Source organism: Serinus canaria, chromosome 20, assembly GCF_022539315.1.
Source record: "Serinus canaria isolate serCan28SL12 chromosome 20, serCan2020, whole genome shotgun sequence".
Lineage (NCBI taxonomy): Eukaryota > Metazoa > Chordata > Aves > Passeriformes > Fringillidae > Serinus > Serinus canaria.
In genome coordinates, this window is record NC_066333.1 from 1,242,851 (window position 1) to 1,381,377 (window position 138,527).

At 53.1% G+C, this 138,527-nt stretch overlaps 4 protein-coding genes and 1 long non-coding RNA gene across 7 annotated transcripts; 3 read left to right on the forward strand and 2 right to left on the reverse strand.

The window, feature by feature from the left end:
- The first annotated feature begins 6,664 nt into the window (after nt 1-6,664).
- On the forward strand, nt 6,665-28,710 carry L3MBTL1 (L3MBTL histone methyl-lysine binding protein 1). The gene is made up of 23 exons (XM_050982075.1): nt 6,665-6,844; nt 7,061-7,223; nt 9,712-9,935; nt 10,614-10,758; nt 10,896-11,025; nt 11,663-11,786; nt 12,389-12,485; nt 14,184-14,201; nt 14,521-14,612; nt 15,203-15,307; nt 16,058-16,193; nt 16,651-16,751; nt 17,764-17,915; nt 17,990-18,066; nt 18,414-18,499; nt 19,053-19,163; nt 19,405-19,519; nt 19,768-19,864; nt 20,778-20,975; nt 21,254-21,300; nt 22,001-22,158; nt 22,793-22,855; nt 23,755-28,710. Exons 2-23 carry the CDS (start codon nt 7,088-7,090, stop codon nt 23,887-23,889), a joined length of 2,547 nt encoding a protein of 848 aa, XP_050838032.1. The 5' UTR covers nt 6,665-6,844; nt 7,061-7,087; the 3' UTR covers nt 23,890-28,710.
- Nucleotides 28,711-28,855: 145 nt separating this feature from the next.
- LOC103823677 (T-cell-interacting, activating receptor on myeloid cells protein 1-like) lies at nt 28,856-31,693 on the reverse strand. Of its 2 annotated transcripts, XM_050982071.1 has the most exons (5): nt 30,776-31,689; nt 30,650-30,685; nt 30,187-30,456; nt 29,683-29,964; nt 28,856-29,050 (listed from the first exon to the last, which is right to left on the reverse strand). In XM_050982071.1, exons 1-5 carry the CDS (start codon nt 30,807-30,809, stop codon nt 28,872-28,874), a joined length of 801 nt encoding a protein of 266 aa, XP_050838028.1. In that variant the 5' UTR covers nt 30,810-31,689; the 3' UTR covers nt 28,856-28,871. The 2 variants fall into 2 exon arrangements, with proteins under 2 accessions (XP_050838028.1, XP_050838029.1); XM_050982072.1 differs by lacking the exon at nt 30,650-30,685 and having other exon boundaries at nt 30,776-31,693.
- Nucleotides 31,694-36,944: 5,251 nt separating this feature from the next.
- Nucleotides 36,945-52,728, forward strand: LOC103823678 (sacsin-like). Its single transcript, XM_050982052.1, has 7 exons — nt 36,945-37,051; nt 39,169-39,256; nt 39,401-39,503; nt 39,759-39,905; nt 40,266-41,598; nt 41,845-41,933; nt 42,428-52,728. Exons 1-7 carry the CDS (start codon nt 37,029-37,031, stop codon nt 52,495-52,497), a joined length of 11,853 nt encoding a protein of 3,950 aa, XP_050838009.1. The 5' UTR covers nt 36,945-37,028; the 3' UTR covers nt 52,498-52,728.
- A 7,657-nt stretch (nt 52,729-60,385) lies between these two features.
- LOC108963851 (trichohyalin-like) lies at nt 60,386-111,010 on the reverse strand. Of its 2 annotated transcripts, XM_050982054.1 has the most exons (19): nt 110,800-111,010; nt 106,476-106,666; nt 104,948-105,167; nt 104,206-104,486; nt 102,863-103,022; nt 102,041-102,284; nt 101,254-101,408; nt 99,974-100,309; nt 99,121-99,311; nt 97,596-97,815; nt 96,854-97,134; nt 95,456-95,615; nt 68,544-68,787; nt 67,757-67,911; nt 66,476-66,811; nt 65,623-65,813; nt 64,098-64,317; nt 63,356-63,636; nt 60,386-62,122 (listed from the first exon to the last, which is right to left on the reverse strand). In XM_050982054.1, exons 3-19 carry the CDS (start codon nt 105,101-105,103, stop codon nt 61,828-61,830), a joined length of 3,906 nt encoding a protein of 1,301 aa, XP_050838011.1. In that variant the 5' UTR covers nt 105,104-105,167; nt 106,476-106,666; nt 110,800-111,010; the 3' UTR covers nt 60,386-61,827. The 2 variants fall into 2 exon arrangements, with proteins under 2 accessions (XP_050838011.1, XP_050838010.1); XM_050982053.1 differs by lacking the exon at nt 106,476-106,666.
- Nucleotides 111,011-130,574: 19,564 nt separating this feature from the next.
- On the forward strand, nt 130,575-134,606 carry LOC115484519 (uncharacterized). Its single transcript, XR_003945186.2, has 2 exons — nt 130,575-130,756; nt 133,903-134,606. It is a non-coding gene; the product is annotated as an uncharacterized LOC115484519 (long non-coding RNA).
- The last annotated feature ends 3,921 nt before the right edge of the window (nt 134,607-138,527 follow it).

Here is a 138,527-nt window from a genome sequence, read left to right on the forward strand (position 1 = left end):
CCGGGGCTGCCCCGGAGGCGGCGGGGCCGGGCCGGCGGGAGCGGCTCGCTGGCTCTGGCCGGGCCGCCGCCGTCCGCAGGACACCGCCGCGCTGAGGGCCCGGGTCGGGCTCGCGTCCCGCCGCCGCTGCGAGGCGTGAGGCGCTGCCCAGCCCTGCCCAGCCCTGCCAGCCCTGCCCAGCCCTGCCCGCAGGGACCGCGCTGTCCCGGGAGAGCCTCGCCGGGCCGCGCCGGGCTGGGAACGCCTCGCACGGGGGACGCCTGGCCGCGCTTCTTCGGGTGTTTCTGAAGCAGCGGGTGAGCAGGTGCTGTCCCGGAGCCTGCAGTGACAGCACTGCAGCCCTGGACAGGGCCCTGCAGCGTGCTGGGCTTTGCTTCAGCCTAGCAGTGCACGAACAGCCCATAGGATGCTCCACATGGTCCAGGACAGGTCCTGGATTGATTTTACTAGTTTTTACCTGGATTTTTTCACTAGTTATAAAAGAAAATAAAACATTGGACAGTTAAGAATATTTTGAGGTCAGGTTTCCATCCTGTTTAGGTGTTTCCATCTGCTTGTAAGTGTGGAAAAATATGGAAGTGTGCTGGTGTGGGTGGTGAGCGGGGCTGGTGCTCTCAGGGGCAGTGGGAGGTGGGTGTGGCAGTGCCCGCTGTGCCCCTCAGAAGTGCCCAGGTTTCAGGCTGCCTGCTGGCCTTGGATGGTGTCACCTAGCCCCCTTTGGGATGGCACATGGGATCACTGGCAACTGCTCATCCTCCCCACCTGTGGGTCTGAGCAGATCCACAAGCCTGAAAGCTGGTCCTGGTGACAGTGAAACTCCTGGGGACAGCAGGTGACACCCAGCCCTAGTGTCTCTGCTTTGTTGTCTATCAGAACCTAAAGTTGAAGGCAGCTTGCTGCTTTATTGCCCTTCTCCCTCTGATCTCCATTTCCACAGAATCTATTTGCTCTTTTGAAATGTGTAACATGAACAGCCTCTTACTGCACAGAGAGACTTTTCATCTGGTTTTGAGATGTTGATAAATACCGTGGCCCACTCCAAACCTCATCATGCTGCTCAAGAACCCAGGAGCAGAACTTTGTGGCCCCTGGTTTGTTCCAGAGGAGGCATTTGCTCCTGGCTTTGGAGCACCAGTCAAGTTAGGAAGGGAAGAAGTGTGTGATTGTCTTTCTCCACTGGGCCACCTGCCTGTGCCAAGGGTGTTCCTGAGTGCTCCTGTGTGTATATCAAGCAAGTATTTTCTGCAGTGCCATTAGTCTCCTAAACACCTGCTCTGGGCAATGCCAGAAGTCAGGGAAAGATCCAAGGGAGCAGCTCTCAGCCCCGGAGGTCTCTGCAGTGCTCTGGTGTGCCACTTGCAGTTTTAGCATGATCCCAGTTGGTGGTCTTTCTTAAAGGCTCAATTTTGCCACTGGAGGTAATTAAAAATCCATATCTCAGCTGATGACAAGGATGGGGAAGTTTTCTGTTATGGCTGAGGAAATTCCTGAAAAAAGTTTTCAAAATCTCAGGCTGGGGGAGGCTGGAGGCACCTCTGGAGGTCACCTTGCCCAGCCCCTGCTCCATCAGAGCCACCCAGAGCCGGCTGCTGTGGTATTGTTCACAAGGGTCCCAGGATGAGGGAAGAGATGAGAAAGTTGACTCTATGTATCAGAAAGTTTGATTTATTATTTTATGATAGATAATATATTAAAACTATACTAAAAGAATAGAAGAAGGAATTTCATCAGAAGGCTAAACTAAGAATAGAAAAGGAATGAATAACAAAGGTTTGTCTCTGACCGAGACAGTCTGGACAGGTGAACTATGACTGGCCCTTAATTAGAAACAACCAGATGAGACCAATCACAGATTCCCCTTGTTGCATTCCACAGCAGCAGATAAGAATTGTTTACAATTTGTTCCTGAGGCCTCTCAGCTTCTCAGGAGGGAAAAATCCTAAGGGAAGGATTTTTCATAAAACATGTCTGTGACAGGCTGCCCAGGATGTGTCCAGGTGGCTTTTGAGTCTCTCCAGGGATGGAGACTCCCCCACCTCCCCAGGCACCTGCAGCAGTGCTCAGCCACCTTCCCAGTGCAGAAGTGTCTCCTGAGCTCAGAGGGCCCCTCCTGTATGTCACTCTGTGCCCGAGGCCCCTTGGAGTGTCCCTGGCCCTGTCCCCTCTGCAGCCCTTCCTCCAGGTTTTTATCCCCATGGATGAGATGCCCTGAGCCTGCTCTGCTCCAGGCTGGGCAGTCCCAGCTCTCTCAGCCTCTCCTCATGGCAGAGACGCTGCAGTCCCTCCATCACCTTCGTGGCCCTGTGCTGGACTCTGTCCAGTCTGTGCCTGTGTCCCGTACTGGGCAGCCCAGCTCTGGGCCCAGGACCCCAGGGCTGGCCTCACTGGTGTGGAGCAGAGGGAAAGGATCCCCTCCCTCGGCCAGCTGTGACACAGCTCCCAGTGCAGCCCAGGACGCTGTTCTGCATTGCTGCAGGAGCACATTGCTGGCCCGTGGGCATCCTGGGGTCCAGCACGACCTTTTCTCCCAGCTGTGCAGCCCCCAGCAGATATCAATGCAGGTTTTATGAATATTTAAGTGAATACCCATCAATATTGTTTGAATTAGAGTACTTCAAGCCAATTTTGTGATGAACAGAAGCACTTCTCTCGAGCAGATCATGCTTTATAAACACTGTCAGGGCTGTGCAGCCGCTCCTTGCTGGGAGCTGCTCTCTTCATGCTCCTCTGTGGCCTGTTGCATGCAGCATGTGCCTCCTCTTCCCAAGGAATGGATCACTCCCTGATTCTGCTGTGGTCTGGTGAGCGGGTGAGTGTGAGGCTGTGGCAGGGCTGGAGGCTCGTGACAGCCCTGGAGATGCTCTGCCAGGGTTGCTGCTCCGGAATGTGGCTGTGCCAACATGCAGCAACCCCTGCTGGATGAGCTAAACCTCTGTGAGCAGCAGGGCCAGTGATCCTGGTAGCCTTTAAGTGTGTGTTTTGTGACCTGTGTCCCTGGTCTGTGTGACTGTGTGCACAGGCAGGTGCCCCCAGCCCTCTCAGGGGCTCAGGGTGGTCAGACTCAGGTGCCCTGTGCTGATGCCCTTCCCTGCTGGGCCATGCAGGGAGCCCTTCTCTGTGCTGGTGATTTGTCTCCTGAACCTGAGGGTTTGTGTCTGACAGAGAGGAATCGTTCAGAGGCACTGATCCTGCTGTCAGAACTGGTTGGAATAGGCTGGGGTGGTCTGGCTGCAGACAGGCTCCATGTGCACAGAGCATGGGATTCCAGGAGGAAAGCAGGAGGGAGCAAAGCACTCCCATCTGGGAGTTTTGTCCTGAAAAATTCCACCCTCCAGCAGCACATTGTGGTGTTCTCTGGAGGGCTCATGTATCTGTGTGGGGGGGTTTCTTGGGGTGGCTCTCCTTCCTGGATTTTCCAGCCAGGGATCCTTGGCTGTCCCTCAGCAGAAGGCAGAAGTGAGGAGCGGATGTGAGGAGTCCTTGTGGCTTGGATGGGCAGCTGGCTGAGGAGTGGGGCTCACTTGCACCCTCTGTAAGATGTGGAGTTACACTCAATACCAGGAAAAATGGAGAGCTCAGGGCCTCACTGTTTGGGTCAAAACAGCTGCAGCTCCACTGTTGCTCTTTTAAAAGCTGGCCTTGTGGGGGGGGGGGGGTTGAAGGCTGCTATCAGCCTGATTCTGGTTTGTCTGGGTGGGCAGAGCTTTATCAGATGCCACTGGGACATGTGTAGGCCAAAAGATTTTTAAGAAAACAGCTAAAAAAAATAAACTCCTGGCCCTGCACAAACACCGCAGCAGTCCCACCCTGTGCCTGAGAGCTTTGTCCAAATGCTCCTGGAGCTCCCCTGGGGAGCCTGTTCAATGCCTGACCACCCTCTGGGGTTAAAAACTTTTCCTAACACCCAAGGAAAAGTGTGAGTTTGGTTTGCTATTTGTTGTGCTAATTTGCAGATTTGCATCCTAGTAGGCTGGATAAGGACCAGGCTGGGTAAAGCCCTGAGCAGCCTGGTGTGATCCCACCCTGCTGGGAGCAAAAGGTTGAATTACAGACCCTCGGGGTTCCTGAATTACCCTGGGGTGATCTGGGTCACTCCAGGGCTTGCAGGATGCCCCTGAAGGGATCTCTGGGGCAGTGGTACCTGCCTGAGCTCTGCCTCCAGCTGAGGCCACCAGAGTTGTCTGAGCTGTGGGCACCCCCTCTATGACCTCTTCTCTGCTCCCAGAAGGAGCAGGGTTATCAAAGTGCCTTCTCCTGCTGTGGCAGTGGTGCTGGGGCAGGTCATAGCTGTGGCTGAGCCCCTTTTCCTTGTGTAGCACTCCCGACCTGGGACATTTCACAGCAGGTTGTTTTTATTACAAAAATTAGTGAATTTACATTATATAATTAATATGTTAGTAGTAAGTGTTTGAAGGGGTTAATATTCTTAAACATTTATGTAATATTAACAGTAGTTACTAATTATTGGTATTACTTATAGAAAACAGAAACTACATAGGTTGTAAGTTGAACAATTTCTAAAACTTTGAGTCATTGGGGAATCAGCTGATGACTTTGAGATAGGATTTGATTGAAGTGTTTTAAATGTTTTGCTTTTAGAGATTTTTGGTAGTTGAATTATTACTAATACTTGTATCTTTATATGGTGGTTCCACTCGTTGGGAAACACTTTTTATAGAAAAAGATTTGTGTTTATGTTATATTTGGAATAGTACTGATTTGTATAGTGTCCTTCCAGGTGTTTTATACCAGGATTTAAAAAAACTGTGAGCTACAAACAACATCTCCAATCCTGATTCTCAGTCCTCCAGGTGGGGATGGAGCTCTGCAGCCCAGGTATTGTGCCATGCCCACATCTGTGGGGGTTACCCCAGGAATGCTCAGTTAAAAGTTTACCAGTGAGTGCTGTGGCTGATGGGAGCAGTGGTGGTAAATTGTTGTCTGACACCATGGAAGCCATGACAAGAGGTGGGAGAGCCCTGGGAGCTGCTGAGTTTCAGCTGTGGCAAGAGTGTGCTTACAAGTTCACACCAACAGTGTTCTTGCTGCTCATGTGTGGCCTTGGAACAGTTTTGGGCTTGGAATAGAATTTGTGCTCCATGTGTGCTCAAAGGGCAGGAATTGGGACAAGGAGTTAGGGAGAGGTTTCCGCCAGCAGCACAGAAGTTGCTCCAGCCAGGGGTGCTGGGGAAAGCACTCACACTGCTGCTGAGGGACAGGTGAGGGGAACAGGAGGCACAGTTTGTGGTAGAATGGTGGCATTGTTAAAGTTGTAGAGGACCTGTAAGATCACTGAGTCCCACAGCAGGGCAGGGCTGTGGGCTGGATGGGCTCCTCTGTGTCTTGGGGGGCTCCCAACCCTCTGAGCTGGGCTGCCCCAGTGCTGGGACGTGCCCTTGGCTGCAGTGAGGCCTTTCCCAGGAGGCTGCTGGAGGAGGCTTGTTTGGAGGTTAAGGTGTAAATCTCAGTTGTTTAGCTTTTCCAGTTTAAAGAGCAGCACCACAATCTGTAATCCAAATTCATTCTGTTCACCTGGAGCTCACAGTGTCCACAGCTTCAGCCTAGTCCTGTAAGGATTTGGAGAGTGAACCACAATCACAGAATATCTCAGGCTGGAAGGGACACCTAAGGATCGTCAAGTCCAACTCTCTGCTCATGGCACCCAAAATTAAACCCTAATGTTGACTACTGCTTCGCATTTCCTGTGCAAATATTTGCTTTTGTGTTCGCATCAGAGACTGTGAGAAACTCAGGTGGAGCATCATGAACCTGAGCATTGGATCTAGTTATTTCTCTTCCTTTCTAGGCATTTCCAGTCCCAAGTTCTGTTTGAATTTTTTAAAAAGGCAAAAGTTCCCACAAAATGAAGAATTGGCCTTGAAATATTTGACCCAATGAATCAAGGATTGACTGGATTTAACTGCCATAAAAAGCAGATAGATTCCTACTGGGTATTAGGAAGCACTGAAACAGGTTGGCTGCTAAATCCGTTTTGACTTTCACTTGGAGTCTGTTGTCCAGATTAGTTTTTCAGTTCCTTCAGCTGTTCTGACACTTAACAGTGCTTTTCTGCACCTGGAGAGCCTGAAAGGTCTGTGCTGTTTGCCAGCTGAGCACCAGGTGTTTCTGGTCACAAACCTGACAGAACCAGGGGAAGTAGATCCTCCCCTCAATGCGATCACACCACCCCACTCTGTGCTCTCTGATTGTAACACCTTTATCTGAATGTCTCAGGATTTAAAATTCCAGACTTTGTCCTTTGTAGCCCAATTCTTAGCTGACCCTGCTTCACTGAAATGAGTATTCTGTTTTCCACATGGATGTCTTTCCTTTCAAATTCAAATTGCATCAGGAGGGTCCAAGACGTGGCTATGGTCCTCTCTATAGCCCTGTCTCCATCCTGGCAGCAGGTGCTTTGGAGGGGGTGCTGCTAACACGTGCAGCCCCTGGGCTCATGGGTGGGGGCTGGTCACAGCCAGCGAGAGCCAGTGGTGCCCTCAAGGCCCTGACACTTTGCTTCCTCCTTGAGATTCATGGCTAGACAGGTTGAGCATCACCAGTCCTGTGAGAAACTGGGACAGGGCACAGGGACATCAAGTTCCCCCCAGTAACTCACACCCCTAGTAACTCCTGTCACTTGTGAAATTCTCTTGCAGCCAGTTAGAAGACCAAGGGTGACACTCGGACACTGAGAACGGGAAGGGGACCTGCAGGGAGCTCTGCCTGCTCCAGGGTGGGATTTGGCAGCCCTCAGTCACAGTCTGTTGGAGCATTGTGGGCCCCCGTGGGAGCCAGGAGCAGCTTGTGGTGGAACTGTGCTTGTGCCAGCTTATGGTGGTGCCAGGTGAGAAAAAACCCTCAGCATTTGCAGGCTTTGAGCTGGGACCTCACAACAGGGGCTTTCCTGGGGCACGCTGTGACCTTCATGGGGGTTCAGTGGACCTTTAATGCATCTTGCAGGGGTTTCTGCTGGGAGAGACCATCCTGTGCAGTCACTTTCTCGCTCCTTTGTTGTGTTTTTCCTGGTACCCAATTTGTTTTCTTCCCCGCTGCCCCACAGGGCCTCGCTGTGTGCCCAGGCCAGGTGATGGACAGCAGGGGGGAGATGGAGGTGGTGAGGAGCTCCAAGGGCAGTGCTGCTGGGGAGGTCAGTGTCCACGTGGTCACCACCGAGAGCACAGTGCAGAGCACCCACCTGCCCACCACAGCCTTCATCATACCAGGTATGTGAGCAGCCCCTCCAACTGCTGCCTCCCCAGCCTGGATAGGCCACATTCCTTCTGGAGCTGTGCTCTTCCCAAACCTTGGGAGGCAAAGCCAAGCTGCTGTTGCCATCTTGGATGTTCTTTGTGGCTATCCCACATCACTTGGACTGTTTGTGGTCAAACAAATCTTCCTGAGCTTTAAACTGAGGCCCTGATGGGAGGGGCCCTGAGCCAGGGCAGCACAGTGTACTGGTGCCTGCTCTGCAGGGCTGTGGGCTCCTGGGCTGCTGCATTAGCAGGGAATACCAGAATAGCTCAAGCTGGAGGGGATGCATAAGGATCACTGAGTCCAAAACCCTGCTCCTGGCAGGACCTCCTAAAATGAAACCATAGGGACTGAGTGCTGTCCACACACTCCCTGAACTTGGTGCTGTGACCACTTCCCTGGGAGCCTCTTTCAGGCACTGAGCAGCCTCTGGATGAGGAACCTTTTCGTAATGTCCCACCTGAACCTGCCCTGAGGCAGCTTTGTTCCATTTCCTCGGGTCCATTGCTGGTCCCAGAAGGGGGAGATCAGCACCTGCCCCCAGAGGAAGGTGCAGACAGCAATGGGGTCACCCCTCAGCTTCTCTCCTCTCAGCTGAACAGGCCAGGTGGCCTCAGCTGCTCCTCCCAAGTCCTGCCCTTGGACCTTTCACCATCCTAGTCCCCTCCTCCAGACACTCCTCCAGCCCTCAGCTGTCCTTTGTGTGCTGAGGGGCCCAAACTGTCCCCAAGACTGGAGGTGAGGCTGCCCCAGAGCAGAGCAGGACAGTCACCCTTCTGATGTCCCTTGGGGCAGGGCTGGCCCTTGGGGCTGCCAGGGCACTGCAGGCTCCTGTTCCACCTGCCCTCAGCCCAAAGCCCCTGAGCCCCTTTCCCACAGTGGCTCCCCAGTCTTGTTCCCTAAGGCATACAATTTTTCAGGATTATCCCATCCCAGGTAGAGAATCCAGGTCTTGCTCTGGTTTCATGCACATGATGATTGGATTGCCCAGCTGTTTGGTCTATCCAGATCTGTGTGTAAGGCCTCTCTATCCTCTAGGGTGTCCACAGCTCCTAATTTAGTGTCATTGATAAAATTACTTAATGGACATTCTGCATCTAGATTATTTATAAAAAATTTAGGAGCACTGGCCCTAAACCCTGGGGAACCCCACTGGTGATGGCCACCAGCCAGGTGTGCACCCATTTCCTGTAAGGCTTTGAGCCCAGCTGCAGGAGAGCCATCATCCAGTTGATCACCCAATGGACAGTGGACTGGATGAGCTCTGTACTGGACTCTTTGTCCAGAAGGCTACTGTGAGAGGCAACTTCAAGGCTTTGCTAAAATCCTAAAAACCACATCAATTGCCTTTGCTTGGTCAGCTTAGTGGTGTGACCTTTCCATAAAGGGAAATTCAGTTAGTTAACCAGGGCTTCCCCTTGTGAACCTGTGTTGGCTGTGACCAAGGACTGTGTTGTCTCTCCAGTGTTTTTCAGTAACTCCCAGAATAACCTTCTCCCTAATTTTACCAAGCAGTGTAGTGAGACTGACAGGCCTGTAATTATCAGGGCTGTGCTTCTTACCCTTCTTGAAAATGGGGACAATTTTGAATGCAGCTGACCAGTGTCTTTTAGGAGGTGTTTGAGCAAAGCATGGTTGTGTGTTAGGTGAGATCAGGGGTGTTCTCTAGGAGCAGATCTCCCAGTTTTTCCTGGTGCCTCGATGTCACCGACATAGTTTATGAAAAATCCTTTACTTAGGATTTTTCCTCTCCTGAGAACTGAGAGGCCTCGGAACAAACTGTAAACAATTCTTATCTGCTGCTGTGGAATGCAACGGGGAGAAATCTGTGATTGGCCCCGTCAGACTGTTTGCAATTAAGAGCCTATCACAATTCACCTGTTCGGCCCATCTCGGGCTGAGAAGACTTCAGTTTACACATTCTTTGCTATTCTTAGGATAGCCTTGGTAGTGAAATCTCTAGCTTTATTCTTTTAGTATAGTTTTTATATCTTATATATCATATAATAATAAATCAAGCCTTCTGATGCATGGAGTCAACTGTCTCGTCTCTTCCCTCATCCTGGGACCCCAGAAAACCAATGTAACACCTCAGTTCTTGCTGCAGAGAGGCCCTGGGTTGCACAGTGTGCTCCTTTGAAACTTAACTAAACGGGAAGTTGCAGTCCAGGAACAAACTCCTGTCACATCAGGGCACCCTAGGCACAGAAACAGTCTGAAATCAGGTTGAAGTAGAAACCCTTGAATGTGGATAGTGTTGGTGCCACCCCCATCATGAGCCATTACTGGCTGCAGATTTTTTTACCTTGCTCTGCTTCCTTTGTGCTTTGGCCCACAGCAGAGCCCTCACCTGGGACACCATGTCCTCTGGGATCCTGGGCTGCCTTTGAGCCTTGTTTGCATCAGTGAAGTGTTCTGTGTATGCCTCTGGTTGTTTGTCTCCTTTCTTCCCTTCTCAAGCAAACGCCACTGCCATCAACCTTCCCACGAGCACCTTAGAAATCCAGCGATTCCCCCGGGAGCCCCAGAAGAGCACAGGGGCTGAGAGGCCAGACAGGGGAGCAGGGAATGAGCCCATCACTGCTGCTGTCATTCCCCAGATCAGCGGGGTGCAGACCTGCAGCACAGTCCGTGTGCTGGAGTGGAAAGATGGGGTGGCAACTTTGCCTGGGAGTAACCTGCGGGTAAGTGTAGCCCTGGGCCACTGGGTTTGAGCCCTCTGCCTCTCCCCACGGCTGCTTGTGCTTGTAAATCCTTCAGCCTGTGCCAGGCAGGGAGCACCAGGATGTGCCCTGGTCCCCCTGCACTCCAGCTGGAGGATCCCTCAGCTGCTTCAGCTCTTCTCCTGCCCCATCCCTGTGGCCCTGCCATCCTGGGAGGATGCAGGGAGCTCACAGAGGTGCCTGGGGGACTGCAGCAGCTCTGCCCTGCACAAGGAGCACAGGGGTGCTACGTGCTGTGCAGGATATCTTCTCTTCCAAACTGTGCTGTGGAGTTGGCTCTGCCCCAGCTCCTGCCCTCACCCTGGGAGCAGCAGCCTTGTGCTTGTCTGGCTGTCGGTGCCTCGGGGGTACCGTCAGTACATGACAGCTTGCAGAAAATGCACCCATTTCTCAGCTGCTGCTCAGCCTCAGGACACCTCATCCTCCAGCCCCCAACCTGCCAGCTCCAGCTGAGTGCCCAGCATAGGCTGCAGGCAGGGTACTTTCACAGGGCCTGAGGTGCTGGCTCACCTCTGTGCTCAGAAGAGTTGTCCTCTTGTCAGACACACTGATGACCATCCCCATCCCTCCTTTTCAGAACAACCACCAGTGGCATGTCTGTCCAGCTGAACTCTTTCCTTGCTTTTTGTTCCTTGCCAGTTCCGGATAAATGAGTACGGCACGCTGAAGGTGGTGAGTGCTGATAAGCTGCCTCCTGTGGAAGCTGTGAAGGAGGGTCACACAGACAAAGATGGGGACTCTGAGGTGGCACCCCCCAGCAGAGACAATCCTACTGTGGCTCAGGGTAAGGGTGCTTTGGTGGCACTTGTGGGGTGGGTGCCAGCATCCAGCAGATGCTGCCGGGTGTCTCCGTGGGCGAGGCAAACGTCTGCTCTGTCTGCTGTCCCTGCGTGTGCCTCACTGCTGCTCCTGCTGTCGCAGACATGCTGGAGCAGCCCGCGGCAGAGGGGCTGTGCCACTGTGACACCTGCGGCCGCAGACACGTGTGGGACGGCGCCCGCGAGGGCAGGGGCTTCTGCAGCGAGCACTGCCACCAGCAGTTCAAAGAGAGGTAAAGGAAGGGGGCTCTGTGCCCTGTCCATCCCTCTGCCCTCCCTCCATGCCCTGCTCCACATGCTCCAGTGAGGGATGGGAGCACCTCTGGCAGATGCTGGGGGTCCCACGTGTTCTGCTTGTTCCTGGAGGCAGGCTGGGGAAGGAAAACTTCCCAAGGGAGCAGCAAAAGCTCGGGAGCCAGATTTTCTCCTGCCCAATGTGTGGCCTCATAAACACATATCTGCTGGAGCAGGAGGTTGCTGCAGTGGGGGCTTCCAGGCTGAGCAGCAGTGGAAGGCCACAGGTCACTGGGGCATTTCCAGCCCTGCTCCTGACCAGTGTGTGACTCTCAGGATTTGTTTTCCAGCATCTCTGGTGCAGCTTAGAGCCTGCTACTAAACTAGATCCCTTTTGATTCATCCCTGGGTTCAGGTTTCTAATGCCCAAGTGTGTGAGGGTGACTCTGGCCTGTCCCTGGCTCTGACTCTTGGCAACTTGTGTGCATACATCCCCCCACAGGAGGGAAGGGGGCATGTGTGAGTAAGAAATGGGGGGACAGTGATTGCCCAGCAGCCCCTCCCTTACTGACACCCCAGGCAGTGTCACTGTGCTGCACTGGCTGCAGTGCTTTGGCCCTCCCTCCCTCTGTGCAGGTCTGTCATTGTGGAAAACTCTGCCAGCAGCACCAATGTCACTGAAATCCTCAAGCCTGTGAAGAAACGAAAGAGGAAGGACTATCAGAGCCCCTCGGAGGAAGAATATGAATCCGAGCAAATGGTAGGACAAAGACAGGGAGGGGGTGGGTGCAGCCAGTGTCCAGAGGGCTGGAGGCCAGCCCTGTGAGCTCATATCTCATCGTGCTGCTCAGGGCTCTGTCAGCTGCAGGTCAAAAGGGAAACAGGTTGACCAAAATGCCAAAAAGACTTAAATGTGTGGAGATGAGGGCTCCAAGCACTGGGCTGGTTGTTTGGCATGTGGAGCACTGAGGCCTGGGCAGTGCCAGACTGTCCAGGCTGGGCTGTAGGTACTGACCACTCTCAACTGCTCTCTTGAGTCCCAGGCCACCAAAGTAAGGGTTGCAGTAGGAGAGTGTCTGTCTGTGTGCTGGGTGTCCTGGGGAAGGGAGAGACTTGGACAAGGTAAGGAAGCTCTGCTTGCCAGCCCTGACTGCAGCAGGTCCAGTCCAGGTGTGATTGCTGCCAGTCAGCACTGAAGTCCCTGCAAGCTCCCATCACCAGATTCTCTGGCAGTCCATCTCTGGGCCAGACATTGGTCACACTGTGGACCTTGTGGGGGTGCACTATGACCCTGGGCACCAGTGTGAGGATACAACACGGCCAAAAATCTCTGGGTTCTGTTCTGTCTGCTCTCATGTCTAGGAGGAAAAGCAGGAAGAGAGGAAAAGCTCAGTGGAAGACTCTGCCATGAGCAATCTGGAGGCTGAGGCGTGGAACGGGAGCCAGCACGGTACGGAGGGCGGGATGGCTGTGGGGTGAGCACTGCTGCTGGGGCTGGGGGGTCCCCTTGCAGGGCTGGACCCCTTTGGTGCTCCTGCAGGGTCAAACACCCACTGCAATGCTCTGGCACGTGGTTCTGAAGGCTTGTGAGCTCCTCTGCTTGCTTGATCCTGCTCTCTCTGTCTCTTTCCGTTTCTCTCCTTTCCTCTCTCTCTCCATGGGAAGGGGGCACCCCTACGGACACGGCACTGGCCCCTGCTGGACAGAGCTTCCTGTCCCTCCCCTCGGGAGCTCAGTTTGTTCCTGGCTCCTGGGCGCTGTGTTTGCTCCCAGGGACACTGTCCTGAGCACAAACAGGACTGCACCACGTGTGGCTTTGCCCTCCTTTGGGATGGGCTCATGGGAACTTCCCTCCTGGCATTAGGAGCTCAGAAGTTTGGGAGCTGCTCATGTAGGTGCAGTGCCACTCAGGCCATGTGAATTGGGGTTGTCTCATCCTGTGGGGATCTATTCTGTATCAGAGATCACAAAAGCAGAGCTGTCAACATGGAAGGAAAGGAGACAAGCTGAGGGATGCAGTGCTTGCTTGGCTGTTTTTTTTCCCTGCAGTGTCAAGGAAAACTTTGGGAAACACTGAAAATAAACATTTATGGAAAATAGACATTTATTTGTCTTTGAGTACTGAAAGTCATACTCAAAATAATTTTAAAATTAAACTGTTCCAACTTCATACTCCTCGCCACAACCAAATGCAGGGACAGTGGCAGGGGCCAGGTGTCACTAACCCCTGATGTTACAGTGAGTTAACTACTGTTAAAAAGGAATCTCAGATCTCATCCCTGCTTCTCACTGAGCCCTGAGCATGTAACCTTCCCTGCTGTATACAAGTAAGCAGTGATGAGCTTTGTTAGTTCAGCGTTTTATTTTCTCTTATTTTAGAAGTACTTCAGCAAACAAAATACACACCTGGATGCCTCAGTGCAGCAGTCAGTGTGTGCTCTGACTCTTGGTGTATTTGTCGATCCCCAGAAGTGCAGAGCTTGTACTCACAGATTCTCCAGCCATGCCTGGCACTTTTTCTATGTCCTAAGGAATAGTAAAAGCGTTTTTCACTCTGAACATGTCAGCAAACCAAGGTCAGTCACCTTGCTCACTGAAGTTCACCTTTAATTTCTTCCTTAAGTTTCTAGTTTTTTTTCCATCTCCTCTTTCCCTAAGCCCAAAAGAGGCAGGAGTTGGTCTGGTTTTCCCCTGTGTTTCTAGCCCGCCCTACCTGGGGCTGTCTGCCATGGCAAATTTGTATCTGGGAATTCCTCAGCACTGCAATAGGCACAGCACCCCTGGAGTCCCTTCAGCTGCTGCAGATTAGGGAGACAAAGAAGCTGGAGAGCCAGAGACTTGGGTTGTGTTTCACAGGTCTTGGGCAAGGCCTTTGTGGCCTTCTCAAAGGATGAAGGGTCACCTCCCTGCCTATGAAGAGACAGTGCTCTCTTTGTCATGTGGGCAAGCACAGCTCTAGGGCATCAGAGTGGCCATGGGGGCTCAGGGGGCTGCCTCAGAGCAGAGGATTGCAGAGCTGGGATGACAGTCAAACCTGCTGCTGGTTTGACTGTCTAGGAGCCCCTTGCAGCTGGGAATGATTCCCAGACCTGTGCATGGGTCCTGACTGCCACAAATCCATCCTGTGTGGACGTAGCAGATGTTCTGGCTGGAAGAGGGTCTGGTCAGGTCTGGTGTCCCCATGGCTCATGCCTCACGCTTCTTGGAGTCCCAGCCTCGTTGGAAGGGACCTTAAAGCCCATCTGGTTCCACCCCCTTTCAGGGGCAGGGACACCTTCCACTAGCCCAGGTGCCTTACTGGGACATGGTTCAGGACATTTGGGTCACGGGGGCTCCTGGCTCTGCCCCTCGTGGTGCAGCCAGCCAGGTTTGCTGGAGAGGGAGCTCTATCAGGATGGTGTTGAGCTGTGCAGGGATGCAGGACCCTGTGTGAGAGTGGGGCAGGGCTGGAGTGGCCCTTCAGCAGCGTTTGTGTGCGTTTGTGCTGCGCTCAGGTGCCAGTGAGGAGAAGAAAGAAGGCTGGTCTTGGGCGTCCTACTTGGAGGAGCAGAAAGCTGTCGCTGCCCCTTTAGATCTCTTCCAGGATGTGAGTTGGGATTTTCCTGTCTTTTTCCCTCTTTCATCTTCTCTTTTCTTTCCCTTTTTTTTCCCACCCCTCCTCCTTCTCCTCTCTTCCTTCCTTCCCTGTTTTGCGGGACTCTAAGCAATAGCCAAGCTCCCCTTGTCAGCTGGAAGTGCCAGGGCAGCCTCCAGTTTTGATTTGCCCAGAGTCCCACTCCCCAGCAGGTGCTGGCCCCATCCCAAACACCCCACCTTTGCCTAGGACACTGCTGTGACTCTGGCAGGGTGGTGGAGCCTTTCCAGCCCTTCCTGGAAGTCCGGTGGGCTCTCCTGAGGCTGTGCTGAAAACAAGTCAGGCCTGTGTCCTGCTCCCCCAGCTGCAGCTTTTACCCCAGGGACACCTCGCCCTGCCAATAGCAAGAGATATAAATCCGTAGGAGGTGTAACACTGTTTTTTTTTCAGTGGGAAAAAATTAGGTTTGGATGACAACATAACCTGTGGCCCACAGTCTCTTGGTCCCAGCAGCTCCCATTGCCTGGTGGTTGCTCCCCTGGTGGATTCTAGACCCAACTCCCTGTGTTGGTTTTACATTGTAGTTTAATTTTTGCTTCCAGTACCAAGTAGCTTCCCAGCACAAGAACGGCTTTAAAGTGGGGATGAAGCTGGAGGGGATTGACCCACAGCACCCGTCCATGTACTTCATCCTGACAGTGGCTGAGGTAAGGAGCCTCCAGTGCCCCTGTTCCTTGGTTCCTCCTGGCTCAGCCACAGGCCCTGGGGCAGGGGTGGTGATGCCAGCTGGCCCCTGGAGGAGACAGGGCCTGTCACTGCAGGAGATGAGCTGCTGCTCCATCACCTCAGGCAAACAAGCAGGGAGTCCCCTGCCAGCTTGGAGGGACAGGACACAGCACTGTGGAGCTGTGTTGTTCTCTGTCACCCTGACACAGCACAGGGGGAGGGATTGTGGTGATGGCAACAGCTTATGTCCCTAAGACAGGTCTGAGCACTTGAGATGGAGAGTGTGGAGGCATCCCACTGCTCTTGTGTCAATGCAGATCCACTTTCCACTCAGCCACGTGGCAGCTGGAGCAGCCCTTGCCTTGCAGAGCTTCCCAGGCAGCCAGTGTGGCATTTAGCCAAAATCCCTGCATCAGCAGCTTCCTAGGCTGCAGAAAAGGGAGTCTGTGCACTTGCTGGATCCAGCAAGGTGCTCCACCATGGCATTTAAAGCACCAGCCTGAACATCCCTTTTTAGGGCTGGGTTGTGGTGCCTTTGTACTGACCTTGTTCCATGCTGGACACCCTTTGAGTCTGGTTTGTGCCTCCCAGTTTTGGCACCAGTCTGTGATTGACTTTTGGCTTCCCAAAGTGACCCATGCTGAGCTGGTGTGTGGGAGGGGGTGTGATGCTCATCCAGGGACAGCAGCAGGTCTCCATGGCCCTTTCCTCCTCCTCCCTCCCTGCTGTAGGTGTGTGGCTACCGGATGCGTCTCCACTTCGATGGCTACTCTGAGTGCCACGACTTCTGGCTGAATGCTGACTCCCCTGACATCCACCCTGCTGGCTGGTTTGAGGAGACAGGGCACAAACTCCAGCCCCCCAAAGGTAAGGAGTTAATTCAGCTCGGGTAATGGGTCCTGCTGAAGGAAGGGGACAAAGAGTGGGACAAATGTAGAGCTTGAGGTGGGGACAGGGTGGCTCCATGGAGGGATGCTGCTGTACTGGTCGAGTTCTAGGACAACATTTCAGGCACACATCTCTGCTTGTTTGCGTTTTGTGGCAAAGTCCTGTTGCTCTGGACCTCCCAGTGCCACCAGGTGTGCCCCAGGGCAGGCAGGAGGAGCTGTGCTCTGGATTTCCACTTCACTGCTCATGTTTCCTAACACCCCTTCAAAACCACCCATCAGACCTCAGCCATGGGCTTTGGGCATCCCAGGGATGCTGCAGATCCCATGTGCCCACAGCAGAATGTGCTGGCAGGGTGACAGTGGGTCAGGAATGGCCAGGCTCACCCTTACATCCTCCTGGCTGTGAACTCACTGCTCTCATTTCTCTTCCTGAGGGGTTGTAGGTTTTAAGGAAGAGGAATTCAGCTGGACAAACTACCTGAAGTTAACAAAGGCTCAGGCAGCTCCTAAGCACCTCTTCATGGTCCGAAACACTGTGAGTAGCAGCATCTCCTTCCTGCCAGAGCCTACAGGTTCAGGTGTGATTCTTCCCCTCCAGCTGAGCAAAATGCTTCCACCAGCACTGGAATTTGCTTTGTCCATCCCACAGCCCTCAAGGCCACAGTGCTCAAGTGCCAGGAGTATGTGGCACACTTTGTAGCTCAGGATATGTAGCTTGGGCACTCATTTGATATGCTCAGAATTGGTGCTTGTCTGATTCTATTTCCTCCAGGTTGATCTTATGGACAATTAAATGTGAAGTATTGATGAGGAGAAGTAACTACTATTCTCAACAATTTTTTGGCTAAAATGTATCACCGAATGTTTCATAAGTATAATTCATTTGTCTCTTTGTATCTTTGTTGTTTCTGTGTCTGCCTATTTTTTTCACATGGAAGCTTGGGTACGGAAAGTAGGAATATAGGAGAATGAAAATGCTGATTGTTCCTTTGTCAGCTGCAGAGGAAACTCACCCTACTGGCAGATCAGCCTCTCCAAGTTATTTATTGTGTCTAAACTCTGATTTTCATTGTTGCAGCACCCCCCACCAGTGTGTGTGATGTAGTGTTTTGCACAGAATCTGTATCCAAGAAATAAAGGCAAGGAAGGAAGAAGTGCCCCATCCCAGCGTCTCCTGCCATGCCTGAGGCATTGGTCGCTGCTGACTGTGACCACAAACAAGTGTTTTGGGACAGAGCAGAACTAATGTCAGTTGGAGGGGTTTTTTTCTTGGAATTTACTGGTTATAGAAGATCCTGAGGGTCTGAAGATCACTTTTCCTCGTTCTTTGTGTGGCCCAGCTGAATTACTCACCCAGTTCCTCTTTCCCTGCACGGCAGCACGCTGCCCATCCAGGAGCCTGAGTGGCCCCAGGCCTGTGTGGAGGCCAGACAGGGTCTGGTTTTGGGAACATTTGGGCAGGTGCCTCCTTGCAGCAGGCAAAGGCAGTGGTGAGGAAGGAGCTGGGGCTGCAGCTCTGAAAGAGCCCTGCCCCTCTCTCTTGCCAGCACGAGGCTTCTCCAGGCTTCAAGGTGGGCATGAAGCTCGAGGCCGTGGACCGCATGAACCCTTCCCTGATCTGTGTGGCCACAGTGACTGACGTGGTGGACAATCGCTTTCTGGTGCACTTTGACAACTGGGATGATACTTATGACTACTGGTAAGGGCACAGAGGCTCCTGGGGGGCCAGTGCTGGGGAGACACCCTGTGTAAGAGCTTGGGTATGTCTTCTAGGTGTGATCCCAGCAGTCCATACATCCACCCAGTTGGATGGTGTCATGAGCATGGCAAACCCCTCACACCTCCTCAAGGTGAGTCAGTGATCAGTCAGGTGCAGCCTGGGAGTGCACCCCCTTGGGAACAGGCTTCCCAGGGTGGCATGGGGGTCCTGGGAACACAAACTTCCTGCCAAGGCTCCTGTACACATGTTCAGGTGCAGCATGGTGCTTGTGTAAGGCCAAGTGTCCACTCAGAGCTGTTTCTGCTTCCTTGTACTGTGGGTTTCGTGGGCCAGGAGAAAACAGCAGCACTTCTTGGTGTCTCTCAGGTTCCCTTGTGCCCAGCAGACTTGGGTGACCCTTGAAGGCAGTGGGGCATTCTGGGGTACTTTCTGACTTCCTGCAGACCTGTCTCACCTTCTGCATCTTCCCCCTTCCAGATTATCCTGATCCTGATAACTTCACCTGGGAAAAGTACTTGAAAGAAACTGGAGCATCTGCTGTCCCAGCTTGGGCCTTTAAAGCGGTGAGTGTCTCAGCATCTGCTCCACCCCACCTGGGCAGGAATTTGGGTTTTCTTCATTGTCAGATCTTTGCTTTTGTGACAAGTCCAGTTGTGTTCTATATTCTCCTGCCACAGGCCTAGGCTTTGGATCTACACTTAGGGTTCAGAAGTCAGGGCTATCCCGGACAAAGAGTTCCAAATTGGGAAAAAGGAGGAGTATGACTGTGCCCTCAGTGAAACAGGAGCTGAGTGATGGAAAATAATTTAGGTTTGCTTGATTAGTTTTCATCTCAAACTGCACCACCAGCAGCCGTGTCCAGCCAAGCGAGGTTGCAATATAGATCCCCAAAATGTATCTCTTAGAGACCTTCTTCCCTGGGGCACATCTTGGTAAAGACAGCTCAAATGCAGGGTGACTGTTTCTGCTTTCTCCTGTTTCCACTGTGAGCTGGGATGGCTCTTCCCTGGCCAGGCCAGGGCTGGGAGCTGGGCTCAAGGAGGACACAGTGCTGGGAAAGCTGCTGAGGGGGCAGGAGCCTGAAGCTCCCTGCTCCCCCTGACTGGGCTCTTCCAGCGCCAGCCCCACGGCTTCCTGGTCAACATGAAGCTGGAGGCAGTGGACAGGAGGACTCCTTCCTTCATCCGAGTGGCCAGTGTAGAGGACGTGGAAGATCACAGGATAAAGGTGGGTGCTGGAGCATCAGTGCTGAGCCTGTGTCCAGGCACTGTGCTGGCTCACTCTTGCCCTTCCCCTCACTGGGAGTGTGCAAATGTGGGCAGGTGCCACTGCCTGGCTCCAGGAGTGGAGAGCCTTGTGCTGCACTTCAGCTCTACCCTGCTGCTTGCTCTCAACTAGGAAGGCTCCAGAGCTCCTCAGAGATGTGTGCTGGCATTTGAAGGGTGACCCCCTCTACTTGCTTCCCCAGGTCCATTTTGATGGCTGGAGCCACGTGTATGATTTCTGGATTGATGCAGATCATCCGGACATCCATCCCATGGGCTGGTGCTCAAAAACAGGACACCCACTGCAGCCTCCTCTCAGTAAGTGTGTCAGCTGTGTCAGCTCCTGTGTCAGCTCCTCCAGACACCTCTGTCACTGCCACCTGCCCTTGCACAGAAACGGGAGGGCAGGTTCTGGCTGAGAATGGGCAGGGAGGAGAGGCCACTCCATGCATTTGTCAGTTGGAAAAGCCCTCCCTTTTTGGTGCAGGCAGGGAGCCAAGAGCTCTGGCTCTGCCTAGGTTTGCAGCCATGACAGCCTTTCTCCTGTTCCTCTCCTCTGGCTGCAGGGCCAAAGGAACCGGCCTCTGCCCACGGGGGCTGCCCAAGCCTGGGCTGCAAGAGCATCCCTCACTCCAAGAGCTCCAAGTACAGCTTTCACCACAGGTGAGCTCCCTGGCACAGTCTGGAGGGACACAGCTTCTTCCCTGCCGGGCTGGGCCAGCTCTTCCTCTGCTCCTCCTCACCTGCCACCCCCACCAGCACCCAGCCTTTCCCTGCACTCACCCACACCTGGCTCTGCCCCCTGCTCCCCTGGGAGCAGCAGCAGGACCCCAGCTGGAGTGACCCCTGTGAGCCCCTCCTGTGCCTGTCCTGCCGCCCCAGAGCCCCTGAAGGTGTCCTGTGGGCCCACCTACCATGGGCACCTGTGGGCTGTGGAGATGACAGTGCAGATGCTGTTCACTGACACCAGCTGTGAGAATGCTGTTCCCCCACCCCTCCTGGATGCCTTTCCCTGTCAGGCTTTGAGCTGGGAAGTCCCAAGAAGGAGCAGTGCAGGGTTCCAGCTCAGGCAGTCACTTGAAGGGCCTTTTCCAAGGGAAGCTAGGTTGTGTCTAGTGTCAACACCAGCGCTAGGCTGGTGTCAGAAAGAGCCGATGTGGTGGAGTATCTGTGAGGATTGGGAGGGCAGGTGCGCCTCCTGGGGGTTTCTCTGTGGCCACACTCCTGGCACACACTTACTGCTCACTCTGAGGCTGGCCTGGATGCCTGTGGGGGCAAGGGAAGATGGAGACTCTGGAAGCCCTGATGTGCTGCTCAGTCAACACACCCAGGAAACCCTGGGTTCCTTGCCCAGGGTTGCAGGGATGGCAGAGGGCCAAGGTTTGTACCTGGAGGGACTGGCTGTGCCCTGCTCCTGCCCCCAGCAGCCTGGCTGTGGGAATTGGCCCAGCACATCATTCCTCTGCCTTCCATGGCTAGGCTGCCCGTGCTCGGGGGCAGAGGGGTGGCCCTGCTGGCTTGTCCCCCGGCGCTGCTCCAAGCTGGGCCCAACGCTTGTGTCCCCTCTGTTCTCCAGGAAGTGCCCCACACCGGGCTGCGATGGCTCAGGCCATGTGACGGGGAGGTTCACAGCCCATTACTGCCTCTCAGGGTGCCCGCTGGCAGAGAAGAACCAGGGCAGGCTGAAGGCTGACTTGTCTGACACCGAGGCCTCGGCGCGCAAGAGGAGCCCCATGGGTTTCCCTCAGCGAAAGAAATCTCGGCACCATGGGAGGTAGGGGCATGGCCAGCGAGCTCCGTGCAGGGAGGGCCCCTGTGCCACCACTGCCCGCCCTGGAGGGGTCACCAGAGGCTCTTTGGCCTCTGTCCTGCCAGCTCTGCTGGGCACCTCTCTCGCTTTCTCTTCCCACGGTTTCTGGCTTTGGCTGTCAACCCTTTGGGTCAGGGCCTGAGGGGTCCCTGCTCCCACTGCTGAGGTGTTGCTCTGGGCGCTGGGGAGGAGGCCCCTGGGGCCAGTCCCAGCCCAGGACATCAGTCTTCCTGTCTCTTTAGAGGGAGACCTCCAAAGTACCGGAAGATCCAGCAGGAAGACTTCCAGAGTAAGTGCCATCCTCTGCCATGGTGTCATTGCAGGTCAAGGCTGAAGGAGTTGGGAGGGGTGAGGGTGCTGGGGACAGGTCTCCCTTGGCTCACACAGGTCTGCCTCAGTGAGGGGTTTGTGGTCAGCCACCAGAGTTGACCATGGATAAGAGACATCCCCTCCTTGTGCCCGGATTCATAAAGCTCCCTTGGTTTGGCTCTGGGGTTATGCCTGGGAGTCTTTGAGTGCTTTAGGGCATGGAATTAGGATCCTCTCTATGGCATGTATTTTCTATGGTGCTTTGTCCTGTTCAGACAGGGGTAGTGGGAAGTTGTGCCCTAAAATTTCAGTGTGGTTGTGACCTGCCAAATTACTGCTGCCACACAGAAACTGATGCTGGACAGTTGGCTTGGCATTTGGTTCTGATGCTGACAAGCAGATGCCTGATGTATATTCCATCCAGCATCCCTTTCACCATGGGCTGTCCTGCCACCTACCCCACCACTGGGAGTAAGTGGAAAATGAATGATTAAAAGTCGTAAAAACAAGGCAAAGCCAAGCTTGTCTCTACCTCTTTTCCCAGGATCCCTAATCCCATCTAAGTGAACACTTGGATACACTGACACCCTGTTGACTCAAGGGACAGCCACTAGCTCTTGATACCTGCATGGGATGTTCTCGTCTTTTACCTCGTGTCACACGTTGTGCTTTATCCCCAGCTATTTCTTCAGACAACGTGCACCAGTCGCTCTTCATGTCCGCCCTGTCCGCCCACCCTGACCGCTCCCTGTCCCTGTGCTGGGAGCAGCACTGCAAGCTGCTGCCTGGGGTGGCTGGCATCACAGCAGCCATGGTGGCCAAGTGGACCATTGATGAGGTGAGGTGCTTTGGACAGCTCTGTGCTGGCCCCTGATATGCCAGCATGGCTGGGAGCGCCCCGCCTGGCTGCGCAGCACCGTGGCACAGGCACCAGGCACTTCAGTGGGCACGTCCCTGGGCTATCGAGGAGTGGTCTGCTGGAGACATTGTTACCTTTGTTCACTTTCTTGGGCAGCCATGGTGACCCCTGTTAAGGCCTGAGTAGGTGGAGGAGCTCTGGCATCAGCGCCAGCAGCCCCTGCCTGCTCTCAGGCACTGGCACAGCTGACCAGGGCAGTGGTGGCGTCACCATCCCTGAAAGTGTTCAAAGGCTGTGTGGACATGGCTCCTGGGGACGTGGCTTAGTGGTGGCCTTGGGAGTGCTGCTCAGTGGTGGCCTCAATGATCACAGAGGGCTCAGCCAATGTTAATGATCCCCTGATGTCCCCATGACCCCTCTAGGTGCCCCTCTTAGGCCAGTGCCTGTGCCTGGGGCCAAGGGTAGACTCTGCCATAGGAGGAAAAAGCAACTGCAGCCTCTGCCCCAAGAGCCCTGTGGCACCTTGCAGGGCTCAAAGTGTGAGGATGTGGGCTCAGGGGGTCTCCAGCCAGAATCATTGCTCTGTCTTGACATTTCTCTCATTTATTCCAAGGTTTTTAGCTTTGTGCAGACTCTGACGGGTTGTGAGGACCAAGCCAAGCTCTTCAAGGATGAGGTGAGAAGGGCTGGCAGATGAGAGCAGGTGGTCAAGGAGAGCTGTTTGCCATGAGGACTGGGAGGAATTGGCCAGTGGCCTTCCTGCAGGGGCTTGCTGCTAGATGCTGAGGGCACATCCGGCACCTGGCAGTGGTCCTGCCCTGCAGCCCCACTGCATGGGAGGGTGCAGCCGTCTGGCTGTGTCCCTATGGGGCAGGAGGGAGCTGCTGAGCCCCAGGGAGCTGTGCTGCCCTGTTCTCCCAGCATGGGGGGCATCCCCTCAGAGGGGATGTGGATGGGGGGCAGGAGGAGTATGGTGCTGCAGGCTGAAGAACACCATCACCTCCTGCGGGGAGCTGCTCCTCCTCACCCTTTCATCCTTCCCCCTCTGCCCTCTCACCAGCACTGCTGCCTGTCAGAACCGGCGTTTTTGGAGCCTCTGTGGGCAGATGTGGTGGGGGTGGCTCTGACACCCAGGGCTGATCATGGGCACCCTGGGTACAGCCACTGTCACAGCCTGTCTGGGAATGGCCCCTGTGCTTTAAGGGTGCTCAGGCAGGCAAAGCTGAACAGGGGCAGTGTCCACAAGTGCTGGTCTCTGGAGCAGGGAATAGATGGCTGCTTGCCCAGAGCAGGTTGTGGTGGCTCTGTGCTTTGCCCATGGGGCTCCAGCACAGAATCCCAACCTGGCTGCAGTATGGGCTCCTAGGATGGCCCCTGAAGGGCTTCTCCCCCTCTGCCCTGTTCCTAGGCACATGAGCTGCCAGCTGGGATTTCCCTGGGGAGCGCTGTGGATGGGCCCTGCCCTGGTCTCTGGGGTCACCTGTGGCTTCTGCCCAGGTCATTCTGGTGCTGGCTGTCCCCAGGAGTGCCAGCCCAGGTTTGCAGTAGTGCCTTTGTCCCTGCTCTCCTTCCCAGATGATCGATGGCGAGGCGTTCCTCCTGCTGACGCAGGCTGACATCGTCAAGATTATGAGTGTCAAGCTGGGCCCGGCACTCAAGATCTACAATGCCATCCTCATGTTCAAGAACGCTGATGACACCTTAAAGTGACTTCTCTTGGCCCAGCCGGGACCCTCCCTCATCACTGGTGCTGCCAAACTGTCCGGTCAGGACAGAGATTCCCCCAGCCGACCGCAGCTTGTCACGTCCTGCTCGTGTCCTCCCGGGTGCCACACGTCCCCTCTCCCAGCCTTCCTCTCCCATCCTGTTCCCTGCACGCTGCCCTTCTGCAGCGCTGGGCCCAGGCCTCAGGGGCGGTGGCAGGGAAGGAGGGTGGAGGTGGCACTGGCCCATCTTGGTGCCACAGCTGCCCCCACTGTGTCCTGCCGTGCCTGGGTCCCTGTGACCCTGTGCCCCAGGGCAGGGGTGCTGAGGGAGCACTGTGGAGGGTGTCACAGCGGGTGGCTGGCACCTACATGAGTCACCCAGGCAGGGGAAGGGACTGCCTACCTGCATCCATGCTCACACCCACTTAAAGGCTGCTCTCGCCTTTGCTCAGCAGCTGAGAGAGATTTGCGGTTTTTCCCTCTGTGTGATCCTCTGGGGCTACTTGTGCCAACACCACTTCCAAGGAACATTCTTGAGGAGCTTCTGCTCATTTTGCCTTTTTCTCTGAATTCTTTTGACTTTCCCTTTTTAAGGCCAGTTGATGACTGCTTTGCCCCTGCACTGCACTGCGAACCAGTGGCCACCTCTTGCCCCTTCAGGGAGCAGCTGTCCTGGCAGGTGCTCTGCCCATGACCAGCGCCTGTGCTTTCTTCCTCTTTCCTGGAATTCAGCAGCCCCAGGGCCCTGCCAGGCCAGGGCTGGCTGGGTGCAGAAAAGGCTCCATTTCTTCTTGCACTTCAGACTGTTTTGTCCAGCTCTTCTCTGGGAGAAAGGATGCTTGGATAGCTTGTTCCCCTTGCACCTAATAAAGAGTCCTCTACAAAGGATGTTGGGCCCTCTTTGGTCCTTGTATTAGGAGCAAGGCCCTCTCTAGAGTGGGGACAGGTGCCAAGGACAAAAAGTATCCATTGCTCCAATAGGCAGATCCACAGTCACTTCTGAAGGCGTTCCTGAGTTGGCTGAGTCAGTTCTGCCAAGCTGCCTTCTCCCCACTCTTTGCCTTCACAAGGCACCCAGGTTTTGCTGTCTGAATAGCAGGATCTTCTGCTGTCCCTGGATCCCTTACCTGCAGAGCTGAAAGAAATCCAGCACTTAGCTGGTTTGTTTCTGTCCTTTTCAGAACATGGTACCTTTCCAACAGGGCCACGGGCAGTTTGGGAATGCTCATTAACACCATCCCGTGTGATGGAGGAGGGACCAAAGGGCTGCAGAGCCAGAAAAGCCAACATTCCTGGGGGTCCTGGCAGAGTCCCAACAGCTTCTGATAAGCCCCTATGCCTCCTGGCAGTCCCCACACTGCTCTCCAGGGTCCATCACCCTGGCACACCTGCTGTGGGAGCTGTTGGAGGAGGGGCTGGCCATGCAGTGCTGGAGGATGGCCACCTGCTCAGGGGCCCAGTCCCAGGTGCACCTAATTTTCCATTCCCAACAATGACATTACAGTAATAAAATAACTTCCCCCCTTTCCCAGTGCCCAAAGACAGCGATGCAGAGGTGTGAGCCAGTGCACCAGCAATGTGTCCTGGAGCTGCGCTGCCTTGGGAGCTGCTGTCACATCTGGGTCAACCTGTTTGAGGCTTCCCATGGAAATGTAGCATTTTGACTCTGTTATTGAATATTTGGGGTCATGTTTGACCTGCTCTTGAAATGTCTGCTGCTTCCTCTTCCCGCAGGACTTGCAACTTGTCCATGCCTTTGTTTTGTCATTGCTTGGGTTTGATTTAGGCAGCTTTCCTTCTTTCCTTTTTTATGTCCTTTCAAGCACTGCAGTGTGGCCAGCTGTGGACAGAGGGAGTGGGAAGGAACAGCTGTATCCCTGGGTCCCAGAGTCACTCCCCAAGCCACCCTTCCTCTGCAGGAAGTGGTGTGGAGGTTGGTCTCTTCAGCCAATGGAGTCTCTTTCTGGGCAACTGTGTGCTGGGGCAGAAGAGGAGGAGGCCTGGGACCTTCAGCCTAGGCTGTGAATGGTGCTGAGACTTTTCCAGGTGTGATCTGTAATTAAAAAGCTCCCTCACACTGGGCACAGCCCTTGAGTTTGCAAGGACCCATCTTAGAACAGCATCCTGTTCTCATCTGCTGTATTCCCACGTGTGAAGTCGTTCCTCCTGCTGGGGAAGGGACTGAGCACCATCCCAGGGTGCTGGGAGAGGAGCTGCTACCCAGGCATCAGATCTGAAACTACTGTGAAGGAGGGAGAGCCCTGTGTCTCACAGGGCTGCCTGGGAGAGCAGAGGTGGTGAGGAGCTCAGAAGATCCTGCTGAAGGGAAGAGGAGCCATGAGCCAAGCCCTGGCTGCCCTCCAGGGCTGAGTACAACCAGCACCACTGGTTCTTGCTCTGCTGCTGGGTGCAGCCAAGCCGTGCTCTACCTGGGCACCAGTCACGCTGGCAGAGGTGCATCCCCACCCTGTGCCAGCATGGCACCGCCTACCCTGGGCTCTCCTCACCTCCCTCTTAAAAACAGACATGACCTGGACCAAACTGCCAGGGTGTTGCCCATCGTCTGGGGGGGGTCTGGCTGCAGAGCTGGAGCCCAGGTCTGAGCTCTGTGCTGGGAGCAGCTGTCAGGAGCACCACTCCCATTGGAAGGGTGGGGGGAGCTGGGAGGCTGTGTCACACGTCTGCTGGAATGAGCATCCTCAGCCTCTCAGGCTGATGTATCTGTTGGGGTACAAAGCTGCTGGATTTGACTGGGTGAGGGAGTTACAGGGTTTGTAGGTGGTCAAGGGCTATTTACTGTTAAAACTTATAACCTTCTGTGTCCTTTAAAACCAAACCCAAAGCATCGTGTACGTGTGGATGGGTGATTGTGGGAGTACCATGACGCCATTCCCCTGCTGTTGGTGTGTTGCTATTTTAGGGTGGGGGTCTCTGAGGCTGTGGAGGCAGGAGACACCCATCCCAGGGTCTCATGTGATGTGTCCTCTGTGAGCAATTGTCCCTGGTTCCAGCAGGGAGGCCCTGGTCCCAGCAAGAAGGAAGGTTTGCTGCACCCCTGGCCTTGGTAAGTCCTCCAACCCCACAGAGCATTGAGTGGGAGTCCCCACTCAGGGACTGTTAAGGACAGCTGTGACCAGAGCAGAAGCACCAAAGTTTTCTGTCCTTCCCCTGCTGCCTGACCAGATTCCTCACAGGGACATTTACTGCCATGTCACTAAGAAGTCAGAGAGGACAGTGGGCTGGGTCTGACCCACAGGTTCTCCTCTAGGGCCTTTCTGAGAGTTGTGACTGCAGCCAGCATTTCTAAATCAATGTAGAATTCTTCAAGTCGAATGTTTTTCTGAGTGGTGGTCCCCAAGTCTCTATTTCTGCCATTCCTGCCCCTGCAGCTGGTGTTGGCAGGGCTTAGCTGGTGCCATGGCAGAAGTCCCACTACGTGCTCCAGCCTCAGCTGGAGTGTCTCCTGGGGGGGCTGGTCTGTGGCTGACTCTGGGTCCATGGGAGCAGTTGGAGCCTCTTGGGAAACTGTTTCCTCCACCCAGTGGAAATGGGCAGCACTGGGACAGTGCAAGCTAAGGTCTCCATTTCCATGAGAGCAGCCAGCCTGGAGCTCAGCAGGGAGGACGGCCGTGCCTGCCCCACCAGAGCACAGCTGCCTGCCCTCGCCTTCCTCTGCTGCTCTCCATGGCGATCACAAGCACTTTCAGAAGAGAAAAGCACCCTCCAATGGCCTGGGAGGGCTGGGGGCTTAGGGAGCTGCCTGCAGGGGCACATCTGGGCCTGTGGGTGCGATGAGGTTGTTGGAAGAGGGAGCCAGGAGAGGGATGTGACTTTGCCGTTTGGGTTCCTCATCCTCCAGGAGAGCTCCTTGATGCAGAGAGGGAAAGACAGGAGGGTTGCAGCTTGGCTTTCTTCTTCCAGCCTGGCCCTTCCCTCTGGGGCCTGAGGTTTGCTTGTACTTGGAGGGGGGAATGGGGACCATATTGTGGAGGGAGTGTGATTATGATAACAAAAGCTTTTTTGCACTTTCATTCATTTTGCACTCTTTCTTAATTTCTTTTTTTCTGTGTTTTTGATATTGGCGCCTCCTCTCTGTGTTTTCATAATGAAAATCCTTCTGTTGTAGCCAGTGCAGCTCTTCTGGAACTGTGTGTCCTGAATGTACAGAGATTTAAAGGCTCTATATATATAAATTTATAGCGGTACAAAGGTAAATTTATATATATAGATGATGGTGTGATGTGTTTTGTCAGTGTTTTAAAATAATAAACGAATGTGAGCAACAGAGGCCTGTGAAGCAGGAGTGGTCACTGTGCTGCAGGAGCGGTCACTGCTGGGCAGTGGGAGCAATCACTGTGCAGTTGGGTAGCAGGAGCAGTCACTGCGTGGTGGGAGAGGCCAGTGCGCTGGTCACTGCATGGGTGCCACTCTGCATGGCCAGCGTGGTCACTGTGCAGCAGGTGAGGTCAGTGGAGTGGTCAGTGTGCAGCAGGGGCAGTCGCTGTGCGGGAGCGGGCACAGCCCGACTGGAGCAGTTGCTATGTGGCAGGAGTGGTCAGTCCAGTGGTCACTGTGCAGCAGGGGCAGTCAGTGCAGCAGTCACTGCGTGGTCGGGGGATCAGTGCAGCGTCACTGCAGCAGTCAGTGCAGCAATCAGTACAGCGGTCAGTGCAGCGGTCAGTGCAGCGGTCAGTGCAGCAATCAGTACAGCGGTCAGTGCAGCGGTCAGTGCAGCAGTCAGTGCAGCGTCACTGCAGCAGTCAGTGCAGCGGTCAGTACAGCAGTCAGTGCAGTGGTCAGTGCAGGGGTCCCCGCTCCGCCCGGGGACGAAACCCCCGCCCCTCTGCCTGTTCTTGGGTGTTCCAGCGCCCGCCCGCCCCGCGGGACCCCCGAGACAGCCGGGCCAGGGACCGGGAAAGGGACCGTGACTGGGAAAGTGACCGCGACTGGCACAGGAAGCAGGACAGGAATGGCGACAGGGACGGTTTATTCATCCCAGCACGGGTTGCTGCAGGGCGATAAGTGCCGCGGTGCCCGGCGGTGCCCGGCACTGCTCCCCCAGCCCCGGCAGCAGCGGCTCCGCGCCGCCTCCGCCGCGATGAGCCCCAGCAGGAGCAGCAGCCCGGCCGCCAGCGCCAGGCGCACGGTGTTGCACAGCGTGTAATCTGCGGGGACAGAAGGGACCGTCACTGGGGAGGAACCCACTGGGAGATCCCAGTCCTCCCACCTCCCACGGGGGCAGCAGGGGATCCAAGGGAACACACAGGGCAAGGGGACACCCCAGGGAGGTCCTTGGCTAAAGAGACACAAAGGGAATTCATAGGGAGCAAAGAAGCCCCGAGGGGGCCCTCAGCTGCACCTCCCACATCCCTGTCCCCTGGGACACCCCCTACTCTCAGCCTCTCACCTGTGACCCCACCAAGTGGCACCAAATATGGACAGGAGGAAAGAAACATGGAGCTGGCCCTCAGATGCCACTGCCAGCGAGATGGTGACACTGAGCTGTGACAAGACATATAACTGTCCCTGGGACTGGGAGGTGCAGGGAGAAGTGTCCTTTGACTCTTATCCCCACCTGTCAGCCCAGCAACCCTGTACCTTTAGGGTCTCTAGGTTATCTATAGGGTCTCTGAGGAGCTGGCCAGGCTCCAACAGAGGTGAAGGAACCTGGAACCCCCTGCTTGGTCCCCTCATACAGCTGCTTTCCTGCCCTAAATCCTTTTTACTAGTTCCCCCAGGATGTGACAGATTGCAGGGAGGAAGAGTGGAGCAGGATGTGGCTGGGGGGACGTCTCACCTCTCACCACCAAGTCCAGGGTGTTGCTGACAGCCGACCATTCTCTCCAAGCACTGAGGGCGTAGCACTGGCAGCTGTAGCGGCCGCTGTCACCTTTCTGCACGAGGGAGAAGCTGTAGTCCCCTTGTTCCCTGTGGAACTGCTGGGCTCGGATCTGGCCTTCCAGGTACAGGAAGCAGCCGGTGCTGGGCTGTGTGATGGTGCAGTGGAACATCACCTCAGCTCCCACAGCCACCTCGTGCCCAGGCAGGACAGAGAGGTCGGGTCTGGGCAGACGGAGCTCTGGGGGGACAGGAGAGGGAATGAGAAGGTGCAGAAGGCTTTGACATGGTGCCAGGAGCACCAGGATCTCTGTGAAGCCACCAACTGCCTCAGGCAGAGGTGAAGATGGTCCCCACCTCTCCAAGCCAGGGAAGAGGAGAAAAACCTTGTCCAAATGGCCACAGGCATCCTGGTGTGCCCTGGGGCGTGACCCCACAAGAGGGGAAACGGCACATCCCTCACCTTCCACAAAGACTTCCAGATCAGCGCTTCGAGCCAGCACAGTGTCTCCCTCCAGGTAATGGCAGTTGTAGCCACCTCTGTCCTCATAGGTGGCATTAGAGATGGAGAACTCGGCCCTGCCACTGCTCTGCTCCAGGGTGCGGAGCTGGCGGCTGCCCTTGTACAGCACAAAGCTCCCATTGCTGCACTGGCAAATACAGTAGATGGTGGTGGAGCCTCCAGGTGGGATTACCCCAGGTGGCTTCAGGAAGATGGAGATTGTGGGGGTACCTGCACAGGGAGAGAGATGCTGCCAGCCAGCCAGGGAGCCCAGGCAGCTGCCCTGCTCTGGACCAGGGCTGCCACCAGGCCCCGTCTCCACACAAGGGTGAGTTTTGTTCCAGGGGGCTGTGGAAGAGCCCTGGGAGATGGGTGGGCCCAGAAGTGTGTCCAAACTCCCCATCTACCTCCTCAAGATACTCACTCAGTGTAGCCTCACCCTGTGACACTAGCCAAGCGCCTGCAAGAGAAGCAGCTGTGTAACACCTCTGTGGAGTGTCTGGACACCTCCTGTTGCCCTCTAGGAATCCCCACAGCCTCTGGCACTCACCCAAGGCCAGCACACAGGTCACGGGCAGCATCATGTCCCTCTTGGCTCCCTCTGTATTTGGCTCAAGCAGGGTTTCTTCAGAGGAAAGCGTTGACCAGAGGCACCAAGCAGCTGCGTGGCTTCTCGTGGCTCCTGATACAAGCTTGTTGTCACAAACCGCCTTCTGTCCCACGGCTTGGCTTTCTGCAGCACCACTGCAGGGCTGGGGTGGTTGAACTGGAACCACAATGTCCAGTCACATGCCCAGGGCTGGGCCCCTGTGATAACTTAGGTCTTAAGATCTGGCAGACCTTGGGGGAAAGGCTATCAGGACTTTTTGTTTCTCTTTCTTAGATCCAGTCACTTGATGGTGAAATGGCTTCTTCTCTGACTTATGAAATAGGGGGTTGTTTTGCAACCACAAACCCACAAGTTTGGTGGCTCAGCAGATTGAAATAGGAGGGAAGGAACTAGACTTCCTTTTAGGCCTTTTCCTGGGCTACAGGGTCTGTCTTTGCAGGAGGGACAGCAACACCTCATACTTGTAGGTCTGGGTGCACAGCGTTGGTCCTACTCCTCATCCATCCAACCCCCCATCCAGTCCCACACTGGAGCAACTGATGGTCCTTACTGCAGACAGCTTCTCCCTTCCACCCACACCTGGAGCCAGGTGCTCCTTGGCTGCATCTTCTCTGGGTTGGCCAGTGATGTAGACAGAGCTCCCTTTGACAATAACGAAGGGCTAATGAAACAGGGAAAGTCGCTTGCACCTCTGGATGTGGGAGAAGGGAACTGATGAGTTCTGCCACTGGGGCTGTGTGGGACACGTGCAGCTTCTCCAGGAGTCCTGCTCTGAAGGTGGCAGCGTTTGTAGCTCCCTGTCCTCCTGTGAGCTGCAGGCAGCACATCCTGTCCCCTCTGTATTTGCAACCTCTGCCACAACTGGTCCCTGCAGGAAAAACAGGGAAGGCTCAGGGCTGGGTGGGTGGGGGTTATATGGGTGTAAACCAGGGGAAAAAGGCAAAGCTGTACTTCTTCCAGACCCTTTTCTTTCTTCCCCCTTCAGCTCTTTTGGTCTCCCATGGAGATTCCATGGGCAAGGAGAAGTTTTGGCAGCAGGGTGCCCTATGGCCTCTTCCTGTTCTGAGCATCTCCTCTGGACCTCTCTCCTGTCTAACCACCCTTTGCCTCCCCCAGCCTCAACTGATTCTTGGCATTGATGACTTAGTATTGTAAATCAAAGGTGACTCTGACGAACGGCAGAGAGAATGATGCATCTGACTCCATAGATATCAGAAGGCTAATTAATTACTTTATTATACTCTACTATATACATTTCAGCTAAACTGAATCTGCCAAGCACTCACTCTGCTCACACTGCACTGAATCTTGTGACTGTCACGCAACAGTCCTTACACACACGCACACACCTGGCCCTGATAGGCCAGGGAACAAAACATCCTCACTCTGGATAAACAATCTCCATATTGCATTCTGCTTTGGCACAACACAGGCACAGCAAGTGATAAGAATTGTGTTTTCCCTTTCTCTGAGGTTCAGTGAATGTGAATCTCAGAAATCCTTGGGAAGAACTGTGCCTTGCTTTTCTCTGTGAAGAGAAATGTGGCAACAACTTAGTATTTCAGCTTTTCTATTTTTCATATATTTGTAATCCTGCAATTCTTTAGTGTATAGCTCTAAACTCCATATTGAGTGCTAGTAGCTGCTACTTTCCCATTTTGGGCAGGCACAACAATTGCTCTCCAGGTTTGGGAATCAAGGACTCCTCACGGTCTCAGGCCCTGAGAAATGTAAACAAAAGTGAGTTGTGGGGAGCAAACGGGGGCTATATTACTTCATTACCTGAAGCTTTAATTAGAAGATTAACCCCCAACAGGCAAATGGACCAATCTTATAAAAGTTATAAAACTATGAAAACCTGTGAACCATTGTCCATTTTGGGTGTAGCCCCTGGGGGGCTTTGTCTGCCCGAAATGTACCTGAAGGCCCTTCAATAAATATAATTGCTTATTATTCCCTCAGTTTTTTCTGGACTCTGTTTTTAGATGGCCCCAAAAAGGCATCAGCATCTCCTTGGAGTGCCTCCTTTCACCTCCACAGCCCCCACTGGCCACACCAAACTGCTCTGGCCTCATCAGTGCCCCGTGGGGAACAAGCCCTGGCCATTCTGTGGCTCTGGCCTGGCTCAGACTGTCCAGGATATGTTGGTGGCATCACTGTGGGCCCATCCATGGGCACATTGGAACCCCTGCTGCCCTCTCCAGAGCCTTTTCTCACATCCCTCAGCCGGACAGCGACTTCGGGGCACATATGCAGAGCATGGGACCATGGAAAGAGCTTTCCCCCTCCATCACCACTGCTGGGAGTTGCCTGATCCAGCAGCCTGAGACAGAGGAGGCTGCCACAGCTCCAAGGCCCCAGGTCCAAGCAGTTGTGAGTCCCCAGAGGACAGGTGGGGTCACACACAGACACAGCCGGTCCCACAGGTCTGGACAGGCACACAGGGCCTCCCACAAACAGCACTAACAGGATGTGCCCCTCGTTGTATCCCTGCAAGCACATTTGAGCTTAAATTTCAAAAGCTTTAATGAACAATGTACTGTCAGAGTCTCACCACCATAAACAGTTCTACAGGCAGTATGGAAAGATGTGGCTGGGGACAATTCCTCATGTCCTCTTCAGCAACTCCAAAGAACTCCCTGTGATCTGGCCTTCACCCCCAGCTACAGCTACACCTCCTTCTATGCCCAAAGGTGTCTCCTCAGCAACTGCATTGCCTGCTGCATGTCCTCACCTCATCAGCAAGTGAAATGTCACCCTCTGACAGGAGGCAATATCCCCAGCACTCCTGATGCCAGCCAGTTTAGCCCTTTCTACCACTGGACATTCTCACCTCAGAATCACAGAATAGGCTGACTTGGTAGGGAGCCATCAGGATCATCAAGGCAAAACTCCTGGCTACAGTGCAAATATGTGATTCAGTAGGTTCTTCTTTTTTTGGCCCTGAAGGAAATCATTGTCACCTAACATTTTCCTTTCAGTCATCTACCTTCCCCTGTTTAATTCTGCAGCCTCAAGTCACTGGCTAGAACAGAAGTATGTCCATACTAGGAAAAAAACAGGGAAGGATAAAGAAATACGAGCTGTTTCCAACCCATGCAAGTATCACAAGAAACCAAAACTGTTGCAGCGCTCGCGGTCAGCAAAGCGGACTCCAGCAACGACTTGGTGGGACCATCATGTTTGTATCACCTGAGCCATGTCACCTGATAGCCCCACTGGCCTTGGCTGTCTCTTCCCACCTGGATTCTCCCTGGCTGTCCGTGGAGGCCTTAATCACAAACTCTCAACAATGCAGAAGCATCTTCAGACAAGCAAAGCATGAAGCAAACTCTGTCTGCCTGCTCACACTCCACCAGGTGAGCGTGCAGCCATGCTCCCAGTGCCCAGGGTGCAGCAAGAACCGGCCTGCAGCAGACTTCCCAGGAAAGGTGGCTTCACAAATGTCAGGGCAGACTGCACAGCCTTGTAGACCTGCCTCTGCTGAAGAGAGGCAGCAAACTCAGGCTCCCAAGGCAAGCAGCATCAACCCACAGTTCACTGAAGCACATCCAAAATTCTGCACGCTGCAATGTTGACTATAATTTGTGCCACAGACATTTTTAGATTTTAACCATTAAGCTAAGCCACAAATGGTTTTTTACCTGTCACACAAATTTTAGAACTGTGATTAAAAAACACCAAAAAACTTGGGAAATAATGCTGTTCAAGAAGAAAAATGAAAAGACATTCCTAAGATTAAATTTTAAAAATATTTTATGTAAATGATATTTTTATCTCCTTTTTTTGGATAATTTTTCACACTTTAAATGATACATTAATTCAAATACTGCGATAAAAGCATAATCTTGAATTATAAAATAGTGAAGTATTCTTCTTGAAAATATTAACAGGAAAAAGTTTTTTCCACCTGAGTTGTTTCAGATTAGTCCAGAATAATAAGAACTGACTCTTTCTTACAAGCAGGTTTTATTGCTTTTTCAGTGAACCTGCATTTTCTAAAAGAGAAAAAAATATATATATAATGTCAGACTTGTTTTAGGTTCTACTTCCTTTTCTTATGATCTGCCTATTTTTGCCTTTCATTTTCAGTTTCAATTCTGAGAGCCAAGATGCTGGAGAATAAATGTCCCGTTAGATCCCTCCCTGTCCCTCCTCTCTGAACACTGGTGTTGGTCCTGGCTGTACTACAGCCAGAGAGAACTACAAGGAAGACTTTGCTCCAGACATGCAAAACTGCTCCAAACAACCCAGGAGGTGCTTCAGCTTCTTCTCTCCACCTCTCAGCCCAGCAAATGAGAAAAGGCAGGGAAAAGAAGGGTCAGTTTTATCACACCTATCAAGGGAAGGACTCCTTTTACTTGCCTTCTGTCATGGTATAATCCCAGACAACAACTGAGCCTCGCACACGGTCCCCGGTGGGATGGCAGAGAGAATCCAATGGTCAAAGTGAGAAAAACCCCTTGTGGTTTGAGATAAAGTTGTTTAATAAGGGAAGGAAAAGCTGCACATGGAAGAAAACCAAACCGAGGGATTCATTCTCCACCTTCCACTGGCAGGTTCAGCCATCCCCGGGACAGCCTGGCTCCATCGCGGTTTCAGTGACTTGGGAGGAAAAATGTCACCCCCCAAACATCCCCTTCTCTCTTCCCCAGCCTTTCCTGCGAGCACAACGCCATCCTCTGGCGCAGCAGCAGCTGTGTCCCTCTGTCCCCGGTTGGCCAGAGCTCCTGGCAGCACTGCAGGACCCATCCCCACCCCTGCAGAGGGGGAACACAGAGCACAGGCCCGTGGCTATCTGCAGTCCCACCACAGCTCTGAGGTCACAGGGATGAGGGTCTGGAGGAATGGGAATCTGCCTGGAGAGGGGCCAAAGCCGTGGAGTGCTGCACACCATCACACCCAGCAGCAAGGTGAAAGAAGGAAGAGGCAAGGAGGCTTCCCTGCAGAGGTGCCTCACTGCATCCCCTGAAATTTGTCCTACATGTGCCCCAAGTCACCATGTCCTGCAGGTTCTTTCTTCACACATCCCAAGTGGTCTCATGTCTCTGTGGTCTTTTTGCCCACACTCTGCAGTCCAGGTAGCCTCAATGTGGTGTCCTTGTGATGTTGTGTGGTCCCCACATGGTCTGTAACAGTCCATAGGGCTGAAATTTGTCTGAAGTGATCTCTGCAGTGCAAGTGATCTCCATATGGTCCCATGATCCGTTAGATACAGCCCCTTCACCCAGGACAGTTTGGGTGTTTCTGCAGGCCAGTGTGAGGCAGGAGACCAGGCTCTGATGGCCCTGGGCCCACAGCAGTGTCCCTACATAGTCACAGACCACATCCCTGTAGCCACATCCCCACGGATGCCCATCCCACATCCCTGTCGGTGTATCCCTACATATTTCCATATCCCTGTAGCCACATCCCCATGTGTAGGAAATGGATTTGGAGAGAGTTCTCAGGGCCTGACAGAAGGCCCACACATCCACATGCAAACTTTGAGATAAAAATGCTGACTTGGAAAGGCCATGGAATAGGACAGATATTGTTGAGAGACAAATGGAGCTAGAAACAAGTTTCTAAAGATGGCCTTGCAAATAAGACTAAATACTTTAGAGAAATAGAACTATGAAAGATGCATTGTAGTGGGACCCACGAGGGGTCCTTTTAGATGATTGGCTTTAAAACATCTGCAACATGGTGTGGCAAAAAGCTGATAGGCCAAGAAACCCTTAATAGTGTACTGTAGTTAGGAAATAGTTGGCTTCTGATTGTGATGGTGTGAATTATAACATCTGTATTATCACCCTTCTCATCAGACTGAAAATAGAATAAAAGTTTTTAAAACACCTCTCAGTTACCCCATCTCTAAATCAGAAAAAACATTATCCAACACCCACGTATTCCCATAGCCCATCCAGGTATCCACATTCCCATATCCCTGCCCCGGTCCCAACCACCGTTTTTCATGTCTCTTTGCTCCGCGCCGCTGTTTTTGAAAAATCTTGGGTAAAGCACATTTCCTCGACTGTGCGTCTGCAACGGGGAAACGAAACTCTTGGTCCAGGAGGCGGGACCAGGGAGGCGGAGCAGGGGGCGGACCGGAGCTCCGAGCGCCGGCACCGGGCAGCGGCACCGGGCAGCGGCACCGGGCAGCGGCACCAGCGGCTCCAGGAGAAGGCAGGGGACCCCCGCAGTGCCCACCATGGCCCTCAAGCAGCCAAAGGCGTGAGTGGGTCTGGGGGCATCACTGGGAGTTTGTGGGGGGACACAGGGCAGGGCTGGAGCGTTCTGGGGTCACGGGGAGCTGTTGGTGGGGCAGGGGGCTCAAGGGGGGCTGGGGAGAACTGAAGGGTGAGTGAGAGAGGTGGGGACTGCAGCGGTCAGGGCTCACACGGAGGGTTTTCAGGGCTGCTGGATGTCTTGGTTTTGACTGGGAGAGAGAGAATTTTCTCCCCAGAAGCTGCTCCAGCGCTGTTTTTGGTACTCAAAGTGAGAACAACGTTGGTAACACGCTGAGTTGGAGCCCCGTCGAGCTCACTCCAAGTCAAGGACTTTTCAGTGTCCCATGCTCTGCCAGCAAGAGGGAGCATGGCCAGGAGACCTGACCCCAACTGGCCAGAGGGATATTCTGGACCACAGAACCTCCTGCCCACTACAGAAACTGGGAGGGGGGTGGGAGCCACCGATTGCTACTGGGGAAGAGGCTGGGCATTGGTCAGTGGGTGATGAGCGACTACTGGGCAATGCTGCTTTCTATTGCGTTTTATTTCGTTCTCTCTCCTTCCCATTACTATTCTTAATAGTAGTAGCAGCAGTAATGTCAATACATTTAGTCTTGTTTCAGTTATTTAACTATTATCTCCAGTCATGGGTTTTCCTTTTCTGGATTCTCTCCCCCATCTCACCAGAGCAGCGAGCAGCTGCATGGGACTGAGTTCCTGGCTGGGGTTAAACCACGACAGTCCTTCTTGGTGCTCAGCTGGGGCACAAAGAGTTGAGATAACAACAGATCTGAGGAGAGTGTGTTAAAACACAATTGTAAGCATCTCTCGTATTTATTTAATAGCTGTGGGTCTCAGTTTGCTCTCGGAGTTCCTGCCCGTGTGCTCACAGGTGCATTTTATAAAACCCTGTGTGTGGTCCCGTGGGAATGTTCATCCTCCCTGGCCCTGGGCTAAGGGTATCATTCTGTTGTGGTTGGTAACACGGGGCTGTAGTACGAGAGGACGGCTGGAGCTGAATGGAAGCTGCCGACTGTGCTCAGCATCGCCGTGCCCGCTGGGCTTCGGGAGCCATCCAGTGGGAACTGTCAATAATTACACCTTTGGGCTTTTCTCCTGCGAGAACCAAACCATGAGACAAATCTTCCAGTTCAGCCTTCCCCCTTCCCCCTTCCCCCTTCCCCCTTCCCCCTTTCCCCTTCCCCCTTCCCCCTTCCCCCTTCCCCCTTCCCCCTTCCCCCTTCCCCCTTCCCCCTTCCCCCTTCCCCCTTCCCCTTCCCCCTTCCCCCTTCCCTTCCCTTCCCTTCCCTTCCCTTCCCTTCTCAAACCTTCCCAAACCTTCCCTTCCCAAACCTTCCTCTGTGGTTACCCAAACCCTCAGGACAGTTTAACCCCTGGCTGCAGCTCATCCCATAAAGGCATTCACTGTTCCCAGTGGGGGAGAATCAAAAAGAAAAGGTAAAACCTCTGAACTGACACAAGAGCAGTTCAATGATTGAAAAAAAAAAACAAAACTAAATATATTGATGTTACTGCTGCTACTAATAGTAATGAAAAGGAGAGAGAATGGAATAAAACCCAAGAGAAACAAGCAATGACCAATAGTTGCTCAGCCCCACTGACCAATGCCCCACACACCCCACAGCAGTGATTGGCGGCTCCTGGCCAGCCCCCTCCTAGTTTCTGTAGTGGGCAGGAGGTTCTATGGTCCGGAATATCCCTCTGGCCAGCTGGGGTCAGGTCTCCTGGCTGTGCCCTCCCCTTGCTGGCAGAGCATGGGACATTGAAAAGTCCTTGACTGGGCTCCAACTCAAACATCAGTGTGCAGCTGACACTGTTCTCATGCTAAATCCTGAATGTAACCTTGGACACACTTTTGGGAAGAAAATAAACTCTATCCCAGCCAAAACCAGTGCTCTGGAGCATCCCAGGAAGAGATAGGGATTTGGGGAAGTGTAGTTGCTGTCCTTGGAGGTGGTTGTTTCAGTGGGTCCTGGAAGGAGATGAGGTCCCTGACCCTTTCCAAGCAGAGGCACATCCTGTCCAAGGATCCAAGGCGGATGTGGGTGTCCTGGTTACAGAGCCTCCCCCACACCTTCTCTCCCTCTCTCTGCTTTACAGGGAGACCTTCTGCCAGCGGGCACCCACCTTCCTTGACTACCTGCACAGCATCCTGCAGAAGTACCCGGATGGAGGGCAGATCCTCAAGGTCAGACCCCCAGGGAACCCACCCATCCGGGATCTCCTGCCCAGCAGGGCAGAGTCACTGCAGGCAGTGGGGCTGGTCCTTGTCCAGCACCAGCCCCAGGACCCTGGAGGGCCCAGGTGACCAGGCACTGATCTGTAATTCCAGGAGCTGGTGCAGAACGCGGACGATGCCGGCGCTAACGAGGTCGTGTTTGTGTCTGACGAGCGGGAATTCGACATCACCGGAGGGGGACTGGAGGGCACCCAGGGTGAGAGGCACTGTGGACACTGGGAGAAACCAGATGGAGCCCTGGGGTGGCACTGGCTGGTGCTGGGAGGGACTGGGGAAACTGGAACTGGTGAGGGGTTCTGGGATGTGCTGGGGGCACTGAGGATACTGGGAGGATTCAGTGCTACTGAGGGGGGCTTTGTGGGACTGGAGCTTGTGGGGATGCTGAGAGTGAATGAAAATTCCCACTCCATGTCCCAATTCTCCCTAACCCATGGATGGTTCTTACTGCCAGGCCCAGCTCTCTTGGCCTACAACGATGCTGTGATGTCACCCCAGGACTGGACAGGGATTCAGCGCCCAGGGGTGTCACACAAGCGGGAGGATCCCCGCAGCGTGGGGCGCTTCGGCTTGGGCTTCACCTCTGTCTACCACCTCACCGGTGAGTGGCACTGGGAGCCTCTGCTGGGACTGAACTGGGCATGTGGGTTTTACTGGAGGCACTGAAATACAGGTGCTGGGGAGAGCTGGGGGCACTGGGGGTGTGCAAAATGGAGGGCTGTGTCCAAAGTGAGGAAACGTGAAGCATTGGGAGGCTGGAGGGAGGCTGTCTGGCAATGGAGAGCAGGGCTAAGGGGACCAACTGAGGGAGAACTGGTGAATTGGGATTAGGCTTTGGATCATGGGAGGCACCATGGGGATAAACTTGAGGCCATTGGGTGGGCATTGATGGGTTGGGATGATCTGAGAAGGCAGTGATGTCCATGTCATCTCTGTGGCCTCATGGTTCCCATGTCTCCAGACCTACCAGGTGTGCTGAGCCCCCCATACTTGGGGGTGCTGGACCCCGAATGCCAGGTGCTGCCTGGTGGTGGCAAGCGCTGGGACATCTCTGAAGCTCAGGACCTTCCTGGCCTTTTCGAGCCCTTCTGGGCTGGGCTGGAAGCTGTGGGACAACACCGTGCCTCAGCCCAGGGCACCCTCTTCCGCTTCCCCCTTCGCCGGCAACCCTCAGAAATCGCTGCAGGGGTCTCTGATCCTGAGCGCATCTGCAACCTCATCCAGACCTTCCTCACAGAGGCCCCTCTTGCCCTCCTCTTCCTCCGCCATGTCCGCCGCATGGCCCTGCATCGTGTGGCCCCTGACGGGGCCCAGACGCTCATGGGAACACTTGTGGCATCCCCTCAGCCTCTCCCTGTTCCGGTGCCATTACAAGATGAGGGGCTGAGTCTGGCGTGGTGCCTGATGGCCCTGCACGGGGATGGGGCAGGTGCTGAGAGCAAGTGGCTGGTGGCCACAGGCAGGGCCACTGAGGGGCCAACCGTGGCTCTGGGCACACGGCTCGGGTGCTGCCCTGAGCTGAGCCTGGCACACCCCCTCCACGGGGCCTGCCAAGGGCGGCTCTGCTGCTTCCTGCCGCTGCCAGCCACTGACGAGACAGCCACAGGGCTGCCCGTCCATGCCAGCGCTCCCTTTGCCCTCTCCGATGATCGACGCCACCTGCGCTGGCCCCAGGAGGGCGAGGAGGGTGAGGAAGATGCCCGCTGGAATGCTCTTCTGCTGCTCGACCTCCTACCCCTGGTCTACAGCCACTTGGCCGCTGTGGCCGTGGCTCTGCCCGGTGCAGATGCCTACAGCCTGTGGCCGGACCCCGAGCGCACGCCGAGCTCCGGCCGGATCCACAGCCTGGTGAGCCGCGTGTGCCAGGAGCTGGCGGCCGCCCCCATCCTGCTGCCAGCCGCAGACAGGGCGGCGGGGCGGCTGCGGGCCCTGGAGGCTGTGCTGCTGCCAGCGGCCGCGGGCGATGCAGCCACACGGCGGGCGGTCCAGGCCTTGCTGGTAGCAGCGGGGGAGCCAGTGGCCGAGGTCCCACCCCACGTCTGGAGGGCGCTGACTTTGGGGATGCCAAAGGGTCTGCGGGAGGCCACGGCGGGACACGTGCGAGAGGTGCTGCGGCACCACGGGGCTGCAGAGCTCCCGGCTGCCAGCCGCCTCTCCCTGCTGCGCTACGTGGCCGGGGATGGGTGCCAGGCGGAGCTCCGCGGCCTCCCCCTCCTGCCCCGTGCCGACGGAACCTTCGTGGCCTTCGGAACTGCGTCAGCCGTTGTCTATGTGGACACATCCGACTGCCCCAGGTGAGCCCGCGGCCCCCGGCAGCTCCGTTCCTTGCAGAGTGGGCAGGACAGCCAGCTGCCCACAGTCACAGCTCTCTTGAATTGGGAAGCGGAGGCATGGCCAAACCTGTTTTTTTGGCCCTGGATATTTGGGCTCCTTACTGCCCTCCTTCTCTTAGTGTCACCAAGTGGGAGCTGAGGCAGGTGCCCAGAAAGCTGCTCCCCATTACCCTTCTGGTCCCCCTGCACACGTGTTTGTCCCCACAGGGAGCTCCTACCTGGCTTGGCCGGATCCTTCCTGCCCTCAGACTTGGAGCCAGGCTTGGACAGCCTCCTGCGAGGCATTGCCAAGAAGGGTAAGAGATGGGGGTCCCTGGACCACCTTTAGGTCCCCTGGTTGCCCCCCTAAACCCCAACATGCCCCGGCAGCCTTGTATACCTTGGGTTCCTCTGCAGCCCCCCATCTCCCTGTAAGTCCCTGTCTCTCTGGGGATCCGTGTCCTTGCTGTTCTTCCCACATTCTTCTGTCCCTTCTGTGCTCCCTCAGGTCCTGGGTCTCACTGTGTTCCTCCTCTGAAGACCTCTGTGCTCCCCAATACTGGTCCCTCTAACACCTCTGGTCCCCCTAACACCTCCCATATCTCTTTCTTATATCCCCACCCACCCTGGGGTTTCTGGGTTCTCCGTGCTCCTATTAAGGATATCCACCATCCCTCCAGAGCCCAGGTCCTACCATATCCCATTTGGGGGCCACCCATCCCTTGCAGGTTCTTTCTCCCCCATCCTGTGTCCCTCTGCCAGGTCCCAGGTCCCACATGTTTCTAGTGCAGCCTCTGCCTCTTGTACACAGGTCTCTTCCCCAACCTGGTTCTGCTGGATCCAGCCATGACTGTACAGACCCTGCGCTTGGCTCTGCCCCCCACCTGGACATCCCAGGCTTCAACCCCAGTGATGTGGTATCCAGCCCAAGGTTCCCCCCAGCCCCCAGCCTCCTGGTTCATAGCCCTGTGGCAATTCCTGGCCCACCACACAGAAGACCTGGGCCCTCTGGAGGGGCTTCCTCTCATAGCCCTGTCCTCACTGGATGCCCCCACTGTCCGTCTGGCTCCACTGATACCCAAGTCCAGTCTTATCTTCCAGGCATGGGAGGACCAGCTCCTTCCACTTGATGTGGCCTCTGTGCTGGAGGTCCTGGGTTGCCCTGTGGTGCCACCAGGCATGTGGCACCGCTCCCTGTCCCGCTATGTCCTGCCTCCATCCCCTCTTAATGCCCTGCGGGCCCTGGGCAGGCAGGGGGTTGCAGCACTGGTCTCCCGCATGGCCTCGCTGACTGATGCGGATGTGGTCACCCTCCGGCGCTACCTGGCAGATGTCCCATCCCTGACAAAGCAGGACATGGCCACTCTGGCTGCTCTGCCCCTCTTTCTGCCACTGCCCTGCTTGGCCACCCCACAGCCCACAGAGCTGGTGCCAGCTGCTGCCACCCCGGCGCTGGAGCCAGAGCTGGAGCTGCCCCAAGATGTGCTGCTGCCGGAAGCCGTGTTGCGGTGCCGGGATGAAGTTGACCGTCAGCTACTCGAGAGGCTCCAGAGGCCCCTCATCAGTGCAGCCTGTGTGATGCTGAAGGCTGTCAGAGCTGTGGCCCAAGGCGTGTATGCGGGGCGAGCGGCTGAGACACAGGCTCTGCTGCTCTGGGTGCTGCAGCACGGAGACACTGTCTTTGCACAGAGCCCCCAGCTGCGGCAGGCCTGCAGCACGCTGGCCTTCCTGGAGACGCCTGATGGCCCTGCATGCCCGCAAGACCTCTATGACCCCTGTGACAGCACCTTGCAGGCACTGCTGGGACCCGAGCGCTTTCCTCCTGCTGCGTTCCACAATCCGTTTGTCCTACGTGCCTTGAGGGCTGTGGGTTTGCGGCACGGTGTGGGGTGCCTGCTGCCCTCAGACATCCTGGCAGCTGCAGCAAAAGTCAGTCAGGGCAGCAGAGCAGCTCTGGACAGGGCTGAGGCGCTGATCACGGTCTGCAACCACCCCAAGGCACTGGACGGCTTCAGCACTGCAGAGCTCAGGCAGCTTCAGGCCCTGCCGTGGGTGCCTCGCTCCAAGTGCACAGGAAAGCCTGGGCAGCCCTTCCTGCCCCCTAAGGAGCTGAGATCCATGCAGTACCAATCTCTGGTGGGGCTTGCCATGCCCCTGACTGACGCCTTTGTGCCAGAGGCAGAGAAGAAGCTGGGACTGAACCAGACCCCACCACCAGAGAGAGTGTGGGAGCAGCTGAGAAAGCTGGCGGGGTGCAGGAACATGGATGAGGTGGGTCCTGCTCTCCAGCCCATCTACTGGCACATGCAGGAAAACCTGAAGGTCTTTGGGACTGCCCCGGATGGTGCTGTTGTGTGGACTGGGTCTGAGCTTGTCCTGCCACGTGATGCTGTGCTGGGCTATCCTGAGAAGCTGGAGCTGGGGATGCTGGTGCCCCGGGTGCCCCCTGACTTCCTGCCCTACGGCTGCCTCTTCAGGGCCTGGGGTGTGGCAGATGGGGTGAGTGAGCAGCGGGCGGTGTCAGCGCTGCACTCCCTGGGACAGGACATAGACAGGCGCAGCTCCAGAGCAGGCACTGATGCAGAGTTGCAGGTGGTTGTAGCTGTCCTGGAGTGGCTGAAGATGCAGGGCCACCAGGGCGAGGGCACTGTGCCGGTTCCTGTGAGGATCCCACAGGGCTCAGGCTTTGCCCTCCGTCCAGCTGCCTCTGCCGTGTACGTGGACATGGAGCTGGAGGAAGAGGAGGATGTTCAAGAGGTGGTGCACGAGGCAGTGTCTTCCAGCACAGCCATGTTCCTGGGCACGGAGCGTCTCAGTACACGGGTGCTGGGCCCGGAGCCATTCACAGCCTGTGGCCCCTCGGAGCCCATCACCCGACGCCTCCGCAACATCCTCCAGGAGTACGGCGAGGAGGGCGACCTCTTCACAGAGATGGTCCAGAATGCAGAGGATGCCAGTGCTTCCGTGTGCCGCTTCCTCCTGGACCTGCGGTGCCGCAGAAAGGCCACGTCTGGGCTGCTAGACCCAGGCATGGCTGCCTGCCATGGCCCAGCCCTCTGGGCCTACAACAATGCCCTGTTCACAGAGGACGACCTCCAGAACATCACCCGGATTGGGGCTGCCACAAAGGAGGGCCAAGCAGGCCGGATCGGGCGCTTTGGGCTGGGCTTCAGCGCTGTGTACCGTGTCACGGATGTGCCAGCAGTGCTGAGTGGGGAGACGCTGCTCATCTTTGATCCCAATGGCACCCATCTGGGCAAGCACATCCCCAGGGCTGGCTCCCCTGGCATCCGCCTGGACTTCTCCAGCCGACCACGCATTCTCCGTGTCTTTGCTGAGCAGTTCCAGCCCTACCATGGTATCTTTGGGTGCTGCCTGCCTGAGCCAGGACCCTTTCCAGGGAGCCTTTTCCGCTTGCCTTTTCGCACTGAAGAGGAAGCTGCAACATCGCAAATTTGCTCTGAGGCCTTTGGTACAGAGCGCATCCAGTCTCTTGGGACTGCTTTCCTTACCTCTAACCGGCTCCTGCTGCTCTTCCTGAAGAAGGTGAGGGAGCTGTCCCTGGAGATGCTGCCAGACACAGCCACTTCTGCAGAGGATACCATGCCTCTGGCCACACTTCAGAGAAAGGAGATCCGAGACTTGGGTGCCCCTGGGGATCCCCCAAGCTGGGCAGCCATCGAGCAGCTCTCAGCCTGTGAGAAGGAATCCAGGACCACGTGGCACTACCTGGTTTTGGTGTGTCAGGGTGATGGGGAGTTGCTGGAACTGTTTCACCAGAACACACAGGCAGGACTCCATCCTCCACTTCCCATGGCTGGTGTGGCCCTTCCCCTTACCCCAACTGATGATGGCAAATGGGTGCCACGTCTGGACGCTGAGAAGGGGCAAGTTTTCTGCCACCTTCCCATGCCAGTCATGTCCGGGCTGCCAATCCACCTGCATGGGGCCTTTAGCATCCTCTCAAATCGCAAGGGGCTGTGGGACACGGCGGAGCAGGGCAAGTGGAACCGGGTGCTGCTCCACAATGCCGTGCCAATGGCCTGGCTCCGAGCACTGGACCATCTCCGTGCCATGCACGAGGCAGGCGAGTTAAAGAACTATGAGTATCATCTCTTCTGGCCAGACATTAGCACTGCCCGTTACCCCTTTACAGAGGCTGTGACTGGTTTCTACCAGGCTGTGGCAGCCAGGAGTGGCCCAAGGCTCTTTTCTGATGGCCACTCCTGGTGCTCGCTGCAGGACGCCTGCTTCCTGCACCAGGCTGTGAAGAAACACCCTAAGCTGGGTGCTGTGGCGCAGCGAGTCTTTGCCATCACTGTGCCCCGTCCCCTGTTGGCTGTGGCCTTGCCTGGGAAGGTGCAGGAGGGCCTTGGGAAGGCACTGGATGCTGGAACCTATGACTGGAGCCGCTTTCTCTGTGAACTTGTGCTTCCTAACTTGGAAAATCTTCCTGATGTTGACCGAAACCTGCTGCTGCTCCATGCGCTGGATATGTCTCATGAGGATGTGGACAAAGTGCTACGAACCGTGCCCTGCATCCCTGTCACCCCTCATGGCCACCTGCAGCTCATCAATCAGCTGGTGCATCCCAGAGGCCGCGCTGCCCCTTTGTACAACCCTGAGGATGGGCGCTTCCCCACTGGGAATGCCTTCCTTTCCCTGGAGAGACTAAGCCAACTGGAGAGGCTGGGCATGGTGAAGAACACTGTCGCTCTGCCAGAGCTGCTGGAGAGGGCAAAGACTGTGCAGCTTGCCTGGACCAAGGATCATGCCCAGGGCTGCCAGAGGGCTGCCTGCATCCTTGAGTTACTTCAGGGTGCAATGAAGAAGGGAACAAACAACACCCTGCAGGCTGCTTTCCAGACTGTGCCCTTCCTCCCTGCTGCACAGCGCACTGGTGACCCTGTGCTTCTGCCAGCTGCCCAGCTCTACCATCATCTCCATGAGCCACTAGTGGGACTCATCCAGCCTATCTTGGCTCCTAAAATGCTGGGAAAAAACTTCAGCCTCTCTGAGGAGGTAGAATCCTTCTTGGGGCTGGACCGGCAGATACCATCAGCTCAGGTCCTTGAGCAGTTGCGAGCACTCCGCCATTTCTCTAACACTCTCCCTTTGGAGACCCTGCAGTACAGCACCAACTGCTGCTACAAGCACCTGGACATGCTGCTCCGGGAACATCCCTCCAGCCAGGATGAGGTGGCTTCTGCAGTGGCCCCAGGGGAGCCCTTCATCTTGGTGGGCTCCCATTTTGTGCCAGTCACAGCTGTGGCCGAGACACTGTCATTTGAGGCTGCCCCATACCTTCATCAGCTCCAAGAGCAGTACAAGCCCTACAGAGTGCTCTGGGAGTGTCTGGGGCTGCGCCACACATTTGCCTGGGATGATTATGCCCAAGTGCTCTGCACCCTGGCAGAGACACATGCTGGAAAGCCGCTGCCTGCTGCGGAGCTGGCTCTGGCCTTGCGGCTGGTGTCTTGTGGTTTGATGGAAGATGGCAACCAGCCAGATGCCTGCCAGACCCAGCAACTCTTTCTCCCTGATGAGGAGGGCATTTTGCACCCACGGGACAAGCTCTACTTCAATGATGCACCATGGATGCCGTTGGACAGAGATGTTCTGCTGTGCCATAAACAGCTGTCCCGAGAGGCAGCCCTGCACTGTGGGGTGGTCACCACACGCCACCGAGCACTGGAGAGGAGTGAACTCAGCACTTATCACCTGAGCCTCTGGGCGCAGCCATTTGGTGTCCATGAAGATTTGCCAACGCGACTGAAGAACATCTTGAAGGAGTACTCTGAGTCCACACCTGATCTGGTGAAGGAGATGCTCCAGAATGCAGATGATGCTGGTGCGGGGCTTCTGCACTTTGTGTGGGACCGCCGGCAGCACCCAGTGAAGGCCACTTTTAGTGAGAAATGGAACATCCTGCAGGGCCCTGCCCTCTGCATCTACAATGACCGCCCCTTCCAGGAGCAGGACATTGAAGGCATTCAGCAGCTGGGGGTGGGTGGCAAGCAAGACCGGCAGGATGTCACAGGCAAATATGGCCTTGGCTTCAACACTGTCTACCACTTTACTGACTGCCCAGCCTTCCTGACCGGAGACAATACCCTGTGTGTCTCTGATCCTCATCTCTACTACATGCCCACAGCCACAACTGAGAAGCCTGGTAGCATGTTTGCTGTCAACACTGACTTCAAGCAGAATTTTCCAGACATTTATGACACCTTCCTACCATCCTTCTTCAACCTGAAACAGGGCGTCCTTTTCCGGCTGCCGCTCCGCACTGCAGCTGAGGCTGCCAAGTCCAGGGTGTCTGACATGGCTGTGCGAGACCAAGACCTCAAGAACATGGAAGAAACACTGGCTAAGGAAGGTGAGGACTTGGTGCTCTTCCTCCGGCATGTCCACACCATCATCTTCTCTGAGATCCCCCCAGATGGGAAAGAGTTGGTGGAGAAGCTGAGGATAACCACAGAGCTCACAGAGGATGATGCAAAGTTGAGACGGGATTTTCAAGCAAGATTAAGCCAAGCCATGGATGGGAACAGCCCCACCCATCTCTCCTATACCATGAAAGTCAAAAATAGCAGGGCCAAGACTACAAGTTTGTGGAGGGTGATCTCCCAGATTGGGGTGCAGGGCGGGGCTGAGGAGTCTCCAGTGCTTAAATGGCTGCCCTATGGGGCTGTGGCTGCCCGCCTGGAGCCTCTGAACCAAGTCACGGGCAGAGCCTTCTGCACCCTCCCACTGCCCTTGTTCACTGGGCTGCCTGTGCACATCAACGCCAACTTCTCTGTGGATGCAGCCAGGTGCAGAGTCCACTGGGACAAAGGCGGCACAGAAGCAGCCTGGAATGGCTTCTTGCTCCGGCGCTTGGTGGTTCCACTATACTGTTACTTTCTCACCAGTCAGTGGAAGGCCCTGGAGCCAGAAAAGCTCCAGTGTTGGTCCCTGAATCTCTGCCAGCAGCACCTGGACTCCCACTTACTCCAGTTTTTCCCTGTTATGAAAAGGATGTCATTACCTATGTTCCAGGACATGGTGAGGGAGATCTACAAGCACCTCAGTCATGCACGCCTGCCCCTTGTGCCTGTGTACAAAGTGACCAGGAGGTCACTTTTCAAGGTGACAATAACCTGGGCATCTCCAGGTGGAGGGGACATGCTAACAGAGCCATACTTCCTTGAAGAGATGCCTCAGCCAGATGTCCAGAAAGTGCTGGAGCAACTGAACATGAAACTGGTTCCACCATTCCCTCACCTGCAGCAGATCCGTGAGGAGTTCATTGAAGCCCAGGTGAATGCTCTTGTATTAGGGCCAGCCTCTCTCCGGTGCTTCCTCAAGGCTCTGGCTCTGCCTGTGCCCTGCAGGCTGGCTGAGACACCCTTGAGGACCCCAGAGAGCTGCTCTGACCTGCTGCAATACTTAACAGGATGGAACAGGCACTCCCAAGGTACTCACAATGATAGGGTCAGGGCAGACCTGGAAGGCCTGCCCTTGCTGGCCACAGAAGATGGTCTTCTGAATGCTTTCAGCATCCACCACCCTGTCTTCAAGAACTCCTTTGCCCACCTCTTCCCCAAGCACAGCCACCGTTTTGCCCAAAAGTGTGTTCCTACATGGATCCCACCTTGCTTTGTGAAGCAGCTTGACCTCCCACAGGCCACACCATTCATCCAGGAGGCATTGGGTCAGTGGGAGTGGACCACAGAGGGGGAAGAGTGGCTCAAGGGGCTGTGGACCTTCTTTGAGAGTGTGGTCCCCTCCAGGAACTCAGAAGAGGCCATGGAGTCTTTCATGAATTATCTCCAGAATATGGCAGTGCTGCCTATTCAGGGGAGTAAGACAGACTCAAAGCACCTACTGCCACTATCCTCCCTCTCCAGGGTTCTTTTTCAGTGTTACTCTGAAGTGGAAGAGGTGCTGCACAAACTGGGCATCCCTGTGCTCCAGCAGTCCCTGCTGCCCCGCAATTTTGCCCACCGTTGCCTGAAGCCAAGGGTGCTGCAGGTCACAGATCCCAAGGCTGTACTGGCCCATCTGGCAGACAGAAGAGCTGATCTTTGCTGGGGGGATCTAGGGGAGCAGGATGTGTCAGCCCTGCTAAGGTTTGTCCAGCAGGGAAAGCTGGATTCACGTGCACTGGAGCAGCTCCAGCACCTGCCTCTCTTCCAGAAGTTTGGGGGGGACTATGTAGCTGTGGCTCCCTACCGCAAGGTGCTGTTACTCTGCAGACAGTTCCTGCAAGTGCCCTTGAGTGCCCAAGCCCTGTATGACTTGGAAAAAGACATGCTGCTTCTCACACCAAGCCCGGTCCATAAATGGCTGGCCGAGCATTTGAAGTGGGAGGTCACAGATGACCAAAAGCTCTTCATGACTGTGGTACTTCCCCGGCTGTCCCAACTTACACGGCAAAACCTCATGGAAGCTGTACGATTGTTCTTTGTTGTGAAACGCATCTGTGACACTGAGAGCATGGAGGCCATTGTGGCAGCTTTTCAGAAAGTGGCATTTATACCAGATGCCCATGGAACACTGCGCCTGGCCTCCTACTTCTACCATGACATGCTCTCCTTCTACACCCTGCGGCTCCAAAACCGTTTTGTGCCTAAATCTTTCTTTCAGGAGCTACATTCGAACCAGAAAGAAATTGTGGCTTTCTTCCTCGAGGCAGGTGTCCGCACCAGCCTCTCCATAGAGGATTTTGTGGCACTGGCTGAAGAGATTGAGCGTGAAGCCACTCAGGCTACATGCCATGCTGGAGAACTGCTGGAGCGACAGCAGGAGATGCTCAAGCAACTTGCAATCCTGTTGAGAAATCCTGAGTCACAGGGTTTCCTGAGGAAAATTGCCTCAATCCAATTCCTGCCTCCACTGGATATCCCCCCAAACTTTATGAACCTTCACCCTCCTTTTGGAGACTGCACTAAGGCCGTGGCTCTGAAAGGCAGTGTTTCCTACTGCAAAAATGTGGCTGAGCTCCTGTGGACATCAGCCACCATCCTGCCAGAATCCCTTGAACTTGAGGAGACATCCCTGAAGGCCATGGGAGTCCTTGTAGAGATACCCACTGCCCTGGTGGTGGCCAACCTGGAGCATGTGTGCAGGGCAGATTGCTCAACACACCTGCAGGTAAGCACACGGGCCGAGGTGCTCCATAGCATGTACAGCTTCCTGCAGAATCATCTGAAGGAGGTGGATGCAGAGCACCTCGCTGAGCTGCCCGTGGTGCTGGCCAAGTCATGCGACATGGCCAGGCCATGGCAGGTGGTGACATCACTCCCGGACGAGGCTGACTTTTACCCCTACCTCCTCACACCTCACCCCCATGTGTCTGTCTTTGGAGATCTCCTGAAACACCTTGGCGTCGTCCTGGTCCCCACACTGACTCACTACAGCCGTGTCTTGGCCCAAATCTACCAGGAGAGCCATGGCGGGACCCTTTCCAGTAGCCAGAAGAAGACAGTCCTGCTGGCCACACGGCATTTCTTCCAGCTGCTGTGGCGGGAACCAGAGCCCCCCGATTGCTCTGCAGTGGCTGAGCTGTACCTGCTGAGCACTGCTGACTGCCTGGAGCTGTCCCACAAACTCTGCTTCAATGACTGTGTGCCCTCAGAGATCGCTCGGGCCCTGGAGAAGACCTTTGTGTTCATGGCTGCACTGCCAGTGTCTGGGTGTAATGCCAGGTGGCTGCAAAGGCTGCCACCACACCTGTGGCCACGGGCGCTCTCAGAGGTGACAGAGAAGCAGCTGGAGGAGGGCAGTCCACAGCCGTGTCAGTATGGCTCTCAGTGCGCTGCGCAGAGGCGTCTGCAGACCCTGCTGGTATCCCCATGGTTTAGGCTGGGCCTGGAGTCCCTGCTGCAGTGGCAGACCCAAAAGGCTATGATAGAAATGGAGGGGGAGGGTGGCTTTGCAGTGGAGCAGGTGAAAGTGCAGTGCTGCAAGGACATCTGCACTGTGCTGGTGCACAGTGGGGCAAAGGTGGAGGGCAGCTCCCAGTCGCAGGTTATCCACGTGTGCCTGTCTGGTGGTGCCCAGCGGCTCCTCTACATCCAGCATGCAGAGATGGTGCTGAACCGGCAGCAGCTGAGGGTGGTGGAGACGTTGGTGCAGGAGATCAATAACATCCTGGGTGGCCAGCTGGAGGCACGCACTTTGTCCGTGCTGCGTGAAATGCTGGTCTGCCAGGAGCCACAGGACATTGCCTTGGTTCTGGAGGAGAACAACGTGGCACTGGCGGGGGCTGCACCAGAGCCAGAGAAGAGGCTGCAGGAGGAGGCTGAAGCTGTGGCAGAAGAGGGGCCATGGAAGGATCCCAGCCTGGCAACCTTGAGGCCTCTGCATGGTGTCAGGGGGCCAAAGGTGCGAAGCCAATACAAACCTGTGAGCGCTGCCTGGCACCAGGGACAGGGAGGCGGTGGCTCCTTGCTGAGCAGTGAGGAGCTCATGGTCCTGACTCCATCTGTCCCCGAGGCCCTGCGTTGGCTGTGTCAGGCCACAAGTGACCTGCAGGCAGCCAGCAATGACACCTGGCGCTGCTGCCCCAACTGGGTGCTCTTCAAAGTGCACCAGGCCCTGGAGAAGGCGCTGGTGGCGGCCCTGCTTTGCTGCGGGGAAGCCTTTGCGGGCCATAGGGGGCTGATGGGTATGGCCCAAAGGCTAGAGGCGGGGGAGCCAGAGCTGAGGGGCCTTGTCCTGGATGTGCAGTGGTTGTGTGACTGTGGTGTGGACAGCAAGGCCACGCAGTACCCGAGTTACCATCCCTTTCCCATGACCCCGAGTGAGGCCTTCCCCAGCGTGGATGAGGAGGAGGTCCTGAAGAGGGCACAAAAAGTGCTGGTGACACTGAAGGACCATGTGGGCAGAAAGTGAGAGGTCCCTACCAAGGGACACGGCACCTGGCCCAAGGGACCACCAGGCCCCCATCAGAGACCCACCATGGACCTGTTGTGGACTCACAATGGACTTGCCACAGACTTTCATCCAGCCCTGGTAGGAGAGCTTTGGTGGCAATGAAGGCCTAGACCACTGGACATCACAGAGTAGCCTGAGCTATTGGCATGTCTTGAGTGTGCAGTAAATAAAGTGGAAAATAAATGCTGAGGTGCTGGTAGACCCTTTCATTGACAGTGGAATCAGGGACATGAAGATGTCATGGGCAATGGGTGTTGAAGGTGGAGATAGTGATGAAGGAGTTTGGAGAACTGTGGTGGGTCAATTTTGGCTAGCCAGATACCCACTGAGCCACTCCATTACTTCCTCTCTTTGACTGAAAAGGAGAAGAAACTGTGATAAAAATCCCATGGGTCACAGAGATCACTCACCAATTACTGTCACAGTCAAAACAGACTCACCTTGGGGAAATTAATTTATTTTATAACCAATTAAACAGAGTAGGAAAATGAGAAATAAGAATAAACCTTAAAACACCTCCCCCTACCCTCCCTTCTTCCCAGACTCAGCTTCACTTCCAACTCTTTTACCTCCTCCCCTTGAGCAGAGTGCAAGGTGGGGAATGTGGATTGCTGTCAGCTCATAACACTTGTCTCTGCTGCTCCTTTCTCCTCACAGATTCCCCTCCACTGGAGACAGTCCTGCACCAACTTTTGCAATGTGGGTCCTTCCCACGGACTGCAGTTCTCTAAGAACTGCTCCAGCAAGGTCCCTTTCCATGGGGTACAGTCCTTCAGGAACAGACTGCTCCGGTGTTCTGCCAGCTCCTGCATGGACTCCTCTCCACAGAGCACAGCCCCTGCCAGGAGCCTGCTCGAGCCTGGGCTTCTCCCACGCTGCAGCTCCCTTCAGGGCATCCCCACTTGCTGTGCTGTGAGGTCCTAACATGGCATGCAGTGGGGATCTCTTCCTTTTCTCTACTCTACATGGGCTGTGGGTCAAAATCCTCCTCCCTATGGGCTGCACCACAGCCTGCAGGGGAATCTGCTCCAGCACCTCCTCCTTCCTCAGCCTTGGTGCCTGCAGGGCTGTTGCTCTCACAACCTCTCCTTCCTCCCTGCCAGCTGCTGTTGCACAGCAGGGTTTACCCCTTTTTTAGTGTCTAATCACAGAGGCCCTCCCGGCATCACTGGTTGGCTTGGCCTTAGCCAGTGGCAGGTCCATCCTGGAGCCCTCTGGAGCTGGCTCTGCCCAACACATGGGCAGCTTCTGGTGTCTCCTCATAGAGGGTCATCCTGCGGGCCTGTGCAACCCAGACCTGGCCATGCAAACCTGCGACAAGGATGATGAGGTAGTACCAAGGGGAGCATGGGGGTCTCAAGAAAAGCATGAGGTAGGGGAAGCAACAAGAGGAGCTCAAATTTCAATGAGCTGGAGTCATTGTCATAGGCCCAGAGACCATCACCAAAGTCCCAGTGTGACTCTGCTGGTATGAGGCCAAGTACACAGCCTGCCCCTGGGTCAGGGCAATCCCAAGCACAGACTTGGGTTGGGCAGAGCAGGGGTTGAGAGCAGCCCTGAGGAGAAGGACTTGGGCATGTTGGTAGACAAAATCTCAGTGTGTCCCAGCCTCTTGTACTGTCACCCAGAAAACCCCATGTCCTGGGCTGTCCCCACAGCGCAGGCAGCAGGGGACAAGTGGGATTCTGTACCTCTGCCCTGTTCAGGTGAGACCCCACCTACAGAGCTGCCTCCAGCCCTTGGGTCCAGCATCAGAAGGATGTGGAGTGAGTCCAGAGAGGCCAAAGAGATGCTCCAAGGGCTGGAGCCCCTCTGCTCTGAGCCGGGCTGGGAGAGCTGAGGGTGTTCAGCCTGGAGAAGAGAAGGCTCCAGGGAGACCTTAGAGACATCTCCAATGCCTAAAGGGGCTCTAAGAGAGCTGAGGGATGACCTTGGACAAGGGCCTGGAATGCTAGGACAAGGCTTTCCACTGGCAAAGGGCAGGGTTAGAAGAAACTCTTCCCTGTGGGGGTGGTAAGACCCTGGCACAGGTTGTCCAGAGCAGCTGTGGCTGCCCCATCCCTGCAAGTGTCTGAGGCCAGGTTGGAGAGGGCTTGGTGCAACCGGGTCTAGTGGCAGGTGTCCCTGTCATCATTAATGGAAAAATTGATCTGGGAGGTAAAGGAACTAACAGAAGTACATTTTCAAGCCTTGCCTAGGAATTGTTCCTGATCTTCACAAAACAGGGGCTTCTATAGTTTGAAGAATAGTCTTTGAATGATCTCTACAGCCCAGCTCTAACCTCCCTCAGAGTGCTCCTTCCCACAGTATGTCGCACCAGTCTGGCACAGATCCTGTGCAGGTGACGTCCACTGCCACCAACAACAAGACCACTTTACCTACCACAAGTTAGAAGGAGCATGGATCATTCAATTTTTTCCCACAAAGGATATGGAGCAGTGTTGTGGTGTGAGTTCAGTTTCCATTTGTATGTTTGCCCCGTTGGTGTTGTTCTCCCCATCTTATAATGTTTTCCCCATTTTGCATCCCTAAGCCTATGTTGATGGTTTAGCCCTGGTTTCCCCCTCTCCCTGAAATGGTTCCCTCCCAGTCTGGGCATACTGCCAAGCCCTTGTCTCCACCCCTGTTCCCTTAGCAACCACCCCACTTGTTACATTTTCCCCTCCTCCAGAGCCCTGTCCATCTCCCGGGGCCCCGCCCATTTCTCCAGAAACTTCTCCCTTCCTCAGAAGGTGATTGGGCAGGTGCTCTGAGCCCCTCTCTAGCTCTTATATCATTAGTTCTCGCCCGTGTCAGTTATGTCCGATTCCCCTCCTCAGTTTCCCCCATTTGTTCTTGTACCTATGGTCCACCCCCTTTATATACTGCTGTTAGTCTTTGTTCTCTGCCTTTTCCCATCTGGACCCCCTGGAGACAATAAACTTCTGGACTGCACCACGCGAGTTAAGGTCCTCTTTTCTCTTAAGCTTCTCCGCTTTTGCCGCTCCTCTCGATATTGCTGCCCTGTCGAAGGCGCTGCCTAACGCCCCGGCGCATTAAGGCAGCGCCCCACTGCTGCTAGCTGCTGCTGTGCTCCCAGCTAGCCGGCGCCGCCTCCTCCCCGCTTTCAGGGGAGTAAAGTGCACTCGACGCAGCAGCACGGCAGAGCAGAAACCCTTCTTGTAAATCCGGCCAATTCTTTCTGAATAAGTACATGCAAGCAAAGACGCCTTGCACAGACTCTACCTTCTTGGAACCCTGGTGATCAGTGATAAAAGTCTAGCGGTGGACTGTTGCAGCTGGAATAGCTGCTAGAAAAGTCCAGAGTAAGGAAGCAAAAAGAGCCTTTGCATGGTATCCACAGATGTTTAATTCAGCCGCGCGGTGAGATGTTCCCAGTACACAGGCACACTCGGGGGAGACCCAAGGTTCCTCCCTTGTGAGGGGTTAGGGGTGAACGTGGTCTCCAGGCAGTACAAAAATGAGGGTCAGTCAGGGAATAGGGAGGGAGTGGCTCAGGGACACTGGAACAGACATAGGCACAGGGGAAGGAGCCAAAAGGGTCTTACCAGCTTTTTGAGGGAAGCTTCTTGTGTCTCCCAAAACGAGGGGATGCCCCCCAGGGTCCCCACAGTGGACCCCAGAGAACAATGCTGATTCCAGTCCTTTCTGACACCTTTGTTAATTAACTGGGTGATGGGGCCAGGGCGTGCCCTCCCACAAACCAGGAGGAGTGGCTGATCTGCCAGAGAGAAGTGCTGCCATCCAGAGGGACAGTTCAACAAGGGTGACAGTTCAATGACAAGAGCTGAGTCCCGTCCTTGAGAAGGAACAACCACAGGCACCGGTATCTGCTGGGGGCCACCCAGTTGGAAAACTGAATTTGTCAGGGTTCTGCTGGACCCCAGGATGCCCACGGGCCAGCAATGTGCTCCTGCAGCAATGCAGAACAGCGTCCTGGGCTGCACTGGGAGCTGTGTCACAGCTGGCCGAGGGAGGGGATCCCTTCCCTCTGCTCCACACCAGTGAGGCCAGCCCTGGGGTCCTGGGCCCAGAGCTGGGCTGCCCAGTACGGGACACAGGCACAGACTGGACAGAGTCCAGCACAGGGCCACGAAGGTGATGGAGGGACTGCAGCGTCTCTGCCATGAGGAGAGGCTGAGAGAGCTGGGACTGCCCAGCCTGGAGCAGAGCAGGCTCAGGGCATCTCATCCATGGGGATAAAAAACGTGGAGGGGAGGCTGCAGAGGGGACAGGGCCAGGGACACTCCAAGGGGCCTCGGGCACAGAGTGACACACAGGAGGGCCCCTCTGAGCTCAGGAGACACTTCTGCACTGGGAGGGTGGCTGAGCACTGCTGCAGGTGCCCGGGGAGGTGGGGGTGTCTCCATCCCTGGAGAGACTCAAAAGCCACCTGGACACATCCTGGGCAGCGGGCTCTGGGTGGCTCTGATGGAGCAGGAGCTGGGCAAGGTGACCTCCAGAGGTGCCTCCAGCCTCCCCCAGCCTGAGATCCTGTGACTCTGAGAAAAAACAGCCAGCAGTTTCCTAAGGACAAATGAAAAACTCCACACATGGCAGGTTTCTCATGCCCTCACCAAAGTGGTTCATGGCACGTGTCTCCTTTCTGCAGATTCCTCCCTGGAGTGAGGATGCTCCTCAAGGTCATGCCTTGAGGCTGAGAGAAATGTTTGCCTGTGGTCATTGGTTTGGGTGAGTAGCATCAATCTTTAAGAATTGTTTTTTTCTGCCTTGACTAGAATTGCTTCAGTGTTGCTTCAGATATAATGCACTGTACTGCAAGTTATAGGTCTCTGCACTGGGTAGTAAATAACCCTGATATAATGGTGATCATAAGAAACTCTTTATTTTTCTATAAATATATCTTTCATCCTATGGAACAGAGTTGTATCAAGGTTCTATACTATCTATCTACACCTATACTATCCTTTAAACATAAACTATTGACTAGGTCTAAAACTGCATCCAGCTGCAGCCTGGCTCCTCTCTGAGATGATCAGGAAGCAAGGAGGTCCCTTCTGCACCTCGTGTCTCCTGCCTGCTCCCTGCACAGCTCTCCAGGTGGTCCTGTCGGTCCTGGGCCAGCTGTGCCTGCAGCGGGGACACCTGAAAGAGGCACAAGGCCCGGCTCAGACAAGCCCTCTCTGGCAGGAGCACCTGCAGCCCCACGGTTCCGGCTCTCGGGGCAGACACAGCCTCCAACTCCAGCCCTCATCAACACTCTGCCCTTGGGCAAGCGGAAAGGAACAGGCTCCCAGACAGAAAAGAGCTCAGATAATCAACAAGTCCAGCTTAAGGCTGGCAAATCCTTCCCACGTCCATCCCTCAGCCACCACAGGTCTATTAGAGAGACTTCCAACAGCATTGGAAAACCCAGCTCTGATTTTCAAAGCACGCATTAGGACCACTCACCCCTTTCTCCACAGGCTGTGCATCAGCAGGAGGGCTACCACTCCCCTGAGCTACTGGAGGACTCTTCTATTTCAATAGTCGGCCAATTTTGATGGGCAGATTTGGGGACAGGCAAGGTAAAGTAGTCTGGGGGGAACATTCTCCTAAAAGTTCGCGTTCTTCTCCTTTCAGGTTCCACCTGCACATTGGATGGGAGAGAAGGTCACAGACAGCTGTCAGCAAACATGGAGCAGAAGGACCTCTAGACAGCAAGGCAAGGAGATCCCTACTCTGAGACCTTGAACTGCACCAGACAACACTGGGGGCAAAAAGCTCTCATGGGGGGCTGTGCAAGAGAGGCCAGTGTGTATGTGCAGGGACATGGCAGCAGGGAGGGGGCAGTGGAGTGAAGGTGCCCTTGTGAAAGCCAGGGGCTGCCACAAGAGAGAGAACAAACAAAGGGGTGTGCTCACAGCAGAGACAGGGAGAGGCAAGGGAACAAGCAGAGGTCTCCAAAGCGCTGCCTGGGCTGAGGTGCCAAGTTCCAGAGGAGCCTGAGGCTCTGCAGAGGCAGTGAAAGCCCAATTTACCTGCTCACCACTTCTCCTGGCCTCAGGGGTAGATTGACGCTTCTCCGTCTTGTCTTCTGCTGCTGCTGCAACCAGATCCCGCACACATTCCATGCCCTTCCTGGAGTCCTCTGACACCGGCTTCCCTTCTGCTCCAACAGCCTGCTGGGTATGCAGAGAGGAGATGACTCCCATATTTCAAACACCACAGAAGCTGTCCCGCAGAAATCTTCATCTTGGAAAGCATCCTCGAAACACCAGCAGTGCAGATGCTGTTCAGCCCTCGGAACAAAACTCTGCTCCCTTTAGACCATTTCTCAACTCACCTGCTCCATCCCTTGGAATGCCACAGCATGACCAGCCTATGCTGCCTTCCCTTGCAAGGGCACGGAAGGAGCAGCTCCCCATGCCCAGCTTTTGGCCTGGAGCTGATTTGAACAGCAAGCTCCAGAGCTGGATCAGTCGTTCCAGGCGTGCCAGGAAACAATCTGGCAGTCAGACAGACAAGGCTGCCTGCTGCAGCAAGGGCTGCTTTACCCAAGCAGGCCTGCAGTGACAGGGATAGAGACCCACCTCTCCATGGGAAACATCTCTGGAATAATTCAGGGACGCTGGAGTGGACTGAAGGACAATGCCAGTGTCTGCCTGGATCTTTCCCTTCAGGATGTCCAAGTGTTTCCTCAGAACCCCTTTGGCAAGCTCACTCTTGTTCAGTGCAGTACTCAGTACTTGATTGTTGTTCCTCAATTTCTTCAATGCAGCAGCCCCATGCTCCAAACCTTCCTGACTGCCTTCCCTCTCCACTTCCAATTCTTCATTATTTTGCCTATGATTTCTCATCAGAAATGCACACATTTCATTCTCCTTTTCCAGATCTCTCGTCTGCTGCTGGTACAATGCCCGTCCATGCTGCCAAAACAGGGAGAAAAAGGGTCACTCATCCCCTCTCTTGGTTTGTTTCTCATACCAGATCTGGACTCCTGCAGCAGGGGCTGGCACAGGCTGTCCCTCTCTCTCTGCCCCTCGGGATGCTGCAGACCTTAGCTGGGATCCCCCTTGATGCTACATCTTTCCCAGCTCCCTCAGCCCATCCCAGCTTCCTTTCTGCCCTTCCCCAACCTCCTGCAGCTCCACTCCAGTGCTCCTTTGGGGATGAGCTGCCAGAAATGCAGCCAGGATTTCAGGTGCATGCTAAGCAGGATTCAGGCAGTGCCACGAGGATGTGCTCTCCATCAGGAAGGAAGGGAAGAGCAAACACCCCCAGCCTTTCACTCCCTGGGGCTGGGCTGACAGGAGTGTTTTTCCACTCTCTCCTGTGTAGAGTTTCCATGGCTCCATCCCGCAGAGCCCCACTGCCCTCTCTGGGAGCAGCAATGGCCAGGTCAGTCTGTCATTCTCTGCTGCCACTCAGGACGAGTTCTCCCCTTGCAGGCACACGTCCTGATGGAGGGACCAGCACTTGGCTTTCCTCTCCTCTCTCCCCACTGGCTGCTCTCACATGGCCAAGGCCAAACACCTTTCTATTAACAGCAAACTTGGGACTCTTCCCTGCCCTTCCAGATATCTAGAAATCTGAACATGGGTTTGGACACCAGGAATTCCCCAAACCACGCAATGTCAATAGGGACAGTGAGGACATTGAGAACTAAAGGTTCTAGGGCACAGAAGCCCAACATGGAGGAAAATCAGCAGCCTCAGCATTAAGTACCTTCGCCATGACTACAGCATCTTCTCCTCCTTAGTCAGAAGAATGGAATGACAAAAGTTAAACTGGAAAAAGGCGCCCCTTAGAACTATGAACACAAGGTCCAAATGTAGCTAGGAAATGGCCCTTTGTGGCATCTGCCAATCTCACCAGCACATCCTTCCTTTCCTTCTCCTGGTCCTCCAATTTCCTCTTCAGAGATTCCACCTCCTGACGAAGAGTCACAGCCTCTTCCTGCCTTTCAGTGGCCTCTTTCTCCAGGACAATTTGGCGAGAGATGTGCCTGGCTTCTGCTTTAAACCACTCTGCAGCAGAGAAGGGGAAAGGAGAGGGGAAAGTGGAAGGGGAAAAGCAAAACAAAGCCAAACAGATGTGCATCCTGTAGAGACAACAGCACTGTCTTCTCTGCTTGCCTGTGTTTGTCAGGCCCCAAGCCCACAAAGGTTCCAAAGCTGACAGAAATGAAGGAAACTTCTCAGCCCAGAAAAAGGCAGGAATGAAAGGGGCAAGGTTCAGAGGGATAGGAAAGTGTGTTTGCTCTTGGCCTTGTGCAGAGTGAGCAAGGCAAGAGAGATGAAGGGAAGGGGATGCCTGTGCAGGCCTGCTCCAGTGGGGCCAATAGCCTGCAGGCTCTAGCAGGGCCTGGAGTTTGAGGCAATGGAGCTGAGGCATCCAGCTACAGCTCCTTAGCACAGACACAGCACCTGAGAGGCACCAGCTGTGCACGGGATCTGCCCTAGCTCGGCCAGATGGCACTGCCAGCCACATCCTCTTTCTCAGGAGAAAGCTTTCACTGGCACTCGGAAGGATAAATCTCCTGCTGCTCGTTTTTTCCCTCTCTTCCATTTCAGGGCAGTGCCCTTTTCCTCTGCATGGGATCGGATATTCCCGCTGGTGAGACAGGATGGGGCAGTGGGTGGGAGAGGAGAAGCTGTACCTTGCATATCTTCCTCCATCTGTTTCTGCAGATCCTGATTGTGGGCTCTGAGATTGTCCCTCTGAGCCTGTGTCTTCCTCAGCTCCAGCACCACGGCCTTACACTGTGTGGCCATGGCCTCTGCTCTTTTCTCAGAGCACTGGAGCCTCCTACGCAGCTCAGACACCTCAGTTTCCAGCAGCTGCTTCTCATGACTTGCCTGGTGATCTCTCTTCTCTATCTCGGCCAGCAGCGAGGCCTGCACCTGGAAGATGGATGCACACAGCCTCAGGGACAGGGCTGCTCCTGAGGCAGCAGAGTGGGCCGCAGGGAGAGCAACAAAGAAGAAATTATTTCAGGCAAAAAGCACGCCAAACCCAGAAGGCACAGAAGCAAGGATTCCAATGGAGACAAATGGAGGGAAAACAAGTAAGGGAGGCAATGGGCATCCTTGGGCTGCAGCTCTGAACAGCGGCTCAACTGGCTGCGCTGGAAGTGCCCTGCCCAGCCTGCCACAGCCACCTCTGTGTCCCCACATTGCTCAGTGCCTGGCACAGGCACACACTCTGTCTGGGACAACACTGCTAACAGAGGGACAGAGAAGCCCCAGAGGAGTCTGCTGCTGCTTCTCTTCCCAGACTTCCTGCTGGGACCCTGGAGAGGATGGGGGAAAACTTCTGCAGCAGACACCAAATCCAGCCTCAGCCTCAGGATGCAGCAGCAGCCCCGAGCAGAACAGGGTAGCTGTGGATGCTGCTGGGAGGGGGGAAAGAGGTTGGAGCCTCCAAGCCAAAGGTGCTGTTGTGTGTACCTGGAGAAGAGGATGCCACTGCAAAGCTTACCTGGTCGTTGCGCTCCTGCAGTTCTCTTCTCTGCTGAGAACGGAGCTGCTCTGCCTGCTTAAGAGCAGAAAATAACCGAGACACTCGATTTTTCAGTGCCAGGTTCTGTTCTGCCAGTGTTCTGAGGCACTGGTTCTTCTCCTCCAGAGACAGAAGCAGCCTAGAAAGAAAGTATGAAACTCATCGTTACACAGTATCACATTTTATCAACTCTTAGGACTTGCACCAGCTCAGGGAAAAACTGCTCTGTCTTATGAGGTCTCTGTCTGATGAGGTTTGAACAACTCGGCTGTTTGTTCCCCCTGCAGTCCCAGCCCAGCATGTGCCTACTCTCCTTTAGTCCCTGAAGAAACAGTGAGTTTCTGCCTACATGCCCTACCTTCTTTTTGAGATGGAAATATGAATTCAAACATAACAAAGTTGTGCCATGAAGACAATAGGGGAGAGGAACATTTTCCTGACTAACCAGGCTCCAAAGCAGGGAGGTCTAGTCAACATGGAAGAGACATTTCCTTCCCCAGTCTTACACATTCAGGTAGGAGGAGCAGCACCCTACAGCCAGGGGATCTCTGGCAAGTTCCCTAAGAATTATCAGCACCCATCCTACTTTCAGCTGGGGATACAAAGGCCAAAGTGGCTACTGAGGCTTGAAGCACAACCTGATGGAAGATGCAGAAGGCTCCAGGCAAGCAGGAGTGCCCTGCCTTTCCTTTGTCTTCTTCTTGGAGCAAGAATCCTGTGGCACTGAAGCCTGGCAGGACTTGATCAGCTGCAGGAGCCGCCCATACCTTGGTGCTGTTTCTTGCATTCTTGGCACAGTCAGAAATGCCTGTGACTGTGCAGGGTGGCAGGGACCCTGCTTGACCCCCTGCAGGCACCGGGGGACATTTGATGAGGAACGATGCAACAGAGACATTCTTGTTTCTGGGCTGCCTCCGAGGGCAATCTGGCCTAGATCAGCAATCAGGGCCTTAAGATGGTTCTGCCCAGAAATAGCATCAGATGCCAGGCTGATCCAGATCCCAAAGGCTTCAAGTTACAGGACCCAAGGTGGAGCTGATGGATGTATCCAGCTCCTTACAGCACAGCTCGGGCAGTGTCAAAACACCAACACCACAGTGTTAACACACGCACCTAACCACCAGTAACCACAGCTAACCATACCCCCAAGAGGGAAAGAGCCCCCCCAAAAGTCTTTCCCTTCAGAAAAAACTCTGTGTGAAGGCCTAAAAAAAAGGAAAATGAAACTCAACATCCAGACAATGAGACATGACTTCATGGAGATTTCTGAATCTGCCATTCAGGAAATGCTGCCAGAGCCCCCGGCAAGTGCAAAGACGGCAAAGAGGGAATCCATTCACCACAATGCAGAGTCCAACAGTCTTTCAGTTACCTGGCTTTTTCCAGCTCCAGGGCATTGACAGAAGCCTGCAATTCTGAATTTTGCTGAGCCACCTCTTCCCAATGACTCCACTCCTTGTCCAAGTTCTGCAGATGCACTTGCAACTCCTTTTTCCGTTTTTTTTCCTCCTCCAGCAACTTCTGAATGTGCTCAATCTCCAAAAGCTTCTTCCTGGACTCTTCCTGGGCCTCCCTCCCATCTTGCTGGGCTCTCTGCACAGTGTTTTCCTGGCACTGTCGGGAGGCTGCCAGCTGAGATGTCAACTCTCCCACCTCCAGTCAAAGAGAACAAAGCAGTCAGAGGCTACAGCCACAGCTTCTCACTCTCAGCCACAGCACGGGCTGTGAGCAAAGGTGAAGGACAATTTCCATTTCTCCCTGTCCTGAGAGCACCAGATTCACCAAGGATATGGACAACTTGTTTCAGTCTCTTAGTGGCCCCCCACCAAGGGCACCTGAAGAAGCACCTGCCAGGCCAAGGCTAGCAAGGAGAATCCAGCAGGAATCCATGCTGGTGGTTGCTGGCCAGCAGTGCAGAGGACTAGCCCAGCTGTCCAGAGCAGCAGCTGACATTCAGCAGAGCATGGAGTGTCCTCCAGAGCAGCTGCCATGGAGCCCCCAGAGCACGAGACAGCCCCAGGGCTCACCCCAGCAGCTGCTGCTCTTCCATGGAAAAGCAAGAAGGCCACAGACCCCTGGCTGCATGACTGCAGTGTCACTGCAGTTTCACTCACCTGCTTTTGTAGAGCCTCCCTCTGCTCGAGGAGGAGATTCATTTCCTCTTTGAGGCCTTGTAGATCTTCCTTGTGCCTCCTCTGCACTGCCTGGACTTCTCTGCGAGCTCCCTGCAGCTCTGCTTGGAGCTCTGCCTCCACACGCTTTCTGGTCATCTCTAGGTGAGCCACCTGCTGCTGAGCAGCAAACAGCCTGGATTGCAGGCTCTCCTTTGCTGAACTACAAGTGTCAAATACAGACAGACATGAGTTGCTTGCTCCAATCACCCACAGCCCATTATTCCAGGATGACATGGCTCATGATCCCCACACCTGAGTATGGGAAATGGGTCACCTGGAAACTCGTCCAGAGAAGGCACATCTGGGCCATTTCAAGAGCAGAGCAGGGCCCTCTGAGGGACTGCCCAGGCCTTCCTTATGGCCTGGCATAGCACAGACTGCCCAGCCCAAACTGGCCTCCACAGCCAAACCTTCAGTTGCTGTTCCTGACCTATGACACTGGGTAGCTGTGCCCAAAGAGGCTGGAGCAAGGAGCAAAAGCCCAGCCCTGCTCACAGCCTTTCTCTCATCAGCACTTCCAAGCTGCTCTGCAGGGCGACAGAACAGATTCTTGTCCTGGCTGACTCCTGACATTTTAATGCTCTTGATAATGGACATAAAGGTACATCATCTTCCAGACACCCAGTATTTAAGAGGCTTCAGAACTACTTTGCAGATACAGTAAAATCACATGGTCATGGCAGCACTTGTAAAAAATCACAACAGCCTTTTGTCTGAACAACAACTACCTGAATGCAGAGACTGCACTTTCAACTCTTGCAAGTCAAGTAGACTTGCCACCTTTATTTTAGTGTTGCTGACTAAGCAGGCAGTAGCCCAAGGGACTTGTCCTTCCTTACAGAGTGATAGGGACCATCCAAAGGCACCTTGGAGGCTTTGGCAGCTGGGTGCCCATCAACAATCAGCAAGAGTGCCCAGAGGCTGTTGAGAATTCCAAAGTGCTTTCCCTGCTGCTCTCTAACCAGCTCTACATCCAGTCCCACTCTTCTCAAGAGTGTGCATGGAAGCAGAAATGCCTCAAGATTTTCAGCAGGAGCCTTTGGCTTCACCCTGATTGGCAACATGCTACTCCCAACATGCCAAGGTAAGAGCCTGGAATGCTCTAGAGGAAGCTTCCTGATCTGAAGATCAGGGACTTGTCAAGCTACTAGGAAAGGAACAAGGGATGTTCAATGCCCAGAACAAGGAACCAAACCCAAGAGAAACTTGATGTTTCACTCAGCATTTGCATGGTCGAACTACTACACAGTTCAGGGCTGGATGGATTGTTTTTGACATCCCACAGGAGTGCGCCTGGGGGCACAAACCGGAGTCCAAGGCTCACAAGAGCTTTGCTGGCTTTAGGTGTTAGAAGAATAACCTTCATATTGTGGTGGTTTTGTTTTTTTTTTTTCCTTTGAGACTCTTCCATATGCTGTCCACAGAATGTAAAAACATCTGAAAAGGCTCAGCTCCCTGCTTTTACCTGGTCTCTGCCAGTTGCCTGGCAAGGTCTTGTCGGAGCCGCTCAGTGGCTGCCAGTCGGCCCTCAAGGTCAGCCTTCTGGCCCAGCAGCTCCTCCTCTTGCCACACCTGGGCAACTTCATGCCCTTGGTCAGAGGATTCCTGGCTCAGCTGCTCCAGAGACCAGCTGGATGACTCTTGCTCCTGGGAAACCTGCAAGTGGGACAAGGTACAGCTGAAGCCCTTCCTCAGGAGCCCTGTGTAGAGCCAGCCAGTGCCACCTCGCAGGCAGCCAGAGGACAAGGAGCACCTGTGCCCTGGGCTCAAAGTTTCACAGCATCTGCCCTATGCAGCCCTGATAGCCTGGGCTGCCAAAAGCCTCTGGCACTGTTAGCTTGGAAGTGCTGTGTCAGGCCCTGCTGCCTTGCCTTGGCCCATGACAGCTCTGTCTCAACAAACATCCCTACTCCAAATTCTGCATTGTCACCCAAAAATACTGCATCTTCCATATCTGCCAATACAATTTACTCTAAGCAGCAGGAGTGCTGTTGCTTTTCAGCTATTGATCCAAATCTCAGCTGGGTTTAGTCCATCACTCTGCTCACTTGTTCTATTCTTTCCCACAACAAACCTAAACCCCCACATGTTGCAACCCCTTTCATGGGCACAGGAGAAGCAGCTCCCATGCCCAGCTTTTGGCCTGGAGCTGATTTGAACAGCAAGCTCCAGAGATGGATCAGTCGTTCCAGGCATGCCAGGAAACAATCTGGCAGTCAGTGGTCTCTGGCTGGAGCCAGGCAGACAGACAAGGCTGCCTGCTGCAGCAAGGGCTGCTTTACCCAAGCAGGCCTGCAGTGACAGGGATAGAGACCCACCTCTCCATGGGAAACATCTCTGGAATAATTCAGGGACGCTGCAGGAGAATGCAAGTCAGTGTCAAAGCCTGGCTGGATACGACTCTTTCCCTTCAGGAAGGCCAAGCGTTTCTGCAGAGCCCCTTTGGCAATTTTAAACTTGGTCAGTGCAGCACTTAGAGTGTTCCCTCTTCCTTTCTTCAAAGCAGCAGCCCCATGCTTCAACTCTTCCTGCATGGTTTCCTTTTCACTGCCCAATTGTTGCGTTCTTTCCTGCTGACTTTGAATGTTGAGTCCATGAATTTCATTCTTCTTTTCCAGATCTCTCATCTGCTGCTGGTACAACGCCCGTCCATGCTGCCAAAACAGGGAGAAAAAGGGTCACTCATTCCCTCTCTTGGTTTGTTTTCATACCAGATCTGGACTCCTGCAGCAGGGGCAGGCACAGGCTGCCCCTCTCCCTCTGCCCCTCGAGATGCTGCAGACCTTAGCTGGGATCCCCCTTGATGCTGCATCTTTCCCAGCTCGCTCAGCCCATCCCAGCTTCCTTTCTGCCCTTCCCCGACCTCCTGCAGCTCCACTCCAGTGCTCCTTTGGGGACGAGCTGCCAGAAATGCAGCCAGGATTTCAGGTGCATGCTAAGCAGGATTCAGGCAGTGCCACGAGGATGTGCTCTCCATCAGGGAGGAAGGGAAGAGCAAACACCCCCAGCCTTTCATTCCCTGGGGCTGGGCTGACAGGAGTGTTTTTCCACTCTCTCCTGTGTAGAGTTTCCATGGCTCCATCCCCCAGAGCCCCACTGCCCTCTCTGGGAGCAGCAATGGCCAGGTCAGTCTGTCATTCTCTGCTGCCACTCAGGACGAGTTCTCCCCTTGCAGGCACACGTCCTGATGGAGGGACCAGCACTTGGCTTTCCTCTCCTCTCTCCCCACTGGCTGCTCTCACATGGCCAAGGTCAAACACCTTTCTATTAACAGCAAACTTGGGACTCTTCCCTGCCCTTCCAGATATCTAGAAATCTGAACATGGGTTTGGACACCAGGAATTCCCAAAACCATGCAATGTCAATAGGGACAGTGAGGACATTGAGAACTAAAGGTTCTAGGGCACAGAAGCCCAGCATGGAGGAAAATCAGCAGCCTCAGCATTAAGTACCTTCGCCATGACTACAGCATCTTCTCCTCCTTAGTCAGAAGAATGGAATGACAAAAGTTAAACTGGAAAAAGGCGCCCCTTAGAACTATGAACACAAGGTCCAAACGTAGCTAGGAAATGGCCCTTTGTGGCATCTGCCAATCTCACCAGCACATCCTTCCTTTCCTTCTCCAGGTCCTCCAATTTCCTCTTCAGAGATTCCACCTCCTGACGAAGAGTCACAGCCTCTTCCTGCCTTTCAGTGGCCTCTTTCTCCAGGACAATTTGGCGAGAGATGTGCCTGGCTTCTGCTTTAAACCACTCTGCAGCAGAGAAGGGGAAAGGAGAGGGGAAAGTGGAAGGGGAAAAGCAAAACAAAGCCAAACAGATGTGCATCCTGCAGAGACAACAGCACTGTCTTCTCTGCTTGCCTGTGTTTGTCAGGCCCCAAGCCCACAAAGGTTCCAAAGCTGACAGAAATGAAGGAAACTTCTCAGCCCAGAAAAAGGCAGGAATGAAAGGGGCAAGGTTCAGAGGGATAGGAAAGTGTGTTTGCTCTTGGCCTTGTGCAGAGTGAGCAAGGCAAGAGAGATGAAGGGAAGGGGATGCCTGTGCAGGCCTGCTCCAGTGGGGCCAATAGCCTGCAGGCTCTAGCAGGGCCTGGAGTTTGGGGCAATGGAGCTGAGGCATCCAGCTACAGCTCCTTAGCACAGACACAGCACCTGAGAGGCACCAGCTGTGCACGGGATCTGCCCTAGCTCGGCCAGATGGCACTGCCAGCCACATCCTCTTTCTCAGGAGAAAGCTTTCACTGGCACTCGGAAGGATAAATCTCCTGCTGCTCGTTTTATCCCTCTCTTCCATTTCAGGGCAGTGCCCTTTTCCTCTGCATGGGATCGGATATTCCCGCTGGTGAGACAGGATGGGGCAGTGGGTGGGAGAGGAGAAGCTGTACCTTGCATATCTTCCTCCATCTGTTTCTGCAGATCCTGATTGTGGGCTCTGAGATTGTCCCTCTGAGCCTGTGTCTTCCTCAGCTCCAGCACCACGGCCTTACACTGTGTGGCCATGGCCTCTGCTCTTTTCTCAGAGCACTGGAGCCTCCTACGCAGCTCAGACACCTCAGTTTCCAGCAGCTGCTTCTCATGACTTGCCTGGTGATCTCTCTTCTCTATCTCGGCCAGCAGTGAGGCCTGCACCTGGAAGATGGATGCACACAGCCTCAGGGACAGGGCTGCTCCTGAGGCAGCAGAGTGGGCCGCAGGGAGAGCAACAAAGAAGAAATTATTTCAGGCAAAAAGCACGCCAAACCCAGAAGGCACAGAAGCAAGGATTCCAATGGAGACAAATGGAGGGAAAACAAGTAAGGGAGGCAATGGGCATCCTTGGGCTGCAGCTCTGAACAGCGGCTCAACTGGCTGCGCTGGAAGTGCCCTGCCCAGCCTGCCCCAGCCACCTCTGTGTCCCCACATTGCTCAGTGCCTGGCACAGGCACACACTCTGTCTGGGACAACACTGCTAACAGAGGGACAGAGAAGCCCCAGAGGAGTCTGCTGCTGCTTCTCTTCCCAGACTTCCTGCTGGGACCCTGGAGAGGATGGGGGAAAACTTCTGCAGCAGACACCAAATCCAGCCTCAGCCTAAGGATGCAGCAGCAGCCCCGAGCAGAACAGGGTAGCTGTGGATGCTGCTGGGAGGGGGGAAAGAGGTTGGAGCCTCCAAGCCAAAGGTGCTGTTGTGTGTACCTGGAGAAGAGGATGCCACTACACAGCTTACCTGGTCATTGACCTCCTGAACTTCTCTTCTCTGCTGAGTACAGAGCTGCTCTGCCTGCTTAAGAGCAGAAAATAACCGAGACACTCGATTTTTCAGTGCCAGGTTCTGTTCTGCCAGTGTTCTGAGGCACTGGTTCTTCTCCTCCAGAGACAGAAGCAGCCTAGAAAGAAAGTATGAAACTCATCGTTACACAGTATCACATTTTATCAACTCTTAGGACTTGCACCAGCTCAGGGAAAAACTGCTCTGTCTGATGACGTTTGACTGAACAACTCGGCTGTTTGTTCCCCCTGCAGTCCCAGCTCAGCATGTGCCTACTCTCCTTTAGTCCCTGAAGAAACAGTGAGTTTCTGCCTACATGCCCTACCTTCTTTTTGAGATGGAAATGTGAATTCAAACATAACAAAGTTGTGCCATGAAGACAATAGGGGAGAGGAACATTTTCCTGACTAAGCAGGCTCCAAAGCAGGGAGGTCTAGTCAACATGGAAGAGACATTTCCTTCCCCAGTCTTACACATCCAGGTAGGAGGAGCAGCACCCTACAGCCAGGGGATCTCTGGCAAGTTCCCTAAGAATTATCAGCACCCATCCTACTTTCAGCTGGGGATACAAAGGCCAAAGTGGCTACCGAGGCTTGGAGCACAACCTGATGGAAGATGCAGAAGGCTCCAGGCAAGCAGGAGTGCCCTGCCTTTCCTTTGTCTTCTTCTTGGAGCAAGAATCCTGTGGCACTGAAGCCTGGCAGGACTTGATCAGCTGCAGGAGCCGCCCATACCTTGGTGCTGTTTCTTGCATTCTTGGCACAGTCAGAAATGCCTGTGACTGTGCAGGGTGGCAGGGACCCTGCTTGACCCCCTGCAGGCACCGGGGGACATTTGATGAGGAACGATGCAACAGAGACATTCTTGTTTCTGGGCTGCCTCCGAGGGCAATCTGGCCTAGATCAGCAATCAGGGCCTTAAGATGGTTCTGCCCAGAAATAGCATCAGATGCCAGGCTGATCCTGATCCCAAAGGCTTCAATTTACAGGACCCAAGGTGGAGCTGATGGATGTATCCAGCTCTTTACAGTGCAGCTCGGGCAGTGTCAAAACACCCACATAACAACACAATACCCTCTAGGGGGAAAGCGCTACCCCAAAAGTCTTTCCCTTCAGAAAAACTCTGTGTGAAGGCTTAAAATAAAGGAAAATGAAACTCAGCATCCAGACAATGAGACATGACTTCATGGAGAGTTCAGAATCTGCCATTCAGGAAATGCTGCCAGAGCCCCTGGCAGGTGAAAGATGGCAAAGAGGGAATCCATTCACCATGATACAGAGTTCCACAGGCTTTCATTTACCTGTTTTTTTCCCTCTCTAGGGCATTCACTGAAGCCTGCAATTCTGAATTTTGCTGAGCCACTTCTTCCCAATGACTCCACTCCCTGTCCAAATTCTGCAGGTGAACTTGCAGCTCCTTTTTTCGTTTTTTTTCCTCCTCCAGCAGCTTCTGGATGCCTTCAATCTCCAAAAGCTTCTTCCTGGACTCTTCCTGGGCCTCCCTCCCATCTTGCTGGGCTCTCTGCACAGTGTTTTCCTGGCACTGTCGGGAGGCTGCCAGCTGAGATGTCAACTCTCCCACCTCCAGTCAAAGAGAACAAAGCAGTCAGAGGCTACAGCCACAGCTTCTCACTCTCAGCCACAGCACGGGCTGTGAGCAAAGGTGAAGGACAATTTCCATTTCTCCCTGTCCTGAGAGCACCAGATTCACCAAGGATATGGACAACTTGTTTCAGTCTCTCAGTGGCCCCCCACCAAGGGCACCTGAAGAAGCACCTGCCAAGCCAAGGCTAGCAAGAAGAGGTCAGCAGGAATCCATGCTGGTGGTTGCTGGCCAGCAGTGCAGAGGACTAGCCCAGCTGTCCAGAGCAGCAGCTGACATTCAGCAGAGCATGGAGTGTCCTCCAGAGCAGCTGCCATGGAGCCCCCAGAGCACGAGACAGCCCCAGGGCTCACCCCAGCAGCTGCTGCTCTTCCATGGAAAAGCAAGAAGGCCACAGACCCCTGGCTGCATGACTGCAGTGTCACTGCAGTTTCACTCACCTGCTTTTGTAGAGCCTCCCTCTGCTCGAGGAGGAGATTCATTTCCTCTTTGAGGCCTTGTAGATCTTCCTTGTGCCTCCTCTGCACTGCCTGGACTTCTCTGCGAGCTCCCTGCAGCTCTGCTTGGAGCTCTGCCTCCACACGCTTTCTGGTCATCTCTAGGTGAGCCACCTGCTGCTGAGCAGCAAACAGCCTGGATTGCAGGCTCTCCTTTGCTGAACTACAAGTGTCAAATACAGACAGACATGAGTTGCTTGCTCCAATCACCCACAGCCCATTATTCCAGGATGACATGGCTCATGATCCCCACACCTGAGTATGGGAAATGGGTCACCTGGAAACTCGTCCAGAGAAGGCACATCTGGGCCATTTCAAGAGCAGAGCAGGGCCCTCTGAGGGACTGCCCAGGCCTTCCTTATGGCCTGGCATAGCACAGACTGCCCAGCCCAAACTGGCCTCCACAGCCAAACCTTCAGTTGCTGTTCCTGACCTATGACACTGGGTAGCTGTGCACAAAGAGGCTGGAGCAAGGAGCAAAAGCCCAGCCCTGCTCACAGCCTTTCTCTCATCAGCACTTCCAAGCTGCTCTGCAGGGGGACAGAACAGATTCTTGTCCTGGCTGACTCCTGACATTTTAATGCTTTTGATAATGGACATAAAGGTACATCATCTTCCAGACACCCAGCATTTAAGAGGCTTCAGAACTACTTTGCAGATACAGTAAAATCACATGGTCATGGCAGCACTTGTAAAAAATCACAACAGCCTTTTGTCTGAACAACAACTACCTGAATGCAGAGACTGCACTTTCAACTCTTGCAAGGTCAAGTAGACTTGCCACCTTTATTTTAGTGTTGCTGGCTAAGCAGGCATTAGCCCAAGGGACTTGTCCTTCCTTACAGAGTGATAGGGACCATCCAAAGGCACCTTGGAGGCTTTGGCAGCTGGGTGCACATCAACAATAAGCAAGAGTGTCCAGAGGCTGTTGAGAATTCCAAAGAGCTTTCCCTGCTGCTCGCTAACCAGCTCTACATCCTGTCCCACTCTTCTCAAGAGTGTGCACGGAAGCAGAAATGCCTCAAGATTTTCAGCAGGAGCCTTTGGCTTCACCCTGATTGGCAACATGCTACTCCCAACATGCCAAGGTAAGAGCCTGGAATGCTCTAGAGGAAGCTTCCTGATCTGAAAATCAGGACATGTCAAGGTACTTGGAAAGGAACGAGGGATGTTTAATGCCCAGAACAAAGGAACCAAACCCAAGAGAAACTTGATGTTTCACTCAGCATCTGCATGGTTGAACTACTACTCAGTTCAGGGCTGGATGGATTGTTTTTGACATCCCACAGGAGTGTGCTCAGGGGCACAAACCGGAGTCCAAGGCTCACAAGAGCTTTGCTGGCTTTAGGTGTTAGAAGAATAACCTTCATATTGTGGTGGTTTTGTTTTTTTTTTTTTTCCTTTGAGACTCTTCCATATGCTGTCCACAGAATGTAAAAACATCTGAAAAGGCTCAGCTCCCTGCTTTTACCTGGTCTCTGCCAGTTGCCTGGCAAGGTCTTGTCGGAGCCGCTCAGTGGCTGCCAGTCGGCCCTCAAGGTCAGCCTTCTGGCCCAGCAGCTCCTCCTCTTGCCACACCTGGGCAACTTCATGCTCTTGGTCAGAGGATTCCTGGCTCAGCTGCTCCAGAGACCAGCTGGATGACTCTTGCTCCTGGGAAACCTGCAAGTGGGACAAGGTACAGCTCAAGCCCTTCCTCAGGTAGCCCTGCGTAGAGCCAGCCAGTGCCACCTCGCAGGCAGCCAGAGGACAAGGAGCACCTGTGCCCTGGGCTCAAAGTTTTCACAGCATCTGCCCTATGCAGCCCTGATAGCCTGGGCTGCCAAAAGCCTCTGGCACTGTTAGCTTGGAAGTGCTGTGTCAGGCCCTGCTGCCTTGCCTGGGCCCATGACACTCCTTCCCTATAAACATCCCTACTCCAAATTCTGCGTTGCCACCCTAAACCACTGCATCTTCCACAACAGGCACTTAGCAAATAAGATTTCTATCTGGATCTATTCTACTGCTGGACATTTTCAGGAACTTTGGGGAAAACTAATTTGCTTGCTGAATCAAGGGAAAATCTACAGGATTCCCCCCTTCTAAAACAAAACCCACATTCAAGTGTCACCTCCTCACATATTGGACCCTCTGCAAAGAGAGGATGCTTGGCACAGAAACAGCTCTTGTGCTGAGAAGACATTTAGTGACTGGTGGACATCTGGCTGATGTGGCCAAAGCAAAACCTCTGCTATGCATTTGCTAAACCTACCACATTCCCCAGAACTGAGACTGTCTGACAGAGCCACTCTGAAACAAAGCCTTCTCTTGCAGCCATCCTGTAACACCCAATCCAAACCTCCCCTGGGGCTCTTCCTCTTCTCCTGTCCCTTGTTCTCTGCAAGGAGAGCCTGACCCTCACCTGGCTGCAGCTTCCTGTCCCAGGGAATTGTGGAGAGCAAGAAGGTACCCCCTGAGCCTCCTTTTCTCCAGGCTGAGCCCTCCCCAGCTCCCTCAGCCTCTCCTGGTCACACCTGTGCTCCAGACCCTTCCCCAGCTCCGTTCCCTGTTTCAGAGGCTCTCTGGCTGCCCAAAGCCGCACATTTTGCAGAAGCATGCAACTCTTTTCTGATGAACATGCATATCCCTGGCAAAGAAATGCGTGTGCCATCTTGAGCCAGGTGTGCACAGCAGTGTGCCTGTCCTCTACTGCCAGAAAGAGCATCTGGGCTGAGCTGGCTGCCACAACTCCCACAGGGGCTGCCCAGCAATAAGGTGTTCAGAGTAGTGCTATCATCCCTCTCTTAATCCAGCAGATCCCTCTGAAGCTACAATTCCTCCATTGTCTGCCTCTTCACTTCCATCTGCCTCTGCAATGATGGATCTTCTCCCTCAAATGAAGCCATGTCCTCCACAGTGCAAGAAGGAGCAAGCTGAGTTTTCAAGGGAAAACCAGTCTCCTTTCCAAAACCAACCTCCATCCTGTCCTGCTGCTCTGCCCTTTCTGTCCGGGCTGATGCTTCCTTCTGCTCGGGAGCTCTGGAGCAACGTCCCTGGTGAGAAAGCCCTCGAGCTCCCTGCAAGTGCACAGGGAAGAGCACACTCAGACTGCATGGCTGCCCCTGAGGCAGTTGCCTCTAAGTGCTTCCCAACGTGCCCCAGAGCACAGCACTTCCAGCTGAGCCTTCCTCCCCTCCGTGGCAATATTTTCAGCCCAGCAGTTTGACAGCAGCACAAACATGCTGGAAGGTGTCTCATCACTTCTAAGAACACCAGAAGGGGAGCTGCCCAGACCCAGTCCAACCTGGCCGTGAATACCCCCAGGGATCCAGGGGCAGCCACAACTTCTCTGGGCAACCTCAAGCCTGGGTGCCAGGGCCTCAGCACCCTCAGAGGGCAGAATTCCCTCCCAATATCCCATCCATCCCTGCCCTGTCTTGGTGGGAAGCCTTGTCCTGTCCCTGCAGGTCCCTGGCTTAAGTGCCTCTCCAGCTCTCTTGCAGCTCTTTCATGCATTGCAAGAGATGCTAAGGTCACCCTGGAACCTTCTCCAACCTGGACAACCCCAACTCTTGCATCCTTTTCCCTTGGCACAGGTGCTCCAGCCCTTGGAGCATCTTCCTGTCATCCTTGTGACCACCTCTGGGCCACTGGGGATCATTTTGGAGATGTCTGGGAGAAACTCATTCTTGACTCTGGGAAGCACTGATGCTGCGCTGTAATTTGGGTGAGGGGAAGGCAATGAAAAGCTGCTCCCTTGTTTGTGCCCATGGCCTCCAGTGGGACAAGGACAGAGGAGGAGAGGTGGCTGTGCTCTGGGATATCCAGGAGCCCCCTATTCCCTCCCAGGCCTGTCCCCAGGGCAAGCACCACAGCTGCTGCCAGCTCTGGAACAGCCAACTGTTAATCCCTTGCTAATCCCAAAGGGAACTGTTCCCTGAGGCACAACCCAGGCCCAACCCAGGCCCCTGCTGGGCTTGGCACAAGGAGAGAAGTGGCCTTGACACTCACCCTCCAGGTCTCCATCTGCCCCTCAAATGAAGACTTAGAAAATATGAGTGACCAAAGGCCCTTGGTCTTTGCAGGGTCCAAACCCCAGTGACCAAAAGCCCTTGGTCTTTGCAGGGTCCAAACCCCAGTGACCAAAAGCCCTTGGCCTTTGCAGGGTCCAAACCCCAGTGACCAAAAGCCCTTGGCCTTTGCAGGGTGTAAACACCAATATCCAAAGGCCCTTGGCCTTTGCAGGGTGTAAACACCAATATCCAAAGGCCCTTGGCCTTTGTAGGGTCCAAACCCTAATATACAAAAGCTCTTGGCCTTTGCAGGGTCTGAATCCCAATATCCAAAGGTTCTTGGCCTTTGCAGGGTCAATAGCACACGAGTGCCGTTGGCCTTTGCAAGGTCCAAGCCCCAAAGAACACGAGCTGTTGACAGCTCCAGGGTCCAAACCCCAATAGCCAGGAGCTGTTGATTGTTGCCAGGATCCAACCCCCCGCATTCCATGGCCTTTGTGACGGTTGCCAGGGTCATACCCCCAACATTTCATGGCCTTTGTGATGGTCTGAAACCCAACATTCCAGAATCTGTTGGAGAGGCCCTCCCTGGCTCTCCCCCCACCCCAGCTCCCTGCTGCTCCTGGCACAGGCCCTGCCTCCCCTGTGTCCCCAGAGCCCTCCTGGGCAGCTGGGCAGGGACCTGGCTCATAAGTCAGTTTTAAGGCTCAGCATTCTCAAGACCTGCAGGCTCTTTAGGGATGTGCTTAGTTCCTGAGTCACAGGAATTCTTCTGTCTTCCCTGATAAAGGGCACATGAAAGAAAAAGCCTAAAAAGTTTCTTGGTGCTTACAAATATTCATGGAAAGAAAAGCTTTGCCTTTAGAACAGCCACATGAAGAGGAAGAATGGTGTTTCAGAGGCTTTTCAAATTTCTACAGAGAAATGCCAGGACCTGTAGTGTTCAAAATAAATTAAGAACACTGAGACAACCACAAGTGCATTTTCTTCTCTGCTCGGCATTATATCACTAGGCCTTGTAGGCAGAAGAAGTCTTCCTGCTTACATCAAAGATTCCTCGCTAGGAGCAGACCTTCAAGAACCAAATGGGTCTGCTTGCAGAAGCTTTGGCAGGTACTTTTTGCTCTCATCTTTGATAGTGTTCATCTGTGTCCTAGGGAGGATTTTTGTGCCCCAGTTGACACAAATTGGCTTCTGAGCAGGGTACAAATCCTGCGTGGAAGAGAAGAGCTGCACCTGCTTTCTGTAAGGGCAGTCTCTCCAGAGACAGATGGCCCGAGGATGTCACTGCTAAGTTAAGGTTCAGAGAGCGATGCAGTTTCAAGTCCCTGCTTCCACAAGAGCAGCTTTGGGCTCCTTGAGCACAGCTGCAAGGGAGCAGGACAGCTCCTGGTGAAGGTCTGACAGCTCCTGCCTGGTCCTTGCACAGCTCTCAGTGTAGTTCTGCCGGTGCTGTCGGTCTTGGGCCAGCTGTGACTGCAGCAGGGACACCTGATAGAGGGACAAGGCCCGGCTCAGACAAGCCCTCTCTGGCAGGAGCACCTGCAGCCCCACGGTTCCGGCTCTCGGGGCAGACACAGCCTCCAACTCCAGCCCTCACCAACACTCTGCCCTTGGGCAAGGGGAAAGGAACAGGCTCCCAGACAGAACAGAGCTCAGAGGATCAACAAGTCCAGCTCAAGGCTGGCAAACCCTTCCCACGTCCACCCCTCAGCCACCACCAGGTCTATTACAGAGACTTCCAATGGGATTTAGGAACCATTTGGTGATTTCCAAAGCACACATTAGGGCCACTCACCCCTTCCTCCACAGGCTGTGCATCAGCATGAAGGCTGCTGCTCCCCTGAGCTCCTGGAGGACTCTTCTACTTGAGCTGCTGGGCTGCCAGCCCAGGCATGAGGGGAATGTGGTGATTGGGTTTTTTGGTGCTTTCTTGAGGCATTGCAGCAGCCCACGCCCCGTTTGACACATCCCCATTTTTTATTTCTAGGTTAAATATGACTTTAATTGATTTATATTCATTCGTATTTCTTATGTTTCTGCTCAATTTTACTTAATTCCAAGGGATTCTCAAAGGGGCTTTAGGGTTTTTCTTTTGCCACGTTTTAGTGCACAGTCTGCCTTTTCAACACTCCATTGTTTAAATGTAAGTATAATATAGCCCTAGATATTTCATACTTTTTCAAATTTATTCCATTTTGGTCAGTTTTGTGTAAATTTTGAGGCTTTTGGGGATCATTTTGTGTAGCCGCCAGGGTAATTAATGCCTGAGGGGAGCTCGGCTCAGGCAGGAACTGCTCACGCCCCGCCCCTGTCCCGCCCAGCCAATCGCTGAGGGCACTTTTCCCCGCCCGCGCTTTGGGCAGAGCCTCTCCCCTGCCCCGCTTCTCCCTTTCCCCCCCTCCCTTCCTTCCCCCCTTCCCCCCCCCGCCCCGCCCTTGTCAATCCCTGAGGGGGGTTCGGCTGAGGCGGGAACTTCTCCCCGCCCTCCCCTCGCCGATCCCTCCCGCCCCTGCCCTGCCTCGCTGCCAGCGGCCCGTTGTGCCTCCGAGCTGGCCCCAGCTGCCCCGGTCTGGGCTGCTTTGTCCTGCTTTATTCTCCCCTGCCCAGGTAGTGGAGCTCCAGTGCCCCCCATCCCCCAGAGCGTTACATTGGCGTCGCTAGAGGGTCGTGTCCTCAAAGGAGACACAGGAGTCCTGTAAAAGTGCCTTGATTGGAACAAGGGGAGAGAGTCCATCAGGCGTGTGTCCAACGGGGTCTCTCTCAATGCCTTGGAGCAAGTAGCCTTCTTTGCTCCTTTCCCGGCTGCATTTTCTCCTCATTCCCTTTCCCCCTTGGCTGAGCTACTTGGGAGGTACTCGGGACTTCCCTATCTGCCCATCCAGGTCTCCCCCTTATTCCGTGCCCTCTGGAAAACACAGGATCCATGATCATTTCAACTAGCTACATCAACTGATATTTTTTAGTAAGCTTTACGAATTGACATGGACTGCTGCTCAGCCAAGGTCAAGCTAAACTCCCAAACTTAGGGAAGAAGAACAAAGACTTTATAGGATTGTGAGAGATAAGGTGATATTTTACTGAAGCCAAAAGGTTGTTAAGTATAAGGATGAGAGTGGTTGGTTCTATGTGTTGCTGTTTGTGGTTTGGATATGTTCTGCTTGGTTTGCTGGGTGTTGCTGGAGAGGGGCAGGCTTGAAGCCCTGACTGAAGAGGAATTCCGATGAGAGGGGAATGGACAGAAAAGTAGGCGCTCAGGAGAGAATGGAAGTGCCCGAGTACCCAGCCAATGGGAAAGGGGACAGGGACTGCCCCGGCCGGGAAATGCCCAAAAATTTTCCAGTTTCTTGCAAGGTGTGTGCGTTCAGCTCTTGGGAGGGAGACGCACATTTGGCTCGGCTGAATCACTACTAATGAACAGTTTTCTCTGCTTCGTGGACTTAATCCTCATTTAATTGTGTCTAAAAGCCAGTTAATTTCTAACAGGGATACAAATATTAAGTTCTTCGCCCAGGGCGGATTAAAAGCTAAGTAGAGCCCCCCAAACTCCCATGTCTCCTCCCCCAGACTTCCGGAACATCGCCAGAGCTACCCCAAAGCCTCGTGTCAGCCACTAGAAACACCCCAGAGACCTCCCAACCCTCGTATCAACCACCCAGCTGCCCATAACTCCCCCAAAGATCCCCCCTCCAGTTGCCCAAAACTTTCCCAAAGCCTCATATCACATTCCCTGACCTCAAACAAACCCTTATTTCCCCCTCTCCCCCCCTGCAATGCCACACACAGAGTCATGGCCTGAGGGGACACCCTGGGGGTCTCCAGGTGGGAGCTGGCGAGGGCATCCTGACCAAGGTCCTTGGGGCTTCAGCCTCTCCAGGGGAAGCTGGCAGCAGCTGCAGCCCCGAAATGGCCCCTGCAGCCCCCTCAGCCATCCAGCTGCACTGCTGGATGACTGGATCATTGTGTTTGGAGGTGGAGAGGGGGCTCAGGGCATCCTGGAGTGTACTGGTGGGATTTTCAGGAAGCACAGGGCCAGGGAGCCCAGAGGATCTGAAAGTGCTTGGGGAATAAGGTGAAAGGGGAGGATGGAGGGTTTTGGGGAGCTGGCGGATGACTGGCTCTATATGTTTGGAAGTGGGAAGGGGTCTCAGAGGGTCTGGGGTGACTTCTCGGGGGGCTTTGCAGGGACTATAGTGGCTGAGGAAGCTTCAAGGCATCTTGGGGATGTGGGAGCATTTTGGAACAAGGGAGGATATGGAAGGGCTGGGGGGCAACGTGTTCTATGTCTTTAGAAGTGCGAGAGGACAGGGGGCTGATTTTGGGGCTTCCTCTGATTATTGGATGGCCCCCTCCAGCAAAGGGCCGAGGGTGTTTTCTCCTCCCATCAAGGAAGGGGCTGGGCTTTGAGGATCCCATCTTCTTTGAGAGGGGTGCCTTTTGTCACTGAAACTGTGGGAAAATGAAACAAACCTCCCCAACAGCATTTTTAGTGTTAGAGAATCAAAGGCATTGCTTCAGTGTGGCCAGGATGTGGAACAGAAATCATTGCATCAACACATTGCCAGGGTGTGCAGCCGGCAACACACAGGCAGGAGGACACAGATGGCCCTTCCTGGCTGGGCAGGAGGGCTTGTGGCCATCTCCAGGCACCAGTCTGGCAGGGATCCCCACAGCTCCGGCCCCTGCCCAGCCGCTCTGTCGCCAGCACAAAGGCTTCAGCAGAACCACCAAAGGCCAAGGGGCTTCTGGCCATCTCCCCTTCCCCACTGCATGCCTGGGCAGCTCGCTTGGCACAAGGACCCATTTTCCCCTTTTCCCCGGTGCCCTGCAGACCCTGGGCACCAAAGAAAGCTCCTGGGAGTCTCGGCATTAGAACACATTCTATATTTATAGCCTAAAGGAAAATGAAAAAGAAGGGAAAAAAAAACAATCCTCAAGAAGAATCCCCTCTGGCTCTGGTGTCCTCAGCAGATAGAGAGGCTCTCCAATCAGCGTTCCTCAGAGCTCCGGCAGCACTGTCCCAGCCGTGGCCCCAGAGACAAGGCCGTTTCTTATGTGCCCTGAGAAACCAATCTCGCAGCTTCTGCAAGATGGAGCGCGGAGCTCTCTCCACAGCCCGGAGGACAAGGGCTGTTTTGAGAGCCAGGCTTCTGCTGGAAGGGCTGATGTCCTCTGCCTTGTCTTCAAGGGCTGCCAGAGAGGGGAACAGAGCCACGGTCACATCCCGGATCTGCGGGGACCCGAGGAGACCCCCGAGCCAGGGCCATGCCAGCCGGCTCTGGCCATGGCCAGGAGGGAGCAGGGAGCAAGGGGATCAGCCCGAAGCTACCAGACACTATGGCCCCACGTGGGTCTGAAATCGGTGCGTGTGCTCCGGCCGTGCCAGCCCTGCTCCGCACAGGGAGCAGAGCCCTCGGCAGCGGGGCAGGGATTGCAGCTCCCCCCGGCAGTCCAGCCGGGGCTGGCAGCCCTCTGCCCTCACTCACCCTGACAGATGTGCTGGAGCTCTCGCTTGTGAGCCCTGAGGTGCCGCCCGGCCATTCCTGAGAACACAGATCCTGTCACGGCCCCAGCGGCACAGCTCCCTGCCAGCGGCGCTGCCAGCCCTGGGGCCACACGCCCTCCTGGCCCCGGCAGGGCTTGGGCCGGGCCCTTGCCGCATGCTGCCGCCCAAGGGCAAGGCTGCGAGAGGGCGACAGCAGCGCCGAGGGCAGGCGGGGCTTCAAGGAACCGGGCAGGGATGGCGCTGTCGGGGCCGGGCCGGGGCTGGGGCCGAGTTGCGGCAGGGCGAGGAGAGACAGGGTTGGGTGGAGCAGGATGGGGCAGGGCAGGGTATGGCAGGGTTGGGCGTGGTGGAGTGGGGTGGGGCTGGGTGAGGCAAATTTGGGCAGTGCAGGACAGAGCTGAACAGGGCAGGGCAGGGTGGGACAGGGTTTGTCAGGGCAGGGCAGTAAAATTTGAGGCGGAGTGGGGCGTGGTAGAGCACGCCTGGGAGGGGGTGGGGTGGGGTTTGTCAGGGTGGGGCCCAGTTCAGCGTGGCAGGGCACTCTGGGCGGAGACGTGCAGGTCAGGGCGTGGTTTGGCGTGGTTGGTTGTGGCAGGGAGAGGCTGGGTAAAGTGTGGATGTGCAGGGCTGGGATGGGGTGGGGCAAGGTGGGGTAGGCAAGGGAGGAACGGGGTTGGATGTGACAGGCCAGGGTTGGGTGGAGCTGGGTGCGATGGGGAGGGGTTGGGTGGGGCATGGCGGGACAGGGCAGGGTGGGGCATGGGAATCCTCGGCTCCTGGCTCACAGGTGAATCTGTTGGCCACCTATCACAGGGACTCCTGTGGGCTGTTCAGGTACAGCAAGGCTTGGCAGAGGTGGTAATGGATTTCCCTCATCGCACAACATGCCAGTATTGGAAACACAAACTGCTCTGGGAACTTGGCGATAATTATGAATTGGCCTGAAGGTGACAAATTTGAACTACTGGAAGAAGAGGGGCAGGAACAGGTGTCGTGTGCTGAGGAAGCTCCACCTTTCAACCAACTACCACGAGGAGAAACACGCTACGCTCTTTTCACTGACAGTTCCTGTCGCATTGTAAGGACGAACTGAAAGTGCAAAGCAGCTGAATGGAGCCCCACGGGACAGGTTGCAGAAGCTACTGAAGGAGAGGGTGGATCGAGCCAACTTGCTGAACTCAAAGCCGTCCAGTGTGCCCTGAACATTGGTGAGGGAGAGAAGTGGCCAGAAGTCCCTCTCTACATTGACTCATGGATGCCAGACAATGCTCTGTGGAGGCCTTTCCTGGCTGGAAAGGTGAAAAAAGGCCAATTGGCAGCATAGGGGAAAAGCAATCTGGGCTGCAGACGAATGGTAAGACATTGCCACTTGGGTAGAGAAGCTGTTACGAGTAAAAGTTATGTTAAATTAGGGTATAGTTCAATTATATTGTAATAATTATATTATATAAATTGTATTATGTTAAGAGTGGGAAGGTATTAGAATTTTCCAAATGAAGGGTCCAGGGTTTGGTGGAAGCGCAGTCTGGCGGGGCAAAGCAAGGTCGAAGAGGGATTGGACGAAAGATCTGACCAATCATTTGAAACCCTGCACAAATGATTGGTCCAGAATGAACGGCGTTAAAGACCAATGGGGAGCCTGGAAATGGACCAATCACCATGCGGATCCAAAATGGACCAATCCTGGACTCGAAGGGGACTATTAATGGGTGGAGTTCAGTCAAGTAGGGGTTCTTCTTTTTGGAAACTTGTTTTCTAGGGAGAACCCAGCGCACTTGGGGGTAGCGCACTGTTGTGTTTTTGGCTCGCTGTGTGGGTGCTCGGGCTTATCCTAGGTACTCTGTTCCCTGTAGCTATTTTAATAAATGAGAACCTCCTTCTCCAGAGAAAGTTCGGCCTCATTCATATTCATAACATCCTTTTGGGGACTCGTCCTGGATAGGCCACGCCCCAAAACAGTCCAGGGTAGCCCAGGACCTGGGAGACGTGTCCAGCCACCTTTTTGGCTTCCAGAGATCAGACTACATCGGACCACAGAAGGGATTGCGCCCTACACCTGAGGCTGCAGGGAACACAGCGACCCAAAAGGTGAGAGCCCTCCGAGAGGTAGCGGGGCTCACGTTTTGCCTTAGCTTAACGTGAGTGGGGTTAAAGGTAATAGGGGGTGCGAAGTGCGTGTGTGTGAATGAGATGGGGCTGTGAGTACAGACCCCCGAAGGGAGTGCAGGCCTCCCAGTACCGTGATTCTGGACTTTGCAAAGGGAGTTGGCTGGGAACAGAGGGAAGTGAGTGTTGTGGTGGAGTGCATGTACCCCTATGGACCCCTGGGAGCAGGGGAGACAGGGAGTGCTCACCTATAGCCGCCCTTACCTGCTCAGGCTCCCGTTTCCTCTGGTGATTGGAGGCTCCTAGGGGTGCTTGGAGTCCTTGGCTCAGTCCTCAAACTAGGATCCCATTGAAGGGTCATAGAGGGGGACACACTCGGTATCCCGTACTAGGATCCCATCAAGGGGTCATAGGGGTACCCAAGGTGGGTTACTGGGGCGGACTTGCCCAGTGAGGGGTAGAGCTCTGACTGCTGTCTCAAACCACCTGGAGGGCTGTTCCTCAGGGATAGACTGGGGGAGTCTAGTCCCTGAGGAGCTAGGACCTTGGGGGTGGGAGAAAAGACTCCTATATGGAGACCACTTAACAAAGTGCCCACCGTGTAGGGGAGTGCCCCTTTTCCAAAGCGGGGGAAGGGGAGTGTGCCCAACCCAAGGGGAGTAGGGTGCCCTTGAACTAGGACCCCAGTGGGAACGGGGTCATGGAGGGGAAGTAGGCTTACCCTAAGCTAGGATCCCAGCTAAAGGGCATCGTAGGGGTGGCTGAAAACAGACTTCACAGGAACGGTGACCCGCAGGGGGGAGGTGGGCCACCAGCAGCGGAAGGGCCCTTTCAGTCCCTAGGGCTGAACGGGAGGTTAGAACCTGCTTACCTTAGGGAGAATTTTTCTCTTTTTGTATGTTAAGAGTCGGGGCCCCTAAGGAGTGAGGTTCGGGGGTGAGGACAAGCCAAAAGTCCTTTGACCACTCCTTAGGAATTTTGAGTTTAATATGCGGTGGGCCAGGAAATGGCCATTTTGAGTTTTGTGTGTGGTGTGCAGCGGCCATTTTGAGTAAGCGGCTCTTTGGGGCCATTTTGTATTTGGTTGAGCAAGTGGTGGTAACTTCATTTCATTTCATTTCAAATCCTTTCAATTTCATTTCATTTCTTGAAACAGCCATCATTATTGTTTAATTTTCCAGCTAAAAGGATAGATATTATATTTATTTTTGGAATTAATTTCGACATTTCACTATTCTTGAGTTATAAATGTTCATTTCAATTGACATTTTTATTCCAAAACCCTTGTTAAACCGCCATATTTATTTTGTTTCCCACCCTAAATATATCTTTAAGTCGCCATTGTTTTTGTTGTTTTGTTTCCCAACAAAGCTTATTTAGTTTCCCACATCAAACATTTCTTTAAAAGTGCCATCTTTGTCTTGTTTCTTTCGATTAGGAACTTTTTAAAGTAACCATTATTATGTTTTCCACAATAATTAATATTTATTTTCTCTTCCTCATTAATAACTAATACTAATCCCTTATTAGAATAAAAAATTTAAAATAAATAAATAAATTTGTAAAATTAAAACAAACAAACAAACAAACAAATAGATGTAAAAGTATTTTAAGAAATTGCACTTGGATATCAATTGCTAGTTAAAGATAGGACAGTGTGCTGGAAAAAGTGCCAGCAGGAAGAGAAAAGGTAAGGAAGTTTTTAAGAAAATGCCTCCTAGTAGTCCTTTAGGTGAACTTTAAAATAAGTGGGATACTAGTGAGGCAATGAAGGATCTAGATGAGACAAAAATGATAAGATACTGCACAGAAATATGGTCTAAAGACAGTATTGCTGAAAGACCTGTTTATTGGCCCTGGTAAAGGAGAAAAGAAAGATGGCTATGGATAGCTTTAAATAGATATGTCAATACCCAAGTAGAAACTTGCGACAAAGAGATTAGATATGCTAAATGTTGGTTAGAAAGGGAGAAACAGGAAAGGGAAATAAAAGTGTATAGAGTGTCCAGAGAAGAAGAAAAAGAAGAAACTAAGCTACCAGAAAGGAGGTGGGATCCTTTAGACCATCTTCCTCCACCTCCCCTACTGATCCCGTGGATTACCTCCCGTTACCTCCTCCTCCGACTCCTCCGATCGACCACCTTCCTCCTCCCCCTCCAACCTTGCACCCCTCGGTACCATCTCACGAGGTGGATGCAATTTCAGTATCTACTCCCACAGGAGTTTTAAAATCCCCTCAACCTTTTAATTCAAGTTTTCCTGCTCCCGGCATCCCCTCTCTTCTGTATCACCTCCCTTGCCAAATGTACCAGAGCCTGCCCATTCTAGTACTCCTTCAGTTTTGCAGACTCCCTCCAGTTCCTCAGATACCCAGACACCGGTGTCTAGTACCACTCAGAGTATCCATACGCCAATCTTGGCTCCTGAAACTTTCCAAAATACCCCTTTTTATTTTTCCCCCATACTTCAACCCATAACCCAAAGTACCTCTTCCCCTATTCTTATTCCTGGAACATCACAAAACATTCCTTTTTATTTATCCCCTATACCCCAACATACTGAGAGTCAAAAGCAGCAGAAAAGTTTGCGAACAGAAGGTCGGGGAGTGAAAAAGGCCTGTTGTTGCAAAGATATAGAGGAAAAGAAGTTAATTGAACCAGATGAGCATGTAGCAAGCCATCAATATAATACAAGGTTCCAAGCAAAGAAAATGGAAGATGAATGTGGGAGAATTGAAAAGTGGTTTCCTCTAAGGGAAGTGCCTATGGGGAAGGGGGCGGGGGGGGGGGGGCGCAGAGGCGGTATTGGTTTTGTGAATGCCCCATTAACTGCCTCTGAGGTTAGAAATTTTAAGAAAGAAATTAGCCCTTTTTAGAAGATCCCATAGGCTTCTCACAGCAACTAGATCAATTTTTAGGACCCAGTATTTACATGTGGGAGAAATTAAGTTCTATCCTAGAAATTTTGTTCTCTTCTGAAGAAATACAAATGATTCGTACTGCAAGCAGGAGGATTTTGGAAAGAGAAAATAGAGGGGGTCCTAGAGGGGAAGAGAAAATGCCTATTAACCCACCTTATTGGGAACCAAACCAGGAAGAGGGAAGAGCAAGCAGGAGGCAGTATAGGACATTAATTGTAAGAGGGTAAGAGAGGCAGTCCCTAGAACAAATAACGCAAGACTGGCATTTGATAGTCAACAGGAGCGAGATGAATCACCCTAATCTTTCTGGTTAGAAAGATTAAAAAGAAACTTTCAATTATACTCAAGTGTGGATCCAGATAGTCCAGAAGGACAAGTTTTAGTTAAAATTCAAATTGTAACTAAGGCCTGGGTGGATATACGAAGGAAATGGGAAAAGTTAGATGGTGGGCAGGGAAAAGGAATGAATGAGTTATTAAGAGAGGTGCAAACAGGAGGGACAAGGAGACCAGGACAAAAGCAAAAATTATGGTAGCAGTAGCTAGAGAGGGTGCTAGATTTGGAATAGTGAGTCACTGGGAGATGGAAAAAGTGAGTACACGGGTCCTAGAATAAGTGGGTTTAAAGATCAGCCAAGTAGAAGGTATGAGCCAGACAGGAATAAGAAGTCACCTTGGCCGGAGAGAAGACAACCTTTGGCAGAAATCATATGCTTTTATTGTGGTAAGAAAGGACACACCAGAAATTTCTGCAGAAAAAAAAAGATGGATGAGGCTATTGCTCAGGAGCAAGACACCTTAGGGAGAAGGCTGAAAGGAGAGGACTAGGGGTGTCAGGGGCTCTACGCTCTGAGGGATGATATTGGACATCAAAAGGAGCCCCTGGTAAACCTAGAAATTGTCCCTCAGAGCGAGGAAATGGAATTTTTAGTGGATACTGGAGCAGATCATTCAAGTATTTCAAAGATTCCTGAGGGATGCAAATTAAGTAGCCGAACCTGTAAAGTTAAAGGTGCTGAGAATAACCCTTTTGAAGTACCCGTTATTGAAGAAGTACCTATAAAAGGAAATTTCGGAGAAGGCTGTGCTGACCTGCAGCATATGCCTGAATTAGATTCTAACATCTTAGGCCGGGATTTACAAGTTAAAAATAGTTAAGAATATTCTTAAGCAGTTAAGAATAGGGGTAGTCTCTGAAGGAAAATGTATGGTAGTGAAAATGATGGTTTTAAAAGAAAAGGATGAGAGAGAGATAGATCCGAGAATGTGTAGCTCACTCTGCGGTCAGCGGAGCGGAGAGGTGCCGGCTAGCTGCTCCCTTTGTGAGCGGGGGGGGGCCACAAGAATGGCCACTCCCAGGCTCTCTTCCGAGAACTCCTGGGTAGCGGTGCTGCCTGCGGCGTGGGTGACACAGACGAGAGTGTGTGCGAAATCCCAAAGCAAAGGAAGGAGAGAGTGGACACTTGTATGGATGACAAGGAAACTTTATTCCCAGATGGGACTAGGGACAAGTGCCAGAGAAAAGGGGTCTGGGGAGGCACTTATAAAGGGAGTGGGCGTGATGGGAGGAGACATAAAGCAACCAATAAATAAAGGTCAGGGGAGGAGTATGAAACACAGTGGAGGGAAGAAGCCCCAGAGACAAATCAAGTATCGGGTTAGGGATGATTGACACAGAAAATTCTCTAAATAAAGGGGGGTGGTCACAATGTCCGGCAGGGGGAGTGGGCAGCACCATAAGGGTGAAGAGAAACTTATAAGGCCATAAGGGGAGGAACAAAGGATCAATCACTTTGAGGGGCAAGCCACTGGTGGGAAAAGCAGGTGGTAAACCACTTGGGGAGAAAACATTTTGAGGGGATTACACGGGGGGGAACTGAGGATGGAACCATTTCTTGAACTAAACAGAAAATAACTGTCTTTTACAACAGAACCAATGTTAATATTTAAAAAAAACGCACGATGCCACAAGAGTGTGGGCAGAAGGAGGGGGTCATGGACTGCTGGAAATTCCACCTGAAATCAAAATGAAACCTGACATTCCCCCAGTAAGAGTTAAACAATATCCAATTTCCATAGAAGGGAAACAGGGATTAACACCTTAATTAAAGACTTAATCTAAGAAGGGATTTTAGAACCATGTATGTCTCCACATAACACCCCAATATTTCCTATAAAGAAACCAGATGGTACCTACCAATAAGTCCAAGATTTACGAGAAGAAGCAAACTGTTGCTCGATATCCAGTAGCAGCCAACCTGTATCATTTATTGAGCAAAGTACCATCGCAACATGCATGGTTTAGTGTTATAGATTTAAAAGATGCCTTTTGGCCCTGCCCGCTTGAGAAAGAAAGTAGAAAATGGTTCGCATTTGAATGGGAAGATGAGGAAACTGGGAGAAAACAACAATTACAATGGACAAAGGTGCCTCAGGGATTCACGGTATCACCAAACCTTTTCGGCCAAACCCTAGAAGAACTAATGAAACAATTTATAGGTGAAAAGGATCTCAAACCCTACAGTATGTAGATGATTTATTAATTTCTGGGGAACACAAAGAAGAGGTAGAAAAAACTGTTAATTTACTGAACTTCCTAGGGGAAAAGGGGTTAAAAGTATCTAAAACAAAGTTACTATTTGTGGAACCGGAAGTAAAGTATCTAGGCCATATAATTGGAAAAGGACAGAAGAGATTAGATGCTGACCAAATTCAGGGAATACTTTCATTGCCAGCACCAAAACAGATGTGAGAAAATTACTAGGATTAATTGGGTATTGTAAATTACGGATAGATGGACACACAAAATTAGTTAAGTTTCTTGAGCCTAAATGAGAGATGCGGGACTCCAGGGGCTCTCCAAAATGCAGTTTGTTCCATCCAAGATGTTGTAGCAGTCCAGGGTCGTGGGTGACAGAGCCTGTGCCTACAGCTGTCAGCTCCAGCTGCAGGCAGGCCCTTTGGTTTTGGTTACAATGCATTATATACTTTTCTTTGCTGAGCATCTTCATACAGTAGCACCAATCTATCCCTTATCTATTATCTATTATCTATCATAACTACTATAATTACCATATTCATTTTACTAGTCTCCAGTCATTAGAAGTAAGTACATTACAGTTTAAGCTAGAAGTTGTTTTTCAGTTTTCTTGCAGTGGAAAATTCTGAGACCTTTTTTCTACTTGCCACATCAGCAGGCTTGTTTGCCTGTGCTATCTTCCTGCTTGGTAAAAGCATCTTGTTTGAGGTGGGTTTATCCTTTGCTCTAAGTCATAAAACCCCCTTCTAGCTAACATACACTTAGTCTCCTTGGTTATCCAGTCAGATTGGCTCAGCAATTCTTTTCTTCTGTATCAAAACTTGCTTCCAACTCTATTCCTTCATCAGACTCCACATTTAAAAATGTTTCTGCCAAGCATACATATCTGTGCAACTTTCTTGTCAAACTTTCAACCTTCCCAACAGCGAATCATTCAATTTTTCCCCACATTAGATATGGAGCAGAAATCCCTGTTATAAATCCTTCCATTTCTTTCTGAATAAGTACATACAAGCAAGGATGCCTTGTATAGACTCTGCCTTCTTGGAACCCTGGGGATCAGTGGCACAAAGTCTGGTGGTGGCCTTTGGAAGGACAATGCTGAGTCCAGTCCTTTCTGACACCTTTGTTAATTAACTGGGTGATGGGGCCAGGGCGTGCCCTCCCACAAACCAGGAGGAGCGGCTGATCTGCCAGAGAGAAGTGCTGCCATCCAGAGGGACAGTTCAGCAAGGGTGACAGTTCAATGACAAGAGCTGAGTCCCGTCCTTGGGAAGGAACAACCACAGGCACCGGTATCTGCTGGGGGCCACCCAGTTGGAAAACTGAATTTGTCAGGGTTCTGCTGGACCCCAGGATGCCCACGGGCCAGCAATGTGCTCCTGCAGCAATGCAGAACAGCGTCCTGGGCTGCACTGGGAGCTGTGTCACAGCTGGCCGAGGGAGGGGATCCCTTCCCTCTGCTCCACACCAGTGAGGCCAGCCCTGGGGTCCTGGGCCCAGAGCTGGGCTGCCCAGTACGGGACACAGGCACAGACTGGACAGAGTCCAGCACAGGGCCACGAAGGTGATGGAGGGACTGCAGCGTCTCTGCCATGAGGAGAGGCTGAGAGAGCTGGGACTGCCCAGCCTGGAGCAGAGCAGGCTCAGGGCATCTCATCCATGGGGATAAAAACCGTGGAGGGGAGGCTGCAGAGGGGACAGGGCCAGGGACACTCCAAGGGGCCTCGGGCACAGAGTGACACACAGGAGGGCCCCTCTGAGCTCAGGAGGCACTTCTGCACTGGGAGGGTGGCTGAGCACTGCTGCAGGTGCCCGGGGAGGTGGGGGTGTCTCCATCCCTGGAGAGACTCAAAAGCCACCTGGACACACCTTGGGCAGCTGGCTCTGGGTGGCCCTGATGGAGCAGGAGCTGGGCAAGGTGACCTCCAGAGGTGCCTCCAGCCTCCCGCAGCCTGAGATCCTGTGACTCTGAGAAAAAACAGCCAGCAGTTTCCTAAGGACAAATGAAAAAGCTCCACACATTGCAGGTTTCTCCTGCCCTCACCAAAGTGGTTCATGGCACGTGTCTCCTTTCTGCAGATTCCTCCCTGGAGTGAGGATGCTCCTCAAGGTCATGCCTTGAGGCTGAGAGAAATGTTTGCCTGTGGTCATTGGTTTGGTTGAGTAGCATCAATCTTTAAGAATTGTTTTTTTCTGCCTTGACTAGAATTGCTTCAGTGTTGCTTCAGATATAATGCACTGTACTGCAAGTTATAGGTCTCTGCACTGGGTAGTAAATAACCCTGATATAATGGTGATCATAAGAAACTCTTTATTTTTCTATAAATATATCTTTCATCCTATGGAACAGAGTTGTATCAAGGTTCTATACTATCTATCTACACCTATACTATCCTTTAAACATAAACTATTGACTAGGTCTAAAACTGCATCCAGCTGCAGCCTGGCTCCTCTCTGAGATGATCAGGAAGCAAGGAGGTCCCTTCTGCACCTCGTGTCTCCTGCCTGCTCCCTGCACAGCTCTCCAGGTGGTCCTGTCGGTCCTGGGCCAGCTGTGCCTGCAGCGGGGACACCTGAAAGAGGCACAAGGCCCGGCTCAGACAAGCCCTCTCTGGCAGGAGCACCTGCAGCCCCACGGTTCCGGCTCTTGGGGCAGACACAGCCTCCAACTCCAGCCCTCATCAACACTCTGCCCTTGGGCAAGCGGAAAGGAACAGGCTCCCAGACAGAAAAGAGCTCAGATAATCAACAAGTCCAGCTTAAGGCTGGCAAATCCTTCCCACGTCCATCCCTCAGCCACCACAGGTCTATTAGAGAGACTTCCAACAGCATTGGAAAACCCAGCTCTGATTTTCAAAGCACGCATTAGGACCACTCACCCCTTTCTCCACAGGCTGTGCATCAGCAGGAGGGCTACCACTCCCCTGAGCTACTGGAGGACTCTTCTATTTCAATAGTCGGCCAATTTTGATGGGCAGATTTGGGGACAGGCAAGGTAAAGTAGTCTGGGGGGAACATTCTCCTAAAAGTTCGCGTTCTTCTCCTTTCAGGTTCCACCTGCACATTGGATGGGAGAGAAGGTCACAGACAGCTGTCAGCAAACATGGAGCAGAAGGACCTCTGGACAGCAAGGCAAGGAGATCCCTACTCCGAGACCTTGAACTGCACCAGACAACACTGGGGGCAAAAAGCTCTCATGGGGGGCTGTGCAAGAGAGGCCAGTGTTTGTGTGCAGGGACATGGCAGCAGGGAGGGGGCAGTGGAGTGAAGGTGCCCTTGTGAAAGCCAGGGGCTGCCACAAGAGAGAGAACAAACAAAGGGGTGTGCTCACAGCAGAGACAGGGAGAGGCAAGGGAACAAGCAGAGGTCTCCAAAGCGCTGCCTGGGCTGAGGTGCCAAGTTCCAGAGGAGCCTGAGGCTCTGCAGAGGCAGTGAAAGCCCAGTTTACCTGCTCACCACTTCTCCTGGCCTCAGGGGTAGATTGACGCTTCTCCGTCTTGTCTTCTGCTGCTGCTGCAACCAGATCCCGCACACATTCCATGCCCTTCCTGGAGTCCTCTGACACCGGCTTCCCTTCTGCTCCAACAGCCTGCTGGGTATGCAGAGAGGAGATGACTCCCATATTTCAAACACCACAGAAGCTGTCCCGCAGAAATCTTCATCTTGGAAAGCATCCTCGAAACACCAGCAGTGCAGATGCTGTTCAGCCCTCGGAACAAAACTCTGCTCCCTTTAGACCATTTCTCAACTCACCTGCTCCATCCCTTGGAATGCCACAGCATGACCAGCCCATGCTGCCTTCCCTTGCAAGGGCACGGAAGGAGCAGCTCCCCATGCCCAGCTTTTGGCCTGGAGCTGATTTGAACAGCAAGCTTCAGAGATGGATCAGTCAGTCCAGGCGTGCCAGGAAACAATCTGGCAGTCAGACAGACAAGGCTGCCTGCTGCAGCAAGGGCTGCTTTACCCAAGCAGGCCTGCAGTGACAGGGATAGAGACCCACCTCTCCATGGGAAACATCTCTGGAATAATTCAGGACACTGGAGGGGACTGAAGGACAATGCCAGTGTCTGCCTGGATCTTTCCCTTCAGGATGTCCAAGTGTTTCTTCAGAACCCCTTTGGCAAGCTGACTCTTCTTCAGTGCAGCAGTCAGTACCTGTGTGTTGTCCCTCGATTTCTTCAAAGCAGCAGCCCCATGCTCCACATCTTTCTGCATGCGATCCCTCTCCACTTCCAATTCTTCATTATTTTGCCTATGATTTCTCATCTCATGTGCACACATTTCATTCTTCTTTTCCAGATCTCTCATCTGCTGCTGGTACAATTCCCGTCCATGCTGCCAAAACAGGGAGAAAAAGGGTCACTCATCCCCTCTCTTGGTTTGTTTCTCATACCAGATCTGGACTCCTGCAGCAGGGGCAGGCACAGGCTGCCCCTCTCCCTCTGCCCATTGGGATGCTGCAGACCTTAGCTGGGATCCCCCTTGATGCTGCATCTTTCCCAGCTCGCTCAGCCCATCCCAGCTTCCTTTCTGCCCTTCCCCGACCTCCTGCAGCTCCACTCCAGTGCTCCTTTGGGGACGAGCTGCCAGAAATGCAGCCAGGATTTCAGGTGCATGCTAAGCAGGATTCAGGCAGTGCCACGAGGATGTGCTCTCCATCAGGGAGGAAGGGAAGAGCAAACACCCCCTTTCATTCCCTGGGGCTGGGCTGACAGGAGTGTTTTTCCACTCTCTCCTGTGTAGAGTTTCCATAGCTCCGTCCCGCAGAGCCCCACTGCCCTCTCTGGGAGCAGCAATGGCCAGGTCAGTCTGTCATTCTCTGCTGCCACTCAGGACGAGTTCTCCCCTTGCAGGCACACGTCCTGATGGAGGGACCAGCACTTGGCTTTCCTCTCCTCTCTCCCCACTGGCTGCTCTCACATGGCCAAGGCCAAACACCTTTCTATTAACAGCAAACTTGGGACTCTTCCCTGCCCTTCCAGATATCTAGAAATCTGAACATGGGTTTGGACACCAGGAATTCCCAAAACCATGCAATGTCAATAGGGACAGTGAGGACATTGAGAACTAAAGGTTCTAGGGCACAGAAGCCCAACATGGAGGAAAATCAGCAGCCTCAGCATTAAGTACCTTCGCCATGACTACAGCATCTTCTCCTCCTTAGTCAGAAGAATGGAATGACAAAAGTTAAACTGGAAAAAGGCGCCCCTTAGAACTATGAACACAAGGTCCAAACGTAGCTAGGAAATGGCCCTTTGTGGCATCTGCCAATCTCACCAGCACATCCTTCCTTTCCTTCTCCAGGTCCTCCAATTTCCTCTTCAGAGATTCCACCTCCTGACGAAGAGTCACAGCCTCTTCCTGCCTTTCAGTGGCCTCTTTCTCCAGGACAATTTGGCGAGAGATGTGCCTGGCTTCTGCTTTAAACCACTCTGCAGCAGAGAAGGGGAAAGGAGAGGGGAAAGTGGAAGGGGAAAAGCAAAACAAAGCCAAACAGATGTGCATCCTGCAGAGACAACAGCACTGTCTTCTCTGCTTGCCTGTGTTTGTCAGGCCCCAAGCCCACAAAGGTTCCAAAGCTGACAGAAATGAAGGAAACTTCTCAGCCCAGAAAAAGGCAGGAATGAAAGGGGCAAGGTTCAGAGGGATAGGAAAGTGTGTTTGCTCTTGGCCTTGTGCAGAGTGAGCAAGGCAAGAGAGATGAAGGGAAGGGGATGCCTGTGCAGGCCTGCTCCAGTGGGGCCAATAGCCTGCAGGCTCTAGCAGGGCCTGGAGTTTGGGGCAATGGAGCTGAGGCATCCAGCTACAGCTCCTTAGCACAGACACAGCACCTGAGAGGCACCAGCTGTGCACGGGATCTGCCCTAGCTCGGCCAGATGGCACTGCCAGCCACATCCTCTTTCTCAGGAGAAAGCTTTCACTGGCACTCGGAAGGATAAATCTCCTGCTGCTCGTTTTATCCCTCTCTTCCATTTCAGGGCAGTGCCCTTTTCCTCTGCATGGGATCGGATATTCCCGCTGGTGAGACAGGATGGGGCAGTGGGTGGGAGAGGAGAAGCTGTACCTTGCATATCTTCCTCCATCTGTTTCTGCAGATCCTGATTGTGGGCTCTGAGATTGTCCCTCTGAGCCTGTGTCTTCCTCAGCTCCAGCACCACGGCCTTACACTGTGTGGCCATGGCCTCTGCTCTTTTCTCAGAGCACTGGAGCCTCCTACGCAGCTCAGACACCTCAGTTTCCAGCAGCTGCTTCTCATGACTTGCCTGGTGATCTCTCTTCTCTATCTCGGCCAGCAGCGAGGCCTGCACCTGGAAGATGGATGCACACAGCCTCAGGGACAGGGCTGCTCCTGAGGCAGCAGAGTGGGCCGCAGGGAGAGCAACAAAGAAGAAATTATTTCAGGCAAAAAGCACGCCAAACCCAGAAGGCACAGAAGCAAGGATTCCAATGGAGACAAATGGAGGGAAAACAAGTAAGGGAGGCAATGGGCATCCTTGGGCTGCAGCTCTGAACAGCGGCTCAACTGGCTGCGCTGGAAGTGCCCTGCCCAGCCTGCCCCAGCCACCTCTGTGTCCCCACATTGCTCAGTGCCTGGCACAGGCACACACTCTGTCTGGGACAACACTGCTAACAGAGGGACAGAGAAGCCCCAGAGGAGTCTGCTGCTGCTTCTCTTCCCAGACTTCCTGCTGGGACCCTGGAGAGGATGGGGGAAAACTTCTGCAGCAGACACCAAATCCAGCCTCAGCCTCAGGATGCAGCAGCAGCCGCGAGCAGAGAATGGCAGCTGTGGATGCTGCTGGGAGGGGGGAAAGAGGTTGGAGCCTCCAAGCCAAAGGTGCTGTTGTGTGTACCTGGAGAAGAGGATGCCACTGCAAAGCTTACCTGGTCGTTGCGCTCCTGCAGTTCTCTTCTCTGCTGAGAACGGAGCAGCTCTGCCTGCTTAAGAGCAGAAAATAACCGAGACACTCGATTTTTCAGTGCCAGGTTCTGTTCTGCCAGTGTTCTGAGGCACTGGTTCTTCTCCTCCAGAGACAGAAGCAGCCTAGAAAGAAAGTATGAAACTCATCGTTACACAGTATCACATTTTATCAACTCTTAGGACTTGCACCAGCTCAGGGAAAAACTGCTCTGTCTGATGAGGTCTCTGTCTGATGAGGTTTGAACAACTCGGCTGTTTGTTCCCCCTGCAGTCCCAGCCCAGCATGTGCCTACTCTCCTTTAGTCCCTGAAGAAACAGTGAGTTTCTGCCTACATGCCCTACCTTCTTTTTGAGATGGAAATATGAATTCAAACATAACAAAGTTGTGCCATGAAGACAATAGGGGAGAGGAACATTTTCCTGACTAAGCAGGCTCCAAAGCAGGGAGGTCTAGTCAACATGGAAGAGACATTTCCTTCCCCAGTCTTACACATTCAGGTAGGAGGAGCAGCACCCTACAGCCAGGGGATCTCTGGCAAGTTCCCTAAGAATTATCAGCACCCATCCTACTTTCAGCTGGGGATACAAAGGCCAAAGTGGCTACCGAGGCTTGAAGCACAACCTGATGGAAGATGCAGAAGGCTCCAGGCAAGCAGGAGTGCCCTGCCTTTCCTTTGTCTTCTTCTTGGAGCAAGAATCCTGTGGCACTGAAGCCTGGCAGGACTTGATCAGCTGCAGGAGCCGCCCATACCTTGGTGCTGTTTCTTGCATTCTTGGCACAGTCAGAAATGCCTGTGACTGTGCAGGGTGGCAGGGACCCTGCTTGACCCCCTGCAGGCACCGGGGGACATTTGATGAGGAACGATGCAACAGAGACATTCTTGTTTCTGGGCTGCCTCCGAGGGCAATCTGGCCTAGATCAGCAATCAGGGCCTTAAGATGGTTCTGCCCAGAAATAGCATCAGATGCCAGGCTGATCCTGATCCCAAAGGCTTCAATTTACAGGACCCAAGGTGGAGCTGATGGATGTATCCAGCTCCTTACAGCACAGCTCGGGCAGTGTCAAAACACCCAACTAACCACAGTGTTAACACACGCACCTAACCACACAGTAAACCACAGCTAACCATACCCCCAAGAGGGAAAGAGCCCCCCCAAAAGTCTTTCCCTTCAGAAAAAACTCTGTGTGAAGGCCTAAAAAAAAGGAAAATGAAACTCAACATCCAGACAATGAGACATGACTTCATGGAGATTTCTGAATCTGCCATTCAGGAAATGCTGCCAGAGCCCCCGGCAAGTGCAAAGACGGCAAAGAGGGAATCCATTCACCACAATGCAGAGTCCAACAGTCTTTCAGTTACCTGGCTTTTTCCAGCTCCAGGGCATTGACAGAAGCCTGCAATTCTGAATTTTGCTGAGCCACCTCTTCCCAATGACTCCACTCCTTGTCCAAGTTCTGCAGATGCACTTGCAACTCCTTTTTCCGTTTTTTTTCCTCCTCCAGCAACTTCTGAATGTGCTCAATCTCCAAAAGCTTCTTCCTGGACTCTTCCTGGGCCTCCCTCCCATCTTGCTGGGCTCTCTGCACAGTGTTTTCCTGGCACTGTCGGGAGGCTGCCAGCTGAGATGTCAACTCTCCCACCTCCAGTCAAAGAGAACAAAGCAGTCAGAGGCTACAGCCACAGCTTCTCACTCTCAGCCACAGCACGGGCTGTGAGCAAAGGTGAAGGACAATTTCCATTTCTCCCTGTCCTGAGAGCACCAGATTCACCAAGGATATGGACAACTTGTTTCAGTCTCTTAGTGGCCCCCCACCAAGGGCACCTGAAGAAGCACCTGCCAGGCCAAGGCTAGCAAGGAGAATCCAGCAGGAATCCATGCTGGTGGTTGCTGGCCAGCAGTGCAGAGGACTAGCCCAGCTGTCCAGAGCAGCAGCTGACATTCAGCAGAGCATGGAGTGTCCTCCAGAGCAGCTGCCATGGAGCCCCCAGAGCACGAGACAGCCCCAGGGCTCACCCCAGCAGCTGCTGCTCTTCCATGGAAAAGCAAGAAGGCCACAGACCCCTGGCTGCATGACTGCAGTGTCACTGCAGTTTCACTCACCTGCTTTTGTAGAGCCTCCCTCTGCTCGAGGAGGAGATTCATTTCCTCTTTGAGGCCTTGTAGATCTTCCTTGTGCCTCCTCTGCACTGCCTGGACTTCTCTGCGAGCTCCCTGCAGCTCTGCTTGGAGCTCTGCCTCCACACGCTTTCTGGTCATCTCTAGGTGAGCCACCTGCTGCTGAGCAGCAAACAGCCTGGATTGCAGGCTCTCCTTTGCTGAACTACAAGTGTCAAATACAGACAGACATGAGTTGCTTGCTCCAATCACCCACAGCCCATTATTCCAGGATGACATGGCTCATGATCCCCACACCTGAGTATGGGAAATGGGTCACCTGGAAACTCGTCCAGAGAAGGCACATCTGGGCCATTTCAAGAGCAGAGCAGGGCCCTCTGAGGGACTGCCCAGGCCTTCCTTATGGCCTGGCATAGCACAGACTGCCCAGCCCAAACTGGCCTCCACAGCCAAACCTTCAGTTGCTGTTCCTGACCTATGACACTGGGTAGCTGTGCCCAAAGAGGCTGGAGCAAGGAGCAAAAGCCCAGCCCTGCTCACAGCCTTTCTCTCATCAGCACTTCCAAGCTGCTCTGCAGGGCGACAGAACAGATTCTTGTCCTGGCTGACTCCTGACATTTTAATGCTCTTGATAATGGACATAAAGGTACATCATCTTCCAGACACCCAGTATTTAAGAGGCTTCAGAACTACTTTGCAGATACAGTAAAATCACATGGTCATGGCAGCACTTGTAAAAAATCACAACAGCCTTTTGTCTGAACAACAACTACCTGAATGCAGAGACTGCACTTTCAACTCTTGCAAGTCAAGTAGACTTGCCACCTTTATTTTAGTGTTGCTGGCTAAGCAGGCATTAGCCCAAGGGACTTGTCCTTCCTTACAGAGTGATAGGGACCATCCAAAGGCACCTTGGAGGCTTTGGCAGCTGGGTGCACATCAACAATAAGCAAGAGTGTCCAGAGGCTGTTGAGAATTCCAAAGAGCTTTCCCTGCTGCTCTCTAACCAGCTCTACATCCAGTCCCACTCTTCTCAAGAGTGTGCACGGAAGCAGAAATGCCTCAAGATTTTCAGCAGGAGCCTTTGGCTTCACCCTGATTGGCAACATGCTACTCCCAACATGCCAAGGTAAGAGCCTGGAATGCTCTAGAGGAAGCTTCCTGATCTGAAGATCAGGATCATGTCAAGCTACTTAGAAAGGAACAAGGGATGTTTAATGCCCAGAACAAGGAACCAAACCCAAGAGAAACTTGATGTTTCACTCAGCATTTGCATGGTCGAACTACTACACAGTTCAGGGCTGGATGGATTGTTTTTGACATCCCACAGGAGTGCGCCTGGGGGCACAAACCGGAGTCCAAGGCTCACAAGAGCTTTGCTGGCTTTAGGTGTTAGAAGAATAACCTTCATATTGTGGTGGTTTTGTTTTTTTTTTTTCCTTTGAGACTCTTCCATATGCTGTCCACAGAATGTAAAAACATCTGAAAAGGCTCAGCTCCCTGCTTTTACCTGGTCTCTGCCAGTTGCCTGGCAAGGTCTTGTCGGAGCCGCTCAGTGGCTGCCAGTCGGCCCTCAAGGTCAGCCTTCTGGCCCAGCAGCTCCTCCTCTTGCCACACCTGGGCAACTTCATGCCCTTGGTCAGAGGATTCCTGGCTCAGCTGCTCCAGAGACCAGCTGGATGACTCTTGCTCCTGGGAAACCTGCAAGTGGGACAAGGTACAGCTGAAGCCCTTCCTCAGGAGCCCTGTGTAGAGCCAGCCAGTGCCACCTCGCAGGCAGCCAGAGGACAAGGAGCACCTGTGCCCTGGGCTCAAAGTTTCACAGCATCTGCCCTATGCAGCCCTGATAGCCTGGGCTGCCAAAAGCCTCTGGCACTGTTAGCTTGGAAGTGCTGTGTCAGGCCCTGCTGCCTTGCCTTGGCCCATGACAGCTCTGTCTCAACAAACATCCCTACTCCAAATTCTGCATTGTCACCCAAAAATACTGCATCTTCCATATCTGCCAATACAATTTACTCTAAGCAGCAGGAGTGCTGTTGCTTTTCAGCTATTGATCCAAATCTCAGCTGGGTTTAGTCCATCACTCTGCTCACTTGTTCTATTCTTTCCCACAACAAACCTAAACCCCCACATGTTGCAACCCCTTTCATGGGCACAGGAGAAGCAGCTCCCATGCCCAGCTTTTGGCCTGGAGCTGATTTGAACAGCAAGCTCCAGAGATGGATCAGTCGTTCCAGGCATGCCAGGAAACAATCTGGCAGTCAGTGGTCTCTGGCTGGAGCCAGGCAGACAGACAAGGCTGCCTGCTGCAGCAAGGGCTGCTTTACCCAAGCAGGCCTGCAGTGACAGGGATAGAGACCCACCTCTCCATGGGAAACATCTCTGGAATAATTCAGGGACGCTGCAGGAGAATGCAAGTCAGTGTCAAAGCCTGGCTGGATACGACTCTTTCCCTTCAGGAAGGCCAAGCGTTTCTGCAGAGCCCCTTTGGCAATTTTAAACTTGGTCAGTGCAGCACTTAGAGTGTTCCCTCTTCCTTTCTTCAAAGCAGCAGCCCCATGCTTCAACTCTTCCTGCATGGTTTCCTTTTCACTGCCCAATTGTTGCGTTCTTTCCTGCTGACTTTGAATGTTGAGTCCATGAATTTCATTCTTCTTTTCCAGATCTCTCATCTGCTGCTGGTACAACGCCCGTCCATGCTGCCAAAACAGGGAGAAAAAGGGTCACTCATTCCCTCTCTTGGTTTGTTTTCATACCAGATCTGGACTCCTGCAGCAGGGGCAGGCACAGGCTGCCCCTCTCCCTCTGCCCCTCGAGATGCTGCAGACCTTAGCTGGGATCCCCCTTGATGCTGCATCTTTCCCAGCTCGCTCAGCCCATCCCAGCTTCCTTTCTGCCCTTCCCCGACCTCCTGCAGCTCCACTCCAGTGCTCCTTTGGGGACGAGCTGCCAGAAATGCAGCCAGGATTTCAGGTGCATGCTAAGCAGGATTCAGGCAGTGCCACGAGGATGTGCTCTCCATCAGGGAGGAAGGGAAGAGCAAACACCCCCAGCCTTTCATTCCCTGGGGCTGGGCTGACAGGAGTGTTTTTCCACTCTCTCCTGTGTAGAGTTTCCATGGCTCCATCCCCCAGAGCCCCACTGCCCTCTCTGGGAGCAGCAATGGCCAGGTCAGTCTGTCATTCTCTGCTGCCACTCAGGACGAGTTCTCCCCTTGCAGGCACACGTCCTGATGGAGGGACCAGCACTTGGCTTTCCTCTCCTCTCTCCCCACTGGCTACTCTCACATGGCCAAGGTCAAACACCTTTCTATTAACAGCAAACTTGGGACTCTTCCCTGCCCTTCCAGATATCTAGAAATCTGAACATGGGTTTGGACACCAGGAATTCCCAAAACATGCAATGTCAATAGGGACAGTGAGGACATTGAGAACTAAAGGTTCTAGGGCACAGAAGCCCAACATGGAGGAAAATCAGCAGCCTCAGCATTAAGTACCTTCGCCATGACTACAGCATCTTCTCCTCCTTAGTCAGAAGAATGGAATGACAAAAGTTAAACTGGAAAAAGGCGCCCCTTAGAACTATGAACACAAGGTCCAAACGTAGCTAGGAAATGGCCCTTTGTGGCATCTGCCAATCTCACCAGCACATCCTTCCTTTCCTTCTCCAGGTCCTCCAATTTCCTCTTCAGAGATTCCACCTCCTGACGAAGAGTCACAGCCTCTTCCTGCCTTTCAGTGGCCTCTTTCTCCAGGACAATTTGGCGAGAGATGTGCCTGGCTTCTGCTTTAAACCACTCTGCAGCAGAGAAGGGGAAAGGAGAGGGGAAAGTGGAAGGGGAAAAGCAAAACAAAGCCAAACAGATGTGCATCCTGCAGAGACAACAGCACTGTCTTCTCTGCTTGCCTGTGTTTGTCAGGCCCCAAGCCCACAAAGGTTCCAAAGCTGACAGAAATGAAGGAAACTTCTCAGCCCAGAAAAAGGCAGGAATGAAAGGGGCAAGGTTCAGAGGGATAGGAAAGTGTGTTTGCTCTTGGCCTTGTGCAGAGTGAGCAAGGCAAGAGAGATGAAGGGAAGGGGATGCCTGTGCAGGCCTGCTCCAGTGGGGCCAATAGCCTGCAGGCTCTAGCAGGGCCTGGAGTTTGAGGCAATGGAGCTGAGGCATCCAGCTACAGCTCCTTAGCACAGACACAGCACCTGAGAGGCACCAGCTGTGCACGGGATCTGCCCTAGCTCGGCCAGATGGCACTGCCAGCCACATCCTCTTTCTCAGGAGAAAGCTTTCACTGGCACTCGGAAGGATAAATCTCCTGCTGCTCGTTTTATCCCTCTCTTCCATTTCAGGGCAGTGCCCTTTTCCTCTGCATGGGATCGGATATTCCCGCTGGTGAGACAGGATGGGGCAGTGGGTGGGAGAGGAGAAGCTGTACCTTGCATATCTTCCTCCATCTGTTTCTGCAGATCCTGATTGTGGGCTCTGAGATTGTCCCTCTGAGCCTGTGTCTTCCTCAGCTCCAGCACCACGGCCTTACACTGTGTGGCCATGGCCTCTGCTCTTTTCTCAGAGCACTGGAGCCTCCTACGCAGCTCAGACACCTCAGTTTCCAGCAGCTGCTTCTCATGACTTGCCTGGTGATCTCTCTTCTCTATCTCGGCCAGCAGTGAGGCCTGCACCTGGAAGATGGATGCACACAGCCTCAGGGACAGGGCTGCTCCTGAGGCAGCAGAGTGGGCCGCAGGGAGAGCAACAAAGAAGAAATTATTTCAGGCAAAAAGCACGCCAAACCCAGAAGGCACAGAAGCAAGGATTCCAATGGAGACAAATGGAGGGAAAACAAGTAAGGGAGGCAATGGGCATCCTTGGGCTGCAGCTCTGAACAGCGGCTCAACTGGCTGCGCTGGAAGTGCCCTGCCCAGCCTGCCACAGCCACCTCTGTGTCCCCACATTGCTCAGTGCCTGGCACAGGCACACACTCTGTCTGGGACAACACTGCTAACAGAGGGACAGAGAAGCCCCAGAGGAGTCTGCTGCTGCTTCTCTTCCCAGACTTCCTGCTGGGACCCTGGAGAGGATGGGGGAAAACTTCTGCAGCAGACACCAAATCCAGCCTCAGCCTTAAGGATGCAGCAGCAGCCCCGAGCAGAACAGGGTAGCTGTGGATGCTGCTGGGAGGGGGGAAAGAGGTTGGAGCCTCCAAGCCTAAGGTGCTGTTGTGTGTACCTGGAGAAGAGGATGCCACTACACAGCTTACCTGGTCATTGACCTCCTGAACTTCTCTTCTCTGCTGAGTACAGAGCTGCTCTGCCTGCTTAAGAGCAGAAAATAACCGAGACACTCGATTTTTCAGTGCCAGGTTCTGTTCTGCCAGTGTTCTGAGGCACTGGTTCTTCTCCTCCAGGGACAGAAGCAGCCTAGAAAGAAAGTATGAAACTCATCGTTACACAGTATCACATTTTATCAACTCTTAGGACTTGCACCAGCTCAGGGAAAAACTGCTCTGTCTGATGACGTTTGACTGAACAACTCGGCTGTTTGTTCCCCCTGCAGTCCCAGCTCAGCATGTTCCTACTCTCCTTTAGTCCCTGAAGAAACAGTGAGTTTCTGCCTACATGCCCTACCTTCTTTTTGAGATGGAAATGTGAATTCAAACATAACAAAGTTGTGCCATGAAGACAATAGGGGAGAGGAACATTTTCCTGACTAAGCAGGCTCCAAAGCAGGGAGGTCTAGTCAACATGGAAGAGACATTTCCTTCCCCAGTCTTACACATCCAGGTAGGAGGAGCAGCACCCTACAGCCAGGGGATCTCTGGCAAGTTCCCTAAGAATTATCAGCACCCATCCTACTTTCAGCTGGGGATACAAAGGCCAAAGTGGCTACCGAGGCTTGGAGCACAACCTGATGGAAGATGCAGAAGGCTCCAGGCAAGCAGGAGTGCCCTGCCTTTCCTTTGTCTTCTTCTTGGAGCAAGAATCCTGTGGCACTGAAGCCTGGCAGGACTTGATCAGCTGCAGGAGCCGCCCATACCTTGGTGCTGTTTCTTGCATTCTTGGCACAGTCAGAAATGCCTGTGACTGTGCAGGGTGGCAGGGACCCTGCTTGACCCCCTGCAGGCACCGGGGGACATTTGATGAGGAACGATGCAACAGAGACATTCTTGTTTCTGGGCTGCCTCCGAGGGCAATCTGGCCTAGATCAGCAATCAGGGCCTTAAGATGGTTCTGCCCAGAAATAGCATCAGATGCCAGGCTGATCCAGATCCCAAAGGATTCAAGTTACAGGACCCAAGGTGGAGCTGATGGATGTATCCAGCTCTTTACAGTGCAGCTCGGGCAGTGTCAAAACACCCACCTAACAACACAATACCCCCTAGGGGGAAAGCGCTACCCCAAAAGTCTTTCCCTTCAGAAAAAACTCTGTGTGAAGGCTTAAAATAAAGGAAAATGAAACTCAACATCCAGACAATGAGACATGACTTCATGGAGAGTTCAGAATCTGCCATTCAGGAAATGCTGCCAGAGCCCCTGGCAGGTGAAAGATGGCAAAGAGGGAATCCATTCACCATGATACAGAGTTCCACAGGCTTTCATTTACCTGTTTTTTTCCCTCTCTAGGGCATTCACTGAAGCCTGCAATTCTGAATTTTGCTGAGCCACTTCTTCCCAATGACTCCACTCCCTGTCCAAATTCTGCAGGTGAACTTGCAGCTCCTTTTTTCGTTTTTTTTCCTCCTCCAGCAGCTTCTGGATGCCTTCAATCTCCAAAAGCTTCTTCCTGGACTCTTCCTGGGCCTCCCTCCCATCTTGCTGGGCTCTCTGCACAGTGTTTTCCTGGCACTGTCGGGAGGCTGCCAGCTGAGATGTCAACTCTCCCACCTCCAGTCAAAGAGAACAAAGCAGTCAGAGGCTACAGCCACAGCTTCTCACTCTCAGCCACAGCACGGGCTGTGAGCAAAGGTGAAGGACAATTTCCATTTCTCCCTGTCCTGAGAGCACCAGATTCACCAAGGATATGGACAACTTGTTTCAGTCTCTCAGTGGCCCCCCACCAAGGGCACCTGAAGAAGCACCTGCCAAGCCAAGGCTAGCAAGAAGAGGTCAGCAGGAATCCATGCTGGTGGTTGCTGGCCAGCAGTGCAGAGGACTAGCCCAGCTGTCCAGAGCAGCAGCTGACATTCAGCAGAGCATGGAGTGTCCTCCAGAGCAGCTGCCATGGAGCCCCCAGAGCACGAGACAGCCCCAGGGCTCACCCCAGCAGCTGCTGCTCTTCCATGGAAAAGCAAGAAGGCCACAGACCCCTGGCTGCATGACTGCAGTGTCACTGCAGTTTCACTCACCTGCTTTTGTAGAGCCTCCCTCTGCTCGAGGAGGAGATTCATTTCCTCTTTGAGGCCTTGTAGATCTTCCTTGTGCCTCCTCTGCACTGCCTGGACTTCTCTGCGAGCTCCCTGCAGCTCTGCTTGGAGCTCTGCCTCCACACGCTTTCTGGTCATCTCTAGGTGAGCCACCTGCTGCTGAGCAGCAAACAGCCTGGATTGCAGGCTCTCCTTTGCTGAACTACAAGTGTCAAATACAGACAGACATGAGTTGCTTGCTCCAATCACCCACAGCCCATTATTCCAGGATGACATGGCTCATGATCCCCACACCTGAGTATGGGAAATGGGTCACCTGGAAACTCGTCCAGAGAAGGCACATCTGGGCCATTTCAAGAGCAGAGCAGGGCCCTCTGAGGGACTGCCCAGGCCTTCCTTATGGCCTGGCATAGCACAGACTGCCCAGCCCAAACTGGCCTCCACAGCCAAACCTTCAGTTGCTGTTCCTGACCTATGATACTGGGTAGCTGTGCACAAAGAGGCTGGAGCAAGGAGCAAATGCCCAGCCCTGCTCACAGCCTTTTTTTCATCATCACTTCCAAGCTGCTTTGCAGGGCGACAGAACAGATTCTTGTCCTGGCTGACTCCTGACATTTTAATGCTCTTGATAATGGACATAAAGGTACATCATCTTCCAGACACCCAGTATTTAAGAGGCTTCAGAACTACTTTGCAGATACAGTAAAATCACATGGTCATGGCAGCACTTGTAAAAAATCACAACAGCCTTTTGTCTGAACAACAACTACCTGAATGCAGAGACTGCACTTTCAACTCTTGCAAGGTCAAGTAGACTTGCCACCTTTATTTTAGTGTTGCTGGCTAAGCAGGCATTAGCCCAAGGGACTTGTCCTTGCTTACAGAGTGATAGGGACCATCCAAAGGCACCTTGGAGGCTTTGGCAGCTGGGTGCACATCAACAATAAGCAAGAGTGTCCAGAGGCTGTTGAGAATTCCAAAGAGCTTTCCCTGCTGCTCACTAACCAGCTCTACATCCTGTCCCACTCTTCTCAAGAGTGTGCACGGAAGCAGAAATGCCTCAAGATTTTCAGCAGGAGCCTTTGGCTTCACCCTGATTGGCAACATGCTACTGCCAACATGCCAAGGTAAGAGCCTGGAATGCTCTAGAGGAAGCTTCCTGATCTGAAGATCAGGGACTTGTCAAGCTACTTGGAAAGAAACGAGGGATGTTTAATGCCCAGAACAAAGAACCAAACCCAAGAGAAACTTGATGTTTCACTCAGCATCTGCATGGTCGAACTACTACTCAGTTCAGGGCTGGATGGATTGTTTTTGACATCCCACAGGAGTGTGCTCGGGGGCACAAACCGGAGCCCAAGGCTCACAAGAGCTTTGCTGGCTTTAGGTGTTAGAAGAATAACCTTCATATTGTGGTGGTTTTGTTTTTTTTTTTTTTCCTTTGAGACTCTTCCATATGCTGTCCACAGAATGTAAAAACATCTGAAAAGGCTCAGCTCCCTGCTTTTACCTGGTCTCTGCCAGTTGCCTGGCAAGGTCTTGTCGGAGCCGCTCAGTGGCTGCCAGTCGGCCCTCAAGGTCAGCCTTCTGGCCCAGCAGCTCCTCCTCTTGCCACACCTGGGCAACTTCATGCCCTTGGTCAGAGGATTCCTGGCTCAGCTGCTCCAGAGACCAGCTGGATGACTCTTGCTCCTGGGAAACCTGCAAGTGGGACAAGGTACAGCTCAAGCCCTTCCTCAGGTGCCCTGCGTAGAGCCAGCCAGTGCCACCTCGCAGGCAGCCAGAGGACAAGGAGCACCTGTGCCCTGGGCTCAAAGTTTCACAGCATCTGCCCTATGCAGCCCTGATAGCCTGGGCTGCCAAAAGCCTCTGGCACTGTTAGCTTGGAAGTGCTGTGTCAGGCCCTGCTGCCTTGCCTGGGCCCATGACACTCCTTCCCTATAAACATCCCTACTCCAAATTCTGCGTTGCCACCCTAAACCACTGCATCTTCCACAACAGGCACTTAGCAAATAAGATTTCTATCTGGATCTATTCTACTGCTGGACATTTTCAGGAACTTTGGGGAAAACTAATTTGCTTGCTGAATCAAGGGAAAATCTACAGGATTCCCCCCTTCTAAAACAAAACCCACATTCAAGTGTCACCTCCTCACATATTGGACCCTCTGCAAAGAGAGGATGCTTGGCACAGAAACAGCTCTTGTGCTGAGAAGACATTTAGTGACTGGTGGACATCTGGCTGATGTGGCCAAAGCAAAACCTCTGCTGTGCATTTGCTAAACCTACCACATTCCCCAGAACTGAGACTGTCTGACAGAGCCACTCTGAAACAAAGCCTTCTCTTGCAGCCATCCTGTAACACCCAATCCAAACCTCCCCTGGGGCTCTTTCCTCTTCTCCTGTCCCTTGTTCCCTGCAAGGAGAGCCTGACCCTCACCTGGCTGCAGCTTCCTGTCCCAGGGAGTTGAGGAGAGCAAGAAGGTACCCCCTGAGCCTCCTTTTCTCCAGGCCGAGCCCTCCCCAGCTCCCTCAGCCTCTCCTGGTCACACCTGTGCTCCAGACCCTTCCCCAGCTCCGTTCCCTGTTTCAGAGGCTCTCTGGCTGCCCAAAGCTGCACATTTTGCAGAAGCATGCAACTCTTTTCTGATGAACATGCATATCCCTGGCAAAGAAATGCGTGTGCCATCTTGAGCCAGGTGTGCACAGCAGTGTGCCTGTCCTCTACTGCCAGAAAGAGCATCTGGGCTGAGCTGGCTGCCACAACTCCCACAGGGGCTGCCCAGCAATAAGGTGTTCAGAGTAGTGCTATCATCCCTCTCTTAATCCAGCAGATCCCTCTGAAGCTACAATTCCTCCATTGTCTGCCTCTTCACTTCCAGCTGCCTCTGCAATGATGGATCTTCTCCCTCAAATGAAGCCATGTCCTCCACAGTGCAAGAAGGAACAAGCTGAGTTTTCAAGGGAAAACCAGTCTCCTTTCCAAAACCAACCTCCATCCTGTCCTGCTGCTCTGCCCTTTCTGTCCGGGCTGATGCTTCCTTCTGCTCGGGAGCTCTGGAGCAACGTCCCTGGTGAGAAAGCCCTCGAGCTCCCTGCAAGTGCACAGGGAAGAGCACACTCAGACTGCATGGCTGCCCCTGAGGCAGTTGCCTCTAAGTGCTTCCCAACGTGCCCCAGAGCACAGCACTTCCAGCTGAGCCTTCCTCCCATCCATGGCAATATTTTCAGCCCAGCAGTTTGACAGCAGCACAAACATGCTGGAAGGTGTCTCATCACTTCTAAGAACACCAGAAGGGGAGCTGCCCAGAGCCCAATCCAACCTGGCCGTGAACACCCCCAGGGATCTAGGGGCAGCCACAACTTCTCTGGGCAACCTCAAGCCTGGGTGCCAGGGCCTCAGCACCCTCAGAGGGCAGAATTCCTTCCCAATATCCCATCCATCCCTGCCCTGTCTTGGTGGGAAGCCTTGTCCTGTCCCTGCAGGTCCCTGGCTTAAGTGCCTCTCCAGCTCTCTTGCAGCTCTTTCATGCATTGCAAGAGATGCTAAGGTCACCCTGGAACCTTCTCCAACCTCGACAACCCCAACTCTTGCATCCTTTTCCCTTGGCACAGGTGCTCCAGCCCTTGGAGCATCTTCCTGTCATCCTTGTGACCACCTCTGGGCCACTGGGGATCATTTTGGAGATGTCTGGGAGAAACTCATTCTTGACTCTGGGAAGCACTGATGCTGCGCTGTAATTTGGGTGAGGGGAAGGCAATGAAAAGCTGCTCCCTTGTTTGTGCCCATGGCCTCCAGTGGGACAAGGACAGAGGAGGAGAGGTGGCTGTGCTCTGGGATATCCAGGAGCCCCCTATTCCCTCCCAGGCCTGTCCCCAGGGCAAGCACCACAGCTGCTGCCAGCTCTGGAACAGCCAACTGTTAATCCCTTGCTAATCCCAAAGGGAACTGTTCCCTGAGGCACAACCCAGGCCCAACCCAGGCCCCTGCTGAGCTTGGCACAAGGAGAGAAGTGGCCTTGACACTCACCCTCCGGGTCTCCATCTGCCCCTCAAATGAAGACTTAGAAAATATGAGTGACCAAAGGCCCTTGGTCTTTGCAGGGTCCAAACCCCAGTGACCAAAAGCCCTTGGTCTTTGCAGGGTCCAAACCCCAGTGACCAAAAGCCCTTGGCCTTTGCAGGGTCCAAACCCCAGTGACCAAAAGCCCTTGGCCTTTGCAGGGTGTAAACACCAATATCCAAAGGCCCTTGGCCTTTGCAGGGTGTAAACACCAATATCCAAAGGCCCTTGGCCTTTGTAGGGTCCAAACCCCAATATACAAAAGCTCTTGGCCTTTGCAGAGTTCAAACCCCAATATCCAAAGGTTCTTGGCCTTTGCAGGGTCAATAGCACACGAGTGCCGTTGGCCTTTGCAAGGTCCAAGCCCCAAAGAACACGAGCTGTTGACAGCTCCAGGGTCCAAACCCCAATAGCCAGGAGCTGTTGATTGTTGCCAGGATCCAACCCCCCGCATTCCATGGCCTTTGTGACGGTTGCCAGGGTCATACCCCCAACATTTCATGGCCTTTGTGATGGTCTGAAACCCAACATTCCAGAATCTGTTGGAGAGGCCCTCCCTGGCTCTCCCCCCACCCCAGCTCCCTGCTGCTCCTGGCACAGGCCCTGCCTCCCCTGTGTCCCCAGAGCCCTCCTGGGCAGCTGGGCAGGGACCTGGCTCATAAGTCAGTTTTAAGGCTCAGCATTCTCAAGACCTGCAGGCTCTTTAGGGATGTGCTTAGTTCCTGAGTCACAGGAATTCTTCTGTCTTCCCTGACAAAGGGCACATGAAAGAAAAAGCCTAAAAAGTTTCTTGGTGCTTACAAATATTCATGGAAAGAAAAGCTTTCCCTTTAGAACAGCCACATGAAGAGGAAGAATGGTGTTTCAGAGGCTTTTCAAATTTCTACAGAGAAATGCCAGGACCTGTAGTGTTCAAAATAAATTAAGAACACTGAGACAACCACAAGTGCATTTTCTTCTCTGCTCGGCATTATATCACTAGGCCTTGTAGGCAGAAGAAGTCTTCCTGCTTACATCAAAGATTCCTCGCTAGGAGCAGACCTTCAAGAACCAAATGGGTCTGCTTGCAGAAGCTTTGGCAGGTACTTTTTGCCCTCATCTTTGATAGTGTTCATCTGTGTCCTAGGGAGGATTTTTGTGCCCCAGTTGACACAAATTGGAATCTGAGCAGGGTACAAATCCTGCGTGGAAGAGAAGAGCTGCACCTGCCTTCTCTAAGGCCTGTCTCTCCAGAGACAGATGGCCCGAGGATGTCACTGCTAAGTTAATCAGAGGTTCAGAGAGCGATGCAGTTTCAAGTCCCTGCTTCCACAAGAGCAGCTTTGGGCTCCTTGAGCACAGCTGCAAAGGAGCAGGACAGCTCCTGGTGAAGGTCTGACAGCTCCTGCCTGGTCCTTGCACAGCTCTCAGTGTAGTTCTGCCGGTGCTGTCGGTCTTGGGCCAGCTGTGACTGCAGCAGGGACACCTGATAGAGGGACAAGGCCTGGCTCAGACAAGCCCTCTCTGGCAGGAGCACCTGCAGCCCCACGGTTCCGGCTCTCGGGGCAGACACAGCCTCCAACTCCAGCCCTCACCAACACTCTGCCCTTGGGCAAGCGGAAAGGAACAGGCTCCCAGACAGAACAGAGCTCAGAGGATCAACAAGTCCAGCTCAAGGCTGGCAAACCCTTCCCACGTCCATCCCTCAGCCACCGTCAGGTCTATTACAGAGACTTCCAATGGGATTTAGGAACCATTTGGTGATTTCCAAAGCACACATTAGGGCCGCTCACCCCTTTCTCCACAGGCTGTGCATCAGCACGAAGGCTGCTGCTCCCCTGAGCTCCTGGAGGACTCTTCTACTTGAGCTGCTGGGCTGCCAGCCCAGGCATGAGGGGAATGTGGTGATTGGGTTTTTTGGTGCTTTCTTGAGGCATTGCAGCAGCCCACGCCCCGTTTGACACATCCCCATTTTTTATTTCTAGGTTAAATATGACTTTAATTGATTTATATTCATTCGTATTTCTTATGTTTCTGCTCAATTTTACTTAATTCCAAGGGATTCTCAAAGGGGCTTTAGGGTTTTTCTTTTGCCACGTTTTAGTGCACAGTCTGCCTTTTCAACACTCCATTGTTTAAATGTAAGTATAATATAGCCCTAGATATTTCATACTTTTTCAAATTTATTCCATTTTGGTCAGTTTTGTGTAAATTTTGAGGCTTTTGGGGATCATTTTGTGTAGCCGCCAGGGTAATGCCTGAGGGGAGCTCGGCTCAGGCAGGAACTGCTCACGCCCCGCCCCTGTCCCGCCCAGCCAATCGCTGAGGGCACTTTTCCCCGCCCGCGCTTTGGGCAGAGCCTCTCCCCTGCCCCGCTTCTCCCTTTCCCCCCCTCCCTTCCTTCCCCCCTTCCCCCCCCCGCCCCGCCCTTGTCAATCCCTGAGGGGGGTTCGGCTGAGGCGGGAACTTCTCCCCGCCCTCCCCTCGCCGATCCCTCCCGCCCCTGCCCTGCCTCGCTGCCAGCGGCCCGTTGTGCCTCCGAGCTGGCCCCAGCTGCCCCGGTCTGGGCTGCTTTGTCCTGCTTTATTCTCCCCTGCCCAGGTAGTGGAGCTCCAGTGCCCCCCATCCCCCAGAGCGTTACATTGGCGTCGCTAGGGGGTCGTGTCCTCAAAGGAGACACAGGAGTCCTGTAAAAGTGCCTTGATTGGAACAAGGGGAGAGAGTCCATCAGGCGTGTGTCCAACGGGGTCTCTCTCAATCCCTTGGAGCAAGTAGCCTTCTTTGCTCCTTTCCTGGCTGCATTTTCTCCTCGTTCCCTTTCTCCCTTGGCTGATGTGAAAAATGGGTATTTTATGATTGGCTTTTCACAAATAATAAAATGAATATTATATGTGTTATGTTAGAAAGATATGCTGCATCAATTTTCTTAAGTAGCATGTTAAATATAGTTTTAGATTATAATATAATGTTAAAATTGAAACTATGCTATGCTAAGATATTTTTTTTTAAGAGAGGACTCGCACCAAGGTAGCAGCCACAGGACACCGAAATCTTTCAGAGAAAAAGAATTTATTGCTCTCTTATTGAGTTCTTTCCGCCTCTGTCAGGCGCCGTTAGGATTAAGAGGAAGAAGTTGACACTGACCAGACAGTATGCTGTGTTTGAACGGAATTTATGCAGCATGTATGAGTTGTATGAATATGCAATAGGCTATTTCTTTTAAAGGTTAATCCTCTGTTAATGTGGGTCCTTTTTTGAGATTATTTTGCCCAGAATATAATAAATATGTTGACCTGATACCCAGGATGTCATGCAGATAAGCTGGAGTGAGAAGAAATCAAACAAAGGAGTTCCCAAAACATCAGAAAGTTCAAAGGAATAATGTAGGGATAAAACACTTGAATATGCATGTATCTCAGTGATGTAACTGTATAAAGATAGCACTGTCTGTATGTACTAGTGTTGCGGCTTTGGCGTGGTGGCCTGGTTCTGGACACCGGCACGGTGACCCAAACCCGACAGGGTCACTCGGTCCAATGCTACAGACACCAACGTGGTGGACAGCAAAATGGCATTTATTGCAGGGTCTCAGGGGTACTTATAGCTTGGGCAGCCTGTGTCACTTCCCTTACTCATGTCTGGCTGGGAGCCGCCAGGTATGGAGCAATGGTCTGACTGCAGGGTGAGGAGGGGGCTTCCTAATTACCCATACAGCCCAAGATCTTCCGCCCGCAAGATCCCTAATTCTCCCACATACTAGCGTGTTCTTTGGCTGCTGGCCAGGAGCACCCCAGAACTGGATTTTTGTCTCTTATTTTATCCCTTATTAAACTTTACAAAAAATTCTTTATCCTCAACTCTGTTTCTCACAAGAATGAATAAGGAAAAATTGCAGAGCTGGGATCATGGAACCAAACTGCCATGTGCTCATCTACAAATATTTCTATTCCTGGGGAGTTGTGTCAGCCAATCCTGGCCCCTCCCAAATTCTGTCTGTCAACTGTTCTTTGCTGTCCATTGGTGGAGACTTGCAACTTGAGGTGAGGTGCTGTCATGCTGCGCCTGCTAGCAACAAGTTTTTCCCATCCCATGCTAGGGACACAGCCTCTCTTCACAAGGCTTTCACAACCCAGGCTGTCTGGCAGCAACAATACTGCAGGGGGAAGCAGACTATGGGGAGAACAGAGGATGTCTAAACAACAAGACTATGATAACATAACTACATATCTTTTAACATATATACAATTTTCATTCCTTGGTTGAGAAAGCCAATTCATCATGTCACCCATTTATAACAACTTCTCCACCCAGAGTTGACTTAAAGCTAATCAGAGCACCCCAAACTCCCATGTCACCTTCCCCAGAACCCCAAAACCTCCCCAGAGAACCCCCCCCAACCATTGCTGCACTGGTGGAGGAGTGACTCTATGTGTTTGGAGGTGGGGAGGGGGCTCGGGGGGTCCTGGGTGAATCCTAGGGGGATTTGGGGCAGCTGCAAGACCAGGGGACATGGGGAATTTCGTGGAGTCAGGGAAAATTCAGATTGGGGGCAAGATGGTGGCTTCTGGGAGGCTGGGGTTGGCAGCTCTAAATGATTGGAGGTCAGGAGGAGCCCTGAGGGGAGTTCTAGGGGGGTTTAGGGAAATTTTTGGGGTTCTACAGGACAGAGGGGGGCTGGGGGGTTGGAGGTGCTGGAGGAATGTGGGCAGGGGTGGTTGGGTGGTTTCCAGGGGTTGGGAGACAACTGGGTCGTGTTGGGGAAGATGAAACAGGAAAGCCTTACAAATATGATTGCCTGGCAAAAGATTTCGAGAGTATAGAAATTATAAGCGAGATTGAAATGAAAGCAAGCTTTGACATCCCTTAGTTACTGAACAATGGGAAAACAATGGTGTGGCTGGCTGAAGGTAATCCCCTTTTGATGATACAAGACCCTCTGCAAGCAGGCAGGTCCAAGGGTCCGAGCAGACCCTGCCAGCTTGGCAGAAGGGGTCTGAAGAGTAGTTTTTAGGGTTTAAAATGTAGCACAGTATGGTAATGTAGTGATTCTTATAGGCTGTATGTAAATGCTGTAGCATTTGTGTGTTGTACTAGATTGGTTAGTGAGAATCAGAATATTCAACACAGAAGATGATTTATTGTATTGTAACGGGAACTTCGCTCTCTTACTCTTACTCTTGCTCTCTTGCTCTTACTTACTTTTCTATGCTCTTAGCTCTTTCCTTTTACGTTCTTACCCTCTCATCCTCTCTACCCCTCTCTTCTCTCGGGCCTGCTCCGAGCTGCAGCTGGCAGCTCCCAGCAGGGCCCTGCACCCACGCCCTTTGCAATAAACCGCAAGTTCCACGACCTGGCTTCAGAGATCTCTCGTCTCCATATGTCCTGACTGTGCTACTCCTGTCTCGCCTACAGGTCTGCTTGTTTGGAGATGGGGAGGAGCTTCAGGGAGTTTGAGGGGAGGTGTGGGGAGGTTTGGTGGGGGGAGGGGGGGGCTAAATGGGCTGGGAGACCCTCGGGGGATCTGGGGGGGCTGGAGGAAATTTGGAATAGGGGAGATATGAGAGGCCTGGGGTGGCTGGTGGGTGACTTGCTCTATATCTTTTGAGGTGGAGAGAGGGCTGGGGAGGCTGATTTTGGGGCCCCTCCTGATTTTTTTGGTGGGGACCACGCAGCTGAGGCCATTTTCTCCTCTCATCTGGATAGGGGCTTTAGGGATCCCAGCTTCTTAGGGTCCAGGGTCCCTTCCTGATTTTAGGGACCGCCTGATTTTGGGGTCCCCGCCATAGGCTGCACATCTGAGGACGTTTTTTCCTCAGAGATGTTCCAGTTCCTGCTATGAGGGGGGCCCTTGGGAGTGGTTGGGTCTTGGGGGAGGGGGAAGCCCCCTGTCCACCACCAGCTACTCCATGGTCTTCCATCCCCCCTCCCACACCCTTGTCCTGTGTGCGGGTGGCACTCCACTGCTGGGGTGGATCTGGGGAGGATCCCGGGGGCTCTGTGGGGTGAGATATGTGGGACACTGGCTCTCCACCATCAGGTACAAGTCATCCTGGGGCAGTCCTGGGGCAGGGCCAGGAGAATCTGGGACTGTCTGGAGGGGGATGAGAAGGTCCTTCAGGGGTCTGGTAGGTGAAATAAGGGGAGATATGGGGGGAATATGAGGGGATACAGGAAGATAAGGGGTCCCAAGTGGGGATATGGGCGGAGAAATGGGGGGGGATACAGGGGGTACAGGGTCCTGGGGGTGTCATGGAGCAGAGATATGGGAGAGATGTGATAGGCACAGGGAGCTGAGGACTCCTTGGGGGTTTCAGGCAGTCCTGGAGGGGCTGGGAAGAGAAAAATGGGAGGCATATGGGTAGTACAGAGTCCTGGGTGGGAGATATAGGAAGGCAGATGGTCCTGGGAGGGTCCTGGGTGGCTCTGGGGAGGTCCTGGGGGATCCTGGGGGTTTCTGGGCAGGTTGTGGGAGGAGATTGGGCGGGGAAATATGGGGGAACAGGGAAAATGCATGGATGCAGTTTGGCCTGGTTTGGAGGAAGCACAAGCAAGGCCTTAGTAGTATATTCTTTATTGATGGAACAAGGGTGTGAGGTTTGCTGTCTAGAGGCCCTTCAGCTCTCCTGCCACATGCCTTGCTCACCGCAAACGCACTGATGAACTCTAGGTGCACTGATCTGCATTGTGCTCTGGCCTGGGCAGGGGGCTTTGGACCGTCTGGAGGGATGGGCTGTCGGGAAAACTATGGGTCCACGGAGGGGAAAGTGTCCTCAGCAGCACAGCTCTCCTCTCTGCCTTTGGATGCAGCTGGTTTGGGACAGGTCATTAAAAATCGTGTCTGCAGGTTGGTACAGGCCTATGCCGAACCAGCCGCCCTAATACAGACTGAACGATCCGATTTGCCATGGTCCTTATGTCCAAAGTGTTGCCTGAAGTTGCTGGATTCCTTTCTCTCACCAAGCTCCCCTTCACCATTGCAGAATCCTCAGGCTCCATGGTTTTGGCATAGCCAGTCCCTTCTGTGTGGAGCTGTGGTCCTAAGGCAGGCAGCTTTACTTCTGTGCTTTCTTCCTGGCTCTGTTCTTCAGATGCTCCAGGAAATCCTGTCTGCATCTGTCTGTTGGAGACCTTACCTTTGGGAAGCTTCAGGATTATGGTGTACTCACAGCTGGAGTCTTCTCCAAACTGAGAAGCTATCATGGATTTCAAGAGGCAGTGGACATTCTTAACAACTTGGATGGTGAGATTATCAAGGCAAGCCTGTATACGTTCTCTGTCTGTTTCAGCTTCCTGGGATGTGTCTGCTTGGGTGGTTTCTCCATCAACGGGCTTCTCCTTCTGCCTGGCTGCCCTCCTTGGCTCAGAAGCTTTGGTCTCCAGATGGTCCCCCAAGATCTCCAACACTGTTGCTACAAGTTCCTTGGCCACCATTTCCAGTTCTTGAAAGTGGTCTAGAAGTGTCTCTGCAGGCTCTGTTTTCACAGAGCTGCCAAAACCATTTCCTCTGATCCCCTGAGCAGTTTTCCTTAAAAAGCTGACACGCTGGTCCCCAGGAACCTTCAGCCTTCCAAACACTTTGTAGACAACAGTGTTAACCAGCTCTTGTAGCTTCTGGGCTTCTGCTGTGGTCAGCTGCTCTAAGACAGCTTTAAAGGGGCCATCAGCAGTGTTGTCCAGCTCGCTCTGGGTGTCAGTGGCTCCGCTGGCATCTTCCTGACCCAGCTCAGCTGTGGAGTTGGTTTGGCTCTCATCCAAAGGCATTTTCATACTTCTGCATCTCCCTGATTTCAGGGTGGTCTCTTTGCTTTTCTGTGGAGGTAGGCAAGAAGGTTTCTAAGGCTGCAGCTGCCACTCTGCCCAGGAGGAAGTGTCATTGGTTCCCAGCAGTTTGGGGCCATCCTTTAATGTGGCCAAAAATGGCAGAAACCCTTCCTCAAAGGTGACACCAGGTTGTGGGTTATGGTGCCTGGACAAGCACTCAGCCCCTACGTGCTGAGGATTCCCCCAGGCCCAGGCCGGCACTCTGCTTCAGCCAGGCCATGAGGGCAGGGGAGAAGGGCTTCCCTCAGCACGGTGTGTGCCTGCACATGGCCCTGCTGCCTGTGCCCAACTCAGTGCCCTGCACTGGCTCAGCTCCCAGCTGCGGAGTCCTTTCCCCACCACAGTGCCCAGCCCAGCAGCACCACCCTGCACAGTCCCATGCCCCTGAACACAACGCTTTGCCTACTTCTTGCTGGCCCATGATCTGCTCTGACTGTAGCTTGATCCTGGTCAGGTACTGCCTGTACTCGTTGAACTCCTTCACAGTGCAAATCACCTATGGAGGGATGAGGGCAGAATCCCCCAAAAACTGTCAAGCCATGCAGTTGGCCTTCCCCAAAACAGCCCGAGCCCAGTGGGAGGGAGAGGAGCTGCCCCCAAGCCTTCCCCCCATACCCTGGTGTTGGGGCCACAGATGAAGGTAAGGACTGGGGCTTGCCGGGGGGATGTTGGCGCTTCTTCTGCTCCCAGGGACACCAGAGCACGGCCCTGTCCTCAGGCAGCAGCAGGCGGCTGCAGCAAGGGCTGTGGGAGCCCTGCTTGAAGAGGGCTGTTCTTCAGCCTGATGTCCAAACCTACCTTGTTTTCACTGGTGACAAAGCCCCGTTTCTTCAGCATCCGCAGGATGTCCTTGCGCTTGTGGTAGTCCTGAAGGTGGGGGTCATGCAGGCAGTTGTATTGCAGGTTCAGGTGGTGCATATAGGGATCGTCCAGATTGAAAGAAGGACATTGCCAGTGAAGCTGTAAGAGACATTTCCCAGAGTATGAAGGAGGCAGGAGGGCAGCAAAGAGGTGCCATGTGGTACTTGTGAGAAAAGCAAGGTACTTTGAAGACCAACACTCCTCTTTTTCCTTCTGAAGACACAGAGACCCTCACAGAAAGGCTGCAGGGCTGTGCTGGGCCAGGATGGGCTGTGATGGGATGGGCTGAGGGAGAGAAGACAAACCCCAGCAGCAACCCCAGCAGCAAATAGACACCTTAGGCCATCAGAAGGATCTGCTGACCCACCCACAAATGAACCTTCCAACCAAAAAGGTCAGGCCAGTGCTTCAAATGCAGCCAGTGGAGAGTGGATGAAACCAGTCTCCTCAGGTTAGGCAGGCTCAAGGGCTGTGTCAGCTGCCTCTGCCTTGGCCTCTGGCAAGTCTCTGCCTTGGGAAGGTGCAGTGCAAGCTGGAGGAGGAGGAGGAGGACAGTGTGTGCACTCCCCAACCAGGAAAACCCAGGCTCTTCCAAATATGCCAACAGAATAAGGAGAAGGTGGAAGTGTCCCTCAAAGGTGCACCAGAGCCTGACTTGACATGGCAGGATGAGCTGGAGGGACTCATTGCCCTGGCACCAGGACAAACACAGCTGCCTGCTGCAGGCAGGGGCCCGGCCACATACATGCACAGTGCCAGAAACCAGTGAGGAGACTGACAAGTGCTTCTTCTCTGCGTTCCAGGGAGCCTGGAGCTTCCCTCTGCTGCTCAGCCTTGCCTGACTGTAAGGCTGCAGCCCCTGCTGTAGAGGAGGTGGCCACAAGAACTCTGTGCGTGATGGGGACCCCATGAAAGAGGAGAGCTTTTCTGCACTCTTTTACTTCCTTTACCTTTTCCCCCAGCTTTCCCTGCAGAAGACAAACTTGGACTTGGGCTTCACATAGATCTTGACTCCGAGTGGGAGGTCCAGCAGGTCAGGATCCATCAGCCTGGTGGCTCAGTCTCCCAGGTGTGGAGTTCTGGGGCTGAGCTGGGAAGACACAGACACTTGGGCAGGAGCTCAATAAGCCTCCTGCACAGCAGGTGCAAGAGAAGGAACTGAGAGTCTTGAGGGTCCTGTGGCCCTGGAGCAGACCCCCAAGCCCCAGGTGCCCCAGCTGAGGTCTCTCTCTCAGCCCGCTGCTCTCCTCCCCGTAATTCCCAGTGCACTCAGCAGTGCCTCTGCCTTTTGGCAGGACACCAGCAGTGAGATGGAGCTCCACAGCTCCTTCCAAAAGCTCTCATGGTGCTGTGATGCTGAACAGTCCTTCATAGCTCCTTCCAAGAGCTCTCATGATGCTCAATCCCACACTGACTCCTCATGCTCCAGAGGTTTTCCAGCCAAGGGGCATTGTTACATCATGGTGACGTCACATCACCACATTGTCACATCACCGTGCTGACATTGTGTCACATGGAAACTGCACACCACAACTGGGGGGAGGGGGGGCCAAGGGGAGGCTCCTTTGGACAGCCCTGTGGGCCACCCCCTCGGTGTGACCCAGCTGTGAGAGCTCCTGTCCACAGGCCCCTTCCCCCCTCCTCTGTCATGTCATTCTGTCAGGCAAAGCTTCCTCACCAACAGGAAGGAATGGGAGGAATTGCCGCTCCAAAGATGCCCAGTTTGGGGGCTGCTTTTCCCCCTTTCCCTTTTTTGACCTTCCTTGTCATGGCCAAGCAGCCACAACTGGGGAAATTGCAGCCCACTGGGTGTTTGGCCCATCTCTGGCAACATGAGATTCCGTGGTCATGTTTTGAGAATGAGAAGAGAAGCATGGGCTGAGGGAAAGCCCTCTCCTCCCCTTTCCCTGGGATGCCCTTCAGCCCGGATGTCTCTCTGCCACCTTCCCAATCTCCCCTGCCCTGGCTTCTGCTGCTCCTGTCTGCTCTTGTTATGAATGTTTTGATCAAATAGTCAGATAATATAAAAGGGTTAACTATGATTATAAGTAGACAATTGTGAAATATAAGGTATAGAAATATCAGGAGTGCTGTGTTTGGAATGTAACTGTAGAAACCTCCCCAGGAAGTTACTGGGCCCTTCTGTTGCAGTCATGGTTACCAGTAACACTGCTTGGAAACCCACTGTCTTTCCCATCTTGGTTTTAATATTAAGAATTCCAGTCAGTAGACCTCAGGAGAGATGACCAGTGTTTGTTTTAGAATAAGAATACGGATGAAGTTATTAGCTATTAGAAACAATCAATGTAAAGGTTAAATTTAGAGTGGGCATAGTATGCATAGTATGTAAAAGAACACATGTAATGATGATTCAGCAGAAAAAGTATATAAAATGGATGGGGTTTGTTTGTTAAGTGGAACACATTTCCAGAGGAGTTATCCCTGTGTTGCCATCACCTGAATAAAGAAGTGTCTGCTTATTCCCATCAAATTGGTATTGGATAAGTTTCTTTTTTCCTGTTTGGTGACACTCTCACTTCCTACCCCTTCTTGGCTGGATTTGGTGAGGTCTCTGCTGCCCGTTCCTCCAGCCTGTCTGGTTCCTTGGGGCAGCTTTTACCCTGCAGAGCCCTGCCAGCCTCGCTCTTTGCACAAAGGCAAGAGACAGGCAGAGCAACCTGTTGGAGGTGCAGTGATTGATCACCACGGGACTCTTGGGAAAGAGCGAGGGGCACAGCCCAGGGACGGTGTTCCTCAGCTCCCAAAGCCATTTCTGGCACATGCTCGAGCCGCAGCTCTTCTCCATTTGGCCAGGGGAGAAGCAGCATTGTCTGTGCCCCACTTGCCTGTGCCCCATGTCCTGCTCAGCCACTAGGGCCGTGAGCCCTGCAGTGCGTTCACACACACCCGCACCTGGGGCAGTGCTCAGACAGCTCTGGCAGCTCCAGCCTGTGGTCCCGGAGGCCAAATAGGAGGCCCTGAGTGCAGTTCCTTGGCAGCTGCAAAGCACAGGTGCTGAGGAATACACCTGGTGCAGGTAGCTCAGGGGGCAGCTGCACTGCCAGCTCCAGCCCGAACTCTGGCTGGCAGGAGCCCAAGGGAAGAGCCCGTGACCTGCTGACCCTTGGCAGGACAAAGAGCCCGAGGACCTGTGGCACGGTCAGAGACAGGGCAGATGCCAAGCCTTGGGAGGAAGAGCTGAGACTTTGCTGTGCTCAGACTGTGAAGGCATAACAGCCCAGGGGTTCAAAGTGCCTCCCTGGAGGCACCGCCTCCAGCTGTCTCTGCGTTCCTTCGCCACAAATAAATTGTTTTGTGGAATGAAACACATGAGACTCTGCTGTGGGAAACCTGGTCTGTGTGAGAGTGGGGGGAGTGCGGGGAGTCAATGGGAGAGCCCTTCAGCTCACCTGAGCCACCCACTGCAAAGAGGATTTGGTCCCAGCAGGAACAGTCTGGTGGTGAGAGCGTGACTGCCAGAGAGCCTCAGAGATGCCCAGAAAGAGAAGTTTCCTTAACAACAGGGCTGCCTGAGAGCTGGGGCAGAGCCCAGGCCGTGCACCTGCTGGGCTCTGCCTGTAAGAAACCGGGCCAGGCACAGCTGGGTGCCCTGGTGTGACAGGGCATCTCCCCTGCCACAAGAGCTTATATATTGCTTGTTCTTGCTAATTTGCAGGATAACTCTCTAAAGACCGTATGTCTTGTCAGGTGCTGTGGAAGTGACACTTGTAGCTGACAGTAAACCTCTTGCTGTGGAAGCAAGATGTGGAAAGATAAGCTGCAATTTGTGACTGACAAACACACTGTTTTTCAAACTATGAAAGCTGCATCAAACTTGTACAAAGCAGAAATTTTCTGCACATTCCCTGAAAATGTGTGTGGGTCTCTACCCAGAGATGGGATGCCACCTTGCAGTTATTCCTTCGAGGGTTGAGTGGAAGCACTCTGTGGACACCATCATCAATTTGGTGGTAAATTACATTGACTCGTAATCTATACTCTTTCTTTGCTAGTATAATGTAGGTACCTGTCTGGTTTCAAAAGACAGGTGTCTGTTAAGGAAGGCAGAAGCCTTCCTGAAACAGAAAATGCAAACCCCCTCCCTCTGAATTATTATAATTTTGAAATTAAGGGGTTCTCAGACAAAGATATGGGAGTAGGAATAATAGTTCTTTTTTAGGAAAAAATAAAAAAATTAAAAGAAAATATAAAAATAAAAATGCATTAATACAAAACAACACCGACAGAGTCAGAATATGACCGACACCCTGTTAGTCACCCTGCAGTCTGCTTAAATGGTGGCTGCAGTCCTCCTGGGGTGCGAGGTGTGGTTCTGTCAGAGCAGTTCTGAGACCAAAGAGGGGGAGAAGAAGAAGCACGGAGTTTTTTATCAGCCGGCACTCGCTCTTCCACAGTCTGCTGGAACACTGTGTTGTCTGGGCATGGATGGAGCAGAACACTGCGCTCCTTTGCTTTTTAGTTAGTTTAGCTGGCTGAGGCAGAGAAGTTTTCCCTGGACTAGTTTTTTTTCCCTTTTCTTGGAACCGTTCAAACCTGCTCCAGACTGGGACCTGGGAAGCACCAAGAGCTTGCACTTTATGGCCCACAGGGGCCCACTCTGGGAAGCAGACTTTCCCAGTGCCAGAGGGATTGATAGCAGAGCAAACATCCGCAGGAAAGACTTTCTGAATTTGTCGTCTCTCCAGAGCAGTGAATGAGTTTTGTCGTCTGGTATTGTTCATTTGTGGTGCTGGGAAGTGTTTGCCTGTTAAATAAAAAGGTTTTTTACCTTCTTTCTGCGAAAATTTTTCCCAAACCGGTTGGGGGGAGGGGCCACGTGGATTTGCTTTCTGGGGGGCCCCCTTTGGAGGTTTGCCCTAAACCAGGACACTTTCCTGGCTGCTGGTGCATGATAGAAAATATTATATACCCACTCAATACCAGGTTCTCTAGCCCCGGTGTTTATAAGGCTGTTCTTTATAAGGCTGTTCTTGAAATGGGTACCGTTGTCTGACTCAATCCGCTCAGGGGTTCCATGTCTCCAGAGGACCTGCTTTTCCAGGCCCAGCATGGTGTTCTGGGCAGTGCCATGAGGCACAGGGTAGGTCTCCAACCATCCAGGGGTGGCTTCTACCATTGGGAGCACGTAGGACTTGCCTTGGCGGGTTGGAGGCAGCGTGATGTAGTCAATCTGCCAGGCCTCGCCATGCTTCTGTTTGAACCATGCCCCCCCATACCACAGGGGCTTCACCTGCTTAGCTTGCTTGATGGCAGCTCACGTCTCACAGTCATGGATAACCTGGGAGATGCTGTCCATGGTTACATCCACCCCTGGGTCTCGTGCCCACCTAGGTGGCATCTCTGCCCTGATGGCCTGAGGCATCATGGGCCCATTGAGCTGTGAACAACTGTCCCTTGTGTTGCCAATCCAAACCTATCTGTAACACCTCAGTTTTTGCAGCCTGATCCACCTGTTCATTCTTTCAGTGCTCCTCATTAGCCCAGTTCTTGGGCAGATGGGCACCCACACAACAGAGTTTCACTGGTAGCTTCTCTACCCGAGTAGCAATGTCTTACCATTCGTCTGCAGCCCAGATTGCTTTTCCCCTATGCTGCCAACTGGCCTTTTTTCACCTTTCCAGCCAGGAAAGGCCTCCACAGAGCATTGTCTGGCATCCATGAGTCAGTGTAGAGAGGGACTTCTGGCCACTTCTCTCCTTCACCAATGTTCAGGGCACACTGGACGGCTTTGAGTTCAGCAAGTTGGCTCGATCCACCCTCTCCTTCAGTAGCTTCTGCAACCTGTCCCGTGGGGCTCCATTCAGCTGCTTTGCACTTTCAGTTTATCCTTACAATGCGACAGGAACTGTCAGTGAAAAGAGCGTAGCGTGTTTCTCCTCGTGGTAGTTGGTTGAAAGGTGGAGCTTCCTCAGCACACGACACCTGTTCCTGCCCCTCTTCTTCCAGTAGTTCAAATTTGTCACCTTCAGGCCAATTCATAATTATCGCCAAGTTCCCAGAGCAGTTTGTGTTTCCAATACTAGCATGTTGTGCGATGAGGGAAATCCATTTGCTCCATGTGGCATCAGTGGCATGGTGTCTAGAGGGAACCTTTCCTTTAAACATCCACCCCAGCACTGGCACTCAGGGTGCCAGCAGAAGTTGTACCTCTATGCCAGTCACCTCTGATGTAGCTTGAATTCCATCATAGGCTGCCAGGATCTCCTTCTCTGTGGGAGTGTAGTTGGCTTTGGACCTTCTAACTTCAGCTCCAGAATCCAAGAGGTTGACCCCGAGTCTCCCCAGGCACCTTCTGCAAAGGCTCTAGGATGAGCCATTGTTCCCGGCTGCAGAGTAGGGCACATTCTTCACCTCTTGTCCCATCCTGACTGGGCCAAAGGCTACTGCACAAGTGATCTCCTGCTTGATCTGGGTGAAGGCTTGTTGCTGTTCAGGGCCCAGTGGAAATTGTTGTTCTTGCTGGTTACCAGGTAGAGAGGGCTCACAGACTGGCTGCACTTAGGAATGTGCATTCTCCAAAAGCCTATGGCGCCTATGAAAGCTTGTTTTCTTCTTGCTGGTCAGTGGAGACATTGCTGTGATCTTGTTGATTACCTCAGTGGTATCTGGCGTTGTCTGTCCTGCCACTTTACTGCCAGGAACTGGATTTCTTGGGCAGGCCTCTTGACTTTTCTCTTTTTGATGGTGAAGCTGGCTTCCAGCAGAATCTGGATGATTTTTTCTTCTTTCTCAAATACTTCCATTTCCAGTTCCCCCACATGATGTCACCAATGTACTGCAGATGTTCTGGTGCTTTACCCTTTTCTAATGCAACCTGGATCACTCCATGGCAGATGGTGGAGCTGTGCTTCCACCCCTGGGGCAGTTGGTTCCAGGTGTACTGCACAACCCTCCAAGTAAAGGCAAACTGAGTCCTGCATTCAGCTGCCAGAGGAATGGAGAAAAACGCATTAACTATGTCAATAGTGGCGTACCACTTTGCTGCTTTGGACTCCAGCTCATACTGGAGCTCCAGCATGTCCAGCCCAGCAGCTCTCAGCGGTGGAGTCACTTCATTCAAGGCACAGAAGTCCACAGTCAGAATTATGCACAGGCCAAATGGGGCTGTTGAAGTGTGAGTGAGCCTTGCTGACCATCCCTTGGCTCTCCAGCTCACAGGTCATTTTGTGGATGTGGATCACGGCATCTCAATTTGTCTGATATCGCTGATGATGCATCCTTGAGGTGGCAGTTGGTACTCATTGCTCTTCTATCTTCAAGAGTCCAAGAGCAGAAGGATTTTTGGACAGCCTAGGCAAGGACTTTCATTTGCCTAATGCCCTCTGCCTCTACAGCAGCTGTTCGAAAAACCCACCTGCATCCTTTTGTGCCTTTGAAATAACCAGTCTGGAGGAAATCTATGCCCAGAATACACGGATGTTTCTTCCACTCCTTCCCAGTCTAACTCACCTCAGCTTCCAGCAGGGTCAACTGCTGCTGAAATGGAGGTTTTGGAGGTTGTTTAACTAAGCAATATGAATTAAGGATTTAAGGTTTGGCTTGTAGAATTGTGTGCTGAATTTTAACCTTTTACTTAAGAAACCTCTGCCATGGCGCAAAAGGCATAGGAAAATGCAAATTTCTGAAGCTTCTTGTGATAAAGAACAATACTGTGAGAAGACTGAGGAATGCAAGAAACCTAAGTAAAAGGGCTCCTCTTCCTCCAAGCTGATCAAAATCAATAGACATACTCAGACAAGTATGTTGCCTTCTGCTATAAGGCAAGGCGACCTGGTTTCAAGGGACAGCACAGTGACCCAAACTCACCATGGGTCACTCGGGCCAATGATGGACGCAGACACCAATGTGGTAGACGGTCAAAAGGCGTTTATTGTCTCATCTGTAGGGTTTTATAGTCTAGGGGGCTTCACTACGTCAGAGAGGGGTCGTCAGTACCATCTATGGTTAGTAAGGACTGGAAAGTTACTAGTGTTAGGGGGGCTACATTCCTAGTTACATTCCTAGGGTGATCTCTTATCTCAGGGGATTAGGAGAAAGGAATCCTGCCGCTTTCTGTCACATCGCGTGATCTTCCGTTCGCCTGTCCCTATCTACTAAATCTCCCCCCCCCTTTTTCACAAATGAATGAGGTAGTCGTAGACATAGGTACTGAAATGAGGTATAAGGTTGTAATTTGACAAGGGAGACGGGTTTGGTAAACCTGAGTAAGTTTTTGCTAGGCAAGTTTAGAAAATCTTGTGACTGGCAGTGTTCCCAGTTGAATTCACAGCATTTGTTACCGGCCTATGAACAGGATGTTGGCCCGTTCTAGGTGGGTCTGAACGAATGAGACTAGCTTGTTCAGCAAGCATGGTCCAAAGGTAATAGCTTAAAGTAGCATTGCCAATGGACCTCTTAGGGTAGAAATTAGGGTGATTAGCCATGGTGATTGATTGAACCAGGACTCGAACCAACCCTGTTGGGCTTCCCTGTCTTTTTGTCTCTGAGCCAGTTTGTTTCTAACGACTCCCATGAGGTCCGCGTAGAAGCAACACTCCTCTTACAAGGCAGCACACAGGCCTCCTTGTTGCATGAACAGGAGGTCCAGTCCTCGCCTGTTCTGCAGGACCACTTCTGAGAGTGAGGAGACTGGCTTCTCTAGAAAGGAAATAGATTTCTTGATCCTTTGCAGGTCCTCATCGATGGTCATTTGCAGCTGGGACAGTCCTTGGTGTTGGGTCGCTAGGGCTGAGACACCTGTGGCCGTTCCGGCTGCTCCTAGGCTGAGCAGCATTGCGATAGTTATACCTGTCATTATTTCTCTTTTGTGGAGCCAGCTGGTTTCTTCAAAAAGGTGGTACTCTTCTTTGTCTGAGTGGTACAGGACCCTAGGAACAATCAGAACTTGGACACAAAAGTCATTAGAATAATTGAATTTGGCAAGGAACACACAGGGACTCACTCCAGATCTCTGGCAAACCCACATCCCAGATGCGGATGGGACTACCCACTTATTGTTCTTCCTGTCGGGCTTGACAACTTCGGTGCAGACGTTGCCTTTCCGCCTAGCTAGGGTTGCATTGCCAAAGCATCTGCCCTGGCCTGTGACTTGACTCAGGGTGATTCCTTTGCAGGGAGTGTCCCACCTACACTGGTGAGGGGCATCGGCTGTGGAGTAACTGAAGGGGGTATTTAAAGCAACTCCTTCGTAAAAGGGGGGTTTAATATCATAACAGAGCCAGCGTGAGTCGGTTAGGTTCGGGTTGGATTCGTTCAGGGATAGAAAGGTAGCTTCTAGCATGCGAAGGATTGGGTCCGAGTCCAACCCGGCTGAGCGGCCTATCTGGAAGGCTTCCGCATGGCCAGTCGGGACATCGGTGACCTTTGTGGGCAAGGCTTTGGGGTAGGTCGGGTTTCTCCCTTTCTGAGGGTTTTTAATCACTTTGTTGGGTCCGACCGCTCAGGGTGCCGACAGTTGGAGCCTGATAATTCGCACATTCACCCTCTCTTTCGACCCTTGAAGGACTACTGTCCACATTTTGCCTATGGCCCAACTGGGGCGATCTGGCTGCAAAACCGTCATGTTGTAGTCGGTGCATTTCCGAAATTTAGGGATTTTGTGACCGTTTCAATAGAAACTTCCCTGGAGGAAGACGGGTGTTTTGCAGCCGGTGGGTGCCCAGGTGAACTGTAAGAAGTTGTCGGGCTCTTGTGGCTCCCACCCAGGCCCTGACGGTCTGGCATCTATAACAATGGTTTCACAGCCCCAGTGCCCACAATATCCCCACCCTGGGTGATTGCAGTAGCTTTTTCCTGGGTTTGAGGCTGGGCACCAGTAGGATAGGTACATGTGTGTGGCATGTGAGGAATAAGGGTTTACCTTTGGTCATCCTGGAAACAGGTCGGTAATGCAAAGCACGAAGGATGGGGTGTTCGGTGTGGTGATTTCTTTGAGCACCTTGTCACTACCAAGGTGTCGCATGACCCACCTGAATGGCTGATGAGGGTAGTGGTCTGGGCTGGCTTGCCCTCTGGCAACAAGCCCCAACAGCAAAATCACACAGAAACACTGTTGATGCTTGGGTCTCACACTTGCGGGTCTCTTGGGCGCTGCCTGACGGCTCGGTGGTCCGTCCTCTGGAACGGGGATGTACGTGTCACTAGGACGCCCCCAAGCATGTCCTGTAAACAGAAACTCGCAACTCTCATCAGTCTCATTCTGCTCATTGTGAAGTTCGGGCTTGATTGACTTAAGTGGACACCACCTAATTTTGCCGTCCTTTTTGACAGCTGCGTACCCTCGCCCCATGAGCATTAGCCTCCAGCCCCATTACCATTCGCCTAGCTCATTTCTAATTGCAACCTGCGGGCCCTCCTCTAGTGCTCAGGTGGCCCAGTGTTTTTGAACGGGACTGTTTGTTTCATCCCCCCTAGGGAATTGATTCAGTGCTAACAAAGCGGTTGCCAGTACACGCGCCTGATCTCCTGGGGGAATGGAATTGGCAAAGCCCTCTGCTTTCGCCAACACTTCTAGCCTGGTTTTCAGGGTCTGATTTGCTCGCTCAACTATGGCCTGCCCAGTACTGCTATACGGGATACCTTGCACTAATGTGATGCCCCATTTTGAGGGGAATTCTTGCACTGGTTTGGAGGTGAAATTGGAACCGTTGTCAGTTTTGATCTGCTTGGGGATGCCAAGCCATGCCATGGCTGTCAGCCAGTGCTGAATTGTGGACTTAGAGTTAGTTTTGTCGTGCTGTGTGGCTATGATCGTTCCGCTATAAGTGTCCACCGTCACTGCAAGCCATGCTCAGGGCTTCAGCAGTTGACATAAGGTGAAATCCGACTGCCAGATCTCGGAAGGCTTGAGACCTCTCGGGTTGACTCCACTGGTCCATAGGGGTGACTTCTGGCAATGAGGGCAGGTGGCTACCACATGTTTTGTGTCCGCTGTCGAGATCCCGCATCTCTTCGCCAGTGCTTTGGCTCCGATGTGGAGCAACTCGTGCAGTTGACGAGCTTCCTGCAATGGTCCATATGCCTTTTGCTGCAGTGTCCGCTTTGTCGTTGCCAGTCTGGAAGTAACCTTTGACTGGGTTGTGGCTGTTGATGTGAATGACGGACACGGTGCCCTGTCGCGAGGAGAGCGCTTCTTCCAGCATTAGGGCTGCTGCAGATATTGACACACCTGGTCCTGCCATGGCTAGGCAGAGCCTTGCCACGAATATGGAGTCCGTTACAATGTTGAGGTGCTCGTCTTGGAAGAGTTCGCATGCCAAGACCACTGCTGCTGCCTCCAGTTGTTGCATTGACAGTGTGGGGTCACATGCTTTGACGCAATGCCATTGTTCTCCTGCCTGCCACACTGCTGTTGCGGTAGAAGTCGTGGAGGAAGCGTCTGTGAAGACCGTCGGTCCTGGTTGCAGGTGGTCCATGACCTTTGGTGGCATGTCCATGTCGACAATGGTCAGCAGCTGAGTCCAGGGTGGTCTGGTGGAGTAAGAGATTTCTCCTCCGAAGCTGGTGAGAGCAAGGGCTGGGTGCTCCGATATTGTGGTTGACTCCGTGATCAGCTGCTTGCTGAAAGGAAGGTGGATTCTTGTCGGCTCAGTTCCTAGGTGTTTCAAGGCAAGTTTCCTGCCTTTCATGATGAGGTTGGCGATGCATTCAATTCCTGGGGAAAATGCACGAGCGGGTCTTCTGAGGACCACCCAAAAGGGAAGGCAGATGGCCGAGTCGTCGGAGCTGTTGTGGAGATGACACACTGCCCACATGATCAGTGGGTGCTTGCCCACCTTCGCGGCGAAGGCCACCCATGGGTCCCGTTCCCATGCTTTCATGGCCAAAGCCATCCAGGGGCCTCTCCCCCAGGGGGCTGTTCTTGGTATTCCTGAGGTGTAGGTAAGTTCGATTGAGCCATTTACTGGGCGACAAAGTTGGTCATTCCCTGAGGGGGTGGTAGTGGTGAGCATGGGAACCCTGTGCCCCATTGAGGGTTGCTGTAGCTGGGCCGCTGCGTGTTCCAGGTGGGAGGAGGCTGGATACGGCCCGGCTGCCCCCTCCCTCTCCTGTTTCCCTGACGCCTGGATCTGCATTCCTTAGCTAAATGCCCCTTCCTTCCATATGCCCAGCATGGTCCCCTAGGTTTCCCCTGGCGTGGTGGAGCAGCTGCTGGTGGGGGTCCTGATTTGGGGCAGTTTATTGCCACACACCCACCCTGGCCACACTTAAAGCATGCCATGACACTCGTTATTGCAGTGTGAACTGCTGCTTGAATGGGAGCTAGGTGTTCTTCCTTTGCAAAGTGTCTGATCATAGCAGCTATATTAGACCCCTGCGCTCCAGTGACCCTCACCAGGAAGGCATGTATCGTGGCTGCGGGTGCCCAATTCGCACAAGCTATTTTTATTTTTCCCCAATCGGTGAGTTTGTGTTGCGATTGTTTCCCGATATTGCTTAAAGCTTTATTCGGTTTCGTTTGAAATCGCATTAATTCTGCTCTCTCAGCTTCCGAGTCCCAGCCGGACTCAGTTGGCTCTTCTGAGCTGTCTGAGCAGCTGTCGCTTGACTCAGAGCTGGAAGTTGACTGCCAATACATTTCCGGCGCTCCACGCCGTTTTGTGCATCTTCGACCCCGCTCCTCCCTTCGGGGGTGGTACCGTTCCCGCCCCCTGGGCTTGCCCTGCCTCCCACAGGGAGGGATCTCTCCCTTATATGGTAGCAGTATTGAGCGTGGCTCCCTATCAAGCATGCGCTCTTTGTCGCACCCCCATGCATGCGCGTTTGCGGGGATCCGTGGCTCTAAACCGAGCATGCGCTCTGTGTTGGTCTCCCGCACATGCGCATCAGCAACTACTTGCGCCTCCGGGCTTTTCCTGCCGTGGACTCGTGTGCCCCGCCCATCTCCTAGGTCAGCATCGCCATGTTTTGTCGTGTACGGCGGTGGCGGCAGGGCCGCCACCTGCGCGTCCGTGCTAGCCGCCTTCTTGGCGTCCCTGGCCTCCTCTGCCAGCTCCCCCCAAAAGGACCATGCGTGCCGCTGCGCCTCTGGCGCCAGGCCGCTGACCGGTGAGGAAGGGACAGACAGGGGAACCGCGGATGTTTCAAAAGGTTCCGTGGGGGGGCTAGGACCCGGCGGGCTCCGCGGGAGGGTCGGGGGGTCCCCTGGGGGCTCTGGGGGGTTTGGGCTCGGGCTCAGGGAGGGGTGGAACGCGCCTGGTCCCCGCGCATTCCCGCCCTCAATCAAATCGCTCTCAGAGACGGTTTGCGTCGCCGCTCCTATCCCCAGCTGTGCTGTAACCAATAAACATGAACGCGCGACTTTCCACGTCTCCTGTTCTTCTAATGCCCTGCGTAGGGCCTCCTCTACTTTCCCCCACGCTCTGAGGGTTTTACCGCTGCCCAAGGCTTTAGTATCCTCTGCTAAAGCGGCGGTGCATCTTTCCCACACTTCTGAATGTAATATTTCTACGGGACGTTCAATCGTCCCCAGCTCTTAGGAGCTTTGCGATGGCAAGATTAAAATTCCTGAGCTCACATTTATTTCCCCACTGATAATGAACCAAACTTAAGACCTTCGCGATGGCCTCCATGAGGATCGCTGGTCCCCGGGGTGTCCCCCCTGCGCTGTAGACGGACCCGCCGCTGCAGCCGCTGTCTCTCGTCCAGGCGAACCCCGTTACCTGAGCTCCTTCCTGGGTTTTGGCACCAGATATGTTGCCTTCTGCTATAAGACAAGGCGACCTGGTTTCAAGGGACAGCACAGTGACCCAAACTCACCATGGGTCACTCAGGCCAATGACAGACGCAGACACCAATGTGGGTAGACGGTCAAAAGGTGTTTATTATCTCATCTCGTAGGGTTTTATAGTCTAGGGGGCTTCACTACGTCAGAGAGGGGTCTTCAGTACCATCTATGGTTAGTAAGGAGTGGAAAGTTACTAGTATTAGGGGGGCTACATTCCTAGTTACATTCCTAGGGTGATCTCTTATCTCAGGGGATTAGGGGAAAGGAATCCTGCCACTTTCCGTCACATCGCGTGATCTTCCGTTCGCCTGTCCCTATCTACTACACAAGTACTAGGGGACAAAAGTTCAGAAGTTCAGTCATGAGGAAGACCATGACCTTCAGCTTTAGAGACCATCAAAGACCCCCGTGCAACCACCACATGCTCAGAAGGGTGGGGATCTAATTACAATGTGAGGTGAGGAGAGGTGGGGCCAGGGGTTGAATATGCATGGAAAGGTCAAGCAATGCCATGTATATGGAACACCTTTGTGAATAAAGATGTGGCTCAGAGCAGGGCTCAGGGCACAAGTTTTCACAACAGCTATCGTGCTCTTGCCGTGTACTGACAATACATACCCACTTCATAACTGCATCAGGGTGCGCAGTCTATTTATTCTGTGGATCGCTTCACTGCGATCCCCCCATCACCCCAGCAATGGAAACGGGTTCTGCCCCACATGTCCTGATGGGATTGGAGTACACTGTGCACCAATGACAAAAGCCTCGTATTTCTATGGCTCTGGTGTGCCAGGGATCCACACAGCCCAAAAGACAAAATTTTCCCTGGCCTCTACCTGGCTAGAGGCAGGGCCTCTCTAGTCCTGGCTACTATTCCCTCCCTGGACATATATTCTGAATGTTCCCTCAAGGTGATCTGACATGTCATCCTCCCTTCTGTTATACCTGGCAGCTCGGTCACAGGGAGCGGGGGCTGCATTCAATTGGGTGGAAGTCCCTCTGTTAGTAGTTTCCTCCTTTAGTTTGCCCACCCATGCTGTTAGGATAGACATGGGTTTTCCATTCCACCCTCTCATGTCTTCCCCATGTTCATACAGGAAGAACCACAGGTCCACTGGTGGGGAGGACTCCCTCTCCCTAGCTGGGGGACGTTGGGCACTGGCACTGGGGCCTGTGATTTGCACTGGTGCCACTTGAAAACTGTCCTTCCTCATCTCCTTCCTCATCTTCTCTCTGAATTTTTCCTGTTCATCCTTGAGACTCAACCACAGCAGAGACACGAGTGTATATCAGGCCATGGACGATGGGGTCACCGACATGATATGTGAAAAATCCTTTCTGCCGCAGCCAGGTAGAGGGGAGCACACACCGACACGATGTAGAATTCCAAGAAGCTCCGTTTATTGTTTACAAAGCTCGTATTCTTATAATGTTTTTCTCTTCCATACACGCGATCACGCAAAATATAATTGGAGGGCCCGCTTTGTGCACGAGGCATGCACGCGTCCTTATCAATTTCTAATTGGCTAGTTACATCTGCGCTGCTTAAGCACTTTGTTTTTGCCTTGCGGTTTTCAGCATCCTGTTTTACATCCCTTACTTGCCAGCTTCTTGCTTATCACCTCCTCGTACTTAGGTTCAAGGAGAGGACGTCCCTACAGCTTACTGTAAACCTGTCCCACTGCCCAAGATCGTCCCCCGACACCTTTCCTTAGGACTTTTTCCTCCTGAGCTGCTGAGAGGCCTCAGGAACAAACTGCAAACAATTCTTATCCGCTGCTGTGGAATGCAACAGGTGGATCTGTGATTGGTCTCATCTGGTTGTTTCTAATTAATGGCCAATCACAGTCCACGTGTCCAGACTGTCTCGGTCAGAGACAAGCCTTTGTTATTCATTCCTTTTCTATTCTTAGCTAAGCCTTCTGATGATATCCTTTCTTCTATTCTGTTAGTATAGTTTTAATATAATATATATCATATAATAATAAACCAAGACTTTTGAAACACGGAGTCAAGATTCTCATCTCTTCCCTCATCCTAAGACCCCTGTGAGCAATGCATCAAATGGTGACTGACTGAAAAGACCACCACATAATGGTCTCATCATTCCTGAGTTTGCGTGCTACAGAACTCGCTGTCTCTTGGTTGTCCACTAAATGCATTATTCCCATGAAGCAGGAGTATTCTGATGGCCCCTGCAGTGCAAGGCTCCACCACATTTGCGCTGTGCACCTGACCTCGTCGGAGTCATTATTATGTCCATCCCTTGCAAAAAGTTCCTCCAATACGGCAGTATTTGTCTCAGTGTTGGAGTGTGAGAGTATGTCCAAAATATCCCACATCTGCCTCACAACTGTCCTTGAGAGACTGTTCAGAAGACCCCTTTGTCCCTTTTCTAGCCACAGTGGGCATGCCAAGCCAGGGGGTTTCATGACCTGAAAGTGTTGCTAAGTCGCTGTTTCCACAGGTGCAGTCCCCTGCATGTTACACCGAGCTCAATGAGACGAAGGAGGCACTGTGTTCTTTTCACAACAATAATCTTGGACGCTGTCCACCTCTTGGCCTGGCTGGACTTTTCCTGAACTTTTGGGTGGTCTCCCACAGAAGACCCCACTCTTTTATCAACAACCACCGTGACAGACAAGCTGAGATGACAAAAGCCTCTCCACCAGAGAAGACCCTGAGAAATCCCCATGTGAGAAAAGGCCTCCCTCACACTTTCCAAGGACTGGAGCCCCCAGCCCGGGGGAGGTGCACGGGGGGAGGTGAGCTGACCAAAGCAAGATGGATGACTGCAGGTGCAGGCACTGGACCATAAAAACAATGGCCTTCATTCCTTGCAAAGTGGACTGTGTGTACCCCTTTTATAAATACCATTCTTTCTATACAATAGATTTGGTTTCGAAATAATGCCCTTCCCCCTCATCAAGAACAGTATAATTAGGGTCCCGAATGGACTGCCTTTCTGAGATCTCCCCAGGACGTGAACTGGTGAACCTCTTCGGCTGGACACTGAAGGACCTCGGCCATTCTAACGTTTTGGTAGCTATAACCCTCCCTTTTTCTTTCCCTTCCTTATTTTTCCCTTTTTCCCTTAATTCTCCCCAACACATTTTTACTGTGGTTGTTTCAATAAAGTCCATTGTGTTGATTAACCTGCAAACCCCCTTGTACGTGTTGGTTTTTGCACCCTGAAATCAATCTAAAACAATCTCTACGAAGCCTGCTCAAAAGGATGGCTCGTAACATGGAGTCAGGATTTTTCCTTTTTTTTCTTCTTTCTCTTAGGAAATTTTCTCCCATTTGTTACTAAGAGACTGATGCTTAAGAGAACAAAATGGGGGCTCAGAGGAGGCGGTAGAAGGGGACTGTCTTACCTTAGGGGTTTTCTCTTGGGAAGGGCAGGGATGCCACAAGATTTTGGCCAGGCGGTGAGGGGCTAGGCTCTGCTCCTCTCACTCTCATGATCAGAGGAGGAACAGCCGGTCTGCGGTCACTACCTGGAGGATTGTCTGCCACTGTAGAGCTTTTGTCTTGCCACTGCTTCTCCCACCATGGCTTGCTGCTTGCAAGGTTCCTGCTGCAGTCCATTTCAGCAGCCGGAGGCGCAGCAGGACCGGCCGTCCCTGAAGGTCCAAAGGAAGCCCCTTCTCCATCCCTTCCACCAGCCTGCCCGCCATTGCCGAGTGCAGAGAGGTGGCCGAGCTCGCGCCACAGCGCCCCCTGCAGGCCAGGGGGGATCATCGCCCCGCCCTGCCCGGCCAGGAGCCAGCAGTGCCCCTGCTGGCCGTGCCCAGAACTGCACCGCAGGGGAAGGTGCCTGCAGCCGGGACAAGGCGGCCCTGGGGCTCTGCGTCTGCTCGTCTTTGCTGCTGGGCTTGGGGTTTGTTTGCCATGGTATACACGCACACGCCAGTAAGGAACTGCTATTCCTTTTCTCATATCTTTGCCTGAAAGCCCTGCAATTTCAGAGTTATAAGAATTCAGAGGGAAGGGGGTCATATTTTTCATTCTAAGGGAGCTTCCTGTCTTCCTTGGCAGACACTTTTCTTTCAGATTGAGACACTCAAGCATTGGATCCCTTCCTTCCTGGTCTTCCAGGCCTTTTTATGATGGTGTTTCTGCAGGCTGTCCCTGTCAACAAAAATCTCTCCTGCATTTCTTATAAGCCACTCCCAGGGGGAAAAGGGTCCTGGCTTCCTCAAGAACACTTGCTCAATCCCCACATCCTGAGCCAAGGAGCCCAGAACCCTTACTTTGGTATCTTCAAGTTGCATGCCTGTACCCATAAGGTCCCAAACTTGAATCAACCAGGTTGAAAAGCCTCGTGCCCCTGTCATGCAATGTCTTTCAACAGACTGTGGAGACAGTCAAACAACAGGGACTCAGTGATGATCTTGGCCTCTGGCTCCTCTGCTGGTTGTGAGGGCCTTGGTTCCCCATTCACAATAACTGGGTGCATCGATTTGGTTTAGACTTCCTCCTCTGCAGAGGGGCGACTGCTGCTGGCTGTGGCTGGCCTTGTGCTTGAGCTGGAACACGGACAGTTGCAACAACTGTGGGTTCTATTGCTGCACCAGCAGCCTTTCCCTCTGATTGCATCTGGCGCTGCTGGACCATGTCCCTGACCTGTGTGTCGGGTTTTGGGGTACTACCCAAGGTAACCACACCCTGTCTCGGAATGGTGAATAGACTTTGGTGAATAAACACAGCAAAAACATAAGCAGATGATCCTTTTAGCTTCTAGGTGAAATTTAAACTCTTAAAAATCTGTTCAGTTAGGCCCAAAGAAGCAAGTGTAGGGTTGAGAGGAAACTCCCCCATGTTGCTTCATAATAGGTACCATTAGTAAGGAAACCCCAAAACCATGTACTTAGCCCATGATAGCTATATAGCCATGAGCCCACATTCCAGAAGAAGTTTACAAGCATTGAATTTCTCACCTTGTTGACCTGTTCTACAAAGTGAATAACAGCTACTATGCTCTTAGTCACAAGACCCTTGTTTTGAAAAGGAGCTGCAAATTTGAAAAATACAGCCACAATCATGTGCCAATCAAAGACGGTAAGCCAGACCACATGGTGCCACTTAAGAACGTTCTTTATCCTGTACACAAACAGGTTACCCAAGAGCTGTTATTCTTTTTTCACCTTTTCCTCTCAATACTTTCATGCCATTCACTGTGCACCAATAATTGTCTTGGTTTTAAAAGACAGATGTCTGCCAAGCAAAGTGGGAACCTTCCTGGAATGGAAAGGATGACCCCTTCCCTCCAAATTATTAGAACTTCAAAATTGCAGGGTTTCCAGGTGAAAAGAAAGGAAAAGGAATATCAGTTCTCTGCCATATATAAAACAGAATGAACAACAAACAACAAGAGAAAACAATAACAGGAGTTTTCCACCTGCCAAACACCACTTTCCCCTTTGGTGTAGTTACAAGCACAGCCGGCAGAGGGCGCTGGTGGGCCCCAGGGAGGCCGGGCAGGTGCCATGATTCCCCCCAGCCAGCAGGGTGCGCTCCAACATGAGCACAGCACCGTTCCCAGGTGTGATGGAGTCTTGGGCGAGGGGGAAGAGGGGAAATTGCTCCTTTTGTAAATTCACAGGCAGCAAGCAGTCTCAGCACCATCAGTGGCAGTGTGCAGAAAACAGAGAGCACAGGCAGATCAGATCAAGCAGCAATGGGTCTCAGGATCACCCACCGGCAGCCAGCAGAAATGTGGAAGGCAGGCAGATCCGATTCTAGTGCCAAGTTAAAACGCAGCCATACCCCCGGCTAGATAAACATGCACACACCAACACCCCCACAGCTGCTCCTTCCATTCCCCCACTGAGAGGGAAGAAGCAGGCCCAGCTCCACTCTCTGTGGGATCCCAGGTGGGCCTTACACCTGTCCTGATATCCCCCAAGATGTGGAAGGCCCAGGGACAGTTCCTGGCACAAATGACCCCCATCACCATGAGCCACCTGCCAAGACAATGTGAAAGTAACCTTCTGAAAGCCCAGAACAAAGGGTCTGTCGCATGGGAATGCACTTCAACAACAATCCTGAATCCATCCTCGTATGGATAAGGCAGGGATGTCTGTGTTTCAGAACCCCCTGTGTCAACTTAACAGTACATAACACATCCAGCTTGCCAAGCACTCAGAAGTCAGCATTTCTAACTTTACTAGCATAGCAGGATGTGATTTCAGCTACTACCTGCCAGAAGCTGTGTTACAGAGCCTACACATCAACTTTTCTCCACCACCAATTGAAATGAACATTACCACAGTCAAAAGACTTGGAACATCCTGGCCTGCACAAACTGCTACAACAGCAGAAGAAGAAAAGTCAGAAGACACTGATCAGTATCCATCACCATACAGAAAAGGCACATCATGTCCTAGAACAAATGAAGAGGCATGGAGAGAATCACTGGCAGGAAAACTTGCTTGGATGGTCCCCAACTGCCATAGGCCTTTCAAACCTAAGCTCCATCCTGCAGCTGTGATACTGGCACTAACTGGGATGGTTTGTCTTCGTAATTTCAGTGTATGTAAGAGTGTGGTACCTAATCCAGCAATCAAGAAAACAAACTTGTCCAGAAATAAAAAGGTTGAAGGCGGGAAAAGCAATGTGTTTATTTTGCCAGAACCAGATGCTGTGTTTTCATTCATAGATAGCACTTGGTTTTAACATTTTGAGAAAAGAACTGATTGGCTCCAACACTGAGGCAAGAGCTGCCACAGAGACTGACTCAGTGAGGTGGGCAATTGCTTTATTGGCACTGGCTACGTGGGGCTTGCTCCTCTGTGAGAAATGGATTTGTAAAGGATTCTCAAAAACTGACTGAAAGCTCACAGGGTCTTGAACATCTGTGTGCAAACTCTGAGATAAGGTGTGCTGACTTAGGAAGGCCATGGAATAGAGATGACATTGTTGAGAGAGAGATTGAACTAGAAAGAAGTTTCAAAAGATGGCCTTGCAAAAAGACCTGTTATTTTGGAGAACTAGAACTGTGAAAGATGCATTGCAGCAAGACCATATGGGGTAAAATTATAGGTGGTTGGTGTTAGAAGTATTAGCAGCACTGTGTGGCAAAAGCTA

What these genes read in the sequence shown, in the direction of transcription:
- LOC103823678 (XM_050982052.1), top strand. Translation starts at nt 37,029, where the DNA reads ATGGCCCTCAAGCAGCCAAAGGC. An exon ending in GGGACTGGAGGGCACCCAGG is followed by an intron (nt 39,504 to 39,758) that starts GTGAGAGGCACT and finishes TCTTACTGCCAG; the next exon opens with GCCCAGCTCTCTTGGCCTAC. An exon ending in CTCTGTCTACCACCTCACCG is followed by an intron (nt 39,906 to 40,265) that starts GTGAGTGGCACT and finishes CCATGTCTCCAG; the next exon opens with ACCTACCAGGTGTGCTGAGC.
- LOC103823677 (XM_050982071.1), bottom strand. Translation starts at nt 30,809, where the DNA reads ATGATGCTGCCCGTGACCTGTGTGCTGGCCTTGG. An exon ending in TCTGGAAGTCTTTGTGGAAG is followed by an intron (nt 29,965 to 30,186) that starts GTGAGGGATGTG and finishes CTGTCCCCCCAG; the next exon opens with AGCTCCGTCTGCCCAGACCC. An exon ending in CCTGGACTTGGTGGTGAGAG is followed by an intron (nt 29,051 to 29,682) that starts GTGAGACGTCCC and finishes CTGTCCCCGCAG; the next exon opens with ATTACACGCTGTGCAACACC.
- LOC108963851 (XM_050982053.1), bottom strand. Translation starts at nt 110,978, where the DNA reads ATGGGGATGTGTCAAACGGGGCGTGGGCTGCTGCAATGCCTCAAGAAA. An exon ending in GAGATGTTTCCCATGGAGAG is followed by an intron (nt 65,814 to 66,475) that starts GTGGGTCTCTAT and finishes TCCCACTTGCAG; the next exon opens with GTTTCCCAGGAGCAAGAGTC. An exon ending in AGGCAACTGGCAGAGACCAG is followed by an intron (nt 64,318 to 65,622) that starts GTAAAAGCAGGG and finishes TGACACTTGTAG; the next exon opens with TTCAGCAAAGGAGAGCCTGC.
- L3MBTL1 (XM_050982075.1), top strand. Translation starts at nt 7,088, where the DNA reads ATGGACAGCAGGGGGGAGATGGAGGTGGTGAGGAGCTCCAAGGGCAGT. An exon ending in CTTTAGATCTCTTCCAGGAT is followed by an intron (nt 14,613 to 15,202) that starts GTGAGTTGGGAT and finishes TTTTGCTTCCAG; the next exon opens with TACCAAGTAGCTTCCCAGCA. An exon ending in ACCCCTCACACCTCCTCAAG is followed by an intron (nt 18,067 to 18,413) that starts GTGAGTCAGTGA and finishes TCCCCCTTCCAG; the next exon opens with ATTATCCTGATCCTGATAAC.